This window comes from Castanea sativa, chromosome 5 (assembly GCF_040712315.1).
Source record: "Castanea sativa cultivar Marrone di Chiusa Pesio chromosome 5, ASM4071231v1".
Lineage (NCBI taxonomy): Eukaryota > Viridiplantae > Streptophyta > Magnoliopsida > Fagales > Fagaceae > Castanea > Castanea sativa.
The window spans coordinates 58,607,859-58,752,037 of NC_134017.1; the positions used below are offsets into that span (position 1 = coordinate 58,607,859).

Consider the following 144,179-nt stretch of genomic DNA (forward strand, 5'->3'; position numbering starts at 1 on the left):
GGTAAATTTATCATCGTTACTCATATGGAAATGAAATGTACTTTCAAATAATTATAATTTATAAAATGTTACTAATGTTTAATAATTTCATTGGTAGGAACATTCAAAGGAATAAGTATGCATTAGATCCTATAAGCTTGGATAACATTGACTTGATGGGAGATTGGGTGGGTCAAGAACCTGCACTTCTTAATCCAGATGACGTAAATTGGGATTGTCTTAATGAACCAGCAGCCATAGTGAATATGGAAGAGGATGCTGAACTTGAAACTATTGATGTTGATAACGATGATGATGATGACAACAATGAACATGACTTGACAAATCTTCCAATGGGTGTTGGTAGTTCTTATGGGAGTTCTTTTGATGATGAATTTGATCCTTCTCTCATGGATGATGATGAGGAGGACTAATATTATGTTATAAATTTTGTTGGCTTATTAGTTATTAATTATTATGGGCTTATGTAATGAGTAATGACTTGTTATAAATCTTCCTATTGTTTGATGTTGTATTGAGGTTTAAGACATAAGAGTTAAGACTAAATGTTTTGTATTATTTGATGTTTAGTTATTGTCTTGTAAATCTTCTTATTGTGTGATGTTAAATAGATGTTCTTATTGATATTTAAGACTTAAGAGTTAAGACTAAATGATTTGTATTATTTTAAATTTAGTTATTTATTTATTAAATCGACAATTTTACGTTTTTTACAAGAATATATATAATTTAATTTTTAAACTAGAAACTCGAAACACCTTAAAACGGTATGCCGAAATCGGCCGGTACCGAAATATTCCATTCCACTGGACAAACCGAAACGGGGTCCGAAACGGTATTAATAACAATGATCTATTCTAAGAAATCTTTTATGAAGAAAAATGAACAAATAATCCACTATTTTTTAACACTTTTTTCAATGCTTTATAAAAACTTTACCATAATGGAGGGAATGGAATAAAAACGGATTGTGTCAACTCTGCTGAGATGCCGGTCAAAATTGGGTTAGGAAAAAAGAAAAAACAAAAACACAAATGATCATAGATGAATAATTCTCTTTGGTAATAACTACCAAAAAATAAAAGTCCACAGTCTGAACAAACCAAAAAAACATCGATTCTCATTTCTCTCCATCGTTGCTGAGTTACCGACCAACGAGTCAGTCAACAACATTTCTCTCTCTCTCTCTCATCTCTCTCTGTAATTAAGGATAACGATTTGTTTGTTAGATTCGAATCCCATGAAGAATAGCCACCTAAACGGAGACGAAGTACATGAAAATGGTGGCTGCGACAACGACGACGTCGTTTTGGGTGTCGACGGCGGAACCACCTCCACCGTTTGCGTCTGCGTGCCATTGCTTCCCTTAATTTCTAACCAAAACCTCCCAAACCCTCTCCCGATTCTCGCACGTGCCGTCGCCGGTTCTTCCAACCACAACAGTGTCGGAGGTTGTCGAAATGAACATTTTTTTTTTCTTAATTGTTGTCTGTATATTTTTATATTCTCTGATTGTGATTGCAACAGAGAGTGCTTCGAAGGATACATTGGAAAAGGTTATGTCTGAGGCCCTTTCGAAATCGGGTTCGAATTGGTCGGCTGTTCGTGCTGTTTGTTTAGGCGTTTCTGGTGTTAACCATCCAACGGATCAGGAGAGGATACTACATTGGTTAAGGTATGAAGTTGTCCTGATCACAATTTTTTAGTCAATTTCAGACTTACTATACTATACTATTATTTATTTATTGTTGCAAATTTTTAGAATTTCTTCAAAGCTATTGCTTGTATTTGCTTTCTTCTAGCAAAGTCTAGGTTCCTATGATAAGAGCAAATAGAAAAAGTATCACATTTTAGCCAACTAAGCCCAAAATTTACCTATATCAGTCATGCAAAGTTGTGTAAAAAATATGCAATAAATGAGTAATGACACTTCATTTTGCGTTTAGTCTTTTATTTATTTATTTATTTTTTTTGTATCCTGAGGATGAAAGAAGAGAGGGGATGATGATTATTATGTGTGAAAAAAGAGAAATAATTAAAAAAAATAATGTAAAAAAATGACATAATGAAATGTAGTGTAAGATAGATAATTTAATGTTGGGTGTTTTGAAAATTGAATATGTAAAATAGAAAAAAAAAAAAAAAAGAAAGTAGGTTCTTAACTGCTTATGCTAAAATAGACAGGAAATTTTGCTTGAGCTGATGTGTTATAAAAGTACAATCCACTGTATATATATAGTGGGCAAATGCTTTAATAGTATAATGCTCTATGCTTTTCATCCTTCTACTTCCTCAGCTTCTTCATTCCTTTTTTGTCCATACTAAACCGAAAACAAGAAATCCCTTTTACACAGATGATAAACTGGATGAAGGGGAAGGGGAGGGAGTATAAATTAGAAGTTAAAAGGTTGATTTGTCCTTGGTATGTGTCAAAAAAAAAAAAAAATTGTATTGCAAAGTGGGGGAATACAGGTTTGGCATTACTTTGTTGCTTTCATATGGTTTCCTTGAGATGTTGTGACATTTTGAAAGGTGGAGCACCATTATCTTTCACAGGAAAATCTCAAATATTAATTGAATTGTCAGTCAACTCAACTTGTTTTCTGTAGACGCGTCCACACCTTCCTCTTAAGGTTGTGCAAGTGTTACTTCTCTTGGGTTCTTAGAAATTATTTTCCTTTGTAATCACACCTCCTCTTAAACTCATTTTGACAAAGCCTTCACTACTTAGGTTTTTACACGGATTATATTTTCCCTTTCCCTTTCACCTTCATTTCCATCTTCTTTTGAGAGAAAAGAGAGTGAAGGGGTAGGTGGAGGGCCATTCTAGAGCATTGTAATCTGAGAAAGAGGGAAAGGGGTTAAGGAACCACAAAAAGTTGGGTCACAAACACAAATACCAGCGCAGCGAACATTGAGAGATATCATAAATGAAGAAGGACTCAAATTTTTTAATAGGAAAGTTTGACTAATTTTTGGAAGTACATAAAGTTTAATCATTAGATATTAATTTTATTTGATAAGTAAAAAGGATATATATTCAAGAACACTACCTTATTCAGAAAAACTTAAGGCAGAGAGAAAATTACAGAGAGAAAAGATGAAGAAAGAAAAAAGGAAAGAAAAGATCCTAATTACAAGGGAGAGTGCTAAGGAACATAGGGATAGAGTCATTAGAGGTGAGTCCCCAAGCCTTAGACCAGTCAAACAGAGAGCCACTGAAAGAGGCCAATAGTTGATCATCCGTACTTTCCATATCCTCAAACGTCCTTCAATTTCGCTCCCTCCAAATGCACCACATTAAGCACAAAGGAACTAAATTCCAAATGTCAGACGAATGTTTTCCAAGCCAATTCCACCACCCAAAGAGAGTATCTGCAACCGTATTTGGCAAGACCCAAGAAATCCCAAAAAATCTAAACACCAAACTCCACAACCTATAAACCTTACCACAATAAAGTAATAGATGATCCACTGTCTTCCCATTACAATGGCACATAATGCACCAATCAACAAAAACCATCCTTCTACCCCTCAAATTATCACCTGTAAGGATCTTATCCCATGCAGCAGTCCACATAAAGAATGAGACATGTCGAGGAGCCTTAACCTTCCACACACCTTTCTAGGGAAAAATAATAGGCAAAGGTCTTCTTAACTTATTATAAAACGATCGGATATCAAAGTCTCCATTCTTTGTCAACTTCCATCGCATGTGATCTCCATTCTCAGTGGGAAGTAGATTTGAACCCAAGGTGCGGAGAAAATCATCCACACCACCCATTTCCCAATCATTTGGTCTCCGAATAAAATGAACATCCCAACTTCTCCATTCCTCTATCTCCAACCGTTTAAGAGAAGAGGCCACAGATGCCTCTTTATTGGAAGCAATCCCATACACATTCGGAAAAGTCGATTGAAGTGGAGAATCCCCACACCATTGATCTGTCCAAAGCTTAACTCTATTTCTCACGCCTACCTAAATTCCTCCCAACCCATTCGGATACTTCTCCACAAGCCACACCCATGTACCCCTCTTCCTAGCTTAGATGTCCATCGCTCCCATTCTTCCCCAAACTTTAGAGCAACAATCCTTCTCCAAAGGCTTGTCTTCTCAATCCCAAACCGCCATAACCACTTTACTAGTAAGGCTTTATTAAAAGTAGTTAATTTCCTTACTCCTAATCCACCATTTTCCAAGGGTGCACACACCTTGTCCCATCCCACCAAATGTGTCTTCGAATCTCCCCACAAGAAATTCCTTTGCAACCTCTCAATTTTATTGACCACATGCGTAGTGATGGTAAAGGTCATATCCAATGCACAAAGCTCCCTCTTTTGTAGACTCTATGACACGTGGTTGGTGGATAGCTTTAACCCCAAATTTGGAGAGACTGATTCCTGTACTTGAATGTTTGATGAGATAAACGTGTAGAGCTTTATTTTGATGGTGAAAATGTTAAATAGCTATTTGCATTCTGTTTTTCTCCCCTTTCTTTCAAACTGGACATATTGAGCATTGGTCTAGGATAAGATAGGACATTTTTTTCAAAACAGATAACAAAGATAAGTTTTTATTTAGGTTAAATGCTTGATGGCAAAAGTAAGTTCCTTGTTATCTAGCTTCCAGGGAGGTACCAGATATAGCAATTCTTTAATGCTTAACATTCCATACCCCCCCCCCCCTCCTGGTTTTTACTATCTTGTTGCTTTCAGACTCTGATGCATTTTTGTCTGCACCGTTCAATGCACAAAATATTTTTTTTTTGACAAATAATGCACAAAAATTTTAGTTCCATAATGTAGTTTAGTTCAAATTTTATCGGTAAATCTATAAATTTTATTATCCTTACTTATATTGGTACCTGATAACTTGGCAACTGGTTTTGAATATTCTCTAAACTGATTTGTTCAGGGAAATATTCCCTAGCCATGTTAAGCTATATGTCCACAATGATGCACTAGCAGCTCTGGCAAGTGGGACCATGGGAAAGCTTCATGGATGCGTTTTAATTGCTGGTACGGGATCCATTTCATATGGTTTTTCTAAAGATGGTAGAGAAGCTCGTGCTGCAGGTGCAGGACCTGTTTTAGGTGATTGGGGGAGGTATGTGCAAAATTCCTGGTGTGCTTCTTGTTCTGCATGATGAGGATGTGATGCTTTTACTAGACAGTTTAAACACTGGGGTCAAAGGAAAATGTGTTTGTAATTTTTTTTTAATTTATTTTTTTTATAAGTAACGAATAAATTTTTATATTCACTACTACTTCTTAGTTTTATTTAGTTGATAGAAAGATTATTATAAGAATTTTTTATTGATTTGAAATGAACCTGAACTTGAAAGGGATAAACTAATTTGTCTTTGTTTTGGTATTCTTTATTTGGCAGGAAGGTTTTCACCTTTATAAATAAGATCTATTGGTCATTTTTGATTGAATGTTAGAAGAAAAAGTGGATGCTGTCTGTGAATTTAATGTATAAAAGCATAAACCTTGAATTTTCTATGATTTTCAATTCTCTTGTGGAGGTTTTATTTGAAAAATTAAGAAGGTACTTTCTGAATTAGTGTTTTCATTGTCATTCCACGGGAAAAAAAATTCATATCGTTGTGGCTGTAAATACAGCTTGGATTGCACTCGAGAAAAAGCTTGTGTATATCTTATTATATTTAACAAATGAGCCAAGCTTAAATCTAAGTTTAGGCTTGCCTATTAAAGATGTTGAGATCAAACATAATAATGTGTTCGTGAACAAGTTCGTGAGTATGAACCATTTTAGTATATATAATATTAGGCAGTGTTTGTGCAACAAGTATTTGCCATAGTATTATATGTTTATATGAATACATGTATAAAAATATACTTATATAGACATGAAATTTGATAGGGTTAGTTTGTAAAATAAGTTCATAAGATATCAAATTATTATATGTAATTTATTGATAATACAAATAGTCCATGTCGTAGCATACATTATATAAATTTTTTAATAATACAAGGTTAGTGAATCTAATATTTTTAAGTTCATAATATCTAAATTGTAGTTGAGAGTATCTTATTTGAGTTATTTTTTTTATAAATATATTATTTGAGTTAATTAGATAGAATGGTTGTCATTTATGAACATTTATGAACATTTGAGTTAATTATTTTTACGTTACTTATCAAAAAAAAAAAATTGTTCATAAATGACAACCATTCTATTTAATTAACTCAAATAATATATTTATAAAAAAAAAAACTGAAATAAGATACTCTCAACTACAATTTAGTTACTATTTATTAGCATAGATGAGAAGAGTGAAGGAATAAAAAATGTAGTCTTATTTTTATTATATATGGGAAAAGAATATGATAATCGAGTAGCTCGTGGTCAGACTCAAGTTGTTGACAAGAAAATGAACCCATCTTAAATATGCAATCTAGTTTGGTGATGAGTTCGAGCTTGACTTGTGTGAAATAAAATTAATGAACAATCCTTAAATTTTAATACTTTGCTCAACTTGGATTGTTAACAGCCCTAAATCTCATGCCTAATGTGCACTGGAATGTCAAAAACGCTGGAAAACACAAATGTGTAACTTTGGAATTCAATTTTTTTAAAAACAAATCTTTTCTTCTTATTTTGCTTCTCATACACAAAGGTATATTGGTTTTGCAATGCAAAGTGAAATTAAAATCGGATTTGGGAAAATTTCTTTCTACTTGTCAACGGAGAGCTGCAATTATGTTGAACATCATTGAAATAAGCTCCTAGCTTTTATATTTTAGTATAAAGTGTTTTGATATTCTCTTTCTGCTCGTACATGATTTCTTTTTCCTTTGTTGTTTGTACATATTTTTTTGGCTACTTCACCTTTTAATGAATTAGTCTTTTCTTAACAAAATTCTTCTTACCTATAAAAAAAAAGGTGTTATGTGCTTCTCTATCGGACATTTCTGATATTTTAGTTTAATTTGATCTAAAGAGTCAGCATATTGCTTAAGTATTCATGTTTGCAAACAGTTTGAAATATCATCCTGTTTTTATTTAATCATGTGGAAAAAAGTTTCAGATTTCCCATTGATTATGTTTGTGAATTGTATTCCACTGAAGGGAAAGACTAGTGCGCGCATGGTCACACACACAGATATATATATATATATATATATATATATATATATATATATATATATATGAGGTTCTTGTAATTGATGGAATGCATTTTGGTATACTTATGAATTATTTTTTTATGAATTTGATGAATGATGATATGTGATAACTTGTAGTGGCTATGGGATTGCTGCACAGGCATTAACAGCAGTAGTGAGGGCCCATGATGGTCGTGGTCTACAGACAGCACTTACAGATCGTATTTTGAAAGCTCTCAGCCTTTCTTCTCCGGATAAACTGATAGGGTATCTCTCTTAAAACTTGTCATGATGGCTGTCATATGCACTCACGATTGCTAGTTAAATTTCTGAGATCTAGCAATCCGCTCTAGGTCTGGGTTTTGGGTTCATTCAATCCAATATGGTAATACAATACCTTTGCCAAATTTTTTGTCTGAAATCGGGTGGAATGCAATATAGAACTAAGTTGATCCAGCTTTAAGTTGGTGTTCTTGGATTGAAAATGTTGGTGGTAACACATTGTTTGCTGACTTATAAAATTTTTATGAAATCTTCAAAATACAGCCACCCATAATTGTGGATCATGTATGTGTCAAAGTAAAATAAAGGTCTGTTTGTTTTAGCTTATTTTGTTTATTTGTATAGGTACAACATTTAAATTATAAATTTTTTCTAGGTACAGTTTTATTTTTACACCACTTATTTTTTCAAACGAAATATACCAATCAAAATAACTTTATCCTAACATATCCTAAGTGAAATTGTAATAGTTTTTTAAACCAATCAGGCAATCCTGAAATGAATGGAGAGTGAAACCTCCAATATGAATTTCACTGTGGGTGTTGGTTGCCTTGGTTACTGTGTCATCACATGTTTAGGAAGGGCGAACTGATGTTACAGAGAGAGAGAGAGAGAGAGAGAGAGAGAGAGAGAGATGGTTCTTGGAATCAAGTCTCTTTTTTAGACAGGTTTGCATGTGAATTCAAAACCTTGGTGGTTTCAAGTTGCTTTTCTCTCTTTTCAACCGGAATGACCTGGGGCCGAATCCATCAGTCAGGTCTTCCTGTCTGGACCAATTTTCTTGTCCTTGACCTGTTAATTATGCTCTAAATAATTATGTATAATCATCCTTAGTGTACTATTCCATGAGTTTGGGTAATTAGTGTCTGATACAGTGACCTCCACAGAACTGTTGGGAAGTACTATGGATACTGTGTACTGTTGGCTGATATGATCATGATGTGTTTGGAAAGGGAAATCATAGAAAAGTCATAGACAGGGTGTGTTAACTAAATTTCAAAAGCATTATCCTTCTTACAGTTGAATTCTTGGAATCTGGATTTTTTTTGGTAGCTGAACTGGTAAAGGTGGTTTTTGGTAATTGAATGGGATAATAGAGTGAAAGTATCTTCTTTTTCTAAGAACAGTAATGTTGCCCTCGGATGGAAAAATCTGTCATGTTGAGTTTAGCTTTGTCTTTGGGAAACAATGGTTATTTGAAGTAACTTGTCCCTTTTTAGCTCATTGAATATCACATGTTGAGATCAATTAGGATATTATATTTTCTAATTGAATGTAGGTGGACTTATGCGGATCCATCTTGGGCACGCATTGCAGCACTTGTTCCAGATGTGGTGTCTTGTGCAGAATCTGGTGATCAAATTGCACATAAAATACTTGTTGATGCAGTCCAGGAATTGGCTCTAAGTGTGAAAGCTGTTGTTCAAAGACTTTCCTTGTGTGGTGCAGGTGCTCAACTTGTCCAACTATGATTTGTTTTAGAAATTAGTGAAAATTATTTTAAGTAAATAAACAATCTTTTATATTTTCTATTAAAATGTTTCTACATTGGTTCTTGGCATTTGACAGTTTGAATTTTAGAAATGAAGCTTGCATTTAATGAACACAGAATGCTTGAAATAGTATCAGCTTTTTCCGACTCTTTTAATTATTGTGATAATGTGATAAACAATTACATATGTTCAGTTTATGGATTTTTATACCTCCAAATAAAAGGATATGTTCTTATTTTTGACATTCATATACAGATTCCTATGTACCTATGAAACTCTGTATTTATATACAAACATTCAAGGACACAAAAGGGCCCAAAAAAGCTATATTTGCATCATAAATAAGTAGTGATCTGTTATGTATCTAATGATACCTATACGTATAATTTTGCTAAATTTTTCCTTGGTGTCTAACCATTTTAAGATGAAAATGAAATTTGATTGCAGATGGAAATGATTCTTTTCCTGTTGTGATGGTTGGTGGTGTCCTTGAAGCTAATAAGGGTTGGGATATAGGAAAAGAAGTTATTAATTGCATCCATAAACACTACCCTGGGGCTTATCCAATTAGACCAGAGGTTAGGATTCCTCCTCTCCACTTATATGAAATTATTGCTCAATAACAAATTGGAAAACATTTGTCCAGGTTTCTTAACATTGCCCCCCCCCGGTTCTTTTTTGTTTGGTAAAAAGGGGTGTACATTAAGACTAGGAAATTACAGAATTACAAAAAGAGTCGGAAACATTAAAAGAAACGGCAGAGCAGTTTAAGGGGGAAGCTGTACAACGCAAAAGCATGTTCTTGAGAGGTGCTGATGTTGGCCAAGGCATCAGCAATGGAATTTCCTTCGTGAAATATGTATGCAAGGGTGGTTTGCCTCATCTTCTTTAGTAAGGACCTGCAGTCATTGATTATGGGACTCAAATTGTTTGTCAAAGTTTGTCAGATATGCATTTGATTACCACTTGTGCACTAAGCTTTACCTCCAGTTGCTGAATACCCTTAGAAATGGCTAGCTGGAGGCCATATCTTGAAGCCCAAAGCTTGGCTGCAATAACTGTAGTAACTCCAATTGCCTAAAAGACCCACAGAGCCATTGGTCAAATACATCTCTAATCAGGCTCCCCACTTCCCTTCTCTCTTCCTCCCTCCCCCCCCCTGGTCCCTCCCTGGCTCATGGGAACCCCAGGATGATCTCTAGATGAATCGCGTATGTTGAGTTTATGCCTCCCAAGCTTAGGATTTTTTTCCCTTCCATTTGATCAGTTAGGTGCTCATTACATTTCTTCATCTGAAACCACCTCTTCCTCAATATAAGAGAAAAACCCTTGCTTATAAGCCCTCATTAAGGCTCCGTTGAGTTTATCTTTAGAGCTCACTTGCTCTCTTCGTGGACTTGTGAAAGACACAAAGGTGGCCACCCTTTCTGCAGAGGGTGCTTGTGATTCTTTGATCATTTTTTGTTAAGTGTTGCAGTGCGTTCTTCTGTGAGAATGTGGTACATGCATGGACATGTGATGGATATCTTTAATGAGTCAACATGCTTTTGTTCTCCCTGTGAGAATGCATTAGAATGTTTTTTAAGAGCTGTAAAACAGTATAAGCTACCATTTTTTTTTATTGACACTCCAAATCCCTATCATAAAGTTGGGGCTAAGATCTTTCTATACCTATCTGGATAAGTTTGTACAAACAAGAAGGTAAAATCTATATGATATACATGCTTACAGCTTTAATATTAGTGTCATTATCTTGTAGTTGTTGTGGAAGTTTACAGCCTAAACAATTACTACATACTGTTTCTTTTTCTTCTATTTTCTTTACCAAAAACAATTTGACCCTTCAGGTAGAGCCTGCTGTTGGGGCAGCTTTGCTGGCCTGGAATTTCTTGATGAAAGAATCAGAAAGGCACCACAATAGCTGACCAGGGATCTCCGACAAGTGTTCTACTCTGCATTTCAAAATATAAGAAGATATTTAAAGAACATTGTTATTCTCAGTGAATTTCTTGTATGTAGGCTTTGTAGAAAAATATTGAGAAGCTCTCTTATTGATTGTAATCATTAACTTATCAAAATTAATCATAAATCATGATTCAGGAATTTCTTATCCAATTTCCTATGATACAAAAGATGAAAAACAAAATTTCTAGTATAAAATAATGCAAGACATGGATTCAATGGTTTATTGTTTCTATTATGTGAAAAATATTGGGTTGCTTAATCCATTTCCCCGTGATGGTGCATCTCTACACTGATGACCATCTTAAAAAGTGATGGAGCAATATGATGTTCATGTGGCTTGTGTTATTCATTTTGAGCTGAAGTTAGCTGTTGATTCAAACAATTTCTATTTGTCATGTAATGTTCCTGTTAGATAGCCCATGGCAGGTGATCACCAGTGTATTATTAATAGGATACTACGAACTCTGTTGTGAATAACATGGTAAAAATCTGTGTTCCAATGTGAATTAAGCTATCTAATTTGTACCTCCATGTATGTTCTTCCATATTTTTCTTTGTGCAGGACAGTGAGTTTATAATTCACATAGCTTGCCTGCAACGACAGAGTGGTTATTTACAAAGAATGGGTGTAAAAATGGAGGTGGTATATCCTGCACCCGGCATATATGCCGGGTACAAGATATAAAAATTGGTAAAAATGATGTGGTTATGAAGTTACTTAATGGTCTTGATTACATGCCCTATTGGCCAAAGTTAATTTTTTATTAGATTTTACAGAGGAAATGACAGTCTTACTGCTGGTTGAAGCCTTAAAAGTACTTATGTGGAGAAGCTACAAAACACTGAGAGGAGTATAAATGATTGCCAAAAGTAGACTCTCAAGGCTCAAGCTGCATGGGCTAATTTACAAGATGTGAAACTAACTATAAATAATGAGGAGAGCATTTGGGGGGCTGGCAACTTGAAATTAATGATGGCAGCTATCTTCAATAAATGATTGCTAAAAGAAGATTACTGGGTGTTTCAGAACCTTATGCATGAGGTTATGTGGTGGCCAGTAGAGTTTTTGGGGCCTAGGCTTGCATTTGTGGCAACTCGGAATACCTTGTCTTAAAATTCAATGTTCTAACCTCGCATTATAAAAAGATCTACTTAATCAGTTGCCTGCTATGAATGTTAATAGTGTAATATGGACCATGAAGACTGCTTGTTCTGGGGTTCATGTCCGGTTTAGTTCAATCATTGGATTACCTTAATGCTACTTACTAATTGAATTGATTATGAACAGCTTACGATCTTATGAAAATGAATCTCAACAAGGCTTTAAACTGGTGTAAGAGGATTTATGGTTCTATACAGCCAACTTCAAGTGGTTGGGTTGAAAGTTTAATTGAGCTTCATTTGTACAGGGGAAAAAAAAACTGTTTACAACTTATCCTGATAAGCAGTATGATTACCAGTAGTCTCTGAAATTTTTGAATTGATATGATGTACATTATTTGGAAAATCCTTGCAGCGTCTAGTGTACCCTTGCCATGTTAGGGTTTTGGAGTCAGACAAGGTTTTTTTTGTTTTGGCATTGAACTCATGAGTTGAAGTCGCAATTTTCAAGTGGAAATCGTGACTTCAAGTCACGAGTTCAATTTCTTGTGTGTACATTGTATGCAACTAGTTGATATCCCGCTCAATGCGCAGTGCATTTTTTGGTCTTTAATACAATTATTGTTAGTCATGTTTAATTTATAGAGTTTTAATGGTAAAACTAAATTCAAATCAAACCCTAGTTCCTAACCATAATCAAATCCTATTAAAGCTCAATATTAAAATTAAAAATTCTATTGAGTGTAGTTAGTGCCAAATCTGCCAAATTTAGATTTGGCAACATTTTCTGTTATTTTTTATAAGTATCATAAACTAATATGAACATGACAATTTGCAATATGCAGTCATTATGTGTTTGAAAGTCAAACAACAATGGTTAAAAAGTAATTACAAGAACATTTATATTTAGTTGCCCCTTTAAAGCTCTCAAATATGAAATTCCTCATCATAAGTAGAAAACTTTGTAAATTTACAAAGCAAATAGCCAAATATAAGCATTTGCATGCCTAAGAACTATAAATTATTATTAAATAAAAAAAGTTTCTTATAGCTAGAAGCAAGAACGAAATTTACATTCTTTAATGTGTTATTGTGTCATTGTTTGAATGGTCCACTTCCTATAGAAGATTGCATAAAGTTCATCTCCTGCACATGTAAACTCAATCCTTTTAATTCACGTTCTTATGCAAAGTACATTAAGCAACACATAAACTAACATGAGGTCTACTACATTGATGCTTACTACATCCAAATAACACTCAAAATTGATAAAGAATGAAAATATTAATATCCAAATGTTTTTTTGGAATCAAAAGCATATCATTAATTAAAAACAAAGAATGAACATTGATAAAGAGCAAGTTAAATTCAAGAGAGAGAAGACTAAATTAATATGCACATGAAAGATGAAATTTGTGCTGTGTTGATATCTAGAAATAATATGTAGTGAAACCAAAAATTCCCCATAGGGCCTTTGAGCACTGTAGCACCAATAGGTGGCTAATGCCTAGCAGTAGTTGAAATGAGATTTTAATTGAGGATAGTCATTATTCAGCCCATATAGTTTCAGTTGCATGAATGGAAGTTGGAAAGTAAGAAAAGGACGTATACTAATAGTTGTGATTAGATGCTCTAGATTTTAACCTTTGCATATGATTATTGTCCCCAAAAAATAAAAATCAACCCAGTTGATTATTGAAATTAAAAATAACATCTCAAAGAAAATAATGGGAAAATAAAATTGGCCTCAAAGGGACATTCCAATTATGATGATATGTTTGTGGTATTTGCAAAGGTGTGGAGAAAGAGCAATTGGATACGATTGGACTCCTTGCCATTGCCCTTGTGATAGGATTTCATAAAACACTTATTTTTATTTGTCTGTAATAATTCCAACAAAACATCCAACACATCAAAATTGTAAACTCTAATATTGAATTGATAACAACACAATTAAAACCTAACCCTTTGTTGCAAACTCTAATATTAGATTGATAACAACAACAAAAATTAATTTAGTTTATATTAATTAAAGCACACTATTTGTGTTTCCTCTTTACTTAGCCAAGAATGTAATCACTTTTCTAGAATAAAATTTCAAAAGGAGAAAAAGAATAAAATTTCAAACCCTTACTCACCATGTTTGAACTTTACAAATTCTAGAATGCAAAACCGCGATTTTGCCATAGAATTTACTCATTTCAAGCACAACCGGTCCAACAATACATGAAGAATTTGAGTTATAAAATGTGATTGCTAAAAAATGTGTAGCTTCTAGAAAGAAGAAAAAAAGAAAAAAGAAAAAAAAAAGAGAAACATTAAAAGAAAATAAGAGAAGTGATTGTAAAAGGAAACTCATGGCTAGAAGGAAGTGTACTAATTAATATATAACTTAGATAATTGAAAGAGGTGGGCAACTAGAGCGTTAGATGTAGAAGAGCTATATAACTTAGATCATTGCAAGAGGCGGGCAACCAAAGGGTTGGACGTAGAAGAGCTGAATTAATGGTATTTTTTTTTTCTTTATTAAACAATTAATGGTATACTTAAAAGTTTAAAAGCTATTTTAGTCAATTGAGACTTGAGAGAGAGGAGTGATGAGGAGTAATAAGTAATAGATGATTAGGTGTAACTTGAACAAAAAAAAAAAAAAAAAAAACTGGATGGCTATCAAAGAAGGCATCACGTGGCAGAACGTTGTGCTTTCCCGCATGAAGTCTTCGCTTTTTATGTATATATATTGATTGATTGATTGATTGATAATATGTGTGCACACTAGTTATTACCATTTGAAGTCTGGGGAAGGGGTTGGAATTTGAAAGTCTTAATTATAGGCATTTAAGGATGCCAAAGGAGATTACGATTTATTAACTGCTAACGGAGAGTGCATCCATGAGCATATCATTTTCCTTACCTTCCTTCTACCCATCCCAATCGATTTATTATGTTATGTACATAAGATAAAACCTTGTCCCAATCAGAAAAAAGGAAAAAAAAAAAAGCGTCAAATTATGAGTTGTCTTTCAACTAGGAGATGTTTCTAAGCAATGTTGGCGGCTCCCACACAAAATAGCCAGTAGCCACACACTACTGTACCGAACCCTCTTTTTATTTTTCCTAATCTAGAAATTCTAAAAGCAAGGTTGTCAAAATTGGGATCCAACGCAGGATCATGGAAGGTAAGTGGGATCGTGGATCGTAAGATTAGATCGTACATCGTAAGATCCTACATTATTTGAGAAAAAAAAAAAACACATTAATATGTTAAATAATCACATAAATTATACATTTATTAATATAATTACTATATATTACTATATCCATTTGTAAGTATCATTTAAAGATGTCAAAAATCTCAAAACGTGACACTCTATTGAAATATTTTTTATATAGGTCCAACTAATTACCACTTTCTCTACATTTGAATGGAAAACTTGGTCTATTGAGATTTTATTTTTCATTTAGGTCAAACTGAGTCTTCTATCAAGTTAAAGAATATTACAAGAAACAAATGTTATTTAGGATTGTCAGAATCAAACGATCCTGAACGATTGCAAAAATCCTTTAGAGATCCGAATTATTTTGGACAAGTAAAATCGTAAAATTGTGGGATCCAGATTAGGATATTGACGACTATGTCCAAAAGTATTATACTGAACTCTCTTATGAAGATATTTTCTGAATTGCTAGAAATTAGGATACACTTTGGAGCCTCATATGTATGGAGAAGTATATTGGAGGCAAGATTAGATGGAGGATTGGAAGCGCAGTTAGTGTGAAAATTTAGGAAGACAGGTGGTTGCCAACTTCAACTTCATTCAGCCTTGTCAGTTATCACACGAGGGAGGTCAAATATAAATGGACAGGTATTTCTTAATTCCTAATCTGATATGTAACTGACCCACGTGCACTATATCTATTTTGCACACGGTTAATTCTATTAATCACATATGACTTTACGCTATACAGTACAATTACTAATAGGACACTTTCACTCATAACCGAAACAACCATTCCCTATAAAATCCTTATCTTGGCTCTCTCTATCTCTCTCTCTCAAAAACTCGCAAGATTTCTGCACTGATCATTCTGTCCTTTATTTCCCAAACAAACAAACACTTTCTCCCTCTCAAAAGCTTTTGTAGAGACATCAATGGCTTACCAAGATCAAGTCATGATTGATCTCGATTTTTCCAGAGATAATGAGTTGTTTCATTACATGGAAACATTGCATACACAGACTAGTGAAATGATCACGTGTCTTCAGTCACTGCAGAAGAATATACAAGACTCGAGAAAGAGGTTCATTGATTCTCTGACAAAGCCTTACTTTCAAGAAGAATTTGTCAGATTCAAGGAGATCTCGAATGAGATTCAACATGTATCGAAGCGTGTTAGTCATATTCGTCTTGGAGATGATGAAGATTTCAACCCTGCAGGACAAAGCGGTGATGCAGCAATGAGGGCCAAGAGGCTGTTCTTTGGATCAATAGTGATGAAGGCCTTTGAAGATTTGATGGGGTCGGACTCATCGGTTTAAAGATTGGAACAAGATTTACACAACAATAGCTGCAGCAAGAAGTGGTGTGACATTCAAGAAAAAAGAAGGTGGTGAGGCTTCAGAACAAAACTTGCAAATACTGAGGCCTAATTGTGAAGAAGGATTCAAGAAAGATCAAGAAAGTGGGAGGAAGAGTTTGAAGGAGTCCATAAAAGAGTGTAATGAATCTGATAAAGAATTTGGGGTTCTGAATGCATAAAGGTTCAACTAGTTGAAGTTGGGATTGAGCTGTCTCGTTTGATGGTTGATTTCGTGTTTATGATGTCCGGGAAAGAACAATGGACAGAAAAGATTCGAAGTTTCAAATCTGCACTCAAAGGTCTTAGTACTGAAGATGTGGTCATTAACAAGATTATCAATTTACAGGAACGGAAAAAAAAATGAACCAATGAAAGGAGAGTGGGCTGGTATAGAGCTCTCAGAACTAGATCAAAGCAATCAGAAAAAAATCTTGTACAGAAGAAGCCCCATTGATGACCTATTTGATAAATTCCTCGAGCAAGCTCTAGATCTACTCTGTGATCAATTCATTGTGCTAGATCTGCATTTGGAATCTGTAATGTGTCATCCACTTCTTCCGGAATCACAGGACTCGATGAATGTGGAGCTGTCCACATTCAAATGTGGTCTCAAGCAATCTGAAGAGATGCTGATCCGTATAGGGGAGGATATTAATAAACTGGAGGCAATGTTTTCATCCAATCTAGAGTGAAAGCACGATAAGATGACTAACATTTTGAATTTTGTGGAGTCTTTGATAGTTGAAGTGTGGAATCAATCAGAATCTTCTTTCAAGATGGAGTGAAAGGTTTGAGGCTCAATTTCCCTGCTCTTGTGGTGTCCAAAGCTCTCACGTTAAGGTTAAGAAGGTGCAAAGGTTAAAAAATTGATAGATTAGATATAAATTTCTGTTCCTTTACTGATTAATGTCGTGGGATTTCTTTAGTTTTGTTGGTAGTAGTGCACGCTGCTTGTCTGCTGTTTGGTGCAGAGATGTAAAAGACCAATTGTAGTTGGGAAAATGGATAGAATCTGTAACTTTTTCCTAACAAGAATTTTTTTTGATAATGGTAGATAGTTGATGAGGAATTTGAGTTCTGGTTTGCTCCCTCCCTTATTACCTTGTATTTTGCTCAATGTCCACAACTTGAAAGATTGAGTGAACTCTTGTAAAGGGTTCCTGGATTGAACTTAAATGGGAAGATTGTGTGCAAATTTGGGTCATTTCAAAGAATATCTACAAAAGTGTCAAACGTATCTCATTTTTTAAAATGTGAAAGAAGAGAGAATATGGTTAATATTCTACTAGTTCAATTCAAAAAATTAATGTAACAGCAATGAAAGAAATTATAAAATCACTTGTCACATCAAATGTAATAGGATAGCTGTTGGGTTGTGTCATATATTGTGACTAAGTCTAAACCAAAAATCTCGTTTGTAATTGCCAATTTTGTAGTAATTCTTGGTGCATTGATGTGTTAATTCGCAGAAGTGGAAATTGTTTTGAGTTTGAATATGCTTCTAGCTGGTATATATAGCTTGTAACATCATCATTCTTAGCGGCCCACTCCGTGTTAGCGAATCTTTTCCCTCCAGCTCCACCATCTTAGCATCTTCAGGAGTTTTCTACCAAGTGGGGCAATTCACATCTTTGGCGTTAAATTCAGTAAGATTTATTCTCAAAAAAAAAAAAAAAAAAAAAAAATCCTTTAATTACAATATGTATTTTTAACAATATGTCTGTTTGTTTTGTTTTTGTTTTTTTTTTTTTTTCCAGGTGGGATGGAAATTGCTTGTTATTAGCATTCTACCCCCTGCAATTCTACAACTCTTAACCGTATTCTACACAAAGATGGTATTAACTCAATAGATTTTTAACTTCCGATGCTACCTTCAATTTAGACATTTTATCCAATTTTTTCAACCAAAAAAAAAAAAAAAATTGTCTCTTAAGTACGAAATTTGCTAATTATAAAAGATTTTTTTTTTCAAAAACTCTTATATAAAAAATCTATAAAATATGTAAGTGCACAATTGCACCTGGACCCAAAGACAATCACGGGCTCAGGCCCAACGAGCCTTAAACAATAAAATTTGTAGAGTGTGGGCTTGAAACCTAGGTTAGAAGTGCTGAGAGCTTGATAACAGGTTTTTAGAAACAAACATAGGTAAATAACAAACGATGATTGTAAAAGGATCTCCTCGGACTTGAGCCGAAGACTACTTCTTTATTATTTCTCTTTCTTCCTTACAGATTACAATTTCTTAATCAATTTCTTAATTAATTTCTTAGTTTTCGATCCCCTTTCTCTTTGTCCTTTACCCCCCTTTTATACTTCTTTCCTTGATACTTTTTGAACAGTGACTAGAAGTTTCCACCTCACTGTTCAGGGGTCACCTCCCCATTAATGCGGCCAGGGAGGTAGGTGCAGAGCCTTTAATGCGGAGGTGGCAGCCTTTACTCTTGATATTTTCTTTAATACTGGTGCATCTAGAAGATTCAGGATGTTCCCTTTTAACCATTAGTCTTTCCAGAGTTGTGCCTTGACCTTTATAATGAAATCTTGAGTTCTCTTGGATCTGTCCGAGGTGAAACTCTCCCTCGGCTGTATCCTCGGACCCTCGGTGCATGGGCCAACTCATAGAGTTTAACCCTGGAGCAAGTCGGCCCTCCATGTTACAGCCCAAAGGCCCATATGCCCACTTGGGTCCTTTTACTCCCCACAATAGCCCCTCAAAACTCTATTTTTCATCATCCGAGGAGAAAAATAGGGTTTTGATCCAACGAACACCTCCTCCACACTTTCTGCAAATAACCACACGTGTGAAAACCGTTTCGCGTTCCGGAAGGTGACACTTGGCGGTTTTATTTTCAAAAACGCGCGCATTTATTACCGTAAGTTATAACTTGTCCCCCACGTTCAACGGTGAGATGAGCATCCAACGGTCCTTATCATTCCATGAAAATTTGGGCGGGACAAATATAATTTCGAGGCCGCTTCTCGCACGTCGTGACGCTTCGGGAACCTGCGCCTTCATTTATTTCTCCAGAGACTAATCCCATCAAAACATCTGCAATCACCTTTTGTCTACACAACTCCGTGGAAATTCGCACAACTTCAAGTCTGTAAGTTCTTATTCTTTTTTCCTCTTAACCCTTTTTCCTCGGACCTTGTCCTCGGCTCTCCTCATAATCATTCCCCCTTTTAGAATTTAACCTTTCGTTCACATTTGATGGGAAAGTTCAAGTGTCTAGTTGATACCGCCACTAGAATGGAAGGCTTCAGAGCCAAGTATCACATTCCCGGCGATGTAGGTTTAAAATATTGCCCGGCAGAAGCCGTGGCTGGCTCTAGAAAGGAGGGAGAGGTTATCATCCCAATGATAGCCTTTGTAGAGGGTGGGATGACCCTCCCAATGAAGCCTGTAACTAGGGAGTACCTTCGCAACCACCGATTGTGTCCCGATCAGTGCCTCCCAAACGTTTTTAGAGTTTTGGGTAGCGTTGATGCTCTAAACGAGCAAATGGGCCTAAACCTCACCTGGCACGATGTCGTCTTTCTGTACGAGTCCCATAAACTCTCCAACATAGGCTACTACATTAAATCCCGTTCCAGCGTCGTTAGGCTAATCTCCTGTCTGCCCAAATCTAACAAAGGCATGAAGGATGACTACCTGATCGTCTCAAGGAACTGGCACGACGGCCTCCACTGCCCAGGTGAGTGGGGAGATCCAGGTGCGACACCTTAGGATTAACCCCCCCACCGCACAACTTCCTCTAACACTCACAAAGATGCATATTCACATGTATTCATGTCAATTTAAGTTTATTATATGTTGTGTGAATCTGACCATGTTTGTTTGCTTTGATGTCTTTCTTTGCAGATAAGCAACACGTGCCCCCACGCTTGAGCCACTGCAACGTTGCAGATCTAAACCGAGTACTGCGCTCCGAGGTGTTTGTCAGCAAGGACCTACAACTCAGGGCTGCTCATCTGATTCTGGGGTACACTCCCATTTCTTCGGACTTCTAGGAGATAGAAAACGCCATAGTTGCGGGTGACCGAAGGCGAAGGAAGATAAACGTAGCCCGGCCCCACTTTTTGGACGACCACGATCTCCCTGACGCCCCTCACACCGTTTTGTACACACAGCCCATAGCGGCAATTCCCCTCGCCGTTCACTCTCAGGCAACTGTTGTTCCAGAAGAGCAGGTGTCTTCTTCAAACACGCTAGACGAGGAGATAGAACAGTTCCAACTTGAAGACACCGAAAGACCTCGAGGGAACCAGTTCGTTGTACTCTCTGACGAGGAAGAAGAAGCCACTGAGGCCTCTGGAATTGCAGGGTTAATCGTTACCCGACCAGAGGACGAATCCGAGGAGGATATGGACAGGATGAAGGGTCTCCTAACCACGAGAGCTACGAAGGATGCTGAGAGAAAGACGGGGGGTCTCAAGCTCTTTCATCTTTGCCACCTCCCCCTCCTCCAGCTGAGTCAAAACTTCCAGCCGAGGATCCCAAAAAGAAGAGAAAGAGGGAGGCCGAGGAGAAAAGCGGCAAGGAACCAAAGAAATCGCGACAACAACCGCCACCCGTTCAGCAGCAGAGGCTGGATAAAGGCAAAGGCAGGGCCCTCTCAGTTGAAAGCGGGGAGATCAGGGACGTGGCCGAAGTGCGCCGAGCACCCGCCACCTGGTCCCTTGACTTAAGGCTGGACGGCGCACCTATCTCCTGCCAGTCCAGTATCAGGGCGGCCCAGCAAGGTCATGCCCATCACTTGGCAGAAGTGTTGGAACGCCCTCTTCTGCTGCCGAAAGATATGGAGACCTTGGAGAGGATGAGCCAACCTCAATTATTCCTGTCTCTAAAAAGGGATCTAGCCCTGGTAAGTTTAACTTTTTAGGAAGATTACATTTTTTAATAGCATTGGATTATTCATCAGTGTCCTGTTATACCTAATTTCCTCATACTTTATTGCAGGCCGTTCAAGAAGTCTTCATGGCCGAGAAGTTTATAGAAGATACTAGGAAGAAGGCCAGAACAGAGCTTGAAATTCGGATGGAGACTGAGAAGTCCTTAGGCACGGCCATTGCTGAAAATGAGAAGCTTATCTCTGAGGTGGCTGAGCTGAAAAGAGAGAGGAATGGGGCCGAGGCAAACCTGAAGACCATGAAGACCCAGATAGAAGGGCAGCGCAAGCTCCTTCATGAAAAAGATGATGAGCTCTCCCGAGTCCAAAGGGAACGCTCGGATTTGAAAAAGGAACTTGCGCTGATGAAGGAAGAAGCCGGCGCATTTCAACGTTCTTTAGAAGCTGCCAAGCAGGCGAGTTACGAGGAAGGGGTAGCTGCCACCGAGGAGCAGCTGACAGAGGCTTTCGCGGCCTTGTGCCGGGAGTACTGTCAGAAAGTCTGGGGGGAGGCTCTAAACAGAGCAGGAGTTCCTCTAGCCTCGGAGCTGAGGAAGTCCGAGAATGTTTGGCTTCCCCTGGAGATACAGGAGATTAAAGAGGCTCCTGCTGCTACTCCTACCCCTGAAACAACTCTTCCTGCTCTTCCTCCCATGGTCCCAAAGTTAATTCTAGATCCTACAGAACCTTCAGGTTCCAATAAAGAAAAGGAAGGAGGCGGGGATGTCGAGAAGGGCCTGAGCCAAACCATAGAATCCAATGTCCCTCCAACGAAGGCAGCAAACAAAGGAAAGCAAGTTCTGTCTCCTTTTGAGTAGGAGCTGAAAGAGACCGAGGCAACCAGCACTTCTCAGCAAGATCCTCCTCCAAAAGCTTAGGACCTAGTTTAGGACTTCTCTTTCTCTGTATTCAGACTTAATATGTAATGTATATCTAAATGATTAATGAAGAACAATTTTGTTTGATTTTCACTCGTGTTGTATCTGTTTTTACTTTATTCTTTTTGTACTTGTCACAAAAGTTTCCCATTAGTACATAGCTAAAAACTTAACAGTAGATAATATGGTTGAGATATTTTAAACAATGCCTTGGTTAAAAAAAAGAGACCTTATATAACGATTAAACCCTTATAATGTGTGGTATTGTTTTTAGTAGGGCGTAAGATCCGAGGACCATTCCTTACATAAATTTGCTTAACGCTTAAAGATATAGAACTTAAGATCCGAGTTAATGGCCAGTAAGGCACTAATTTCCAGACGCAATAAGAAATGTTAATTTCCTATTTGATCAAGTTTGTGATCAAGTTTGTGATCCGAGGACAAGACTTAACCAATCTCCTATTTGATTCTTAAGATCAGTAACTTTAAATGTTAATTTTCCCAAAGTAGGAGGTTTGAGGACCCGGCATAACTAAGGTTCTGTTTAACAAATGACAAGATATCAATTTCCATAAGGTTTGTGGTCCGAGGACGACACTTAACCAAGTTTCTGTTCGATTCTCAAGATCAGCAACTTCAAATGTTAATTTTCCCAAAGTAGGAGGTCCGAGGACCCGGCATAACTAAGGTTCTGTTTAACAAATGACAAGATATCAATTTCCACAAGGTTTGTGGTCCGAGGACTGCACTTAACCAAGTTTCTGTTTGATTCTCAAGATCAGTAACTTCAAATATTAATTTTCCCAAAGTAGGAGGTCCGAGGACCCGGCATAACTAAGGTTCTGTTTAACAAATGACAAGACATCAATTTCGACAAGGTTTGTGGTCCGAGGACTGTACTTAACCAAGTTTCTGTTTGATTCTCAAGATCAGTAACTTCAAATGTTAATTTTCCCAAAGTAGGAGGTCCGAGGACCCGGCATAACTAAGGTTCTGTTTAACAAATGGCAAGATATCAATTTCCACACGGTTTGTGGTCCGAGGACTACACTTAACCAAGTTTCTGTTTGATTCTTAAGAATAGTAGCTGCAAGCGTCAGAGGTACTCATAACTTTGAAATATTAACTGACAAAAGCACATTTTATTAATAATAATACCTTCTAAGATTATTTACATTCCATGGGCGTGGTACAATTCTTTCGTCTAGGTCAGCTAGCCGATATGACCCTATGCCTGCTACTGAAACAATGCGATAGGGGCCTTCCCAGTTGGGTCCCAACTTACCCCAGGCTGGGTTCTTAGAAGTGCCTACAACTTTCCTTAGTACAAGATCACCAGGTGCAAGTGGTCTTAGCTTCACGTGAGCATCATATCCCCGTTTTAGCTTCTGTTGATAATAAGCCATTTGGACCATAGCTGCCTCGCGTTGTTCCTCGAGCAAATCAAGACCTTTCTCCAGGAGTCCATTGTTATTCTCCGGGCTAAAAGAACTTGTCTTTAGGGTGGGAAAACCAGATTCCAGAGGTATCACCGCCTCGGCTCCATATGTCATAGAGAATGGCGTTTCTCCCGTGGACCTATGCGGGGTGGTCCGAAACGTCCACAGAACATGAGGGAGTTCTTCTACCCATCTGCCTTTCGCATCGTCCAACCTTTTCTTAAGCCCATTGACTATGACCTTGTTAACGGCCTCGGCTTGCCCATTTCCCTGAGGATAAGCTGGGGTGGAGTACCTATTTATGATACCCATGTCACCACAATATTGCCTAAAGGCCTTGCTGTCAAATTGAACGCCATTGTCTGAGACAAGTGTATGTGGTATACCGAATCTAGTGACAATATTTTTCCAGATAAATTTCTTGGAATCAACATCTCTGATATTGGCTAAAGGCTCGGCCTCAACCCATTTAGTAAAATAATCTGTTCCCACAAGAAGCCATCTTTTGTTTCCGGCAGCTCTCGGAAATGGCCCTACTATATCCAGTCCCCATTGGGCAAAAGGCCAAGGACTGGAGAGAGGGTTAAGAATCCCACCAGGCTGATGAATATTAGGGGCAAACCTCTGGCATTGATCACATTTTCTGGCATAGTCCCGAGCCTCTCTCTGCATATTGGGCCACCAATAACCCTGAGTTAGAGCTCTATGGGCTAAGGACCTTCCCCCAGTAGGGCTCCCACAAATTCCCTCATGCAGTTCCTCCAGTAATGCTTCTGTTGATTCAGGATGCATACACAACAAGTACGGTCCTGAAAATGATCGTTTGTATAGCTTCTAGTCCTCGGACAACCAGAAACGTGGCGCCTTTCGACGTATCTTTTCTGCTTCAGATTTGTCCTCAGGAAGAATATCATTCTTAAGAAAAGCTGTAACCGGGTCAATCCAACTAGGCCTCAGATGAATGTGAACTGTGCTGACGACAGTAAGAGTTGGCTCCAACAAATCCTCCACGAGGATAACCCTAGGCAAGTCCTGAACCGAGGAAGTCACCAACGTAGCCAAAGAATCTGCATGAGTGTTTGCACTCCTAGAAACATGAGCTAAGACGAAGGAGTCAAATTCAGCTTGCTAACGCTTGACCTGGACCAAGTATTCCTGCATTCTGGGGTCTCTAGCCTCCATGGTCCCCATCACTTGGCCGACCACTAACTGAGAGTCCGAGAACACATGGATTTCCTTTCCACCCATCTTACGTACCATCTGCATGGCTACCAAGACTGCTTCATATTCAGCCTCATTGTTAGTAGCCGAGAACGCCAATCTCAAAGATTTTTCGAAGACAATTCCCTCAGGGGACGTTAGAACAAGTCCAACACTAGACCCTCTCTGATTAGCCGCCCCATCCACATACAGAGGCATTGCAGCTGTAATCACACCAACTGATTTTTCATCCATGTGTGCTTCTTTTGGAGTTTCTTCTAGCAATGGTTCGGTAAACTCTGCCACCAAGTCAGCGAGGACCTGGCCCTTCACCGAGGTGCGAGGCTTGTACTTGACATCAAAGGCTCCCAAAATGGTTCCCCATTTTGCCACCCTGCCAGAGTAATCAGAACTGCGTAACACCGCATTGAGAGGCAATTGGGTCAGAACAACCACGATATGAGACTGGAAATAATGAGGAAGTTTGCGCGTGGCGTGGACTACGGCCAGATGCGCTTTTTCCAAGGGCAGATAGCGCACCTCGGCCTCATTCAAAGACTTACTAACGTAGTAGACCGGTCTTTGCACCCCGCTTTCATTCCTTATAAGGACTAGGCTCACCGCGTGGACAGCCACTGCCAAATAAGCGAACAAAACCTCGTCCACCTCAGGGCGAGACAAAATGGGTGGCCGAGAAAGATATTGCTTAAGCTGTTGGAAAGCTAACTCGTAGTCCTCGGTCCATTGAAACCCTTTCCATTTGTTCAACAACTGAAAGAAGGGACGGCATCGGTCAGCTGACCGAGATATAAACCTGTTCAAGGCGGCAATCATTCCGGTTAATTTCTGGATTTCTTTTGGGTTCCGAGGAGGCTGCAAGTCCTGAATGGCCTTGACCTGCGCTGGGTTTACCTCTATGCCTCTATGAGTAATCATGTATCCCAAAAACTTTCCGGATCCCACGCCAAAAGAGCACTTTGAGGCATTAAGGCGCAGTTTGTACTTTCTTAACACCTGAAAGGTGTCAGCCAGGTCCCTCATGTGTGAGGGTATTGTTTTGCTCTTAATCACCATATCATCCACATATACTTCAACGGTCTTCCCCAGTTGCTGTTCGAACATTCTAGTCATCATCCTTTGGTAGGTAGCCCCAGCATTCTTCAAACCAAATGGCATGACCTTATAATGATAATTCCCCGTCGGAGTAATGAAGGCAGTCTTCTCTTGATCCTCCAACGCCAAGGGAATTTGGTGGTAACCCTGGAAGGCGTCCAAAAAACTCATCCGAGGATGTCCGACAGTGGCATCCACCAGTTGATCAATACGCGGCATTGGGAACGAATCTTTGGGACAGGCCTTATTCAGATCAGTAAAGTCCACACACACCCTCCACGTTCCATTCTTCTTTTTAACAACAACTGTATGGGCCAACCATTCGGGGTAGAAAAATTCTTTGATAGCCCCAGCCCTTTTGAGTTTAAGCACCTCTTCCTTCACAGCCTCAGAATGTTCCCTGGAAGAACGCCGAGGTGGCTGCCTTCTCGGAACAATAGCTGGGTTGACATTTAAATGATGACAAATGAAGCTCGGATCAACGCCTGGAGCTTCGTAAGGATCCCACGCAAAAACATCAATATTGTTCTTCAGAAATTCTAACAATTCGATCTTCTCTTGGTGTGGCAAAAGTATGCCGACCTGGAAGAACCTCTCTGAGCCATTGGCTACTGGAAATTTCTCTAACTCCTCACAATGTGTCTCCTCTCCTGTCACCATTCCAGATGAATCAGGAGATGTTAACTGCTATAAGTCTTTGGTGATTAAAACCGAAGGCTCGGCTTCTGTCTGATGCAGTACTGCAGCCGATATGCACTGCCTGGCCACCGATTGGCTGCCGAGGATTTCCTCAACACATTCTCCCGAGGGGAATTTAACTTTAACGTGCAAGGTTGAGGAGACAGCTCCCAGAGCATGCAGCCATGGCCTGGCGAGGATGGCTGTATATGGGGAGTACGCGTCGACCACAATGAAATCCACCTCAACCATTTCTGAGCCAGATTGGACGGGTAAACGAATCTGTCCCTTCGGCACAACGGCCCTTCCTTCGAAGCTTATGAGTGGCGAGTCATAAGGAGTAAGGTCATCCAACGTCAGCCTTAGCCCCTTGAATAAATCAGGGTACATGATATCTGCACCGCTGCCCTGATCTATCATCACCCTCCTCACATCATAATTCCCTATCCTAAGCATAACTACAAGGGCATCATCATGGGGCTGGATAGTCCCTACCTTATCCTCGTCGGAGAAGCCTAAGACGGGCAAAGTGCCCTTCAACCTCTTCGGCCTGCTGCCCGCATCCTCGGCCTGAGAATGGGAAACCGCCATCACCCTAGTGGGACCTGAGCTGGTCCTACTAGGTGCAGCGAAGATAACATTGATTGTTCCCAATGCCGGCTGAGACGAATTGTTCCTCTGATTGTTTGAGCCAGACTGGCTGCCCTGCCCAATAGGTTGACACAAGTGCTGCTTCAGTTTTCCTTCACTGATAAGCTGCTCCAAATGGTTCCAAAGGGTCTGACAGTTCTCGGTAGTGTGGCCCACATCCTGATGGTACTGACAAAAGAGGTTCTGATTCCTCTTCGCAGGGTCCCCTGACATCTTACCAGGCCATTTAAAGAAGGGCTCCTTACGAACTTTCTCCAGCAACTGATGTACTGGTTCTCGGAACACCGTGCTCACGGCCTAAGGTGCTGCCGAGCTGGACTGCCCAACGTAATCTCTCCTCGGCTTGTTATTGTGGTACCTGTCCGACCTGAAATCCCTTCTCTCCTGCGGGATAACCTTCTCCTTACCCTTTCCTTGCTGCTGGTCTTCCTCCACCCTCTTATACTCGTCAATACGATCCATGAGACGACGTACGCTGCGAACGGGCTTTTTGGTCAAAGACTTTCTCAAGTCATGATCAGTAGGAAGACCCACCTTAAAGGTATTGAGCGCAACCTCATCAAAGTCGCCATCTATTTCATTAAACATCTCCCAATAACGGTCGGAGTATGCTTTCAACGTCTCCCCTTCCCTCATGGTCATGGATAATAGCGAGTCCAATGGCCGAGGTACTCTGCTACACGTAATGAACCGCGAAGCGAACGCTCTAGTAAGCTCCTCAAACGAACCTATAGACCCCGATTTAAGGCCGTTGAACCACCTCATAGCAACAGGTCCCAGGCTAGAGGGGAAAACTTTACACATCAGGGTCTCGTTGTGAGAGTGCACCGCCATCCTCTGGTTAAAGTGACTCACATGCTCCACCGGATCAGTCCGGCCATTGTAGATGGTAAAAGTGGGCTGGGTAAACCTTCTGGGAAGCCTTCCTTTCTCAATCCTCCGTGTAAACGGAGATTTGGAGAGTTGGTGCAACGCCCTACTCATAGTATCGTTGCCTAAGCCCCTAGAACGAAGCTTCTTACGTCGGCGGGTTGGCTGGTCGTCCTCCTCACCGGAGGACGTTGCACTGGTGGGAGAGCACGACCTTGAGCTGTAGCCACCTCCCCTATCCTCCTCTGAGGAAGAATTAGATGAGGACGGTGAAAACCTACGCTTAGCACGGCGTAACTTTCTCTTCAAGCGATTGATTTCCTTCTGCATGGATTTAGAACCCTCATTGTGGGTGGTGCTACCCCCTTCATGAATATGGCTAGTGCCTGGGTATTCTGTATGGACACTTCCTTCACGATCCCTTCGATGTTCAAGACGTTCGAAATGATCTTCCGGTTGTGATCCTTGTGACTCTGCATGGTGAGAACCCAAGCCTGCCATAGTATTCCCACTCCTTCTAGACTAGATCCCCACAGACGGCGCCAATTGTAAGTGCACAATTGCACCTGGACCCAAAGACAATCACGGGCTCAGGCCCAACGAGCCTTAAACAATAAAATTTGTAGAGTGTGGGCTTGAAACCTAGGTTAGAAGTGCTGAGAGCTTGATAACAGGTTTTTAGAAACAAACATAGGTAAATAACAAACGATGATTGTAAAAGGATCTCCTCGGACTTGAGCCGAGGACTACTTCTTTATTATTTCTCTTTCTTCCTTACAGATTACAATTTCTTAATTAATTTCTTAGTTTTCGATCCCCTTTCTCTTTGGCCTTTACCCCCCTTTTATACTTCTTTCCCTGATACTTTTTGAACGGTGACTAGAAGTTTCCACCTCACTGTTCAGGGGTCACCTCCCCATTAATGCGGCCAGGGAGGTAGGTGCAGAGCCTTTAGTGCGGAGGTGGCAGCCTTTACTCTTGATATTTTCTTTAATACTGGTGCATCTAGAAGATTCAGGATGTTCCCTTTTAACCATTAGTCTTTCCAGAGTTGTGCCTTGACCTTTATAATGAAATCTTGAGTTCTCTTGGATCTGTCCGAGGTGAAACTCTCCCTCGGCTGTATCCTCGGACCCTCGTCGCATGGGCCAACTCATAGAGTTTAACCCTGGAGCAGGTTGGCCCTCCATGTTACAGCCCAAAGGCCCATATGCCCACTTGGGTCCTTTTACTCCCCACAAAATATTTTTATGAATTTTATAGATTTTTTTTCATGTAAAAAAACTTTTTTAAGAAGATAATTTTTTAATAAAATTGGACAAAAGAATTGAATTGAATAAATTTAAAACTTAGAAGACTCAATTGAATGAAAATAAAGTTAAAGGATTGAAATGAATTTTAGCCAATTTTAGAATGTGTGATTTGTATTTTAACCTATTTTTAATAAATTTGTTTAAAATCTTTCTAACTTTAAAAAAATTTAGTGATATTCCCCTATATTTTATATAATTTATGTCTATACTGATTTTTTATAGGATGCATTCCATGGGGTCCAGGAATCTAGCTTTCGGTTTCTGATTGAAAAGTCTTCGACAACAAGAATAGTATCGTCATTAATAGTGAATCTGGTCCTATATTTGGTTGATTTTTTTTTTTTTTGTTTGTTTGAGAAACTATATTTGGTTGAAGTTAAAACCAATATAAACCTAAGCCCAAAAAAAATTCCCTACATCTTAATCTATTCAAACATAACCACATTCGTCGGCTCTGTATTGAGTATGATAATGGTTAAAAAAATTTCATTAAAAAAAGGTCATTCTTTTTTTGGTGACTTTACTAGCTGTGAAACTATTAGCATTGTACCTAACTTTTTGATCGTGAGCAAATTGAGTTAAGGTTTTATTTTTTATTTTTTTATACAAGATAGAATTTCTACTATAGCTTAATCTAAGTCTATATGTGTGTGAAACTCCCTTTTGGAGACTTGAACCCTGACCCTTACCCCTTACACCCCACAAACACTTATACTTGTGGAGTGACCACTGCACTAAGGGTGCACGTGGGTTAAGGTTATACTTGTTCTTGTATTCGTATTCACTTTTGCTGCTTCAATGGGCAGCACTACTACTGTCTACGTTATACAAGCTTTTGCACCCTCAAATTGTGAATTTCAGTTTTGAACTGTGTCTTGCTATACTTGTCTGGAATTTATTGGATGTTCTCTTTAAGGAAGTATAACTTGCTTTTACAATAAAATAGTAGAAAATAACAAAAAATATTTAGCAGTTTAAGCAATAGCAGCCATGAAAAGTTTAGTATCACGGTCAACTTGCCAATGGATAAGTGAGGGGCATTCCCCTAACCACATTTGAATATCTACTATATTACAGACATACTAACCTAATTATGTGCTGCCTGGTATTATTAATTATTATTTTTAAATAATTCTTTCATATGTTTGAAGAAAATAGTTTATGTTTATGTACATGTTCTTCTGTAAAAAAAAATTATTTTCAAATCATAATTTCTTTATACACAATAATACTCTACAAATTTATTAAAGACCTTGATAAAATATGTCCCTCTATTAGAGAAAATGAGTCAATTAAAAAATATATTGGCCATCATTTTAAAAAATGATGCAAATATTATAACAGATGATGTTCAACTTATACTCTCAAGAATTTATACTATTACAAACTATGAAAGTATCAACTTCCAATTACATATTTGTTTACCTAAATGAATTTATCAAACTTTTCTTTTAACATAAACATGTATTTACACATAAAATTGTATGGCCAAAATGAATAAAAAACCCTAAGGTTTGATGGGGAATTCGGCTATTTAGCCCTCTTCCTCTAAACTTTAACCAAAAAGCTCCTCTTTCGAAAGATTTAGGGTAGTACCCTAAATCAAGTTGTATTTAAGTAGAACTCAATATTATTATAATTGAGTTATATGTACTTTTTAAGAAGAACTTGGTGATAATAAAATCGGGTTAAAAAATAGGACTAGTGCCCTAAATATTTCAAAAAGTGGGCTTTTTATCTAAAATTTTCAATAAAGAAGGCTAAATGGTTCCCCTAAATGGTTTGCGATACAATTGATTATCACTTGATTCCCTTTATTTTGATAGTTGGGTTCTCTTGGGGATCCTTTTTTTTAAACTAAGCCAGCTTGATTCTGAGTTAAACAGAAAATTTTTGCATTTTTCATCAATTTGGAGAATAAACCTAAAAATAAAATAAAAAACAAAGCGAAACTAAAAGAATCATATGTAACATCAAACTATAAAATATTAATTCTCATTTAATTATTTGTTAATATTAATGAATTTATTAAACTTTGTTTAACATAAACATTTCTTTAAACATAAACATTTATTTTAAACATATTTTCAAAATTTATTCCAAGATCAAAGTTTGAAATCAGGAACATTGTGACAAGGCCTATGCTTACTGTCCTACTGTGAAGCCATTTTTGCCTTATGGAAATCCTCTGACATCCGTTGCCTCATCCTCATAATCTCCTTACTAGCAAGTTCACAGTCACCATGATCAACCTTGTATGAGAGAGAGAGAGAGAGAGAGAGAGAGAGAGAGAGAGAGAGAGAGAGAGAGAGAGAGAGAGTAGTACTTGCATCGTACATATGTGATGGAATTCTATAATGAGCCAACACGATTTTCCTCCCTGTGAGAATGCATTAGAATGTTTTTTTTTTAATAATAAGAAGATAAACATGCACATGAATGCATATCTTCTAGGCATCCCCTCCGATACATAAAGTGGAGTGGCGGTCCTCGATATTCCCATCGCAAAACTTACAACTCCTTTCCCATGTTCTTTATATTTAGGAAAACCACCAATGAGTGAAACACAAAACAAAATATCAACCAAATACCACAACCCAGAACATTCAGAAAAATAATTTTCATAATGGACGGACTAAAACCACAACCTAGAACATTTAGAAAAATAATTTTCATGATTTCTTCAAAATCTGGTTTCTCTTCGCCATTGGCGCTTGAAAAAAGGTGCAAGAGAAACGAGCTAACAAGGCTAGAGAGACATGTAGATAAGGACTATTGCCCTAAATATTTCAAAAAGTGGGCTTTTTGTCTAAAATTTTCAATAAAGAAGGCTAAATGGTTGATTTCCTAAGGGTTGACCATAATAATTTTTTTTTCTCTCGCAACTCTCCATACATCTAGGGTATACCCAAGGGGGAGCCCTCTTGGAAGCTTCAACATAAACAAGTTGAAATTCCAATTAATGTATTGGTTGTCTTGGAGATTTCCATAAGAACTTATTCGTTTGCTTTTTTTTTTTTTGGGTGGGATGACACCTATTAGTTTTTAGCAACCTACGTCCTTTATTCTAGGACTTTTAATCATGTTCTACACAAAGATGGTATTAACTCAATAGATTTTTAACTTCCTATGCTACCTTCAATTTAGACATTTTATCCAATTTTGTTTAAAAAAAAAAATCTTAAAGAAAATTCATTTTTTTTTATTTCTAAAAAAGTTATTTTGGTTATTGTATTTTTTATCAAAAAATATTCATTCTTTATTTCTGGAAAAAAAAAAAAAAAAAGAAGAAGAAGAAGAAGAAGAGAGGGTAAAAGTTTGAAAAATGAATCTTGGAATTTTCAGTATAGCCGCATCCACATGTCTCTTGAGCCTCATAAGCGCGTTTCTGTTGCGCTTGTTTTCAAGCGGAGATCCAAGCGAAGAGAAGCCTGATTATGAAGAAATCAGAAGTCGTTGTTATTAAACGTTATTGGTTGTGGTATCTGTTCCATAATTACTGCTAGAATTGGGCGTAAGAGGGCTCTGCTTATGGTGGACCTGTTGTTCTGTGTCTCGCTAATCGAGGCTTTCCCAAATTTCAAAGAATACGGGCAATATGTCCTCAGCTTTGCGATAGGAGTGTCCGCAACCGCAATGCTAATTATAAAATATTCTTTTTCAAAAAAAAAAAAAAATCTTATATAGAAAATCTATAAAATATTTTTACTAATTTTATAGACCTTTTTCATGTAAAAATAATATATTTTTAAGATTAATGTTTTGATAAAATTGCATAGAAGAATTGAACTAAATAAATTTAGAACTTAGAGGACTCAATTGAATGAAAGTAAAGTTACTTATCAATTGTGTTTTTTATTGAGTGCACTTACTTACCAATTAGGTGGGAGATGGAAAATTCTTCTTTTAGAATAAATTAAATTGCTTCCCCTAAATGGTTCGCGACACAATCAATTATCACTTGATTCCCTTTGTTTTGATAATTGGGTTCTCTTGGGGATCCTTTATTTAACATAAGCCAGTTTGATTCCGAGTTAAACATAAAATTTCTACATTTTTCATCAATTTGGAGAAAAAACCCAAAATAAAATAAAAAACAAAGCGAAACTAAAAGACTAATCATATGTAACATCAAACTATAAAAATATTAATTTTCATTTAATTATTTGTTAATATTAATGAATTTATTAAACATTGTTTAACATAAACATGTCTATAAACATAAACGTTTAATTTAAACATATTTTAAAATTTATTCCAAGATCAAAGTTTGAAATCAAGAGCATTGTGACAGGGCCTATTCTTGCTGTCCTAATGTGAAGCCATTTTTGTCTTATGGAAATCCTCTTGACATCCGTTGCCTCATCCTCATAATCTCCTTACTAGCAAGTTCAGAGTCGCCATGATCTACCTTGTATGAGAGAGAGAGAGAGAGAGAGAGAGAGAGTGTAGTACTTGCATGGTACATATGTGATGGAATTCTATAATGAGCCAACACGATTTTTTCTCCTTGTGAGAATGCATTAGATTGTTTTTTTTTTTTTTTTTTTTTAAATTTTATAATAAGAAGATAAAATGCACATAAATGCATATCTTCTAGGCATCCCCTCCGATACATAAAGTGGAGTGGCGGTCCTCGATATTCCCATCGCAAAACTGACAATTGCTTTCCCATGTTCTTCGTATATAAGGAAACCACCAATGAGTGAAACACAAAACAAAATATCAACCAAATACAATGCTCTCTTTCGCCCAAGTCTAGTGATGATGGACGGACTAAGACCACAACTGAGAACATTCAGAATAAATGCATATCTTTTAGGCATGGCCTCCAATATATAAAGTGGAGTGGCGGTCCTCGATATTCCCATTGCAAAACTGACAATTGCTTTCCCATGTTCTTCGTACATAGAGAAACCACCAATAAGTGAAACACAAAACAAAATATCAACCAAATACAATGCTCTCTTTCGCCCAAGTCTTGGTGATGGACGGACTAAGACCACAACCGAGAACATTCAGAATAATAGTTTTCATGATTTCTTCAAAATTGAATTTCTCTTCGCCATTGGCGCTTGAAAAAATGCGCAAGAGAAACGAGCTAATAAGATCGGAGAGACATGTTGATAAGGACTACTGCCCTAAACATTTCAAAAAGTGGGCTTTTTGTCTAAAATTGCTTCCCTTAAATGGTTCGCGACACAATCAATTATCACTTGATTCCCTTTGTTTTGATAATTGGGTTCTCTTGGGGGTCCTTTTTTTAACATAAGCCAACCTGATTATGAGTTAAACAGAAAATATCTACATTTTTCATCAATTTGGAGAAAAAACCCAAAAATAAAATAAAAAACAAAGCGAAACTAAAAGACTAATCTTATGTAACATCAAACTATAAAAATATTAATTTTCATTTAATTATTTGTTAATATTAATGAATTTAATAACATTTTGTAACAAAAACATGTCTTTAAACATAAACGTTTATTTTAAACATATTTTTAAAATTTATTCCAAGATCAAAGTTTGAGATCAGGAGGTTTGAGACAGGGCCTATGCTTGCTGTCCTAGTGTGTAGCCATTTTGCCTTACGGCCTCTCATAATCTCCTTACTAGCCAGTTCAGAGTCGCCATGATCTGCCTTGTATGAGAGAGAGAGAGAGAGAGAGAGAGAGAGAGAGAGAGAGTAGTAATTGCATGGTACGTATGTGATGGAATTCTATAATGAGCGAACACAATTTTTTCTCCCTGTGAGAATGCATTAGAATGTTTTTTTAAGAGCTGTAGAACAGTATAGGCTACAATTATTTTTTGGAGACTCCAAATCCTCATTAATAAAGTTGGGGCTTAAACCTTTCTTCACCAATCTGGTTTAGTTTTTATTTTATTTTTATTAGTACTTATTGATAAATCTCAGTATACAAGAAGTATTCTAAGGACGAAAAAAGAAGAAGATAAAAACAGTCAAGACAGAATGAACCTATCTGGATTAGTCTTTTCACAAACGAGAAGGTAAAAACTATATATTACATCTGCATACAGCTTTAATATTAGTGTCATTATGTTGTGGTCATGGTGGAAGTTTACAGCCTATACAATTACTACATACCGTTTCTTTTCCTTCTATTTTGTTTACCAAAAACAATTTCAGCCTTCAGCTAGAGCCTTCTGTTGTGGCAGCTTTGTTGGCCTTGAATTTCTTGTTGAAAGAATCAGAAAGGCACCACAATAGCTGACCAGAAACCGCCTACTAGGGTTCTACTCTGCGTACATTTCAAAATATCACTACAAGAAATCTGGGTTTAGGCGACGTTTGTAAAACGTCACTAAAAACCCAAAAAACGTCACTATAGACACAAATGGTCTATATCGACGTTTGTTTTTGTGACGTTCAAAAACGTCGCAATAGAGCAGTCACTATAGGTTTATTGTGACGTTTCAAAAAACGTCGCCATATATTACTCTTTAGTGGCGTTCAAAAACTTTTAGTGACGTTTTCTAAAACGTCACTAAATAATATACCATTTTAGTATGTAATGTAGGAAAATACATTTAGCGACGTTTCAAAAACGTCGCAAAAGCTGCTCATTATTTAAAAAAAAAAAAATTAAAAATGCTATATTAACCTGCTTAAAATTCAACAATAACTAACACAAGCTTGTAATATATCAAATGTGCCTACTAATCATCAATATTCCACAATAACACATTAACCATAGATATATATATATATATATATATATATATATATATATATATATATATATATATATATATTTGTATAATACCAATACATGTATCACTTTAACTAAGTGGGTTGGTTGCCTAAGATTAATTGTAGCTATTAAATTAAGTTTCTTAGTTATATATATATATATATATATATAGATATATATATATATATATATATATATATATATTTGTATAATACCAATACATGTATCACTTTAACTAAGTGGGTTGGTTGCCTAAGATTAATTGTAGCTATTAAATTAAGTTTCTTAGTTAGTTAAAAACCCATTAATATATATGTTTGGAACATAGTCTATTTTGCAATCCTATTGTTCATTCCTTGCCATTGCTAGAAAGTATAATATTGAAAAACAAATACTAACACTCTAAAGAAATACTTACAATGATTTAGCCCTTGATCCTCAAATCCTTTTGCCCAAGAAGCCAAATCTGAATAAGAGAATTTTCTACCAATTTCCAACCAAAATAGAAAAAAACAAAAATTAGTACAAAACTCCATGACCCATTAAAGAAAAACCAAATCAAAGCAAACTCATAAGCCAAAAAAAAATACTTACACTCTAAAGAAACTTGAACAACAAAAACTTTAAACCAAAACTGAAAAATAGCAAAAATTAGCACAAAAGCTCCATGACCCATTAAAGAAATACCATATCAAAGCAAACCCATAAGCCAAGAACAAATACTTACACTCTAAAAAAACTTGAACAATAAAAAGAGGGAAAAAAGTATGGTGGTGGCAGTAGGTCCTAGTGGAGGTTGATGACGGCCATGGGCAATGGGTGGAAGGGAAAAGATGTGTGGTGGTTCTAGAGAAAATGTGTCACAAAGAAAAAACTAGGAACAAAGAACAAAGAAAAGAAAAGAAAAGAAGGGGACAATCAATAGTGAGCCTAAGAAAGAAAAGAGTGGGACACGGAGTAAGTTAATGGAAAGAAAGAAAAAAAAAGTGTAGGCCAAAAAAAAATAAAGAGGGAAAAAAAGTGTGGGAACTTGAAATCCAAAAGTTTAGAACATATAGCGACGTTTTCGAAACGTCGCTATAGAGTATTTGAAAGTGTTTGCTTTAATTAATATAGCGCGTTTTTTTTTCCCACCAACAGGTGGAGACCATTTGCTGTAATCACTATAGCGACGTTCTCGAAACGTCGCTATAGAGTATTTGAAAGTGTTTCCTTTAATTAGTATAGCGCGTTTTTTTTTTCCACCAATAGGTGGAGACCATTTGCTGTAATCACTATAGCGACGTTTTCGAAACGTCGCTATAGAGTGTTTGAAAGTGTTTGCTTTAATCAATATAGCGCCTTTTTTTTTCACCAACAGGTGGAGACCATTTGCTGTCATCACTATATCGACGTTTCGAAAACGTCGCTATAGAGTATTTCTTTTTTTGACACATGCTCAGTACATTTTCTTTAATCACTATAGCGACGTTTTAATAAAACGTCGCTATACATGAGATATGCGTTGCTAAAACTATACTTCTTGCGACGTTTTAAGAAACGTTGGTATTGTTTTGAGCTACAGCGACGTTTTTTAAAAAACGTCGCTAAAAGCTCAATCTTTAGCGGCGTTTTTACAAAACGTCGCAGTATGCCACTTATAGTGGCGGATTTAAAAACGTCACTAAAAAAAACGCCGCCTAAACCCAGATTTCTTGTAGTGTATAAGAAAAGATATAGTCAAAGAATATTATTATTGTCAGTGAATCTCTTGTACGTAGGCTTTGTAGAAAGATATTGAGAAACTCGTTTGCTAATCATAATCATTAACTTAACTAAATCTATATTTATATTTATACATATCTACGAAAACCTTAATAGAGAGAAAAAATCGCTAAATGTGGAGAGCAAAGGTTGATGTGTAAACATTTGTAAATTATGGTGCTGTCATGGCGATGAGAACAAAGGTGAAGACAGTCGAGTTTTGTAAATTATGAGTTTTTTTTTTTTTTTTTTTTTTTGAGGTTTTAGATCTAAATAATTGATGGTCATTTGCAGAGGTACGAACAAGTTTGATTTTCTTTCAAATCGAACTACGTTGCAGCTTGCAGCAGCACCAAACGCTAAGTTTCATCCCACGTTGCTATATCCCACGTTGATCTCCACGGACCACAGTAACAGAAGAACAATAATGGACAATCCATTTATCAAATACCATGATGAGAATCTTTGAAAAATTATAAGGACTCAATGTTTTAAATTTGGATCCTTATAAAGTATTTGTTATTAGATCTATGAAACTAATATTAACAGAATAATTCTTCATTGTTTGATAAGACCCCTCGCCTGGTTTTTCTATTATTTGTAAATCTAGGCTTTCAAACTTTAAATATGAGTTTTCTAAGTTTTAAAAAAATTAATAAAGTCTGATGCGTCAATTTCTATTATTTTAATATTTTTAGTAGTGGAATAATGACATGATATAATCTAAATCATCTGTTACAAAATGAAAAGTTAAAATTTTAAGAACTATATATGATAGAGTACCTTAGGCAACTTGTTAGGATCTTAATCTAAGAACATCAGCTATATTTGAATTAGGCAACTTGTTGAGGTAGTATTGTCTATAATGATGGTCAAATCAAAGACGTTCTAAAGACTTTTATTGATCCGCTTGAGATTTTGAAAATGAGTTGGTTGAACTTGAAAATTAACTTTTTGAAATTAAATAAATAAATAACTGGATTGGATTGTACCAACAAAATCTAGTGCAGTGCTAAACCCCATTTATTATTGAATTAACCGATCAACTTGCTTTTCTAGTTTATCTACTATTGTTTTGTTAACGTTAGAATTTGGTATTTGCTATTGTTGTTATTATCTTTTATTTATTGTAACATTGAAGGGAGTTGTATATAGTTGTTAGAGTCCTAATATATTAGGTAGTTGAGTCATTGTTGCTCATGTTGTGGGTAGTTCCTTGTTTTTAGCTAGATTTTATATGACATTATAGTTGTTTACAACTGTTTATTTATTTTGTTATTAATATTGATGAATATTTTTATGAATTTATTTTTTTAATATTGTCTTTCAATGTTGCCCCCCTAGACTCAAACCCTAGCTCCGAAAGAGTACTTCGGGTATAAATATTCTTGCAATAGAAGTCACTTTTGAAATTTAATGTATTGTACAATATCAACACCATGGCAGTCTTAGCTAGCTGAAATAACAAGTACTCATACATGGCCTGCTTCTAGTTTCTTCAAATAATTAATCAACACTTGCCAGATATAAACTTCATATTATAGCAAAGAGAAAATGTATGATATTCTTCATATATATTGGCTAATAATGAAGAATATTTTAATTTTCTCTCATGATATTTGGTTGGAATGATGGAAAACTGGAGCAGTAGAAAGCTCACTTGTTTGGTTGAGAATAAAAATGAAAAGATTTTCTATAGTTTGTATAAATTTACTTCTATGTCCCTATTACATAATATTATAAATAATTTTTTTAATCATTAAATAATAAAAAAATTAATTTTCCAATATATTATATTACGGAGAAATCCTTAGCCCTTCCCCCTCTTACTAAGATTACAAAATATTCTTATAAATTATGGTCAATACCAAGTATTGTATAGGGTGTACTCAATGTGTCAGAGCTTGTCCCACAGATGTATTAGAAATGATACCTTGGGACGGATGTAAAGCTAAGCAAATTGCTTCTGCTCCAAGAACAGAGGACTGTGTTGGTTGTAAGAGATGCGAATCCGCCTGTCCAACGGATTTCTTGAGTGTTCGAGTTTATTTATGGCATGAAACAACTCGAAGCATGGGCCTCGCTTATTGATACGGTCCAAAAGCCCCACCTGAATACATTTCGTTTCTTTATTGAAAGGGGCCACTCTCTTCGAATTTTAGCAAGTGATATATATATTTGGAAACAATCTCTTTATTCGAAGTAGATTCTTTTTTATTCCATTTTTGTATTATTTATAAATTCAAGTGCATACATATACATACATACATATATATATATATATATATATATATATATATATATATATTAATTGGACATGAAATCCACCCTTTAATTTAAATAAAAAAAAAAGTATACCGTTGATTAAAAAAAAAAAAAGTTGACAGAAAACAAACCAAAAATAAAAGAACCACCAGTTTGATTAAAAAAAAAAACCACAATAATAGCAAGCAGCAACAACAAACAAACTGAACAGATGAGTACGTAAGAAAGAGACAAAAAATCAAAGGTGAATACCAAAGGCAAAAGAAGAAACAACAAAGTCATTATGAATTGAGCACAGGGAACTCACAAGGGTGTTTTGATCAGGAAGTTTTGTTATAGTTTTCTCTTTAGTTTTCTCTCTAATTTGGAGAGAAAACATCTTGTTGGACTTTGGGAGAAACACCCGAGCCTATCAGTTTTCCTTCTACAAATCCACCCAACCAAATACCCCAATAAATTACTTTCTCTTTCTCCATTTTCTTCTTCTTCTTCTTCTTTTCTTTTTTTTTTTTTTTTTTTTTCGTCTTTCCTAGAATCCACCCAACCAAACTAACCTTTAGGCTTCGTTTAGTTGGGATTATTTTAGGGGAGAAAAAAAATAGAGAGAATGATATATTTTGGTGTTTGGTTGGGGGAGACAATGTGAGGGAAAACTAGTGGACCTAGATGTTTTCTAACGTATTGTTCCTTCTATAGTTCCTTCTATAGTATTTTGATGGGTTTGGCATTGTCCCTAAAGTTCTTGTGCTAGTGGAAAGGATTTCTTTTGATTTTTCATTTTTGTGACCTTATGTCAACAATTTTATTTGGCTTGTGTGTGTGTGTGTGTGTGTGGGGGGGGGGGGGGGGAACATAGATATTAGATATATAATCTCCTATGTATATAGTTATCAACAAACATACACATACTATTGGATTACATATTTTAAATTTTGCTTGATTAACTGTTAGTTAATATATTTCTGCATTGTTAATCATTAAGGGTCTTTTAATTTTTTTTTCACCTAACAAAATGGTTTGAAGAGCAAAATCTAAAAGAAGTAAAAGCATTAACAATACCCGAAATAGTAGAAGCAATCGACCAAACAAGATAACTAAACTTCACCCATAAGTACACTTAAGCTTTATGGTTCCGACACACAATTGCTAAAAATATTTCATCCCTATTTGCTACATCAAAATACCTTAACCATATCAAGAGGCAAAACATATTAAAACAAATGACAAAACTTAAGTATGGTACCTTAAGTACTATTTCTTAGGTTATTCTCTTAAGATTCAACCATGTGACTACTTAACAAAAAAAATACACTTTCATTCTATGAAAAAAATCCACATGACAAAATCTTAATGGGTGAACCTAAGGAACAGTACTTAAGTATTATATCTAAGTCTTGCCCCAAAACAAATGCCTTAGTTTCCTCACCTGAGCTGATTCCCAAGCCTACTTATTCTTGTTGTGTGATCTATAGTTTTTTTTTTTTTGGGTTAAAATCCTAGGATCGACTAGATCATACCATCAGATTATCTTGTTTCTAGCCATCCAATTCGACTCACAACATATAATATCATAGATTGACTTACATTCCACAAAAAAATTAACCCACTCTCTTGTGTTTTGGACATTAACACTTCTTTTGGTTGGAGTGAAAATAAAGAGGATGAAAAATGGGAAATAGAAAATATGATAGATTTTGAGTGGGAGGAGTGTTTGGTTTTAGTGATTTTAAGGGAGAGAAAATGGTAGGGCTCGGTTGTTTTTTTTCTGTGGCCTACCATTTTTCAACCTCCCAAATTAGAGAGTGTTAGAAATATTGAATAAATGTATTGTATTTTTCAAATAATAAAATATACATGAGTGCCTTCATATAGGAGACAGAGTGTGAGTACAAGTATGTGTGTTATACAAGTAAATAAAGTGAGCCTAAAGCTCACACCTAAAACTCAAGGTGGGTGTGAGACCAACTTGAGGTTGTCAAACAAAGCACGAAGGCGTCCCTTAGGATGCGATTTGGTGAAGATATTTACAAGTTGATCTTTAGAGGAGATCGGGAATAGCTTAAGAGCACTATGGACAAGATAATAACTAATAAAATGACAATCAATCTTGATGTGTTTAGCTCGTTTATGGAAGACATCATTGTCAGTAATATGAATGGCACTCTGGTTGTCACAATAAAGAGGAGTAGCAAAGGATGTGGACACAACTAAGTCCTTAAGAAGCCATCGTAGCCAAATAAGCTCAAATGTGGTATTAGCAAGGGCATAATATTCTGCTTCAGTACTGGAGCGGGCCACAATGGTTTGTTTCTTGCTTCGTCAAGAAATTAGAAAAGAATCAAGAAGAAAGCAATAGCCAATGGTTGACTTGCGATTAGTGGGATCTCCTGCCCAATCAGCATTAGAGAATGCACGGAGAACAAGAGAAGACTGAGCATAGTAAAAAAGACCGTGGAAGAGAGTGCCCTTTAGGTATCAAAGAATGTGCAGAACAGTAGCATAGTGAATCGATCGTGGAGTAGACAAATACTAGCTTACCTGATGAACAACATAGGAAATGTTTGGACGAGTGATAACCAAGCATCTGTAAAGAGGGGGATTAGGCAATGGTTTACGCCCTATGGGAGTTAGATGTGCATTAAGTTCAATTGGAGTTTTAACAGTTTTGCTATTAGTGAGTCCAGCTCGAGACAAAAGTTCAAAAGCATACTTGGCTTGAGTAATGTAAAGTCCATCTATAGAATGAGTGATTTCAAGACCCAAGAAGTAGTTGAGATTTTCAATATCTTTCATCTCAAACTATTGACTGAGAAAATCCTTGAGTTCTTGAATGCCACTAAGGTCATCACCAGTTACGATCATATCATCCACATATAGGAGAAGCAAAATAGTGTTTTTGTCAATGCGACAAAAAAATAAGGCAAAATCATAATGACTGGCAATGTAACCCAAGCGAGAGATGGTAGAACTGAACTTGGCAAACCAAGCTCGTGGAGCTTGTTTAAGGCCATAAAGTGCACATCGAAGGTAATGAACCTTGTTCAGTTCAATAGAGAGAATAGGAGGAGGTTACATATAAACTTCTTCACTTAAATTTCCATTAAGAAAGGAATTTTTGATATCCATTTGAAAATGGTCTCATTTACTAGCAACGACAATAGCTAAAAGGGCACGAACAGATGAAATTCGAGCAACCAGAGCAAAGGTCTTTTCATAATCAATTCTATACTCTTGTGTAAAACCTTTTGCAACAATACGAACTTTATATTGCTCAATGGACCCATCAGAGCGAGTCTTGATCTTGTAGATCCACTTACAACCAACCATAGATTTTCTAGGGGGAAGAGTCACCAAATCCCAAGTATGGTTTTTAGATAATGTATCAAGTTTCTATTTCATTGCAATCTGCCATAAAGGGTCAATGAAGGCCTCACAATAGGTGTAAGGCTTGTGCAGTGTAGCAAGAGTAATGTAACAATGGTAGTCAAGTAAAAGTGCAGGAATAGATCTTACCTGAGTTAAGTGACGAGGTGGAATGTCTTGTGCAAGATCTTCAGGCGGAGTAGGAGCAGAGGACCCAAGCTCAAGGTTGGGTGGCTCATCTTCGACCTGTTCATCTTCCACCTGTTCATTAGAGGGTAATCCCAAAAAGGCATAAAAAATATTTGATGGTTGGACAGAGAAGTCTATAAGAGGATTAGGAGCAACGATAGAAGGAATATGTGGCTCATATGGAAAAAGATCTAAGATAGATGAGGTAAATAGGGAGGCACGGAAGTGAGAAAGCTTGAAAAGAAGCGATTTTCCCAAAAGACAACATTGTGGGAGATACGCAGACGATGAGAGACAGGATCATAACACCAATACCCCTTTTGAGTTTCGCCATAGCTAAGAAAATAACAAAGTCTAGCCAAGGCTTAAGTTTGTTATGCTCATGTGGCTGAAGAAGAAAGAAACAGGTAGAACTGAAGGAGCGAAGGTGGTGATAGTCTGGAGGTGACCTATAAAGGCGCTCATATGAAGTTTGATTTCGGATGACAGGACTAGGAATACGATTAATAGCATAAACAACATGAAGAGTAACTTTACTGCAAAAAAGAGCAGGAACTTTGGCAGAGAGGAGAGTATAAATAGTGTCAAGAATATGATGAAATTTTCATTCGGCTCTATCATTTCGCTGAGAGGCACCTGGACAAGTCAGTTGATGAATAGTGTTATAGGAATGCAAAATAGCTTGGAAAACACATTGAGTTTATTCAAGAGCATTATCAGATTGAAAAATTTTGATTCGTTTGGAAAATTAAGTTTCAACCATTTTTGCAAAATTAGAATATACTTGCAGTAATTCAGAATGATGTTTCATATGAAAAATCTAGCTATAACAAGAATAATCATCAACAAAGACAACAAAATATCGAGATCCACCAATACTAGAGATAGAGGAAGACCCTCAGATATCAAAATGAATTAGGACAAAGATATCAATGGACATTGATTCACTAGTATTGAAAGGCAAAACTGGTTGTTTTCCTAATTGACATGAAACACAATCAAAATTTTCTGTGGACACTGAACCTAACAAACCTCTAGAAGCCAAGTGTTGTACCCAAGAGGAAGATGCTTAACCAAGTCGGGCATACCAAAGTGCAAGGTAAAAAATAAAAGAAACTGTAATAGCTGCAGCAGCAATAGAAACAGGAGCAACTGGTGGAACACGAAGGTTGTCCATGTGAAACATGAAGGTTGTCCATGTGAAACATATGCCCAACTCTAGGACAGGTCCCAAACTTCTATCCTGTCCTCAAATCCTGCGCAATACACTCAGAATAATTAAAGGTAATGTGATAACCCAACTTAACTAACTGTTCCACAGAAAATAAATTGTAAAAAAGTTTAGGAATATTAAAGACCCCAAGAACTGAGAGGTTGGAGGTCAAGATAAAACCTATATTATGACCAAATATTGTGGAACCATTAGCTATGCGAATATTAAGAGGGTGTGGTGCAGGTTCAACTTGAGAAAATAAGGATGAGCGAGGTGTCATGTGGTTGCAACAAGTAGAATCTATAAGCCAAGAGGATGGAGACATACCAAATGAAACTGAGAAAGAAGAGGAATAAGATGCATTACTAACCATACGAATGGTATTAGCGATGATGTTTTGAAGGTCAACTATGGAAATGGTGATAGTGAATCCAAAAGACTTGGACTTTGCAGAGACGGGCGCCATTAGTTGGATACTCTCAGTGTTAGCAACAGTAACAGTAGAAAAGGAAACAACTGATTTGTTGCATTGATAGCTAAGTTTCAATATTATGGCCAAGACATTTGCAAAAATTGCAAAAAGGTTTGTTGGATTGTCAGTGATGATTGTTGCAATAAAAGGAAGGCTTATCCTATTCTTTACTTAGAAGCAAAATTTGCAAAAATGGATTGCAAAAATGAAATCTAAAACTAGGTAAGGAGCACTTGGATTGCAAAAAGTCAACTCTAAAAAAATCAACGATAAACCTTCAGAAAAGTCAACACCAACCTAGCAAAAGTGAACGCTCGGTCAGGTCAACAACGACTAGAGAAGGTCAATGCTAATGCAAGCAAATGACATCAGCAAGACTGGTGATGATGTGGGTAGATGACGTCAGGATGACATCAATAGGAACATGGAAGATGCGTCAGCTAGGACTGACGTGGCACTGATGTTGTCATGGTGTAGGCATGTGGGCATGTGGGCATGTGGGCATCTGACATCAGCAGAGATCAGGTGTAGGTATGTGGGCATGTGATCACGGTGCATAATTATTTGGCCAGCGCGTGATGGCGCATGAGAGCTCCAATGGCAACGAGGTTTCCACGGTTTGGTAGAAGGGCGAAACTCGATCTCAGTGGTACCTACAAAAGTGCAATTGGAGCAAGATTCATGGTGGTGACGATTTTGGTAGTGGTTCTCGTGGTGTCAATCTCCTCAACAACGGTGGTTGTAGGTTCGGAACTAGAGACAAATACTGAGATGCATCGGAGGTTCAAAGGCAAATGGTTGCAATAGCAGTTGTGACGACGGAAGCAATTGTGAGTCTGGAGTGACACCAATGAGAGACAAGACTACACAACAACAAAATGTAACTACAGTGAAGAATTTTAGTGAGGAAAATTTTTCGTCGCAAAAAAGTATCGTATAGCAACGAAATTTATATTTCGTCCCAATTTAAAAAAAAAAGTTAGTAACATTTAGTGACGAAACCTTGGTTTCGTCGCTATAGGGGATGCTGAATTAGAGGCGTGAAACGGGAGTGCAGGCGCGAAACCAAATGGATCTACAGAGACGACTTTTTTCGTTGCTAAAAGTTCTAGTTTTTTGCGACGAAACAATTTCGTCGCTAAAGGTGCTGGAAGTTATGCTTTTAGTGACGAATCATGTTTGGTTGCTGAAGGAGACAATTAGCGACGAAAATACTTCGTTGCTGAAAAAAAAAAAAAAACAAGATTTGTGTGGAGCATATGCGACAAACTTAGATTCGTCACTAAAGGCAATGAATAGCGACGAAACTAAATTCATCATTATAGAGGGTGTTGAATTAAAGGCGCCAATCAAAAGTGGAGGTGCGAAATCAAATGGAGCTATAGCGACGAAATATTTTCGTCGCTAAAAGTTCTAGTTTTTGCGACGAAACAATTTCATTGCTAAAGGTGCTGCTATCATGCTTTCAGTGATGAAACCGGTTTCGTCGCTGAAAATAAAAACACATGATTTTGGGGAGCATTTGTGACGAACTGGGATTCGTTCCTAAAGGTAATATATAGTGACGAAACTGAATTCGTCGCTATAGATGTGTCACGACCCAAATCCATGAAACATGAATTTAAATGCATGACTAGCTTGCTAACCTTACCTAGCTCAATAAAAATAATTTGTTTACGCATAGTTCAATAAACTCCAATAAACAATGCTACTGATAAATCTCTTACAATAACTAAAATCCACAATTTATAATAATCTCCAAAATACTGTGAAGTCTAAAGCGGAAATGCAAAAATAACTAATAATCTTTTCAAAACTCCACAAATTGAAAACAATCTCCACTATATAAAACGTGAATTACCAAAACAAAGGTAACTAAACCAATTAACACGGGAAATTTAAGTCCTTGAAGCATTATTCCGTCAACCAACTAACGGGGAAACTGACGTGAGCATTAAAATATTATTAAAAAAATTATTTACATTTTTTAAATGCCAAAATTAAAAAAAAATAATTACTCAATTTTTTACAAGTTCTTCCCAAATCTGAAAAATAAACCCAGCACCCAAACCAATACTCTCTCTCCTAATCAAAGAACAAAAACCCAGCACCCAATACCCAACACCCAGCACTCAAACCCCAACACCCATCACTTAAACCCCACCGAAACAAAGAACAGAAACCCAGCAAAAGAATAGAAACTCATACTCTCTCTCCTAATTATCTCTCTCTACTCTCACTCACTGCTCGCCCTTTGTCTTCATTCTCTCTCAAGACGATCTCAAAGACGCCACTTCATCCGACGACGACGACTCGCCCCTTGATTCCACCACTCCCTATGACTCGTCCGAGTGGGACGAGTTCAGCTCCGAGTCCCACTCACCTCACAAGTCCAAGGACGAGCTCGACCCTAGCTCCTAGCGCCCGATCTTCGAACCTGACTCTGCCTCCTCTGCCTCGGCCCTACCCGATCTAGTCCTCGCCTCGAAGTTTGATTCACTTTACTTCTCGAGAGTCTAGAATATGGTATCAGCGGCGAGTTCGGGCGACGTGTGGATGGAGTGGCCGAGGAGGCAAAAACAGTGGGGTTTGACGGCATCATTTTGGTGGAGTTAGGGTTAGTGGTGTGAAACGATTTCGTTGGATTTGAGGAGGTAGAAATGATGCTGTTGGATCTGCTCCAAACCCAAAAACTTAGATCTGCTCCAAACCCAAAAACCATAGAATTTTTGTTTGACTTTTTTGTTACTTGTTGCTGTGTTTGGTTGCTAAGAGATGAGTTTGTTTGGTTGGGTTTGACTTGCTCTTAATCGATGGTGGTGGTGGGTTTGATTATGAGAACATGAAGTTTGCTGGGTATTGTTGCTCTTGTTCTGGGTTTGATTGTGAGAAGGTGAAGTTTGATTTTGGGTTTGCTCTTGTTCTCTTCGACATGCACTGTTGGTTTCTTTGATTTGTTTCTTGTTTTTCAGGATTTGATAGAGATTAGATTTGGTTGCTGGATTTTTTTTTTTGAAAACGATTTGGTTGCTGGATTTAGATTCGGGGTTTGTCATATATTGGTTTGGGTACTGGGTTTATTTCTCAGATTTGGGAAGAACTTGTAAAAAATTGAGTAATTAATTTTTTTTTTAATTTTAATTTTGGTATTTAAAAAATGTAAATAATTTTTTTAATAATATTTTAATGCTCACGTCAGTTTCCCTGTTAATTGGCTGACGGAATAGTGCTTCAAGGACTTAAATGTCCCGCGTTAATTGGTTTAGGGACTAAAAATGGTAAACCAATACGGACTACCCATTTCAATTGTTGTGCTTTCTTAAATTACATACCTATACAAGGGTTCAAGTTTTGATCGATATTTGCGGAGTGGATTATCCCTCTCGAAAACGAAGATTTGAAGTGGTCTATAATTTACTGAGTACTCGGCAGTTGATGCTTACTTGATTGCAATTGATTATTACTTGATTGCTGGTATAGGCCTCCCCCTACTAATAGGAATGTGACTGTCCTCTATCCCTAGTTGTAACTGATATATATATATATATATATACACACACATAATTAGGGTGTCCATTGCCCCCATTGTCAAAGTCTCCCTCCGTCCTAGGGTATAACTAATTAGCTATTCCAACTTTGAACAATCCTAGATTGAAATCAATTTAATTTATTCCATGTTTATCGCTTATGTACGAAGATGTTACACATAGGTCCTATGCCGTAATTATATATAAAGAAGCCCCGAGCTTGTCCACTGTATAGAACATAAGGTATATCTAAATTAAGTAACTTACTGAGGTAGTCTTTTGAAAAATTATAATGAGTTTTCCCCAAAGTTTCATGTCCACAGCATCTGTGCCTTACAAATCCTATTCTCACCAGTACTCATGCAATTCCTTATGGTACTTCAATCCCTGTCCTCACTACCACAAAAAGCTATCATTGCTACCATCACTACAATAGTACCAGAACTTCTACAACTGGAAGAACTTTTAGCGTGGCTTGTTGCCAAAACAAAGAAAATGCCGGAGGTGATAGTATTGGCATTGTTAGTTATCTTCAAGGCAAGAACTATCTTATCACAGGCGCAACTGGATTTCTAGCCAAAGGTATTGCTTTCTTGTGCATTAAGCATGCATTTGCCCAACACTGAAATTATATTTCAGTTACATTTTGCATTTTTTTGGGTCCCACGGCATTGTTCATGGGATCACCAAACTCAGCAAAACATAGATTTATAGGTAAATTTGAGTTTCACAGTACTTTTAAAAATTATTTTGTTACAGTATTTTTAGCAATAAGTTTTCAATTTTCAACAAATAAGCGGTCTCCAAACAGATCCTAAGTTTTCCATACCTTAAAAACATAAGGCTGATTTGGTTGGTTTTTTTTCCTTTAATTTTTAATTTTAAGAACAAAAACAAATTTAAAAAGTTGATGTTTCTAAGTAGTTATGTTTTTCTTAAATTGAAAAAAAAAAAAAATTAGTGATAAAAAAAAAATTGAAGTGAGTGATGAGCTCAAATTTGAACCAATAACAACCTATCACTAAGAATTTTTGTGGAAATTATTATGAAAATATTGTGAGCATAGCATTCCTCAAAAAAATATAAGCGATTTTTGTATATACCTCCAAAATACATTGAACTGTAAACAGTTTCACCAAAAAAAAAACGTTGCAAGTGTGTTGAATAATCATTAACTATCAATTCTTCTAATAACTTAAGGCTTTGATTTAATAATGATATTTGTGCTACAATAATTTTATTCTTAAGCTCCTCAAGGAGATTTTTTTTATTGGCTCTTGCAATAAGTTAGGATACCTAGATTGTTGAACTTATAAGTTGTGCCCACATTTATTTTACTCTACTACATATCTAGATTATTCTGAATATCATGTGAGACAACATCTTGTTAGTGGAAAAAACTTAGGTAGTCGCTTTGAAATCTCACAAAGGGTGTGGAACCCATGGTGGGACCCATGGGACTCATCTTTTTGTGAGAGGTCACAATTACAGTACTCTAAAACTACTTAAGAATTGCCCCTTGTTAGTATATCTAAAGTATTCAATTGTGCAGCTTTTATTGAAAAGATGTTACGTACAGTGCCTGATGTGGGGAAAATCTTTCTCTTGATCAAGGCAAAGAATAAAGAAGCTGCTATCCACAGACTTAAAACTGAAGTATAATGCATATAGTGATTTACTTTTTGTTTTTTTATGTGTGTTCATATTGGACAGACTGAAAAATGAAGTATGCTGTGTAAAGATGCATGTTACATTTTTTATTTTATTTTTGTTTTTTTGGTGTTTGAGCATAGTTAGTTAAACCCTATTCAATCTGGTCTGTTGGATCAATAATTCAGTGAACTTGTATCTAATTTGGTCCAGTAGTTTAACTAGTACAATCTATAAATCCAACAATTTTTAGTAACCCATGCAACTCAAACAACTTGTTTTCACCTAGCTGATTTTGTAATTTTAAACAAATTTACCTTAATAAGTTCATTACAATATTGTTTCCTAGTTTAGAGTGTGACGAAAATGAAAGATTTATAAGTTAAGATAGTGTTGGACTTTTCAATAAAGATAGTGTTTCAAATTTTAGCTTAGATCACAATTCATAGGATGAGCAATAAGTGAGTAAAAGCTCGGATTTGTGTAAAACACAAGAGCTTATTTGGACTCCCAAATAAAAATTACGGCTAGATTGTTTTTACTCTAACTTATCTAAGTGCGGAACAAGAGTAAATGAAGCGCAATCACCGGATCTACTCTAGTGCATACACATGAATAATAAACAATAAAAATAAAGCATAAGAGTTAGGGAAGAGAGATGCAAACACAAGATAACACCAAGATGTGTTATCGAAGAGAAAACCGAAAACCTTACGAAAAATCTCTCCGCAACCCTCCAAGTCAAAATCAATCCACTAGTGAATAAGTTGGAGTACATGGATAACAAAAGACCCTCCAATGTACTTGAGCCTTCCAAGTTCCTGCTACCAACAAACTTTTCGGAGTCTTGTTTTCACTAGTTTTCTGGACCTTTAATACGCCAGATTGCATCTGCCAAACCTCATTGGCTTCTTTTGGCAAATCCCCAAAACTTTCCAAACTCCAAAACACTCTCTACACTCTGAAAATGTGCGGGTTGTATTTGGGTACAAAAATCTTCTCCCAAGGTATGACAATGGGAGAAAGAAGAAGAAAATGTTACAATGATTTCTCACTAAAGATGAGTAGCTCTCTCTCTAAAAGATGGGTGTGTTGTGTTATAGAAAACCTATTTAGACTTTTTCTCTCTAAATAACCTCTCATACATTTTTGGGTAACGAGGGTATATATAGTATGGGTGAAAGGTAAGAAAGTCACACTTAAAAATCCTCTCAGTAGAGAGTTTCGCTGGTATTTCGCAAGTAGACCGTTCTCGCGAGACACTAGCAAAACTGACAGTCTGGCCTGACTCTTCAGCTTCTAGCATGTACTTTTCGCGTGCCCTTTTTGAGGGTAAGTTTCTCGCAAGACACTCGCGAAATTGCACTGATTCTTCATTTCATGCTTGATTTTTTCGCCAACTTAATACTAAACCCAATATAATAAAATTCCACGAAATACAAGAAAATAAATTAATGCAATTACAACAATTTTTGTCATGAAATAAAGCTTACACAAAACATAGTTGTAAATCACAAATTTACAGTGAGATATGCTATTAGCTTAGAATATGACTTTTGAGTTTAAGATAGGTTGTTATTACTTGAATTTTAAGACATGGTGTAATAAAATTTTATTCAACAAAGACTTGACTACAATTCTATGACATTTTTTATTTTAAAATTTTTTCGGTATTTACATTTGAAACCTTGAGTTTGAATTATTTAGTGGCTACTTTTTTACACCTACTTTTGATTAAAAATTTAGGCATGCCTATTGTAAATTTATTTTAATTTTACATATTTGTTTTATGATTTTGCAAACTTATCTAAATTATTTAATTTTTTATTTAATCATATGGTTCGATCGGTAGCCCACTAGTTCAACCAATGACAAAATAACCCAATAATTGAACAAGTGACCCAATGACCCGGCTCTTAAACTGAGTTAGTGCCCAGTCTGGCGTTTATATAATAACTATGTGTTTGAGTATATTTTTCTATAAAATAAAAGAACTTCTAAATCTTCATTTATAATCTTAGAGATTTAATTATGGTGATTAGATTTTAGAGTTGGAACTTTTCAAGTCCTTGGAACAAATGCATGGGAAATCTTTTAAGGCTTTCATGATGAGGAAGCTGGTTCCAGTAGTTCGGAATGTTTGTGAATCCAATCTGGGCCGGGGATGGATCCCTATACAGCTAATGAAATCGCAAAGGAAGTTGATGTGATCATAAATTCAGCTGCCAACACAACATTTGATGAAAGGTTTCCTCCATCTAGCTTGAAAGTGCATTTTTTTTTAAAAAAAATTGTTTTAACAATTTTTTGTTTTCTTGGTGTTCTCATAAAATTGAATCTTAAATTGTTGTTATATATATAGGTATGATGTTGCTCTCAACACCAACACAAGCGGACCTTCTCGACTCCTAGGTTTTGCAAAGAAGTGCAAAAAACTTAGCCTTTTCTTGCATGTGTCAACTGGTATGCAACTAAGCATAAGCTGTTCTAAATATATATAAATATATACATTAATATCATAGCAATGATTTTTAAGTCTTGCTTTGTTACACAGCATATGTCAATGGGGAGAGACAAGGATTAATTATGGAGAAACCTTTCCACATGGGACAGACAATAGCAGAGGAAAGTGCCACCTCAGAATCCCCTCCAGAATCTATCCCAGTATTGGATATCATTGCTGAAATAGAGTTGGCTTCAGATTTGAAATTATCTATGCATGAAAATGTTGTTGCTCAAAAGATGATAGAATTGGGTTTGCAAAGGTAACGAACTGTGCTTTAATGTTCAATTAGAAATGCAACATTAATCAATCAAAACCAAGATCCAAGAAAATCATCCTTTAAGGTTCCATACTTTTTCGAGGCGGAAATTAAATATAAGGAAAAAAAAAATTCCTACCTTTTTTTTTTTTTGTTTGATAGGAAAAGAAAAATCTACCTAATGTAGGCAAAAGGCCACAATTTGCAAAACATGCACGTCTATTTCAACAAATAACCATTAAATCCACGGGAATTTACTTAAATCTATGAGAACTTTGGAATCTAAACCGAAAAAAAAAAGAGGGGGAAAAACATTTTAGAACATGTTAATAAAAGTTTAAATGCCTAGTGGGTTATTACCACTAATTTATTAAAAAAGAAGTTACATAACGGTTAGGAGCAATGTGGTCGATACTATACCTTGCCAACCAGTACTGCCAATATGTATCATACCGGTACATGCACAAGTACCGAAATGTCAATATTTCATACTAGTTTAAATACCGGTCCTATCAGCTGATTTTGGGCGTTTTGGCCAATATCAGGCGTTCCGACCAGTACTGAAATAATTTTTTATTTTTTATTATTTTTATTTTTCAGTTTTGTAATTTTTGAATTTTTGTAAAGGCAAAATGGTAACTTATTTGCATTAGCTTATTAGTATTATTTGTTCTCTAAGTATGCTAGAGTCTAAAATCACGAATAATTTGTTCTGAATTGAGGTAATGTTTTATGATAAACTTTTATTTTTATTATAATATATATATATATATGTGTGTGTGTGTGTGTGTGGGAATATAAAAAATAGCGGTAAACCTAAAACAGTACACCGGTATTGACAGATATCGAAATATATCATTCCGTTGGTCAAACCAGTACAATCCCTAATACGAGATTGACTTTCTTGATTAAGAGACCCATTGAAAACCCTAGAAAACCTTAGTTCATGTTAAGCATGAAATTAAGCTAAAAAAATATGAAATCTGTCTAAGAATGGTAAAGTTGTGAACTTCACATAATAAGAATATAAGATACTATTGACCATGGAAAATGTTCCAATACCTTATTCTTACTTTAAAAAAATAAATAAATTACAATATGAAAAATTATCATAAATAAAAAGTTTAACTAATCGAATGTTTAAACGAACGGAATTTGCCCGAAAAGCAAAGTAGGTCATGATAAAAAGCAATGAGTTTCAATCTTCATGAGTCATGACAATTTCGTCCAGGTCATATAATTCCATTGCTAAGCCGGTAGTTTTCTATTAATTTTAACATCCATAAGCTTAATTGCAAGTTTGTCAGTGCTCATGCTCACCTAATCAATATACTTTTTGTCACTGAAATAGAGCAAATATCTTTGGATGGCAAAACACTTACGTGTTCACCAAGGCCATGGGAGAGATGCTATTAAATAGCATGAGAGGAGATATTCCAGTAGTCATCATCCGTCCAAGTGTAATTGAGAGCTCCATCAAAGAGCCTTTCCCAGGATGGATACAAGGAATCAAGTACTTTTTTAACCTTCACAAAAATATATTCTCTTTGAATCTTGCTAGCCAGAATAACGTTTTACGTATTAAATTCACCATTTCTTAATAATTATAATTTTTAGGATAACTAGTAAGTTATCAAAATTCCATCAATATCATATATAATTAACTATACCTTTCTTGTTTTCTTAATTATATATACATAAATAAATCAGAATGTTGGATCCATTGATCTTATCCTATGGTAAAGGCCGGCTCCCAGGATTTCTTGGAGACCCAAAAGCAGTTATAGACGTGGTAATTTGCCACTTATTTTATTTTATTTTTTTCCTTTCTCGCATTATTAATTGGTTTGATATACCATACAATTCTTTTTCTTTTTCACTTTTCACTAAGAATTGAATCATGAATGCCTTAGGTTCCTTTGGACATGGTTGTCAACTCGTCCATAGCAGCCATAGCAAAGCATGGGATAACTGCGAAACCTGAATTAAATGTCTACCACGTTGGGTCATCCGCTGTAAAACAGCTTTTGTTACATGATTTATTCAAGTTTTCTTGCAATCACTTCACTTGTTCTCCGTTAATGAACTTGAAAAGGACAAATATACGCATCAATGAAATGAAGTTTTTCAATTCAATGGACAATTTCGCCTCTTACATTTAGGATGAAATAGCTCAAAGAAGTGGACAAATGGATACAACCATTACAGACTCTAAGTTGCGAGGCAAGCTGGAAATAAAACGCAAGAAGATGGCGTTGTTCACTTGGCTAAAATTTATGAACCATATATGTTCGATAGGGGAAGGTAATGTCTTTATCTTTGGAATCCTCGCGTGCTCGCGCGCGCGCACACACATATTATTGTGACTCTAATTCATTCATTTCAGCATTTGACAATAAGATGTTGAGAACTAGGTCAAAAGAAAACATAACAATAAATAAGTGAATAATGGGGAGGCTTCAAGGCCAACCACAAATAAATTCCTCAAGTCACCTAAGCAAGAATCATACAAGTGCTTAGGACTTCTCAAAATTTTTAAATCGTCACAAGAATTGACACATTATTAGTAGTAAATTTTCACAAATGAATGAATTAGCCAGGGTAAATGGTATAAAGCTTCTTTTGAAGCTTGGCTCGTATGTCTCCAATTTATTTCTCAATTGCATACTATATAGAGCATTTGTCCCGTACATCACATTAAAATACTATACATTATCTACAGACGTAGGAATAACCTCCTCTCCAAGCTTACATCTACGGGCAATATCAACCAAAATTGATTATCAATAATAGGTATTACAACTATAGATAAACTCTCACCAAAAAAAATCTCAAACATAAACTACCCTAATTAAACACCCAAAGATATTGATATCTTCACATTAAAACAATAGAGTCTAGACAAAGCTTAGTCTTTACAAGAAAATTTTTTGCAATATGAGATTTGCACAAGGCAAAACTTTGCTCCTAAGCCTCACAAACGCAAAATTTAGCTACACCACTTCCTCATTTGTCGGGATTGACACACCTCCTTACTTTTCTTTTTCAATAATGGGATTACCATCTTTGAACAAATTAGTGCACATCTTTATTATTCTTATAATCAATGTGAAATTTCAAAATCAGTAAGTAATTTTCTAAACTTCACCTATCATGGGCTTGACTTAACAAAAGCAAGGTTTCTATAAACTGTACTCTAAAACCACCATCCAAATCAAAGGCACAATTGATTGTTATTGATTTTTAAATTAGAATAAAACTAATTATAGACATAACTAGTCTTTAGAAAGTCCAAGGTGGTTGCAATCCATACATCACTTTGTCCTTGTGTGTTTGCTCAAAATTCTTTCTGCTTATTTCACTAATGCTATAATTAAGCCCATAACATTGTTGCTTTTCTCTAGTTATTACTCACGAATGTTTTGTTGAGCTACGGTTACAAATGATTTGCTACCAGGTTTGACAATCATAATACCCAGAAACTAATGGAAGGCATGTCATTGGAAGAGATGAGGGACTTTGGATTCAATGTAGGCTGCATAAACTGGGAGGATTACATCTTGAATGTTCATATTCCAGGTTTTAGAAGGCATGTATCGAAAGGAAGACTTGTATTCTAATACTTATAGAAATTGCCATGATCCCCATACCTTGACAGGGTGTTGGGGATTCTTGCATTTGTGTTTATTGTACCACTTGAATATTGTCCAGAGAAGACTATAAAGTCTGTGATACGTGCATTATCATTCTCAAAGCAATATTGGGATTCGCTTAAAAATAATAATAATAATAATAATAATAATAATAATAACTAGTCGCTAATCCGTGCGATACACGGGAAATTTTTTAATAACTATAAAATTTTAGCAAATCAAATGCCTTAAAATTTGAAAATCTTAAAGATGTTACATTAGCACTCATCAATTTGTTTACAAAGCCAATGCTAAATAGATCTAAAAATTGCATTCTCATATCCTTTGTCATTTGCAAGGTGAAAGGACTCTTTTGATTACGGTTTGCATCCTTCTATCCTTCAAAAGTTTTAAGAAGTGTCATGTGGTCACTGCATAAGAATGTGTATAAGGTTATACAGAATTTTGTCATTATAATCAATATCCTAAAGCTAATATCCAATCCAAAAATGTATAACCAATGTTACATATTACAACAAAAACCCAAAGAGACAACAAAAACAGTTATAGGTATATAAGAGAGAGAATCAGATCAAACATGTATTTCTATTTTTGCTTACTTTGAGATTGAATTTCAAGACTGAAACTTAAAATCTAGAATTCCAACAGTAAAAGCACAGAAAAACCTCTCTATCTAATAGATCAAAAAACTCTACAGAAAAGTACCAAATTTAATATGATATTACCAACTTTGCTTTGAAAGCAGATCACAAAGACATCACAATAAAGAATGAGATGGAATATACTCCTTCAGTCTACCATGCTTCCAATCAGCTAGTTTTCTTTTCCACCCTCCCAACCACAAAATCCAATGCTAACTTTGCATTGAGAGGAAACAATAGAAATGAAACTATTCATCCTTTTCATCTAATATGTAACTTGATAGATGGTCTTAGGCACTTTTTGCACATAGATTCTTTAAATTGTTTATCAAATTAGAAGAAAGAAATTACATGTAAAAGCCAATTCAATAGAGAGATCTATCACACACAGTGATCAATAGTTTAAAAACAAAAGCCTTGTAATGTATCTGCCGTATTGTGTAATCATAGAAATATGTGTTTACTAAGAATATTTCCATAACATACTTACCCTTATCTGAATTTCAAGAGGAGTGTGATCTTTTTGCCACTCAGTTATTCAATTACATAAAAAAATGATAATCATAATAGCAAAACTGGTCATCGTATTAAAATCCTATTTTCAGCTTCAAACCACCTTGCATCCCTAGTCCATCTCTCGTTTCTGACCAATTTTTTCAGCATAGTTCAATTCAAAATGTTTTTCTTCTTCCATTCTTTTTATTTTATAAGAACTCCAATTTTCATTACAATCCAATTAAACTGTAATTAACTCAGAGATCATACGTTGACTACAAAATTGGTTCTACAAATACAAAATTTGTATTTAAAGCAACGCAAAAGACAATTCAAGTCAAATGAAACAGTCAAGACTAACACAGTAAGAGTCCAAAGCTATTAAAGCTGCAATTTAAAAGCTATAAACACAGTACCTGATCTGATTCAGATAATAAGGAAGTTAAAGCATGAAGTTGGTGGTTTATAATCTACATAAAATTATAATAAACCAAGTGGGCCTTGGCAAATCTCTCACGTATTAGAATAACATACCTTAGATCTTGAGAACTCAAGCATTACACAATACATTACACACACACACACACACACACACACACACACATATATAAACAGTAAAGGGATTCATACTTTGATCTCAATCAATTATTATTTAATTCTGCATCAATTCGAGAAGATCCTAAAGTAGGAAGCAATTTGATCTAAAAAATTATGAGTTGAATTAATGGGAGCCCACAACTTTGATCTAAAAGTTATTTCAGAACAATAGGAACTAAAAGACAGAAGAAAAACAGAAGCTTTCTTCTCCATTTTCTGACAAAATTAGGCCCATGTAAAGGTTCCTTTGCCTTCTTCAGCTTGGAACAATTTGGTAATCTACCATAAGGCCAAAGAGCTTACAATTTAGAGACATTGTAACCAAAACCCACCTATGTATCTTCACAAAGAGGCTTGAAAGCTTGAGAAAAACCCTAGCTCCAGCAGCCTTAACACCTAAATCTTCTCCCTCAGTCCCTCTTCACCAGTAAAAGATAAACATAATAAAAAATTTCTGTTTTCAATTATGTCTTTCTGGGCCCCATACCAACTCCCACTCCAAAATTTTCAAATTCACAAATAATAATAAAAATTTCCAACCAAATTAAAAAGTATAAAATCTACAGGGCATTCAATAATCAAATAGAAAATAAAAAACTAAATCTAAGTTTCCAGCCAGTTATACAACTTCTCTTAAAGCCAAAATACTTTGTATTTCAAACAATTGGATGATTTCTCATGTAGTTTAAAAGATGGTTTTTGTCTTCAAGGATTGTGTGCATAATTACTTATGTAGACAAATAGAAAAGAGAAATGAACTTGCCTTTAAAAGTCTTGACAGTCGAACATGTAGCTATTATGATAAAAGGGCATGGATTTTCTGTAAAGAAGTTCTCCTCAATTTGATTTACAACTAATCCCCAAAGTGTAAGCTTTATTTCATTTCATCTGTTCAAATTTTCCAATGTATCATTTTGATTGGGTTGACACTTTACTCCCTCTCTCATTTCTGCATGACAAAATTGACATAATCTAATTGGCCTTGATGGTTTTACAGAAAAAAAAGAAAAAAAGAAAAAAAGAAACAAGTTATTATCGCATTTACCGTCAATGATCTTCATATTAGATGCAGAATTAGAACATGTCATAATCCCTAGTATTGTTTTATACAACAATATCTAAAAATTCAAACAAAATCCTGCTATATCATTGCCACAAAGTACCCATAATCACAAGCCTAGAATGAAACCCAAAAAAAATTAATGGTACTGAGATTTGAGCAATACAGAGATTGAAGCATAATATATAGAGATTCACAGAGAATGGGTACTATATTGATGTAGAGAGACTATGGTGGCTAGGTTTTTGGTAAATTTGATTTAAAAATATATATGTATGTATATATATATATATATATATATATATATATATTAATAAGCAACGTAAGAATATTATTAAAAATAGAAGAAGTGCCAAACCGAGTACATTGGGGATGTACTATGGGGGCACAAATCAGTGAACAAAAGTACAACAATCAAGAAAAATAGAAAAAGAAGAGCAAGAAAAATGAGAAAAGACCACACTCCATTCAAAGACAGTGTGCAAGAAAAAAGACTTTTTAGCACATCTGATTTAGCTTAGCTTAATCATTTGTTTGATTGAATAATTAAAGAAGGCTAGTTTGAGAGGTTCTGCCTTGCGTGTTTTGGTTTGAGAATTATATCGGGGAAGAGGATTTGGATTGTGAAAGGAGAGTATCTATGTATTTAGTAAAAACTCTAAAAAGAAATAAACCAGATTTAAAAATTAAAACAAAATGCTGATGTGAAAAATTGTGAAGAGGGCAGAGCTTCAGTTATATATATATATATATATATTGATAATAATAGAAGTAATATTGGGATGATTCATCTTGTGTGATGTGTCATGTCTATAGAGTACTACAATTTTTGTTTTTTTTTTTTAAGAAACACACACCCGAACCCTATTATAGCAGAATGGGTTTCTAGTCGCAATGAGGTTTCATTTTTTGCAAGTGACACACTCGAACACAGACGGTAGGTTAGCAAGCATGTAAACAGTCTTGAGTGAGTCAACTGAGGTCACTAGCATGCAATCGAACCTGTTTCTGTGTGGTCCTTGACGATGGTTTGTGGCTAGGAGAAAGTATATCCTGTTACGGGTGGGACTTACAGCTGGTGAGTCCCACCAGCTGTGAGAGGAGAGAAACATACACCCATAATAAGGTGTATTTTTTCCTATGGTGAGGGATCTCTTACCAATGTTCTACTTTGCATTTCAAAACATTAGAAGATATATTCAAAGAATATTATTATTGTCAGTGAATCTCTTGAGATATTGAGAAGCTCTGTTATTAATCACTAGCCTCTGAGCATGCGCTCACGCGCGTGCTTAAAGGGTCTTCTATTTTTTTTGGTAAATTTTAATAATTTATATCCATTATAATTTGAAATTACTACATTTTCGAATTACAAAAAAAAACCTAAGGGTGTGATGAAAAGTTACATACCTTTTAATGAAATTAGAAGTTGTGTCACTGATTCTAGTTCCCAATAAACAATCACCAAAGCTTTACTATTGTCATAACACTGATACAATCACAACAACAACAACAATAACAACAATAACCTATATCATGCAAAATTCCATCTGTCTTATAATTTGCTAAACCTCAATACTACAATTCTTTCTACTCAGAAATGTAAGTTAATTTAGAAACGTTTTTGTAATTACGTTGGATGTAAGGATTAGTGAATCTATATAAATCAGTGGAGAATAGAAATAAGTTTTTTTTTTTTTTTTGAGAATCATCCAATAAGTATTTAATAACGAAAGGAATACCTAAATCTTGTAGAGAAGCGTGAAAGTTCAATTAGAGAACAGAGCTAATTACAAAACTAAGCAAAGAAAAATAAATTAATTGATTAATTAATTAAACAAAAGAAAAATCTTACAATTTGAAAAATCTTCTTCTTTGCCTCCCGTTTGTTTGTTCATTCTCATTAAAGGACTGAATTTTGAAAAGTTCCTCGGCACTAAATAAAAAGTCACATGATCAATTAAACCACACGCAGGCTACTTTTATACAAAGATGTAGCCACCTAACAGAAACTGTATTTCAATTTGGAATAGGAATGGTAATTTTTGATAAACGATTGAGAAGAGTTTTTGTTGATGTGCAACTGAAAATTTTCAATTATAATAGGAATAGACGTGGGGAAGAAGAGTTTTTTTATATTTCAATTTTCAACTGAGAAGTTCTTTTTTGACGATAAGTTCTATTCAGAAAATGTGAGGAAGGTAAATACGTAGAGACTATACGTGGGGAGTTTTTTTAATTTATTGAGTAGAAGTAGGAATTTTTATTAACGTAAAAGGGGGAATGGGGATTTTTTTTAGCTATTGAGTAGAAGTAGAAATTTATATCAACGTAGAAGTAGAAATTTATTATTTTTGTCAATTTACTATTTTAACTCCATTTTTAAGTTTTAGGTTAATTAATATAGGGGTATTTTTGAAAGTAAAAATGCAATTTACTATTTTAACCCCATTTTTAAGTTTTAGATTAATTAGTTTAGGGGTACTTTTGAAAATTAAAAAAGCAATAACTAACTTTTTGAATTTTCTTAATATATACAGATAAACATTGACTTCCTTCAAACATTAACTTATCTAAATCTATATCTATATTTATACATATTTAAAAGTTGAAGCATAGTATTTGTGTTGCTACTTCTGTTGAGTCATATCAATGATCATATCTTTATTTTCTTTCCATTAATAAACAAAATTATTTTATTTTCACTCTTTTTTATATTAGTCTTTTAATGCTTCCATAGTTTCCACCTTAGCTTCCATAACACCCCTGAGTGACTTCCTCTCTCCATTATTTTCAACATCTTATGTAAGCTCTTTAATGCCTCTCTCTCTCTCTCTCATTAAACCCAACCCATTCATACCTGTTCAGTTGTCACCACCCCTAAAAATCAAAGAGATGATATATAAACCATTAGACATCCTCTAGATCTTTGTTAACCAGAAGGTGAATGCTTTTGGATTTAGCTCCAACTAGAAAAGAGCTCTTTTTAGAGCAGCAAGCCTATATTATTGAGTGGGGATATCGCTATGTTCCTTAAAATCATATTTTATGTCAAGCGTGATTTATATATTAGAGTATTAAGTGTGTGTGTGTGTGTTTTTTTTAATAATTTTTTTATGTCTCTTTTACAAGGAATTGCTGTCAAACTAAGTGGATTGCTCTTCATTTCAATACTGAAGGTAATCCTAATATTTGTAGTTCTATGTTTTTGCGTATTTGATAAAATGATCATAAGAAGGATTTTTTAAAAAAGATGGTCATGTTCATGTAGAAGAACAAATAGGAAGAACAAATGTTGAAGAATACTTGTTAATAAACTTCATTCACAAATGGGTTTTCAACACTAAGAAAAATTCCTAAGGTGTGTTTCATTGGATTTATTGTAACAATGAAGGTAATAAAAAGAATATTAGGCAACAATAATTTTGATTCATCTTCCTCTTCTCCATTAACATATGTTAGTACCTCACTTTTGCAACTAGTGACGTCCTAAGCATCTGGGTCCCTGAAATTACACTATCTCCAAAACTAGAGGCCAAATTCTTTGTCAATCAGCTTCAATGAAAAGAAAGCAAGGAACCAATATTTGATAAAGAGTTCAAATGTTCTAGCAGTTGTGGCTTTTTTTTTTCTTTACCACCAAGATTTCAGAAGTTGAAATAAAGAACAAAAATTTGCATAATTTATACTTCATATTGGGATGCATTGCACCAAAAAAAAAAGACAAGACATATAATATACATACTTATATTACAAATAATCTTTATTTTCATTATCCACACCTTCTTTGCCAAAATATAATAAACTATGTAAAAATTGATGACTTCTATATTTGGTGAACTGTTTTAGAAAGGACTTTGACTTGTTTTTACTAAACTTTATTTTGTAATTGTGGTATAATATATAAATTATTCTTTAAATTTTGTGGAAGATTTTTTTGTTCTTCCTAATACACAATTTCTAAAATTATTTTTCATCTATCCATCTCTACAAATATATCCTTTTAATGTTTTTGGTGTGGTTGATTGATATTATTCCTTTTAGAGGTAGTCCATATTTTTCAAAATTATGTTATGGAACATTTTTTTTTTCATTTTTTTTACAACTGAACTTTTTAATTTTCAAATACATTATTCAAATTTCTCATTATTTTAAAGGAGATTATTATGATAATCAAAACTTATCATAAAATTACACTTGATATTACTCAAATAGTTAACAGGCATAATCAAATACATAGCAAGATTGTAGTTTGATATAAACTCAAATTCTCACTTTCAAAATAATTAAGTATTATGTAAAATAAAAATCAAACAAAAGCTATAAAAGAGAGAGAGAGAGAGAGAGAGAGAGAGAGAGAGAGAGAGAGAGAGAGAAGGCTTATGATGGAAAACTAAAAAAAAAAACACACCTCCAAATCGCATTGACCCAATTGTGTCATAAAAAAAATACAATGATTCATCAACCTAAAGTAAAGTTGCAAGAAAGAATAAATAAGAGAGAGAGAGAGAGAGAGAGAGAGAGAGAGAGAGAGAGAGAGAGAGAGAGAGAGAGAGAGAGAGAGAGAGAGAGAGAGAGGGAGGGTGAATTAAAAATTTTATTATTTAACAATCAAAATATTTTCTCTCTCTCTTCTTTTTAACTCTTTTTTATATTATTAATTCCCCAACTTATTGTTACACTTTCTCCAACTTTAATTTATCCCTACATTTTACATTTTCATCTCCCCACTAATTTCTACCTTAATATTTCTATTCCTCTATCCATTTATCTTCCTTCATTTTGGTTCTTCTCATTCTCATCCCCTAACTATAAACTTGTCATTCTCTATTCCATTCTATGTATAGTTTTCCCACACAAAGAAAGTTATCTTTCTCTCTCTCTACATTTACCACTTTTGAATTTACATGTTAGTTTGCTTTCTTGACATTAGAGCATCAGCCAACACTTTTTGCTCTTGTGACTTTTACACATTGGCTATTAGATATCTTTCTTGTTATTTACACAATTAGCTTGGCATTTACACGCCTAAATATAAGTGGTTCCCATTAAGTTTAAGTGAATAAAATTATTTAGTGTTGAATAGAAATAAATAATAAAAATTAAATAAACCATTAAAATTTTAAATTTAAATGGATATACATTCATTTAAAGCTTTGCTTATTGGAAAGTTAGAGAATGACACATGGCATATCATAATAGCAGAAATATTTCATATCAGAACCATCTTAAATTAAGATGCTAAACATAGACTTAATGAGAAAAACTTCCAACATATGCAAGCACTTTGGTCCGTTGTATTCCACCTTGAGAAATGTAAACCTCAAAAAAGGCACCCTTGTATTCCAATTTAGTACATTTACTATACTGCCATAGTGTTTTCCAGCAAAAAACATGGTGTATGTGCCTCCATTTACACTTTCAATGCCCATACAATTCTAATCTAAACATAATAAACTAATGAAGTTCCACTAATACTATCAAATTTGAGCAAAATATACAAAATAATAGAAATTAATGGCCCATTCATGTAAGTGAGAAAATAGAAAGAAAAAAACTAAAAGATGATGAGCAAAACCCAAAATGCGAGTAATAGTTACACCAAATTATCCAAGTCATGCTATGTAATAAAATAACATTATATTCTTATATACAATTTTTACAATGCAATTGTGGATAACATTTAACAATATATATTAACCTTTTCATCTTTTATTAAGCTTTGCTTAAACTTGTCAAGATATTCTTTTTGCAGTTCAGGGTTACTAATTTTACTGATTATGGTTAACAACAAATTTTCTTGTTCTTCACTTTTAGTTAACATATTAACATATTTTATCAAATTACAACATGAATCTCTACAACCAAGTTTAATATTAGGAGAATTAGAAGTATTACTACAAGAGTGATAATCAAAGTCAGATGAGGAGGAGAAATCCTCTTCAAATGAATCAGTCATATATATATATATATATATATATATATATATATATATATATATATAAAGATAACAACTTAAAAACACAAAACTAAATTGCATTAACCCAAAGTAGAATTCTAAAGAACACAAAAATTCATCATCATAAAGTAGAGATACAAAAAATAAAAAATTCACAAAACAAAACATGAGAGAGAGAGAGAGAGAGAGAGGGTAATAACCCCTTTTGTATGAGAAAATATGTATAGAATGAGGGAGAATAGGAAATTTATAGTAGGAGGAAGGGGATAAAAAGAGTTAAAATAAAAGGAAGATGAAGGGATAAAGGAATAGTTACATTAAGGTTAAGAGTAGTGGAGAAACGAAAAGATAAAATGGAGGGAAAAAGGTTGGTGAAAATGTAATAGTAAGGTACAAAATTAATAAGAAGAAGAAGAGTCAAGAAATAAGATAAAATGATTGAAAATAAGTAGGTGATGTGGTAGCTAATGTGGCTTAACTAGAGCGTAGCAACAATAAACGTTACGCTTCAGCTTTTAGAGATATATATATCTCTTTGTTTGCTTATGTTTATTTGTTATTTGATGTATAAAAATTGTAAAATTACATTTTAAAAATTGTGTATGTGTCTCTATATTTTTTGTTTAGTCAAATTTATTAATTTTTTAGAAATTTAATATATTATATATGTTTTAATTAATTACGAAATCATCTTTTAAAACATGAATTTTGAAGATGATCTAATATACAAAATTATTATCAATATGTTTATTTTTATTCAATGAAAGTAAAACCTTATGATTCATCATCTGATCCAACCATTTGAGGATCCTATAATATTTACAAAATTAGATACCAATTTTAACAACCTTGTAGACAAACATATATCATATATATATAGTGACGGACCTACACTAGGGCAAAGGGGGGCCATGCCCCCCCGCGCCCGCCCTTGCCCCCTCCCTCGCCCCTACCCCCACCCCCAACAAAAAAAAAAAAACTAATATATGCATGTAAGCTAAAAAAAAATAGTACACAAAAAATTAAGATTTGCCCTTATTGACCTAAAAAAAAGAAATAAATAAATAAATAAAATCCATGTCCCTTTAACTACAAAAACAAAATTAAAAAAAATAAAGATGGACTATACAAAAATCGCGCACAAGAAACATTTTTTTTGTATATTATACTTTGTTGATGTGTTTTATAATATAAAATGTTTAAGAAATACTTATTTTGTATGTAGTATTTTGTTTAATATGAAATGGATGTTAGTTTTTATTTTCATAAATTTGTTTTAGTTTTAAGCTTTGCACCCCCCCCCCTCCGGGTACAAAGGGTTCCGTCCCTGTATATATAAATGAAACATTTAACTTTTTGTTGACTGCTACTTATTGCACCACGTGACTACATAAATTAATGTCATATATACATTTGTTGAAACTCCATTTTGCAATCTGTATTTAATCTCACATGGAGGGTAAAAGAGTAATTTCACCTTGGAAATATGCATCTTGATTCTGGTCATTAGATTCTTAACGTCATTTCACCAAAATGATCTTGATGTTGTAATAATCAAATCAAGTGGTCATTAGAAAGTGACTTAACATCTTACTCCGCCCCAAAAAAAAAAAAAACTCATCAATTTCTTCACCTTAACAAGGCAAGTTGTCAGTAGATATTATCCATTGTGAATATTATCATTGATTTACTTGAATTTTTATTGCTTTTAGCCTTCCATCTTACCGCCCTGCTTAAAACCAAATCTCAAGCTTACTCAATCAGCAAGTTGGTTTGGCAAAACAAGCAAAATGAAGGCCGAAGCCTCAAAATTCTTAGATGTAATTGACCAAACAGGTTTTACAGATGAAGCTTGTCAAATCATATACCAACATGTGAGTAAACTTTTCATTGTAATTTTACAAAAAAAAAAAAGAAAAAAAAAAAAAGAAGGTCAAAGCAAACACTGTAAACCAGAATTGTTCGAATCCTGATCTTGAATTAATAGTAACTTTAAAATACAGCTACATCACTGATTTCATGGTAATCTGTTCAAAATCATCATAGAGGAGAGGTGAGGCGAGGGATGAGAACCTTTACACTGAGCAAATTTGGGCAGAGCTGGTATGGAGTCATCTTACTTCCCAACAGCATGTTGATAAACACAGAGGATTACATTGCTGGAAGCAAGAGAAATAAAGTAATTAAACATAACTACCATCAAGCTTTCAATAGTTATTACTGTTAAAAACAAGTAATTATGGCATCATCATTCATCAATCCCAACATTATATAAATGCATGCCAGAACAACAGAAAAATGACCAAGTTGTTCATAACATGATTAAAGAATATATAGGAGGGAGATGAACCATGTAACCAGAAGTAACTTACATTAAGCCAGCGATGAAGGTAAGCGAAAGATTAAATCCTAATATATAAGAAGAAACCAATGCTGTGAAAAGCATTGCCACTGAAGTAGAATACACCTGAACAGCAGAGGAAGCTAATAAAAATGGGAACTCCAATCGCAAAGTCAGAAAATGATTGCAGCAGGATGGTAACGTATGCTTCTCTTAAGTAACACAATTATAAAGACCAATTTAGCTACATAAAGTTCGGGAAATATATAAATATAAATATATATATATATATAAGTAAAAATTAATTAAATAATAAAAAAGAGTGCCACATAATGCACACAAAGGAGTAATTTTCCTCAAAAACGAGTAATTCTTAGGTACTCCCGGAGTATGAAAAATGGTACTCCTTCCTATCACATTCATGGTAGGTCCGCTTATTAAATTCATGGTGAGGTCTATCATAAATGTGAGAGGAGGGAGTACCATTTCACTATACTCCGTGACTACCTAAGAATTGTCTTAAAAAATGAGTAATTCTTAGGTACTCCCGGAGCACGAAAAATGGTACTCCCTCCTCTCACATTCATGGTGGAACCCGCTCATTAAATTCATGGTGGGATCCATCATGAATATGAGAGGAGTGAGTACCATTTCACTATTTTCCGAGACTACCTAAGAATTTTTCTCAAAAAGAAGTAATTTCTAGGTACTCCTAGAGCACGAAGAATGGTACTCCCTCCTCTCACATTCATGGTGGAGTCCGCTCATTAAATTCATGGTGGAGTCCGCTCATTAAATTCATGGTGGGGTCCATCATAAATGTGAGATGAGAGAGTACCATTTCACTATACTCTGTGACTACCTAAGAATTTTCCTAAAAAATGAGTAATTCTTAGGTATTCCCGAAGCACGAAGAATAGTACTCTCTCTTCTCACATTTATGGTGAGGGTCCGCTCATTAAATTCATGATGGGGTCCATCATGAATGTAAGAGGAGAGAGTACCATTTCACTATATTCTGGGACTACTTAAGAATTTTCATTCAAAAAGAGTGCTGGCCATTCATTAAGGCTGAACGTGGGCAAAGAATACAAAGACCAACAAGTACTTTAGCAAGAACTATCAATGTTAAATTTGCAACAATAAAGTTAATCCTAAGATCAATAAAGCCAACTGCTCTGACCTAAGCCTTCACCAAGAACAAAAACAACCCAAAATAACCCAGAAAGGCCAGAAATGGGTTCCAATAGAGCCTAAAGACAAAATTTGAATTTTTAGTACCAGAAAGGGCCTTGGTTAAATTTTTACATTCCAGTATATTCACAAATTCTACCATCAATGAAGGATGGCAGATGTCTTTTCACTTTTATGGGCCAAACAATAACTGACGATTGCAAAAGAATTCTCGCTTTGAAATGCCAAGGAATAGTTCCAGGACATTATATAAAATCACGTAAATAAGTTTCTGTTAATGTCTTACAAGATTCAAGTTCATATTTCCCTGACTGACATACCTTCACAATATTGTCAGCATACTTCATTACCATACAGCAAGGCCACCGCACATGAGACAATTTAAGCAGATTGTATTAAAGGACAGGGAGTGAGAAATCTAGGACTAAGCAAAAGCTAAAGCATGCAAATAAGCTACATTTTACGAAGCCAAATGAGATATTTAAGATACCTTAGTGCCTGGTTGAGAATCATGAGAACTGTAATAGATGAGTATCCATAGAAGAATCCCCTGAACAAAAGAAACAATAACTTCTAAACTAAAACTTCTTCACTGCTAATCGGAAAAGAAGAATATTCCAGTTCTAAGGCAGTAAAGAATCTTTTAAATAATGACTTCACAGGGGGAAAATGGAGAGGATAGACCGATTGTAAGAGGTAAATCAGAAACAGAGACTAGAATTACTTGTTCATCACTGCATCCAAAAAAAAAAAAAAACGAGAGAGAGACTAGAATTACTTGTTCGTCGCTGCATCAAAATCTTGGGTCGCTGCATCAAATATAACCAGAAGTTTTGCACATTTATGTTTCTCGAAGGACGCTTTTTCATTATAGCCTGTGAAAAATGAAAATCATAAGCAATGTATCACTCTAATGAGAGTTTTCACTTTTTTTAACTCAATGGATCACTAAAAAACTTCAATCAGTCTTACAAAATCTATCAGTTAACAAAATTCAACCCAATCATTGATCAAGTTTTGTCGGGTTAGGATTCAAACAGTGACTACGACAGACATGAATTGTAGTTCAGAAGAACTAGAGTGCAAACTGTGTACTTAAAAAACTCACCTCAGTGTACACTCCTGCAAAACCACTTAAGAGTGCCATGACCTGCAAAGAAATCACCCCCAATTATGATAACAAGAAACTTAAGCTATAAAATGTTTTCCTCTGGTTTTTCTTTTTTCTTCATTGTTGTATTAAGAGTGTAAAATTTTGGTTAACTCACAATGGCCATCACCCAACCTTGAACAGGAGTTTGAAAAACATCATCAGAATTGCAAAAACAATGTAATCTGCTAGGGCACAGACAATTAGTTGAAAGTAGGAAAAAAAAATTGAATTTCAAGAAAAGATTATACAAATAATATAGTTAGAAATGATGTTCAGTATTTCCTACTTCTCAAGTTCATGGCTATATGCACCAAGATATCATCACTTCAAAAAAGTGATATTAGATTTAGTAAATGCTATTTTCATTCATTACTAGACTACATCTTGTCCTGTAACATAGACATGAATCACACATCTATCAGTATGGATTGTACATGTGACAATTTCAATAGTATCCTTAAGGTCAACATTCCAAAACTCAAAAGACAAGTAACTAGTCTGAAACAGTCCATAAATAAGATGTGTGAGGTATCTTACTTTGTTTTTAGCTGAGTAATGACGCACCCAATACATAGTTGAATTAAAGCCACCTATTGCATATTGCTTAACCTGAAAGAATATATAATTGGAACGCAAAACTCAATAAAAATTTTGCAGTCCTAATTGGTTTGGCTTAAATTCTTAATTTGTTTAAATTAGGTTTTTTCCTTAATCTTTCACTCTCCGTCCTCTGATACATAGCCTAAGAGCAGCTGAATTAGTACATATATTCATGCTCATGGATGCATTTCACATTCCCAATATGTTTTTGAATTTATAAACTAGACAAAGAAAAAGAAAAAAAGGAACCAATTTTGTTTGATCTCTTTCTCCTATTTGGGCCAACATTCTTAACATCAAATATTTCTAAGAGTATCAACAAGATGACATGTAAACCAAATGAATTATTATGACTCTTCCATCTTCATTGTATTTGTTAAGGGGCTTTAGCAAACGTTTTCCATGATGAAATGAAAAAATCCAATGTAAATGATGGTAAGGACTTGCTTCTTCTTAAAGTATAATTCTATACAAAATGCCAGTACTGATAATATTCAGATTTTTAAGTATTTGATAACCCGGGGCATCCAAATGCTGAAGGATGTGGTACTGCAACATAAAAGAGAAGAATACACATTAATCAAACTTCAGCAAGCAAGAATACCAATGGAACTGTGACTACCAAAAGTAAAAAAATGATTTCCACGACTAACCTGGAGCAGATTTTTGACAAGGTAAAGTAATGCAGGAATGGGGTATACAATAACTTCATCAAATGTTGTACTCAACCTAGTTCAAAGGCAGAACAAGAAACTAAAAATAAATAGAGATATGATTGGAATGAGAATGTGAACTCAAACTAAAAATATAGTTGAATAACTGGGATGAAACAAAATGTGCATTTCATCTTAGATATGGTGAAATTATTTGGTGCACGCTGTGTAATATCAATATACCCTCCTCTCATGTCAGAGTGAGCTCTACACGTGAGTCCTACAAAATCGGACCCACCATTATGTGAAGTACATCGAGTGTACTAAATAATTTATCCTGAATATGATATTTCCAACTTAATGAGAACATTAAATCACAAGTATTATAAAAACTTAACATAAAAACAAACAAGGAAAACCTGTTATCTTCAGTAACACCTTCACATCTCCATATTCTTGCCAAGGCTAAAAGTGATAACCCACATTTCAAAGTCTCTACCTAATTCAAGAAAAGAGTAAATAAATCAATACCCATTTCTTTGAATACCTAAAAGAATGACATATATCTATTCATTTGATAGGTAAGATTTGAACCTGAGAGTCTGAGACCTACCAAACTGAATGTTGAACATAAATTACACTTGAAACATTGATTGATGTCTTTTTTCCTGAAAATTATTCTTGTGCTTACCATAAAATTTGTAGTGGTAATACTACTCGTACTTGCCATTTCTTTTAGACCACACAATAAGTATACTTTGCGAGCTCATAAGAAGTGTCAATGCAACTACCACAATGATCCTATAACAAAAACAAACAAAATTGTATAATTTACTTGCTAGTCTCTCTAAATTAAAACTTGGGTTTTGATTAGAATTAAAAAAAAAAAAAAAAAAAAAGCATACTTGAGCTTCCATTTGGACCAGTCAATGGTGGTATCTCCCAAGGTGGGCACATTAGTCACTGAAAGAGCTTTCTGGCTTTCTATGACGTCTACACCACCATTACCATCTTCATCCTTTTCCCACAAAAATATAAATATATAAAATTAAGGAAAAAATTTGGTTTAAAACTTATTTACTATCTTTTTATTAGATGTGAATTTTCAGCATTAGATTAAATTTTCTTCTTATATTCTTCGTGTTTACAAAATTTTCAGAAAATAAAAAATTAATAATTATGTTATTAATTAAATATTGAAATTTTAAGTTTTGGTAGCCTTAAATTATGCACAAAAAATAAGTTTATTAATAGAATAGTAAATAATATCTAATTAGCACGAAATTTGACTTGATTATTTAAATTTTCAGAATATGTAATTTTTTTATTTTTTTAGAGTTGTAACTATTGGCTACAAGCGTGCAACCAAGGTTGTAGCGAAACTTCATCCATAAATTAAATAGATGGGTATATACATGGGTTCCACATGAGTGAAGAGAAAAAGAAAGGTACCTGATCTTTGAGTTCTCTATATTCCATTTCCGTATCTTCGTGACCTCTTCAGCAATCTCTCTCTCAGATTCTGTTTTGGATTCACATGGCTAGATCGCAAAGGCGCGTTTTCTGAAAACGCGAAACAAACTAACAAAGTGCAACTCAGCTCAATAATACAACTATATTTTTCTGCATGCAGTATTATTCTTTGGTTTTCAAAAGAAATCAAGTTTAAAAGATATATATATATATATATATATATATATATATATATATATATATATATATATATATTTATATACATATCTTCAAATAATTCAAATGGTCTTCGTCCGTATTTTCAACAAAGACATTAAGACATTAAGGGCTAAAAATGATGTCAGTTTGGTATTAACTTATCAAATTTTTTTTTTTTGTGCAATGGTCTTCGTCCATATTTTCAACAAAGACATTAAGGGCTAAAGATGATGTCAGTTTAGTAATAACTTATCATTTTTTTTTTTTTTTGCTGAAAACCTTTGTAAGTAAAAGTATGATAAATAAAAAATAAAAGTTAAATAAAGTAAATAACTCACATAAAACCTGCAAATAGTAAAAAACAAATAAGTTAGAAACTAGCTTATAAGGAATCACAAACAAGTGCCAAGTACTACTCAAATATCTACTAGTAGACACGGGTACTTAAATTAAGGATGATTAGGAGGTTTTACATAAGATTTGCAATTCGTGTTCAACTATATAAGTCAACCCAATCACAAACTTTTTTATTAATGATTTATGACCCATCAAGCCTAACAATCAACTGAGCAACACAATTTGGGTAACCTTTTGACAAATAGGCCACGTTGCAACGTTGATAACTCATTTTCAACCTTGTTAACAATTAATAATTAAACAAAAACTTATAATAGTTAAATCAATTACTTAACAATATTAAAATAGAATGCTACAAATTGAAGTTTTTTGGTGGGCAAGTTCTAATTTTCTCTTTCCTTTCTAATTATCAAGATTGGAAAAACTTAATCCCCACTATATTCTATCACTAGGGAAATTTAGGCCAAGTTGTAACTAATCTCCCAATCTGATATGTAATTGACCCACGTGTACAAATTCTATTTTGCATATGAGTAGTTCTATTTTGAACATGGTTAATGTTAGAATTAGTGTCCTTAAATCCTATTGTATGATGCTATGTATGATATTATGTATGAAATTATGTATGACTTAGTATTATGATTGATAAAATTGTTTTATTATTGTCTAAAATAACTGTAACATGCATATGAGACATCATCATATAGTACATGAGATGCATAGTATGTGATTTATATGATTTATTTACAGAAGATATAAGTCACAAGTTCTTTGTAAACTCAGAATTTTAGTTTGTAGTCGGTAATGAAATTAGGCATTTCATTTGCGAAGACTATAACATATAAACTAAGATGATTTGTCTTGATCGTGGAAGTATAGACTTCTAGTTGATATATTTTAAGAGTTAAGACATATTGAACTGAACTGCTGTGAGATTTATTATTCTCCTAACGACTGTCAAATGAATAATAAATTTCACGACTTCTATTTACATGAACTCTTAATCCTAAGAGGATAATGGATCTGATCATGAAGTGTAGGTTGTTTTGATATATCAAGAGTGAGATCTAAAGTAACGGTCAAAATCTCAGTATGTTGGGCAGTCACATTTAGTGTTGATGGAAAATATATTCTTAAGATGGAATTCATAGTCTCTTAACGAAGATATAAAATATTCTCTTGAGATAAGTTTAATGGTTCAGTTATTCAAAGAGTTAGGTCTAACCACTTTGGTAAAAAGTTACTAAACTATATATTTATGAAATTGGATTTCATAAATATATAATGAATAACTTTAAATGATTAAACCGGGTACTCAAGAATAAGATGTAGTAATTTACAAAGTGGTAGTCTACATTCATGACTTTGTATTACTGCAAATATTTTATGAAGGGGTTACATGTATAATAATAAAATCTTAGGATATAATTTATAAATAAGGCCTAGAGTGCAACTATATTTATATAGTTGTATTAAATATAGTTAATGGTAACTTTGGATTTGTCAAAAGTTGACAGAAAAATCCAAGCCCCATTGGAGCTAGTGTCTTATTGGTCCTTTTTTGGTCCCACTCCAAGACACATACTAAAGCCTAATTAGAAAGGCTCAAAAAGCTAGCCCAATTAGATAATTATTTATAAGGAGATAAATAAACAAATTTTTAAGGTATGAAAAAGATAGACATCATTGTGAAATGGTGTGTATGTGAGAAAGAGATACTCTATCATTCTTCTTTGAAAATTGATTAAGAGACACACATCTTGGACGTTAGTAGAATTGGAGTGAAGATTGAAAATGTTCCCAGGTGCTTCCGATCTTCGGTTTTAAAATTCACCGCTCCAAGGTACACTCTTTTGTTTTATATTCTAAAACTTACATAGTACATGTTAACAATTACAAATAAAGTAGATCCGTTAATTTTCCGCTGCGTTCACGCATATTTCCATCAGTTAATTCTATTAATCACATGCAACTTTACAGGGCTGTTACTAACAGCAGACTTGCACTATTGATGTTCTGTTTCACCAGTGGCTAGTGGATATAATTTTATTATTAAAAAAAAAAAAACTAAACAAACAGAAAAGAAATTAAGTAAGTTTATAAGGCAAATAATTACTTTAAAAAAGGTCATATTTTTATTATAAAAAAAGAAAAAAGTGAAAATAAAATAAAATCTATACGGTTATCAAAAAAATAAACAGCAAAGAAATTAAGTTATCAAGGCAAAAAGAAAAATTAACTTTATATAAAATTAAAAATTAAAAGAAAAAGAAAAAGAAAATCTATATGGTTTAGAATTTATCCTCTACCACAGTCACCAAAAATATTTAGCTACAGCCAACAGCTGCCTTCATAAGTTCATTTACATTCTGATTTGAAATACACACAAGACTGAGCTAGCTCCAAAGTGCACCAAATAATATATCACCGGCAGGTGATGCTATCTCTCACTCATAACTGAAAATAACTGAAACAACCATTCCCTATAAAAAAAAAAACCCTTTGTATATCTTGGGGCTCTCTCTCAAAAACTCTTCAAGATTTCTGCACTGATTATTCACTCTGTCCTTTATTTCCCAAACACACAAACACCCTTCTCCCTCTCGAAAGCTCTTGTAGAGATAGATATATCAATGGCTGTACGTAAACAAGATCAAGACAAGTTTGATCTTGACTTCTCCAGAGTTAACGAGCTGTTTCATTACATGCAAGCATTGCATGAACCGACTAGCCTGATTATCATTCGTATTCTGGCACTGCAGATGAACATACAAGACTCGAGAAACAGGTTCATCAACTCTCGAACAAGGCCTGGCTTTCAAGAAAAAGCTCCTGTGAGAGTCAAGGAGAATCAGGGGAGCTACAATGAGTTTCGAATTCTATGGAAGCGTCTCAATGATACACTTCTTGGAGGTGGCGGAGGTAGCAACCCTGCAGGAGCTAGCAGTGATGCAGTGTCGAGACACATCTTTGGATTATTTTTGATAAAGGAAATTGAAGAGAAGATGGGGTCAGACTCATCAGTTAAAAGGTTGGAACAAGATTTACGTGCAAGTATGACAATGGCTGATGCAAGTAAGGATGTAAGAGTCAAGAATGAAGAAGGTGTTGAGGTTTCAGAACTAAATTTGCAAGTGCTGAGGCGTAAATGTGAAGAAGGATTCAAGAAAGCACGAGAGAGTGGAAAGAAGAGTTTGATGGATTGCGTAAAAGAGTGTAAAAAATCTGATAAATTATTCAAGGTTCTGAATGCTATGAAGGCTCAAGTAGCTGAACTTAGGATTGAGCTGTCTCGTTTGATGGATGATTACATGTTAATGATGTCGGGGAAAGAACAATGGGCAGAAAAGATTGGACGATTCATGTCTAACCTCAATGGTCTTAGTATTAAAAAGATTATCAAGTTACCGAAAAAGGAAAATTTTGAGAAAAGAAATCTGAAGAAACTCTTGAAAATAAGAAGCCCAATTGATGATCTAATGGATAAAATCCTCGACCAAGTTCTAGATCTACTCTGTGATCAATTCATTGTGATAGCTCTGCATTTGGAATCTATTATGAGTCATCGACTTCATCCAGAATCACAGGACTTTATGAAGGTGGAACTGGCTGCCTACAAATGTGGTCTCAAGCAATCTGAGGAGATGCTGAAGGGTATAGGGGAGAATATTAATATATTGAAAGCAATAGTTTCATCCAAACTAGATTGTAAGGATGAGAAGAAGATTGACGATTTGCATTTTATGGAGTCTATGATAGTTCGATATTGGAATAAATGATTTTCATACAAGATGGAGTGAAAGGTTTGAGGCTCAATTTCTTTGCTCTTGTAGTGTGTGTCCAAAGCTCCCACGCAAAGGTTAAGAAGGTGCAAAGGTTAGACAATGATAGATTAGATATAAATTTCTGTTCTTTTTTTATTGATTTGATGTTGTGGGATTTCTTTAGTTTTGTTGGTAGTAGAACACATTGCTTGTCAGTTGTTTGGCGCACAGATTTAAAGATCAATTGTAGTTGGGAAAATGGATTGAAATTGTGAACTTTTGCCAAATAAACAATTTTTTGATAACGGTAGGTAGTTAATGAGGAATTTGAGTTCTGGTTTGCTCCCTCCCTTGTTTCCTTGTATTTTGCTCAATGTCCACAACTTAGTTGAGAGATTGAGTGAACTTTTGTCAAGGGCTATTGGATTCTTTTTAAATGCTGAACATAAATGGGAAGATTGTGTGTAAATTTGGGTCATTTAAAATAATATCAACGAAAGTGTCAAACTTATATGGTTAATATTCTATTAGTTCAATTCAAAATATTATTGTAAAATGTCTAGGAGTTTAACAGAATATATATGCATGATCAGTCTTGGAAGGACTGGAAGTTGAATTTGCTCTTCTTCTGCTAAGTGGATTTCACTATATATCATGTTATTAATTCCCCAAAAAGAACTTTTATGAAGCCTAACTCTGATATAATGGAACCTGTGTGCATGACCTCCAAATATCAATGCTGTGTCAGACTATCAATGTTGATAACCAGAAGGAAAAGTTTGTGCCCATAGCGAAACTTAGCATTTAAAAGCAGCATTTCACATTGATAATAGGGTACATCTTCTTTGTGATGAATTCAAAGGAGGTGTGTTGTAAAAAAACCTTGCTATGAATTTAGTCTTTCTCAAAATACACTCCTCAAATGTGTACCAACCACAAAGCTGCAGGTTGTTGCCCTTATAACCCATTACTTCATCACGCATAATAGTTGTGAATTCCAGTTTTGAACTATATCTTGCTATACTTGTCTCTTAAGAAAAACTGTCAAGACAGAACAAACCTATCTGGATTAGATTTCACAAACGAAGAAGGTAAAATACTAGTGTCATTGTCTTGTGGTCATTGTGGAAGTTTACAGCCAAACAATTACAACATACCGTTTCTTTTTCTTCTATTTTCTTCACCGAAAACAATTTGAACCTTCAGCTAGAGCTTGCTGTTGGGGCAGCATTGCTGTCCCAGAATTTCTTGTTGAAAGGATCAGAAAGGCACCACAATACCTGACCAGGGATCTCCTACAAGTGTTCTACTCTGTCTTTCAAAATATAAGAAGATATTCAAAAAAATATTATTATTGTCAGTGAATCTCTTGTATGTAGGCTGTGTAGAAAGATATTGTGATATTCTTTAATTAATCATAATCATTAACTTATCAAAATTAATTCTAAATCACTATTCAGGCATTTCTTTTCAAATTTCGTATGATACAGAAGATGAAAACAGAGTTGCTAGTATAAAATATGAAGACATACCGACATGGTTGCAATGGTTTTATTATATTCTATTATGTGAAAATATTGGGTTGCTTAATCCATATCCTTGTGAAGGTGCCTCTCTGCACTGATGACCATCCTAAAAAGTGATGGAGAAATATGGTGTTCAAGTGGCTTGTGTTATTCATTTTGAGATGATGTTAGCTGTTAATTCAAACAATTTCTCCTGTATTGGGAATAATATCCTCTTAGATATATATAAGCCAATGGCAGGTCATCAACAGTCTATTATCAATAGAATATTTCTAATTCTTTTGTGAATAACATAGTGACAAGCTGTGTTCCAAAATGAACTAAGCAATCTAATTTGTACCAACCTGTATGCTCTGATATGTTTTTCTTTGTTCAGGAAAAGGTGTTTCATATTTATATAATATCTAAAAACTGAAGCGTATCATTTATAGTTGATGTGTTCCTGTTGAGCTATATTAGCATAACATTTCAATCTATTTTGGTCCACTTAATTCACATTAGTTGTAAAATCTATTAATAAATAATTAAATGCATTAATTAATATTAATCAAATAATAAGATCTTTTAAATAATGCATCTTATGAATGTTTTCATTTAATTTTTTTTAATAGTAAAAAGAACATTTAAATGATATCATTTACTAACCAAAAAAACTACAAAGTGACATAATTGGTTAGTTATACATCAACAACATATTAAGCAAATTCCTCATTATTTTTTAGTGATACTATAGTTAGTACAAATTACATATAAGTCTTACAAAACTATATAATTTCTAAAAGATTAAGCATAATATTATTGGTTGCTACGCTCCTTCTAAGTCAATTCAGCGTAGCATTTCAGTCCATTCCATCCACTTTGGTCATTTAGTCCACTTCAGTCTATTCGGTCCACTTCAGCCCATTTGGTCCATTTCAATCTTATTCGGTATATTTTGGTCTTATCCGTTCTACTTTGGTTTTAATCAGTCTAATTCGGTCTTATTCGTTCCACTTCGGTTCATTTGGTCCATTTCGGTCTATTCAGTCCAATTAAGTCTTAGTCGCTCCAGATTAGTCCAAAAGAGAAGGGGGAGTGATCGTTAGCATTTAAAAATTTTTCCAAAAAAATTACAATTTAATAATTGCCAACTAGAGTGCTTCCTAAGATAATACCATTTTCCTTGCCTTCCTCTTGCTTGTCTTAATCGATTTATTATTTTATGTAACGGTTGTAAATAACATCCCTATCTATGTAAGAGGGAATAGTATGTTGTCACTATACAAGATATCGCCTCTTCCCCCAATGGAGAGAGAGAAAAAAAGTCAAATTACTATTTTGGTTTTTCAACAAGATAATGTTGGCAGCTCATACAAAACACCCACACACTATCTAGTTGAAAACAAAATTAATGTTTTGTTACGTACTGTATCCAAAATCACCAGATTGAATCGACTTTAGCCGACCGGATCGAAACGGGCAAAATGCACTTGGATGGACCAAAATTGAGTCCAAGATGTAACTAATCTCCTAATCTGATATGTAATTGACCCACGTCTACTAATTATATTTTGCACTTGGTTAATTCTATGAATCACATGGGACTTTACAGGGCTATTACTATTTACTAACAGGAGACTTGCACTTTAGATGTTCTGTTTCACAAATGACTTGAAGTAACTGAAACAACCATGCCCTATACATAAAAATCCTTATTTTGGAGCTCAGGCTCTCTCAAAAACTCACAAGAAACACACACTCTCTCTCTCTCTCTCTCTCTCAAAACCTTTTTGTAGAGACATCAATGGCAAACCAAGATCAAGATATGGTTGATCTTCACTCTGCCAGAGTTGCCAAGTTATACCATTGGATGTATATATTGCATGCACAGACTCGCAAAAATATCATGCATCTTGAGTCACTGCAGAGTATTACACATCCCTTGACAAAGTGGTTCACTGACTTGATAACAAAGCCTTTTTTCCCAGCAGAAGATACCGCCAGATTCAGGGAGACCGTGAATGAGGTTCCAAATTTGTTGAAGAGTATCAGTGATACAGCGAGGAGGCAGTACTTAGGTAAGGTGATAAAGGCCTTCGGAGAGATGATGGGGTCTGACTTATCATATGATCGAGGTGATAAACTCGAACAAGAGGCTAAAAGATTGGAACAAGATCCCAGCATAATGATAGCTGCAGCAAGTGGTGGTGCAACATTCAAGAAAGAAGAAGGTCGCGAGGCTTCAGAGCAAAGAGAGCAAATAATGAGTAAAAGTGAAGAAGGATTCAAGAAAGAACGAGTTGGTGGAACTGGAAAGAAGAGTTCGATGGAGTGCATAAAAGAGTCTAAAGAATCTGATAAAGAATTTGGGGTTCTGAATGTGATAAAGGTTCAAGCAAATGAAGTTGGGATTATGCTGTCTCGTTTGATCGTTGATTTCATGTTTCTGATGTCAGGGAAAGAACAATGGGCAGAAAAGATTGAAAGTTTCAAGTCTGAACTCAAAGGTGTCAATATTAAAAATGAGAACTCCATGGTGATTAACAAGATTATCACTCTACTGGAAAAGACCAAAATTGATGAACTAATGAAAGGAAAGTGGGATGGTATGGAGCAAACAGAGCTAGATGAAAGCACTCAGAAGGAAAGCTTGAACAGAAGAAGCCCAATTGATGAGCTATTTGATAAATACCTTGAGAAAGCTCTAGATCTACTCCAACCTCAAATTATTGAGATATCTCTGCGTTTGGAATCTATTATGAGTAATCCATTTCTTCCCGAATCACAGAACTTAATGAATGTGGCGCTGTCCGAATTCATATGTGATCTCAAGAAATATGAGGAGAAGCTGAATGGTATTAGGGAGGATATTAATAAACTGAAGGCAATGGTTTCATCCAAACAAGAACATAAGGACGAGAAGATGACTGAGACTTGGATCTTTGTAGAGTCTATGATGGCTGAACTGTGGAATCAATCAGAATATTCATACAAGGAGTGAAAGGTTTGAAGCTCAATTTAAAGGATCTTGTAGAGTCCGAAGCTGCCACGCAAAGGTTAAGAAGGTGCAAAGGTTGAATAATGATAGATTAGATATAAATTTCTGTTCTGTTTACAGATTTGGTGTTGTGGGATTTCTTTAGTTTTGTTGGTAGTAGTACACAGATTTAAACACCAATTGTAGTTGGGAAAATGGATTGAATGTGTAAGCCTTTTCCAAATAAACATGTTTTTGATAATGGTAGATAGTTAATGAGGAATTTGAGTTCTGATTTGCTCCCTCACTTATTACCCTGTATTTTGCTCAATGTCCCCAACTTGGTCAAAAGATTGAGTGAACTTTTGTAAGGTTCTTGGATTCTTTTTTAAGTTCTGAACTTCAATGGGAAGATTGCATGTAAATTTGGGTCATTTTAAAGAATTTCAACAAAAGTATCAAACCTATCTCATTTTCAAAAATGTGAAAGAAGAAAAATTAGGTTAATATTCCATTAGTTTAGTTCAGAAAATTATCTTAAAATGTCTTGGAGTTTGACAGAACAATGATAGATTAGATATAAAATATTCGAGACACGCCCAACATGGTTTCAATGGTTTATTTCTTTTTATTAAGTTAAAAAACTATTGGGTTTCTTAATCTATTTACTTGTGATGGTGCCTCCATACACTGACAACCATCTTAAAAAGTGATGGAGGAATATGATGTTCATAGAGGTGAGTTTCAGTTTGAAATAAGTCATACTTTACTTGTCTCTAGATTCCTGGAGGTTCCCTTTACGGAAGGGTAACTTGCTTTTACTATAAAATAATAAAAAATTACAACAAATAGTTAGCAGCTTAGAACTTGTAAGACATTGACTTATTCCCAACTCAGAAGTCATCAACTCACTACTCCACTGGGTGTGTTTAAATATTTAGCTACAGCCAACAGGTGCCTTCATAAGTTCATTTACATTCTGATTTGAAATACATACAAGACTGTGCTCCACTCAGTAGTCTATTATCTCAGCAAAACCAAAGTGCACCAAATAATATATCACCCGCAGTTGATGCTATCTCTCACTCATAACTGAAAATAACTGAAACAACCACTCCCTATAAAACCCTTTATCTCGATGCTCTCTCTCAAAAACTCTTCAAGATTTCTGCACTAATTATTCACTCTGTCCTTTATTTCCCAAACATACAAACACCCTTCTCCCTCTCAAAAGCTCTTGTAGAGATAGATATATCAATGGCTAAACGTAAACAAGATCAAGACAAGTTTGATCTTGACTTTTCTAGAGTTAACGACTTGTTTCATTTCATGCAAGCATTGCATGAACCGACTCGCCGAAAGAGCACGCATATGCTGGCACTGCAGATGAACATACAAGACTCGAGAAACAGGTTCATCGACTCTAGAACAAGGCCTGGCTTTCAAGAAAAAGCTCCTGTGAGAGTCAAGGAGAATCAGGGGAGCTACAATGAGTTTCGAATTCTATGGAAGCGTCTCAATGATACTCTTCTTGGGGACCGCGGAGGTAGCAACCCTGCCGGAGATAGCAGAGATGCAGTGTCGAGACACATCTTTGGATTATTTTTGATAAAGGAAATTGAAGAGAAGATGGGGTCAGACTCATCAGTTAAAAGATTGGAACAAGACTTACGCACAAGTATAACAATGGCTGATGCAAGTAGTGGTGCAAGAGTCAAGAATGAAGAAGGTGTTGAGGTTTCAGAGCTAAATTTGCAAATACTGAGGCGTAAATGTGAGGAAGGATTCAAGAAAGCACGAGAGAGTGGAAAGAAGAGTTTGATGGATTGCGTAAAAGAGTGTAAGGAATCTGATAAATTATTCAAGGTTTTGAATGCTATGAAGGTTCAAGTAGCTGAACTTAGGATTGAGATGTCTCGTTTGATGATTGATTACATGTTAATGATGTCGGGGAAAGAACAATGGGCAGAAAAGATTGGACGATTCATGTCTAAACTCAATGGTCTTAGTATTAAAAAGATTATCAAGTTACCGAAAATGGAAAAAATTGAGGAAAGAAATCTGAAGAAACTCTTGAAAATAAGAAGCCCAATTGATGACATATTTGATAAATTCCTCGAGCAAGTTCTAGATCTACTCTGTGATCAATTCATTGTGATAGCTCTGCATTTGGAATCTATTATGAGTCATCGACTTCATCCAGAATCACAGGACTTTATGAAGGTGGAACTGGCTGCCTACAAATGTGGTCTCAAGCAATCTAAGGAGATGCTGAAGGATGTAGGGGAGAATATTGATATATTGAAGGAAATACTTTCATCCAAACTAGATTGTAAGGACGAGAAGACGATTGACGATTTGCATTTTATGGAGTCTATGATAGTTCGATATTGGAATAAATGAGGATTTTCAAACAAGATGGAGTGAAAGGTTTGAGGCTCAATTTCTTTGCTCTTTTAGTGTGTCCAAAGCTCCCAGCAAGGGTTAAGATGGTTCAAAGGTTAAATAATGATAGATTAGATATAAATTTCTGTTCTTTTTTACTGATTTGATGTTGTGGGATTTCTTTAGTTTTTTTGGTAGAGTAGTACACACTGCTAGTCAGTTGTTTGGTGCAGAGATCTAAAGATCAATTGTAGTTGGGAAAATGGATTGAATTTGTAAACTTTTTCCAAATAAACAATTTTTTGATAATGGTAGATAGTTGAGGAATTTCAGTTCTGGTTTGCTCCCTCCCTTGTTACCTTGTATTTTTCTCAATGTCCACAACTTAGTTGAAAGATTGAGCGAACTTTTGTAAAGGGTTCTTGGATTCTTTATAAGCGTTGAACTTAAATGGAAGATTGTGTGTAAATTTGGGTTATTTCAAAGAATATCAACAAAATATCACCTCGTCCCCCAACAGAGAGGAAAAAATAAAGTCAAATTACTATTTTGGCCTTTCAACAAGGTAATGTTGGCAGCTCATACAAAACACCCACACACTATCTAGTAGAAAACAAAATTAATGTTTTGTTACATACTGTAGCCAAAAATCACCACATTGAATCGAATTTAGCCAACCGGATAGAAACGGGCAAAATGCATTTGGATGGACCAAAATTGAGTCCAAGATGTAACTAATCTCCTAATTTGATATGTAACAGACCCATGTGTACTAATTATATTTTTCATATGACTAATTCTATTTTGCACATGGTTAATTCTATTAATCACATGGGACTTTACAGGGTTATTACTATTTGCTAACAGGAGACTTGCACTCTTGATGTTCTGTTTCACAAGTGCTTTACATGGTCCATGATGAATGATATACATACAAGACCCTCCACTCACTAGTCTCTTATCTCAGCAAAACCCAAAGTGCACAAAATAATATATCACCCGCAGGTGATGCCATTTTCACTCATAACTGAAAATAACTGAAACAACCATTCCCTATATATATATATATATATATATATATATATATATATATATATATATAATCCTTATTTTGGAGCTCAGGCTCTCTCAAAAACTCACAAGAAACTCTCTCTCTCTCTCAAAAGCTTTTTGTAGAGATATCAAGAGATGATGGGGTCTGACTTAATGGATGATCAAGGTGATAAACTCGAACAGGAGGCTAAAAGATTGGAACAAGATTCCGGCATAATGATAGCTGCAGCAAGTAGTGGTGTGACATTCAAGAAAGAAGACGGTGGCGAGGCTTCAGATCAAAGAGAGCAAATACTGAGGAGTAAAAGTGAAGAAGGATTCAAGAAAGAACAAGTTGGTGGAACCGGAAAGAAGGGTTCAGTAGAGTGCATAAAAGAGTCTAAAGAATCTGATAAAGAATTTGGGGTTCTGAATGTGATAAAAGTTCAAGCAAATGATGTTGGGATTATGCTGTCTCGTTTGATCGTTGATTTCATGTTTCTGATGTCAGGGAAAGAAAATGGGCAGAAAAGATTGAAAGTTTCTAGTCTGAACTCAAAGTTGTCAGTATTAAAAATGAGAACTCCATGATGATTAACAAGATTATCACTCTACTTGAAAAGACCAAAGTTGATGAACCAATGAGAGGAAAGTGGGCTGGTATGGAGCAAACAGAACTAGATGAAAGCACTCAGAAGGAAAGCTTGAACAGAAGAAGCCCAATTGATGAGCTATTTGATAAATACGTTGAGAAAGCTATAGATCTACTCCAACCTCAATTCTTTGTGATATCTCTGCGTTTGGAATCTATTATGAGTCATCCACTTCCTCCCAAATCACAGAACTTAATGAAAATGGCACTGTCCGACTTCATATGTGATCTCAAGAAATATGAGGAGAAGCTGAAGCGTATAGGGGAGGATATTAATAAACTGAAGGCAATGGTTTCATCCAAACAAGAGCATAAGGACGAGAAGATGACTGAGACTTGGATCGTTGTAGAGTCTATGATAGCTGAACTGTGGAATCAATCAGAATCTTCATACAAGGAGTAAAAGGTTTGAAGCTCAATTTAAAGGATCTTGTAGTGTCCAAAGCTCCCACACAAAGGTTAAGAAGGTGCAAAGGTTGAATAATGATAGATTAGATATAAATTTCTGTTCTGTTTACAGATTTGATCAATGTTGTGGGATTTCTTTAGTTTTGTTGGTAGTAGTACACACTGCTTGTTAGCTGTTTGGTGCAGAGAATTAAATACCAATTGTAGTTAGGGAAAATGGATTGAATGTGTAAGTTTTTGTCAAATAAACAATTTTTTGAAGAATATTGTTATTGTCTGTGAATCTTTTGTATGTATACTTTGCAGAAAGTTATTAAGAAACTCTTTTATTAATCATAATTATTATCTTATCGAAGTTAATATGAATAATTTTTCTGACATTTCTTTTCCAATTTAATAAGATACAGAAGATGGAACTAGTATAAAATATTCAAGACACTTCCAACATGGCTTCAATGGTTTATTTCTTTTTATTCAGTGAAAAATTATTGGGTTGCTTAATCTGTTTACTTGTGATGGTGCCTCCATATACTGACGACCATCTTAAAAAGTGGCGGAGGAATATGATGTTCACATGGCATGTGTTTTTCTTGGATTCCTTTTAAGCGCTGAGCTTAAATGGGAAGATTGTTTGTAAATTTGGGTCATTTTAAAGCATATCAACAAAATTATCAAACCTATCTCATTTTTAAAAATGTGAAATAAAAAGACAGAATTTGGTTAATATTCTATTAGTTCAATTCAAAAAATTGTTGTAAAATGTCTTTTGAGTTTGACAGTATATTTGGTATGCGTGGTCAGAATATTTGACATAAATTGGCTTCTCTTCTGCTAAGTGGAACTTTTATGAAGCCTAACTCTGATATAATGGAACCTGTGTGCATGACCCAATATATCAAAATTGTGTCAGACTCTTGTAAGCTTGACCAATGGTGTTGATAACCAGTAGGAAAAGTACATGCCCGCTGTCAAACTACACTTTGAAAGCAGCATTTCACGTGGACAATACAGTAAAACCTCTGCATCTTCTTTTTAATGAATTCTAAGGAGCAGTATTGTGCCAATCCATGTTCTGCATTTAGCCTTTCTCATAACAAATTTCTCAAATAAACACCGTCCACACAGCTGCAGGTTGTTGCCTTTATAAGCCATTACTTCATCATGCATAATGGTAGTGAGTTTCAGTTTGAACGATGTCTTCCTTTACTTGTCTCTAGATTCCTCGAGGTTCTCTTTATGGAAGGATAACTTGCTCTTACTATAAAATAATAGAAAATAACAACAAAGAGTTGGCAGCTTAGAACTTGTGAGTTGTGAGACATTGTTTTATTCCCAATGCAGTTATTATTGTCCCAGTTTGTCAAAGTCATCAACTCAGTATTCCACGGTGTGTATTTAAATGTGGGTATAGCTAACCTTCTCACAGAGAAATGAGAGAGATGTTAGGTAATTTGATTTAATCCAAAATGAAGTATTGCAATTGAAGAGTGCCTACCATGTTGAAATCCAGCATCAATCTAGTACATTGTTCTAATATTGATATTGAGAGTTGAGGGTGAGACTACAATGCTAGGTAGTTTACAAAGCCAAAAATTTGGAGTTTAGACATGGTTATCTACCACACATGTATAAAGGATAAGCAAGGTCCATACTCCATACCCTTTTTCCCCTCTATTTTAGAGCACCAAAATTCTGAACTCCTACACCATATGATATTTATAGGTCAAGACTTCATCATAATGATCGAGGGGCAGCAACAGAGTTTCAGGTCATTGATATGGGACGTGCTTAAAAACCGCTAAAGATATGGAGCTGGAACTCTTCATGTTGGTTGCAATAGAATTCAATTGAGGCATGAAAAAAGCAACAGCCAGGTAAACTGATGCAGTAGGCCATAAACTACTACCTTAAATACACTGAGGTCAGCCAATTGAAGTTGTACTCGAAAATAAAAAAGGGATATCTGGCAGAGGATGCAAAAAGATCAAAGCACAATGCAGAAGGTGGAAAATCCTGCATGCAAGCACAGCAAACAACAAATGGGCAAGGAAATTAATATTGTATGCAAAGCAAACAACAAAGGGGCAAGGAAATTAATATTGAATGCAAAGCAGACAAATCAGGATTGTATATGGAGAAAGGAAGGACCAGAAGTCCTAAACCAGATCCTTGCCTCTGATGTATTCCACACTCAATAAATAAATATATATATCTACCTTTTAATTAAAAAAAGAATCCTTGAAAATTTTTTTAAATCTCAATGTGTTATCCCTTGGTCCCTGTATGGTAACTATACAAATGACAATTTCTAATGTGACAACTTTATTTTGTAAACAAGTCCTTCAAAAATATTGTGATCCTTTAAATTTGAGTTTTGGAAAATCAACATGTGAGCATTATAAAGACATAAAAAATGTCTACCACATCAGTATTTGCTATTTGCTAGTGATGATAAGGTAATAAGTCAAGGGACACAACATTTTTCATAAATACTGAAATGGCTTACTGTGATTGGTACAACAGGTACTGCAATTTATAGAGCAGAGTAGAGAGATACAATTACATACAAATTCTATACGAACAAAAATAACTCACCTAACTAAACCATAATAAAAACCTTTAACGTAACTAATGTCCTAATCTGATATGTAACTTGATCAATTTTGCACATTTTTCACATCTTGCACGTGGTTAATTCTATTAGTCACATGTGACTCTACAGGAGACTGAGTTGCTGCATGAAATTAAGCTATCAATGCAACAAAAAAAAAAGTTATTAACTTTATATAAATAAAAAAGAAAAAAGAAAATAAAATCTATATAGTTTAGAATTTATCCTCTACTAGAGTCACCAAAAATATTTAGCTACACCAAAAATATCATAAGTTCATTTACATTCTAATTGAAATACATACAAGTCTCTCTCCAGCAAACCCTAAGTGCACCAAATAAAATATCACCTGCAGGTGATGCAATCTCTCACTCATAACTGAAAATAACTGAAATAATCATTCCCTATAAAATCCTTTTATCTTGGCTCTCTCTCTCTCAAAAGCTGTCAAGATTTCCCAAACAAACACTTTCTCCCTCTCAAGTCAAAAGCTTTTGTAGAGATAGATATCAATGGCTAACCAAGATCAAGACACGGTAGATCTTGACTTTGCCAGAGTTAAAAAGTTGTTTCATTACTTGGAAACATTGAATACACAGACTAGCAAAAAGATCATGCACCTTCAGTCACTGCAGAAGAATATAGAAGACTTTGAAGAGGTTGTTGACAGGCTAACAAAGTCTAACTTTCGATTTGAAGATCTTGTCAGCTTCATGGAAACCGAGAATGAGCTTCACAATCTAACAGAGCTTATCAGGGATATTCATCTTGGAGATGATGAAGGTTTCAACCCTGCAGGACTAAGCAGTGATGCAGCGAGGAAGCGGTTCTTTGATAAGGTGATGAAGGCCTTGGGAGAGATGATGGAGTCCTATTCATCACAAGATCAAGGTGATAAACTCAAACAAGAGGATAAAAGATTGGAACAAGCTTTTTGCATAACGATAGCTGCTGCAAGTACTAGTGGTGTAACATTCAAGAAAGAAGAAGGTGGTGAGGCTTCAGATTTAGAAGAGCAAAAACTGAGGAGTAAATTTGGAGGAGGACTCAAGAAAGAACGAGACAGTGGAAAGAGGAGTTTGATGGAGTACATAGAAGAGTGTAATGAATCTGATAAAGAACTTGGCGTTATGAATGCGCTAAATGTTCAAGCAGTTAAAGTTGGGATGGAGCTGTCTCGTTTGATCGTTGATTTCGTGTTTATGATGTTGGGGCAAGAACAATGGGCAGAAAAGATTGGAATTTTCAAATCTTCACTCAAAGGCTGCTGTATTGGAGATGAGAATTCCATGGTGATTAAGAAGATTCTCAATCTGCTGGATATGGCAAAAATTGATGAACCAATAAAAGGAAAGTGGGCTGGTATGGAGCAAACAGAACTAGATGAAAGCAATCAGAAGGAAAGCTTGAACAGAAAAAGCCATATTGATGACCTATTTGACGAATTCCTCGACCAAGCTCTAGGCCTACTCGGTCGTCAATTCATTGAGCTAGCTCTGAATTTGGAATCTTTTATGAGTCATCCACTTCTTCCCAAATCAGAGGACTTAATGAATGTGGTGCTGACAGAATTCAAATGTCATCTCAAGCAATCTGAGGAGAAGCTGAAGGGTATATGGGAGGATATTAACAAATTGAAGGCAATGTTTTCATCCAAAGTAGACCGTAAGGACGAGAAGATGACTGAAGCTCAAATCTTTGTAGAGTCTATGATAGCTGAACTGTGGAATCAATCAGAATCTTCATAGGAGAAAGATTGAAAGGCTTGAGGCTCAATTTTCCTACTCTTGTAGTGTCCAAAGCTCCCACGCAAAGGTTAAGAAGGTTCAAAGGTTGAATAATGATAGATTAGATATAAATTTCTGTTCTGTTTACTGATGTGATGTTGTGGGATTTTTTTAGTTTTGTTGGTAGTAGCACACACTGCTTGTTAGTTGTTTGGGGCAGAGATTTAAACGCCAATTGTAGTTGGGAAAATGGATTGATTCTGAATTTGTAAATTTTTGCTAAATAAACATGTTTTTGATAATGGTAGATAGTTGATGAGGAATTTGAGTTCTGGTTTCCATATTTTGCTCAAGGTCAACAACTTACTTAAAAGATTTGAGTGAAAATTTTGTAAAAGTTTCTTGGATTCTTTTTAAGTGCTGAACTTAAGTGGGAAGACTGTAAATTTGGGTCATTTTAAAGCATATCAACAATTGTATCGAACCTATCTCATTAAAATGAGAAAGAAGAAGACAAAATTTGTTAATATTCTAGTAGTTCAATACAGAAAATTATCTTAAAATGTCTTGGAGTTTGACAGAATATTTGTCTTGGTATGCATGGTCAGTCTTGGAAGGACTGGAATTTGAATGTGATTCTCTTCTGCTAAGTGATACTCACAATGGCATGTTTCTAATCCCCCAAAAAAGAACTTCTATGAAGTCTAACTCTGATATAATAGAACCTGTGTGCTTGAACTTAAAATATTAAAGTTGTGTCAAGACTCTGAATTCTTGTAAGCTTGACCAATGGTGTTGATAACCAGAAGGAAAAGTTGATGCCCACAATAAAACTACACTTTGAACATGGACGATACAGTCAAACCGTTGTATGTTCTTTGTAATGAATTCTAAGTAGCAGCATTGTACCAAACCATGTTCTGCATTTAGCCCTTCTCAAAACACATTCATCAAGTGTGCACCACCCACACAGCTACAGTTTGCTGCCTTTATAAGGAAAACTTGCTTTTACCATAGAATAATAGAAAATAAAAAATAAATAAATGAATGAATAAACAAATGTTTAGCAGTTTAGAACTTGTGAGACATTGTTTTATTGCTTCTGCATTTATCGTTGTCCCAGTTTCCAAAAGCCATCAACTGGGTATATTCCCTGGTGTGTGTTTAATTGTGGGTTTAGTTACCTCTCTCACAGGAGAAATTGGATAATTTGATTTAATCCTAAAAGAAGTAATGCAATTGCAGAGTACCCCATGTTGAAAAAAGTCCAGCATCAATCTAATCCATCATTCTAATATTGAGTCATTGGGAATTGAGAGTGAGACTATAATGCTAGGTAGTTTACAAAGCCCAAATTCTGAAGGTATGGTTATCTTATCTACCACATATAAAGGACAAGCAGTTCCATACTTCATAACTTTTTTTTCCTTCTATTTTAGAGCACCAAAATTCTGAACTCCTGCACCAGATTATATTTATTGGTCAAGACTCATCATAAAGAGCCAAAATCCTATAATCCCTTGAGTTGTTTTCGCTTGGAGCATCAATGTGGAAGATGGAAAATCCAGCATACAAGCAAAGCAAACAACAAAGTGACAAGGAAATTAGTATTTTATGCAAACCAGACAAATGAGGATTGTATATGGACAGAGGACCTACCAGAATTCCTAAACCAGATCCTTGATTATTCCATACTTCATGAACAAATTTTTTTTCTTTTTTTTTAATCATGTATATCTACCTTATATCCCCAAAAATAAGTCCTTGAAATTTTAAACATGCCAACAGTTTACCCTTTGGCCCCATTACTACTTTACAAATGACGATTTCTAACGTCACAACCATGTTCAGTATACGTCCAAAATAAGCGTGGTCCTTCAACTTTTAATTTTAAAAAATCAACATGTGAGCATTCTAAAGACATAAAAAATGTCTACCACATCAGTAATTGCTATTCACCTAGTGATGGTAAGGTTAAAAGTTAAGGATACAACATTTTTCATAACTATTGACATGGCCTCTTGTGATTGCTGCACAGTAAAAATAATGTCAATGATGGATCCAATGAAAGAATGTTGCTCTATCATGTCAAAAAAAAAAAAAATAGTCTCTATTATTACTCGATGGAAAGGTAAATAAGAATCACACTAAGGACTAAATTAAAATAATCAATATTGCATGCATGAAATATAACACATAATTCAGGAAACAAGATTGTGTTTTGGCTCTACATATTTCACTTTTTGTTACCACCAAGCTTCTCCCCAACAAAACCCACACGAATAACTTTCACTTCTTCCTCAGAAGTATGTGAGAAAAAAAACAACAAAATGCTTACCTCGCATAGTGAGAGGAATTTAAATATACCTGGTTAAACTAAAAACTACTTTTATTAATCTTTTTATGAAACGCATATACATTAGGAGCTATGAACCTATATAAAGCAGTGGGAAAGTGAAATAAGAAAAGAAAAAAAAAATCCTCTCTGATTTACTGGAGACTAGGGAACTACCTATTGCTCAAGGGACAAAAAGAAAATTTTGACAATTCTGTGCCACAAAACCCTCCAAGTTGCCATGCCCATACAATTGTAACTATTTGGCTACTCTCATATATATAAGCTATGTATCTTCTTCAAAAATCCTTCTTTAGTGACCCTAAAAACCTTGCTAACATCTCAAATAGAGGAATATCTTTTAAAGCTCAAATATGCCAGTATGTTCTTTTATTGTTTGGTTATTTTAATAAAGGCAATGGATGCTCGGCAATGACTCCCAGAAGATGCTGCAATAACCAAACATGCAGCAATAGGAACAAAAATGAATTATGTAGCCTTGCACCTGTTAAGCAAAAACAATCAGAGAATAAATTAAGTAATATTATCAAGTAAAGTAAAAAAGTAATAATTTATTTCAAAAAATAAAGCAAAAATAAAATAAAATCTTTCCAGACATACACTAAAGCCAAAGTAATATGTCAGTCATGTTGCATTAATATGACAATGTAGGAAATAAAACCACAAATTGGTCAACTGTACCTAATGAAAGAACAAATCAAACTGGTCTAGTAGATTCTCCACTCAATTCTCTTTTTACCAGCTTCAAGATTTCAATAATCTGCAACAAGGGAAAAGCTGGATAGTTAGACTGATGTTTCTATAACATAAAAAGATTAGTATATGCAAATTAATGATACAAATAGAATTGTTGATTAATAACCACAATAATCATCATTAACTTGTTTCTTTAAGAAAGCATATTTTTAAAATTTGGCCTTCTTGATATGAGTGTGTTCAATCCAAAACAATTTTATTGCCCTTTTTATCAATGTCAACCTTTTTTTTCCATTTTTAAAAGTGATCACAGACAACAAATTTCAGCAATTCAAAGTTGCACAACATGTGGAAAGGTGCGATCTTTATAATTCCGAAGTACGGCAAGCAATGTCTACAACACACATGGATTGTTTCAGGCATGAAAAGATTAATTGGTGTCAGAAAGCAAAAAAGCTAGAAAAGTTTTAAGCAATACTAAAAAAAGACACAAGGAAGGCTGCCAAAAATGATCGCTAAGAAACAATAATTGATGTTAGAAAATTAGTTGATTCCACACAATAAATTATTGTTAAGAAACAATAATTGATGTTAAAAAATTTATTGAATCCACACAATAAATCTTCTAGGCCAAGGACTAACCAAAACATAAAAGGAATGCAACCATTGGAAGGAGAAAAGAATCTTACTCCTGGATAATGCTGCAATATTGGTGAATAATGATCAAGTGCAATGTATATTTTTTCAAGAAGGCTTAGAAGAGCATCAACTTCATCACCCAATAGATCAACCTGAAATTCAAAAATAAAATCCAATAAAATTGCTACAGAAATAAAATAAAAATCCAAATCCTGAATTATATATAAAGACTACAGATGCAATTAATAATTGTTAACAACATCCTCTGTTTATTTTTCCTAACAGCAAAAATGTATCTCCAATAAGATTTGAGATAATAATTAATTTCCCAATTTACCAGAAGTCTAAATTTTATTGTCAGGATGTGCACCATTTTTTTTCTTTTCTTGTCTAATTTTTTTTTTCCAGCTAATCAGAAATAAAGATACTTTCTGGTATTGGAGAAATGGTAAACAAACATATCACCAACCACAAGAGGTAGCTCAGATATTTTTTTTCCAAATAATGTACAACAAATCTTGAAGGTAGATCCTAAATAAGTCATGCATATAATTTTCTCTCTAATTTTTCAAAGATGATTAATAGATGCCAATGATGAGCAGATCCAACTTTTTAGTCCTTTTTTGTTTGCATCTCTATTAATCCAAGCATTGGTGAAATTAGCAACTCTCAACAGTCTGGTTTTTTTACTGAGTCACATATTCCTACCCCAACATGACACAACCATTAAGAATTAGAGACTACGAAAAATACCCTAATGGCTCAGTGATGGTAAAATATTCACAAAGAGACTTAAAATCATAAAATGTAGCATTGTTAAACCATCTCATAGCATGGTCCTCTATGCAGTGAAAGACAACGGGTACTCATACACACACACACACACACACACATACTAATACTGTTAAGTTCTGTTACCAATATATCTCCAGATAAGCTTTTTATTTTTGGTAGTTGAAGATGTGTCATTCAATTCCATTTACAAGTAAATACATAATACCCTAGCATGGACTACATTATAAGACCATAAGATCAAGCTGAAATGCAACAATATGCATCACCTACAACTACTGCAAACTTTCTTATCTACATACCTCAGCTTCAGCCTTTTCAAGGTCAGAACATTTCCTTTCAAGCGTCTGCTTGTACGACAACCCTGTTCTTCGAAGCACATTAGCATTTGGGATAAGCAAATGCGATTCAGAATTCAAATTTTCCAACCTGAAAAGAAATGCACATTGTCTAAAGTGACTTTCAAGTCAATAACCTAAATCTAAAATTCACTTAAAACTTGCAGATAATGACGATGAGGGAAAAAAAAAAACATACAAAGCATATACAATGCTATCCAAATAAAGGACATATTCTAGAATCTAGATGAGTTCTGATCTTCCAGCAAACAGAATTCTTCAAGTCTCAGTTTATGTAAATCTTACTCATATATCAACATGAAGCAAATTGGTTGTGTACATAATATTTGTCTCTCCAGTGCTACCTCTTTCAGCCACTTAAAGAACTAAGATCACCATTTAATAGATCATACACATGCATATGTGGGTTTTAATGTTATAAGACACAGATATCTTATAAATTTAACCAGCTATCCTCAATGTCAATAATCATGCCAGAGCACAAAATAACACACAATAGTCACTATTAGCTCAGAGTTTCTATTATATTTTTTTAACAAAATAAAGTTTAAAAAGTTAACAATTATTACCTCAAACTGATATTTGATATATTTTCTGTTACTCTACAATCAAAACCAGCAACCGCATTTGACAATCCCTGTGCAAGAGCAATTAATAACTTCATTTGCTTCTGATGCTCCCTTTCTTTATTGTTGACCAATGACAAAGCGTTCTGCTTCTCTAGGGCAAGAGCATGAATCACTCTTCTCTCCTCATGAACTTCCGTCAACTGTTTCGTTATTAGTTCAAGCTTCTGATTTAACTCACATTTCTCCGCCTTATATTTTTCAATTTGCACTAATGCCTTACTCATTTGATCCTGTACATTATCAAGCTTTTGACAAGCTAACTCAGATCGCTCTTTCTCATTTGCCAATGCAACTGTTGTTTCCTTCGCAAACTTCTCCTTTTCTTCAATCGATTCTTCCAGTGATCGTATCTCTTGCTTTAGTCTTTCCTTATCCATAAACTCCAAACTTAAGGCTGCTTCTTTTACTTGTGCCTCCAATTCCAGAGAAACTCGAATTTTCTTTTCATCAGTATATTTCATGTTCAAGTTACTGACTTTCTCTTCAGCATCTTTCAGGGCTTCTTCGAATATAATCCCACATAGCCCTTGCATGATAATGGACTCTATATCAGAATCTTCAATATTGAAGTTGTTTCTAGGATTAACAAGATAAGCAGCTTCTTTTAATATAATTTCATAAATTTCTCTCATTATATTACACTTCAAATCTGACTCATCAGTGACGCATCTAATTTGGCCAATTAACTCCCTGAGAACACATTTATAAACATCTTCACAAATTAAAGCTTTAATTTGGGCATCTTCTACAGCACACAACAACTTTGCCTTAAATAGTTGGTGTTGAGACATTTTATCTGCAGCATCAGAAACTTGTTCTAAAAGGCATGTGACTTCCTTTTTCTTATCTGCAAGCGACTCTCTAAGCTGGCAATTTACTGAAAGAAGGGATTCCAGTCTGTCCTTCAAACTGCCAAGATTTTCAGCATTTTCACTAAATGCACATAGCATCTTATTTTCCACAAGAATTCCATCCAACTTTGAAATGAAATGGGGAATTTTTCTCTTTAATATGTCAAGCTCATTATCCTTCTTCAACGATGAAGCAGATCCCCTTTCCTTCATACACAGTATTTCCCGCATCAGTCTAAAATTGTTTTCTGTTATCTCTTGCACTTTAGACTCATGATTTCTCCTCATGTTGGTCATCTCAGTGATCAATTCATCTTTTGACATTTGCTTTAGTTTGGCAGGATCTGAATTTTCTGGAATATTACTATTTGAATCTTCATGTTTGCCATTTCCTACCCAAATCAAAGTGGACGATGAAACACTATTGCTTAAGCTTTTGCTGCGGAAACGATCAGCCTTTTTATCATTACTCCACTCCCCACTAATCTCTAAGGACCCCAGAGAAGTTAGTGGCCGACTTTCATGAATAGACAGTAATTTTGAAATGGCATCCAATTCCTGCCGTAAATTTGAGATATCATTAATCTTTTCAAGCCAATTCACATTTTCATTACCTCCAAATTGCACATTTTGATCCCAAAGTCTTTCTTCAAACCCTTCTTGAAGACTCCGAATGCAATTCTTAATTACCATACCTTCAATTTCTGCTTTAAACTGTTGCTCTTGTTGCCATGAACAGAGTGATTCCCTAGACAACTCAAACATATCTTCCACTCGTTGATGAACTGTGTCAAAAGTAGCATTTAGACTTTCAAGAATTTCATCCACATCAACCCATCTTTCGGATGCCTTCTCCCGAAGAATACCACCCAATCCCACCAGCTCAGAACCAGAATTAATCTTCCTAATAGAACTACTACCTCTTACACCATCAATTGCCATCTTGAGCTTCTTGAACTGCTCTTTAGCCACATTTCTAAGGCTCCCCAAAGATTCTTTCATTCTATCATGCTCTACAAAAGCATCTGGACAGCTATAATACATCCTGTGGTGACTTGTGCTTTTGGACTCATGGTGTGTCAAAGCAGATCCCAAAGATTCATTTTCATCTGCACCCACATGGTTAAGATGTAGCATATGCTTCAATTTTTCCACCTCCATCTCTTTCTGGGCAATTTTCTCATCTGCTTCTTGTTTAACTGCATTAACCACGCCACTTACAACAGAGTCACTCACCATCCTAGAAATAGTCAACCGATCATCGATATCTTGAAAATATGAGTCCAAATCTTCAAGGATCTCATCACCCGATATCTCACTTACTTGAATGTTATCAGCATGCTGCCCCAACCCATCACGGCACAGAGCCACACTAGCATCCATAACCCTTACGTCCTCCATAATATACCAAAAAGCCTATTTACAGCTTAATTACTTATGAGATTCCATACCAGACTTGCAAAACTGCAAATATAAAGAAAACAATAAAGAACAAAAACTATAGTGAAAATATTCAGGAAGAACTGTAAATCACATTTTCTTTTTTCTTTTTCTTTTTTTTATGGGAATAAATCACATTTTCTTTTTTCTTTTTCTTTTTTTTATGGGAATAAATCACATTTTCCTATTCTGCAATATAATGGGTACCTATAATTCTTGTTAAATATGAGCCAAATCAAAAAAGGGCCTCTTTAGTGACTGAGAAATTTGGGGAAAACAAAAACCAAAACAGAGTCTTGAATCTTGTGCATTCAATTCTCTCCATACCCACAAACTCAAGATTGAAAATTTAACAACTTAACTAACCCAAGTAGTTGTATTTGGGGCCCAAATACCCAATTGAGTTCAAAAGTCTATACCTTTAACAACCACTATTATTTTCCTTCAATTTCTCAACAACCAAACACACACCCAAAAGCTGAAACCACCAAAATGAACTGACAACTCAGCTTAAACTCATTATCACTGCTTAACATAAGCTTTTTTAATAAAAAATAAAATAAAAAAGAAATGAACTTTAGCAACATAGAATACTTACTGGTGAAGAAGATAAAACCCAAGTAGACAGTAGTAGTAGTAGGAGAAACCTTATTCTTAAGGTTCAGAAAGTGTTTGAAAATCCCAAAATAGGCATTGAAATTTTAAAAAAAAAGTTTTTTTTTTTTTTCTTTTTTTGGGGGGGTGAAGAAAGGCTGCCTGATTTTTGTGTCTGTTGGGTTTGTTATTCAGTTTTGGCTTTTAGGGTTTTGAAGAAGGTTTTATTAAAAGCTGGGGCAGACAGACCAATTTGGTGAGCGGGAGAGAAGTCCTTCCTTGTAAATTGGCCCCATAAATACCAGTAATTTACCCAAGTTGCCCCCTTTTCACTTGAAGAATCAAGTTTATTATGCTGAAGTCTTTTTGAGTTTTTTTTTTTTTTTTTTTTTTTGGAAGAGAATTTAGTTATTGGTCTTAATCAGAGAGTTTGTTTGTTGGTATTAGCAAACTAGTGCTGGGTGAATAAAATTCTTTATTGTTTTATATATATTTTCAATGATGTTATGGTTTTTCTCTTTCGTTTTTTTCTTTACCCAAGATTTATGTGGTGAAAACTTAACTTGTATTCTAACAAAGAAGAAATGAGCTGTTGACTTTGATTATAAGTCATGAAATCTATAAAGTCATCCTCTATATATGGTTTGATTATTGACTATAAATTTTGCCTTTTTTTTCTCTCTTTTATAATCTAGATTAGAGATAATAACATGGCTTTCTTTATTTATTCATATATATTGTGAGAGAATGGCTTTTCTTTATCTTTAATACTAATAAGAAGATTAAAATAATCCATTTTCATAAATCTTTGACCCAAAAAAAAAAAAAAGTTAACATAATAAGTATATTTGAATCAAACTTCTATCTTAATTTCACCTCCCCAGATTCTCAACAAAAAAAAAAAAAATTCACCTCCCCAAGTAAAAGACTTGAGAGCATTTTTTGTGATCATTTGTTGAGTGAAGAAAGCGTTGACTAATTATATTGATTAATGTGCTCATAAATTTCTCAAAAAAAAAAAAAAGTGCTCATGAAATTCGGAATTTTCAAATATTTAGTGGCATCAGTCTGGCATAGATGGGATGCAATAAAGATCAAATGCAAGTCAATGAAAGATAATATAATTGCCATTAAATCATAGCAAATTATTATGGGCCTTTCTCTTTTCTTTTTCTTTTTTTACTAATTGTGAAAAGTCTAGGAATAAAACTTCGATGAGAATAAAGCAATGAGAAGAATCAAGGATTTAAGATCTTGGGCCAAGCAAGGTACCATTTCTATATTTGTACTGTTTTTTTTTTTTTTTTTTTTTGAGTCTTACATTTGTACTGTTATTTACTGCTGTTACATTTAAATAATTGCAGCATTGCTTTATTACTTAGACCAAGATTTAGGTTTAAGAATCTTTAATAGTAATATGTCCAACTGCAGGAGCAAAAATAATTGTTTATTTAACAATCATGTTCATCATGATCACTAATAATGCTGTTTCTTTCATCTGTTTCTACTCCTTTACACCTTATATTTGTCATTTAATAGAACTATTCCAAGTGAAGACGTTTCAAACATCTGGCCCACCAACAAAAAGAAAAGAAAAGAACTTTCTTACTGGAAAGACTGGACTGTCCTCATTTTCAATGAAATTTTTTGTTTGGTTTCAGTTTGAAACTTTCAGTTGGTTTATGCTGTACCAGAAATATGAGCAGCTGAGGATTGAGACAGCAAAAAGGCTGGAGAGTACCAACATTCAAAGAGAGTGGTAATAGTTACACGCATTTATGTACAGAAACACAAAAATGATTCTACCATTTTACAATTATAACTGAAATTGTGTTTTAATCTGGAATGTATATGACTGAGTATAACTTAACGTGTACTATTCATAATGAATAGTGATAATTTTTTAAGCCATAACAATTAACCGAGCCCAAAGCCTGACATGGTTGATGATTTGTATGATGTATACAGGAGAAATATTGGACCACAGTTACAACCTTGTATAACTTTTCTCCAAAGCACCGTCTCATGTTTTTTTTTTTTTTTTACTGGATTATCAACTAAAAAAAATGTTTTTTTTTACTGTTTTAATGTATTGGGATCCTAAGCATTTATAATAAAGATTGAGCTTAACAGATGGCCCATGCACTCAAAAATCAAAATCTCTCTCTCTCTTTTTTAAAGATTTCTAAAGACCTGCTAAAGCATTGCCAACCCACCGCCCCACTTTTTTCCAATCTATGTGAACCTCATTCTCATTGACATTTACAAGATGATAAATTCCCAATGGTGGAGGGTTGCTAAAAGCTCTTGGAAATTTGGCTAAGTGTCTTCTTTTTCTTTTTCTTTTTCTTTTTCTTTTTTAGGATAAATTATAACTTACTCACATATAATTTGAACGAAATTTAAGTTGTTTATATGTAATTTGAAATTTGACACTTTATTTACCTGATGTTAGGTTAGTTAGGATTCCATAACATACATCTATCTAAAATAAGACTAAATATGTAATTTTGCTTTACTTTTATCTCTCTCATCCAAAAAGACAAAAAACATAAAAATATGAAATCAAAAAGATATTAGGGAAGTTTTTTTAAAATTAAAAGCCACTTTTGCCTAAGCTAAAGTCCATTCCATTGGTTGATCACCCAACTCAATTGATTGTGGACTCTCATTCTTCAATTCAATCCATAAACAAACTTCCTACAAGCAAATCAACGTACTAAGGTACCAGTGATTAATGATTTACATTTTTTTTGTATGGATTGGATACTCTAAAATAAATGAAGGCCGAAAGAAAGGCTGTAAGCAGTGGGCCAATGACTTTACATAGACTAATTGAGTGGAAGATTTCAAGGTAGAACATGCTTCTCAATTGAAAGGATGTATCATGTATGGTATGAACACACGATCAATGGATTTCTTAGCAAAATAAAATTAATAGTTGTAAACATTATCAGCAAATTAAAAGACAAAACTACGCTATGCTTTTCAATCACAAGCAATTATATTTGGTGCTGTGTTCAATATTGTTCTCTAGACATTGGAGGGGTATCCTTCAAAGCAGCTGTGCCCACTTCTTTAAAGATTCCCAGTTGTTCCTTCATACAAGTATTCAAGTTTATGATCATAAATCCTGTAGATGTACTACTTTAATCTAGTAGTTGAACTATAGAGTCACTCTAAAACTTAACCAGCAAATAAACAAATCAATGAGAAATTCCAATGTATTTGAACATATACAAAGGAGTATATCAGTGCATACAATCTAGTAAATCAACGACGAAGCGAGACTTCATGTAGCTGTATATAATTTTTTTTTTAACTTTACAAACATCTTTTTTATCTTATTTTGATCTTATATTTTTATGTTTTTTGTATTTTTGGATGAGAGTGACATAAAAGTAGAATCAAATTACATATTTAGCTCTATTTTTAACAGAAGTGGGTTACAAATCTCTAATTAAGCTAACCACAGGTGGGTAGTCACAAGAGGGTAAATAGTAATTTTCCCTCTTTTTTAAATAAGAACACTAAATCAAATTTATAAAAATAGGATAGCATTTGTGAAGAGAGAAAAAAGTGAAGATGGAGAATATAGGTTAGAGACGAGCCAAATGATGATGGTCTTTCATTAGAACATTAATTATTACACATCGGTGTGTACGAAGTGTGAGCGCCACGTCAATTGAAATTGTGTTTTGGACGTTTTCAATTAAATTATGAAATCGTGTTTTCAAAACATAATTTTATGATTTCAAAATTATAATTAAAATTGTGTTTTCAAAACACAATTTCCAATGTTGTGTGTACGGATGTGTACAACTAGTTATGTATGACAAACATTAATGTTTTGGTTATTTGGTATAGTAGAGATCAAAAGAGAAAGAGAAGAGAATGGATGCCAAATTTCACATAAGTCCACCATAACTTCACAATTAAAAACCAAATAGAAATATAGTGTATGAATATTTAAAAAATAATAATTTATCACTTTATCTTAAGAAAGATATGACTCAAATAATGAAGAAAAATAGATCCATTTTTTCGTCTATGACGGTCACAAAATGCATGTGGTATATATGTTACAAGCTATAGTGGACCTCTCTTTCATCTCTAAAAAAATAACGTATGTCTTTAGTATGTAATCTGAGCCCAATTGCTTTAAGAGCCAAAACATAGTCCTCTATCAACTTACTATCCCTAAGCCTCTAAGAGATCTCACATCTAACTCCTCCAAGTTTTTACAAGCTCCTTTAGTGCCAAAAAACACCATGTGTTCATCTTCACTTGCCATCCAAGTTCCATGGGCTATTGCTCGTGTGATTTACACCATGGCTCCTAGCCACATTGTGTTGTATGGGCTATTAAGTTGTCCACTAACACTCAAATCATGCTGCAATGATATTTCCAACATCGTGTGTATGAGAAAGGGCAACTATTATATCAATGGTGAACTGCAAACACTTAGAACTCAAACATGTGTTTTAGGACCATGTCCATGTGTAATCACCTCGTCTATATTTTCCAAATAAATGATGTGTGCTTTCTCTACGGTATTAGGCTTCTTAGTGCATACCAACAACCACCATACAATCTCATAACAAGTCGATAGGGGTATTTTTTACTAAGAAAAATTCTTAACTCCTTGACCCGTCGTGATAAACATCTCACTCAAGACCCAGCGGGACAAACATCCCGTTCAATCTCTTTGAGACCCAATGGGACAAGCACCTCTTTCTCCTTGGGACCCTTCATTACAATATCTCCATCGGTCTCCTGAAGACTCGTCGGGGCAGCATCTCCTTTGAGCCCGGCTACCAAGGGGCATTACTTGTACCTCCGTCGTTGGTCCTACAATATTTTACATGTTCTCCACTCATGTCTCCCTATATGGAAAGAACTTGTATGTCATGCAAAAAGACCCTACTACATATTTGTATCCTCCCAGTATGAGAAGGAAAGCCCTAAGATCTCGGGGCCTAAACTCAAAATCTCTTTCTACTACTTTACACCTTATATTTGTCATTAAATAGAACTATTTTAAGTGAAGAAGTTTGATACATCTGGCCTACCAAAAAAAAAAAAAAAAAAGAAAAGAAAAGAACTTTCTTAGTGGAAAGACTGGACTGTCCTCATTTTCAATGAAATTCAGTTTGAAACTTTCAGTTGGTTTATGCTGTACCAGAAAGAAGAGCTGCTAAGGATTGAGACAGCAAAATGGCTGGAGAGTACCAATATTCATAAGGAGTGGTCTGTGTCTGTTAGTACAAGAACACAAACACGATTCTACTATTTTATAATTATAACTGAAATTATGTTTTAATCTGAAGTGTGCACGGCTGTGCATAACTTAACGTGTGCTATTCGTAGTGCATAGTGATCTTTATTTTTTAAGTCATAACAATTAACCAAGCGCAAAGCTTGAAATGGTTGATAATTTGTATGATATATACAGGGGAAACATTGGACCAAAGTTACAACCTTGTATAACTTTTCTCCATAGCACCGCCAATCATGCTTTTTGACTGTTGATGCACTGGGATCCTATGCTTTTATAATAAAGATGGAGCGTAAAACGGCCCATGCACTCAAAATCTCTCTTTCTTTTTTAAAGATTTCTAAAGACCCACAAAAGCATTGCCAACCCACCGCCCCACTTTTTTCCAATGTATGTGAGTCACATTGACATTTACAAGATGATAAATTCTCAACGGTGGAGGATTGCTAATAGCCCTTGGAAATTTGGCTAAGTTTTTTCTTTTTCTTTTTCTTTTTTAGGGTAAATTACAACTTACTCACATGTAGTTTGACCGAAATTTAAGTTGTTTACATGTAATTTGAAATTTGACACTTTATCCACTCAAGGTTAGCTCAATTAGGGTTCCGTAACCCACCTTAGTTTAAAATATGACTAAATATGTAATTTTGTTTTACTTTAACGTCTCTCCTCCAACAAGACAAAAAACATTAAAAAAAATATATATAAAATCTTAAAGATATTGGTAAAGATTTTTTTAAAATTAAAAGCCTCTTTTGCCTAAGCTAAAGTCCACTCCATTGGTTGTTCATCCAACTCAATTGATTGTGGACTCCCATTCTTCAATTCAGTCCACAAACAAACCTCCTACAAGCAAATCAATGTACTAAGGTACCAGTGATTAATGATTTACATTTTTTGTATGGATTGGATACTCTGAAATAACTGAAGGCCGAAAGAAAGGCTATAAGCTGTGGGCCAATGACTTTACACAGACTAATTGAGTGAGAGATTTTAAGATAAAACATGCTTCTCAATTAAAAGGATGTATGGTATGAAGACTCAATCAATGGATTACGTATCAAAAGTGAATTAGTAGTTGTAACCATTATCAGCAAATTAAAAGACAAAACTACACGATGCTTTTCAATCATAAGCAATTATATTTGGTGCTGTGTTCAATATTGTTCTCTAGACATTGGAGGGGTATCCTTCAAAGCAGCTGTGACCCAGTCCTTTAAAGATTCCCAGTTGTTCCTTCAAACAAGAATTCAAGTTTATGTTATGATCATAAATCCTGTAGATATACTACTTTAATATAGTATTGGAACAATAGAGTCACTCTAAAACTTGACCAGCAAAGAAACAAATCAATGAGAAATTCCATTGTGTTTGAACATATACAAAGGAGTAAATCAGTGCATACAATCCAGTTGTTAAGAATGCTATAAGCATATGGATAATAATTGTTGTATTAAGATTTAGTTAGTTAGTTACAATTCTAAGTATTTTAATCACATTTAGCACATATTGGAATCATTAATGCACATGGGGAATAATAAAACCAATAGGATGAGGTCATGTGAGCCAATAAGATTAGAGCTAGTCTCCTATAAATATATGATTGTAATCCAATATGAGATATGAATTGAAGAATAAACCAACTTCTTAGTGTATTAGTGCATCTCTCTCTCTTAATCTCTCTCTTTCTCTATAGAGGGTGACTACCTCAAATTAAGTCAATTTTCCTACAATTTCCATCAATCCCCCTATAATTCATATCCATCCCCATTAGGAACCACCAAATTCCTAACACCAGTAAATCAACAACAAAGTGAGACTTCATGTAGCTGTATATAATTTTTTTTTAAACTTTACCAACATCTTTTTGATCTTATGTTTTTATGTTCTTTGTGTTTTTGATGGAGAGAGACATAAAAGTAGAATAAAATTACATATTTAGCCTATTTTTATCAGAAATGAGTTACGGAACCCTAACTGAGCTAATCTCAAGTGGTTAACCATCAAAGAGTAAGTTGTAATTTTCCCTATTTTTTAAATAAGAACATGAGTGAATCAAATTTATAAAGATAAGATAGTGTTTGTGAAGAAAGAAAAAAGTGAAGATGGAGAATGGAGGTTAGAGACGAGCCAAATGATGATGGTCTTTCATTAGAATGTTAATTATTACTTATCGGTGTGTACAGAGTGTGAGCACCACGTCTATTGAAATTGAGTTTTGGACGTTTTCAATTAAATTATGAAATCGTGTTTTCAAAACACAATTTTACGATTTCAAAACTATAATTAAAATTATGTTTTCAAAACAAAATTTCCAATGTTATGTGTACGGATGTGTACAACTAGTTATGTATAATAAACATTAACGTTTTCGTTATTTGGTAGAGCAGAGATCAAGAGAGAAAAAGAAGAGAATGGATGCCAATTTCACATTAAGTCCACCATAACTTGACAATTAAAAACCAGATAGAAATATAGTGTATGATCTTAATAAAGATAGGACTCAAATAATGAAGAAAAATGGATCCATTTTTTCGTCTATGATGGTCACAAAATGCAAGTGGTATATATGTTACAACTTACAAGCTATAGTGGACCTCTCTTTCATCTTTAAAAAAATAACGAATGTCTTTAGTGTGTAATCTTAGTCCAATTGCTTTAAGAGCCTAAACGAAGTCCTCTATCAACTTACTATCCCTAAGCCTCTAAGAGATCTCACATCTAACTCCTCCAAGATACATGATCATTGGAAGAAATCGTGAACGATCTCATTTCCAAAATGCAGACATTATCTCAATCCAACTTAGACGACAAAAAAAGATTTGTGTCATTCCTCTTCACACTCTAAAATTCCTAGAGGCTTTTGTAAGTTTCTTGAGTGCCAAAGAACACCACATTTCGTCTTTGCTTGCTGTCCAAGTTCCATAGGCTATCGCTCATGTGATTTTTACACCATGGCACCTAGCCTCATTGTGTTGTATGAGGTCTTAAACTTTCATCAAGACAAAAAAAGAAAACGTTACAATTAGGGTAATAATCACGCTCATTTATGTACAACAGCTACCTAAGTCACCTATAAAAGGGATAATTTGTCTCACTTGCTAAGGTACATCAAAAAAGACTACAAAACACCATTTATATATAAAATATATGGGCTGATACTAACTCAGGCATTGAAGTAGGAAAGGCAATTTTGCCACACCCCGCTTGACCCGCCCTTCCCTGCTTTGCTACGCGCAGGTTTTTCCCACCCCGCAAAGGTGGTGGGGTGGGTATGGGACGAGATTTTAGCCTCGCACCACTGGGTGGGACAGGAATGGGTTTAAACTTTTTTGACCTATCGTGCCCCACCCTGTGTTGATAAGGGTTAAATTATAAATTTTTCATACCTTAAAATTCTATTATTTAAACAAACATATTATCAATTTATTTTATCCTACCTAACATGGTTTTCTGCCTCTTTTTTCTCTCTAGCAATGTTGGAAATAAGGTACCAATTTTAACGTTTTCTTTTGCCTTTATTAGAAACAAATTTATATACTATTGAATAATTGATTTTGTACTAAGAGATTTTTGTTTTTATTGTGATATTGTCTTGTAAAACACTTGGATAATATTATTTAGTTTTTGCTAAAAATTAGTTTGATTTGTTGAGATAAATTTATTTGTAATTTCAAGTATATTTTTATTAATGAAACATGTTTTATTAAAAAAAAAATTGTAATAGCTGTGGACAAATCAATAAAAAGTAAAGTTTTATGGGGCGGGACTTCATAGCAAGGAAGTCAATACCGTACCGGAGGCTGTATCGGTTTGGCCACCGATACGATATATTTCGGATACCGGTCAATACCGGTGTACCGTTTTAGGTTTACCGCTATTTTATATATATATATATATATACACACACACACACACACACACCAAAATCTCTAGAACCATGTTTATAAACATATAATATTTCACTTATATTATAGTAAATATAAAAGTTTATCATAAAACATTACCTCAATTCAGAACAAATTATTCATAGTTTTAAACTTTAGTATCAATTAAAAAGAAAACACAATATAAAAAATAGAAAGCTTAGTTGTTCATTGCATACTAAGAAAACAAATAATACTAATAAGTTAATGTAAATAAGTTATCATTATGCCCTTACAAAAATTCAAAAATTACAAAACTAAAAAAAAATAAAAAAGTTTTTTTCTGTACCGGCCGGTATTGCCTGAAATTGGCCGGTACAGCCGGAACGCGGCCGATACGGCCGGTATTTTTTTCGGTACAATATAGAAGTGTACCAGTACCGGTGCACTGGCCAGTACAGTATGTACCGGCTAGTACGGCCGGTACCGATACGGTATCGACCACCTTACTTCATAGGGCCCCAAGGGGCAGAGATGGAGCAAAAAAAATGTCTCTATCATGCAGGGCAAGGCAGGGATAGGACAAGACAAAATCATGCTAGGCGGGGGTAGAGACCCCATCCTTCAGCCCCGCCCCTCCTCGCTCCATTGCCATCTTTGCATCGAAGGCTCTCCCACCAGGCACAACCCAGTGGTCTCTTTGATCAACTCTTTTTATCTTGCAGATCCTACAAGATCGTTTAATGCTCTTGAATTGGATGAGTGACCCAACTAATGATTTTTGGCATCATCATTACTCTTGCACATTAGATAATCCAACTGTAGGCATGATCTATCTTTCTACCATTAATCATAGGGCAAGACTAGATACTCTGCCTTAATGAAAATGTCAATGGATTCTAGAATTATGGAACTGAAACTGTATGGATCTCTCACAAACTACATTATCTACCAATTGTCAACATTAATGGTTCAAAACGATTGGGACCATTTTCAAGAATTAAAGAATAGTGGACAAAGATATCACTCCCACTTTTTAAGTCCAATCGAAAAGGATTAAATTAAACAAGGTGAAACAATCTTAATATATATATATATAGATCTAAAAGTTGAAGCTTAGGGGCTGTTTGGATTTGTTGTTTCCACCACTCATAACTCTATTTTCATCACTCATAATTCAAAAATTGCGGGACCCAATGATGGTAAGTCTATTTGGTTTTTGTTTCCATCACTTAATTCTCTAATTTTTAAGTGATGAGTTATGGAAACTGAAAACACATTTTAGGCGTTTTCAGTTTCCAAAACTCTGTTTTCAATGGCATTTTCGTAATTAAACACACATTCATGGACCCATGGCCAAAGACAAGTCAAGTCGGGCGCACCTTTTTTTCTTCTTCTTTCTTTCTTTTTCTTTCTTTATTCTTCACAAACTCACTCCAACGGCCTTTTTTTTCTTTTCTTCTTCACGAAAACACCAAATATACTTTATCAAAAAAAAAAAACACATGGATACCGATTTCTCAAACCCAAAAAATCAAACCCATAACACACATGAGTTAGATCATACACACTAACACAAAAACACAAACCCACAAACATGTTCACCATGGGTCGGACTCCATAGTCGTCGCTGCTTCATGATTTCACAAACCCACAAACATGTTCATCATGGGTCTGACTCCATAGCCGCCGCTACTTCATGATTTCACAAACCCACAAACATCCTTTGTGGCTACCACCCTCTCCCTCACCACTGCTGCTTCACGATTTCACAAACCCACAAGCAACAGAGACAAAGAAAGGGGCATGAATAACAACAGAAAAAACAGAGCACAAACAGAACAATACCCACAAAAAATCTTTACAAATTTCACCAATAAAACTTAAAGGATCTCTGAAAAATCAAGCCTTGGGATTTTCAAAAATCAACACCGACAAAATGTGGAGATCGGTGCTAGGTTGAGAAGGTGGGAGATCAACGCCGATCAACGCCGCTACACGTCGAAGGTGGGAGATCGGTGCCACTACTACACCGATCAACACCGATCGTCTTCTATCTTACCTGGGTTCGGGTTTGTGTTGGGAGAGTAACAGGGCAATGGTGACTGAAGGAGAAGAAAATGAAATGAAAAGAGTTGAGGGAGGCAGGTAGGCTAACTATACTCACTGACATGGTGCTCAGGCAGTGGGTCCCATAAACAATAGAAATATTTGAGTGATGTGAAGTGAAAACAAAAACCAAACGGATGGGTATTAGAAAATTAGGATATGTAAGTGATGAGTGATGAGTGAGGAGTGATGAGTGATGAAAAAAAAATCCAAACAGGGCCTTAGCGTTTAATGTTGCTGCGCTTCTGTTGAGCCACATCAACATCACATCATCAACCTATTTTCAACATTTTCTCTCTCCTTTTTATTTTTCTCCTTATTAATTTCCCACTTTACAATTACACATTCTCCAACATTTACTTACTTCCATTCAATCCATATTTTTCTCACACAAAATGGTGAATACTCTCTCTCTCTCTCTCTTTATATATATATATATATATATATATATATATATATATATATATATATATATATGTATATATTCTTCTTATGGATTTTTAATTCTTTATTACACCTCTAATTTAGATTGATGAATTTTTATGTTTAACTCTACTTTAGGTTGATATGATTTGGTTATATTTTATATTTTATTTATCTTTTTTATTTTATTTTATTTTTGATTGTTACATGTTATCCTAATACATTTGATTCAATGTTATTCTAATACATATCATGACTTGGATAATTTGGTATTTAAAACTATACATTTTCTTATGAATATTCTTCTACTCATCTTCTTTTATATAATTTTGTTATTTGTCTCACATTCTCTTCCAAAAAATGTGATTATTCTCACTCACTCTCTCTCTCTCTCTCTCTCTCTCTCTCTCTCTCTCATAATTAATCTTTCTTGCAACTCTACTTTAGATTGATGATTTCTTTTTCTTTTTTTGTCTCTACTTTTGGATTGATACACTTTGGTGGTGTGTTTTTTGATTTATTTATCACATGTATTCTCTATCCCTCTTATAGTTTTGATTTGAATTAATTTTTAGATATTTTAGAAATGAGAATTTGAGTTTATATCAAAATACAATCTACATGATTATGTATTTGAATGTATCTATAAATTATTTGAACAATATCAATTGTAAATTTGTGATGAGGTTTGGTTATCATGATAATCTTCTTAAGAGAATGAGAATTCAAATAATTAATTTTGGAACTTAAAAATTTTAGTTGTAGAAAAACGAAAACCATAACAAACTATACAAAAGTTTGAATAATATAGTTCACTTGAAAAAAGAATAGTATTTCTATCTTTTATCACAAAAAAATGGAATAATATCAATCAAATTAATGCACCAAAGTTTTTCAAAAAAAAAAAACACAAAATAATAAAATGATATATTTGTAGAGATGGAGAGATGAAAAATAATTTTAGAAATAATATGTCCAATACGTTTTGGAGAGAAATCATACATTATACCATGTTACAAAATAGTTGTATATTCTCACGCATCGCATGAGTCTGCGACTAGTCTAGATAATAGTCTTAGGCAACAAGGAGTGAAGAGTAAGCAATCATTATGCCCTAATCCTTCATCTCATAAAAATCTTCTATCATCTAATTCTCCAAAATATCAACTATTTAGTAAACTTGAGATATCATTAATCTACTCAAGCCAATTCACATTTTCATTACCACCAAATTGCACATTTTGATCCCAAAGTCTTTCTTCAAACCCTTCTTGAAGACTCCGAATGCAATTCTTAATTACCATACCTTCAATTTCTTCTTTAAACTCTTGCTCTTGTTGCCATGAACAGAGTGATTCCCTAGATAACTCAAACATATCTTCCACTCGTTCATGAACAGTGTCAAAAGTAGCATTTAGACTTTCAAGAATTTCATCCACATCAATCCATCTTTTAGATGCCTTCTCCCAAAAAATACCACCCAATCCCAATAGCTTAGAACCAGAATTAATCTTTCTAATAGAACTACACTCTCTTACGTCATCAATTGCCTTCTTGAGCTTCTTGAACTGCTCTTTAGCCACATTTCTAAGCCTCCCCAAAGATTCTTTCATTCTATGATGCTCTACAAAAGCATCTGGACAATTATAATACATCCTGTGGTGACTTGTGCTTTTGGACTCATGGTGTGTCAAAGCAGATCCTAAAGATTCATTTTCATCTGCACCGACATAGTTAAGATGTAGCATATGCTTCAATTTTTCTACCTCCAACTCTTTCTGGGCAATTTTCTCATCTGCTTCTTGTTCAACTGCATTGACCATGCCACTTACGACAGAGTCACTCACCATCCAAGAAATAGTCAACCGATCATCGATATCTTGAAAATATGAGTCCAAATCTTCAAGGATCTCATCACCCGATATCTCACTTACATGGTTAAGATGTAGCATATGCTTCAATTTTTCCACCTCCAACTCTTTCAGGGCAATTTTCTCATCTGCTTCTTGTTTAACTGCATTAACCATGCCCCTTATGACAAAGTCACTCACCATCCTAGAAATAATCAACTGATCATTGATATCTTGAAAATATGAGTCCAAATTCTCAAGGATCTCATCACCCAATGTCTCACTTACATGGTTAAGATGTAGCATAGGCTTCAATTTTTCCACCTCCAACTCTTTCTAGGCAATTTTCTCATCTGCTTCTTGTTTAACTACATTAACCATGACCCTTATGGCAGATTCACTCACCATCCTAGAAATAGTCAACCGATCATCGAAATCTTGAAAATATGAGTCCAAATTCTCAAGGATCTCATCACCCAATGTCTCACTTACATGGTTAAGATGTAGCATATGCTTCAATTTTTCCAAGTCCAACTCTTTCTGGGCAATTTTCTCATCTGCTTCTTGTTTAACTGCATTAACCATGCCCCTTATGACAGAGTCACTCACCATCCTAGAAATAGTAAACGGATCATCAAAATCTTGAAAATATGAGTCCAAATTCTCAAGGATCTCATCACCCAATATCTCACTTACATGGTTAAGATGTAGCATATGCTTCAATTTTTCCACCTCCAACCCTTTCTGGGCAATTTTCTCATCTGCTTCTTGTTTAACTGCATTAACCATGCCACTTATAGCAGAGTCACTCACCATCCTAGAAATAGTCAACCGATCATCGAAATCTTGAAAATATGAGTTTAAATTCTCAAGGATCTCATAACCCAATGTGTCACTTACATGGTTAAGATGTAGCATATGCTTCAATTTTTCCACCTCCAACTCTTTCTGGGCAATTTTCTCATCTGCTTCTTGTTTAAATGCATTAACCATGCCCCTTATGATAGAGTCACTTACCATCCTAGAAATAGTCAACCGGTCATCCATATCTTGAAAATATGAGTCCAAATTCTCAAGGATGTCATCACCCAATATCTCACTTACATGAAAGTTATCAACATGCTGCCCCAACCCATCATGGCACAGAGCCACACTAGCATCCGTAACCCTTACGTCCTCCATAAGATACCAAAAAGCCTATTTACAGCTTAATCACTTATGAGATTCCATACCTTGCAAAACTGCAAATATAAAGAAAACAATAAAGAACAAAAACCATAATTAAAATATTCAGAAAGAACTGTAAATCACATTTTCGTTTTTCTTTTTCTTTTTTTATGGGAATAAATCACATTTTCCTATTCTGCAATATAATGGGTACCTATAATTTTTGTAAAATATGAGCCAAATCACAAAAGTGTCTCTTTAGTGACTGAGAAATTTGGGGAAAACAAAAACCAAAACAGAGTCTTGAATCTTGTGCATTCAATTCTCTCCGTACCCACAAACTCAAGATTGAAAATTTAACAACTTAACTAAAAGCATTAACTAAAAGCATTCCTATCAATTGTGGCAAATGTCAAATATTTGTTATTTAACACACCAAACTTTAAAAAATCACTTTCATTAAGTGTTTTAAATGTTATAATATTTAGCATTGATAAACAGTGCAATCTCAAATTTGAGACCGCACTGTTCACAAATTATAAAACTTATATTATTATTTTATTCAAGTGGAGCCGCATTCTTTTAAAGAAAGAATAAAAATTGAATAAAGTTGTAAAAAAAATGAATAAAAGTATTAAAAAAAGAATAATTAAATGAAATTGTAAAAAAAATAGAATGTCTGATATTTAGTATATTACAAAATGAGATGTTAAAATTGTAAAAATAGTGTTTTAAAATTGTAAATGCTAAAATTTTTACAATTATTGATGAGAATGTTCTAACCCAAGTAGTTGTATTTGGCCCCAAAGACCCAATTGAGTTCAAAAGTCTATACCTTTAACAACCACTATTATTTTCTATCATTTTCTCAACAACCAAACACACACCCAAAAGCTGAAACCACCAAAAATGAACTGACAACTTAGCTTAAACTCATTAACACTGCTTATTATTAGTTCAAAAAAATATCAAAAAAAAAAAAAGAACTTTAGCAACATAGAATACTTACTGGTGAAGAAGACAAAACCTCAGCAGACAGTAGTAGTAGTAGTAGGAGAAACCTTATTTCCCTCGAAAACTTAAGGTTTAGAAAGTGCTTGAAAATCCCAAAATGGGCATTGAAATCTAAAAAAAGAGTTTTTTTTTTTTTTCTTTTTTCCTGGGGGTGGGGTGAAGAAAGGCTGCCTGATTTTTGTGTCTGTTTAGTTTGTTATTCAGTTTTGGCTTTTAGGGTTTTGAAGAAGATTATATAAAAGCTGGGGCAGACAGACCAATTTGGTGAGCGGTAGAGAAGTTCTTCCTTGTAAATGGGCCCCATAAATACCAGTAATTTACCCAAGTTGCCCCTTTTTCACTTCAACAATCAAGACTACTATGCTGAAGTCTTTTTGAGTGTTCTTTTTTTTTTTTGGGGAGTGAATTTAGTTATTGGTCTTAATCAGAGAGTTTGTTTGTTGGTATTAGCAAACTAGAGTTAGGTGAATAAAATTCTTTATTGTCTTGTTTATATTTTCAATGATGTTATGGTTTTTCTCTTTTGTTTTTTCTTTACCCAAGATTTATGTGGTTAAAACTTAACTTGTATTCTAACAAAGAAGAAATGAGCTGTTGACTTTGATTAAAAGTCATGAAATCTATAAAGTCATCCTCAATATATGGTTTGATTATTGACTATAAATTTTGGCTTTTTTTCTCTCTCTTTTATAATCTAGATTAGAGATAGTAACATGGCTTTCTTTATTTATTTATATATATATTGTGAGAGAATGGCTTTTCTTTATCTTTAATATTAAGAAGATCAAAATAATCCATTTGTTAGGATTTGTGCCCTTAAATCCTATTGTATGATACTATGTATGATATTATGTATGACATTATGTATGACATGATGTATGACTTAATATTGTATTTGATAAAGTTATTTTATTATTATCTAAAATAGTGGTTACGTGAATATGACATTATCATATAGTCATGAGATGCATTGTATGTGATTTATGTGAAAAGTCACGTAAGATGTAAATCACAAGTTCTTCGTAAACTCGAATTAATAGTTCGTAGTCGGTGATGAAATTGGGCATTTCATCTCATACTATAACGTGTCAACTAAGATGATTTGTCTTGATCATGGAAGTGGAAGCTTCTAGTTGATATGTTGATATGTTTTAAGAGTTAAAACATATTGAACGAGATCCATTGTGAGATTTATTATTCTTCTAACGATTGTCAAATGAATAATAAATCTCACGACTTCTATTTGCATGAACTCTTAATCCCGAGAGAATAATGGACCCGATCATGAAGTGTAGGTTGCTTTGATATATCGGGAGTGTGAGATCAAGTGATGGTCAAAACCTCGCATGTATGTTGGCATATTTAGTGTTGATGGAACATATATTCTCAAGATGGAATTCATAGTCTCTTGATGGAGATATAAAATATTCTCGAGATAAGTTTAATGGTTCTTATTCAGAGTTAGGCCTAACCACTTTTAGTAAGAAATTGCTAAAGTATATATTTATGAAATTGGATTTCATAAATATATAATGAATAACTTTAAAGAATTAAACCGAAATACTGAAGATAAGATGTAGTAATTTACAAAGTGTTGTACTACGTTTATGACTTTGTGTTACTACGAATATTTTATGAAGGGGTTACGTGTATAATAAAGTCTTGGGATATAATTTATTAATAAGGCCAGAGCCGCAATTATATTTATATAGTGGTATTAAATATAATTAATGGTAACTTTGGACTTGTCAAGAGTTGACGGAAAAGCCCAAGGCCCATTGGAGCTAAGTGTCTTATTGGTCCCTTTTGGTCCCACTTCAAGCCACACACTAAAGCCCAATTGAAAGGCCCAATAGGCCAACCCAATTAGATAATCATTAGTTATAAAGGGAGAAACATCAGAATTTTTATTAGAAGAGAAAGAAAAGAAAAATAAGAAACGGTGTGTGAGAGAGTGTGAGACACACTTTCATTCTCCCTGAAAAGCTGATTGAGAGACCACACATCTTGGGCGTAAAGTGGAATTGGAGTGAAGATTAAAAGTGTTCCCAAGTGTTTCTAATCTTTGTTTTGAATTTCTTCACACCAAGGTACGCTATCTTGTTCTTAAATTCTGAAATTTATGTAGTGCACGTTATCAATCATGAATGAAATAGATCCTAGTTCGTCGCTTTTGCTGTGGGTTTTGCATGAGATGCAAAACCAGAATTTTTCCTTCAATTGGTATCAGAGCCAGGTTTTCATATCATGATTGTATAATGTGTGATTAAATTTTAGAATTTAAGAAAACCGTTATTTTTATCTTTTAATTTTCTGCATCAAATTATGGTGTTGTGTCATCGGTTTTAATTTTCATTGAATCCGTGTATATATATATTGCAAGTGGGGATTGAACAGTGCCATGTCTTGAGTTTGTTGCTAATATGAAATCATGTAACTGTCATCTCATGAAAACCACTTGAGACTTTCTTCAAAACCGCACGGATTCACACGGATTCATTCATTATATTTTTTCAAAACCGCTGGAAACTTTCTTCAAAAGTGACAGTTATGTCACGGAATGGATGAAGAAGGTGAATCCGTACATAGGTAGTTATTCTTATTGCACCGTTGACTTTGAATTCAATTGCTTGCTTTGAATTTATATCACGGATTGGCTTTAATGTGTTATAGAAAAAGTGAATCCGTGAGGATTCAATTCTTCTCTGACAATTATATATATATATATATATATATATATATAATATAATAATCATATTATATATATATATATTATAATATATATATATATAAAATAACAATTATATATTATATATATTAATTTGTATATTATATTATATATAATATAATATAAATTTTTATATATAATAAAGGTTTTTATTACGTTATATATATTTATATATATTAATGCTAATTTAATGAAATTTATTCCTAATGAGATTAGGATTATATTTTTTTCACGTGTCTAGCATTATTTTCATTCTTGATCTTAAAAACCTTTATTTTAAAATATCTAGTGGGAGAGAGATTCAAGGGTTGGATTTCACGGCCTCCATTGTTGATTCATAGTAGTGTGAAATATATACTTTGTCTTTCCTCGGCAGCTTTCGCATTCCACGCGGAGAGTATTTATTTCATGGTCCTACAAGATTGAATTTCTTGGTTTATAGTGGTTTGATAAACACCTTGTCTTAGCTTCGAGCTTTGCATTCCATGCGGAGGGTGTTTTATCATGGTACTACAAAATAAGCTTGTTAAAGGGATGAAATGTGGTTACACATAATTCTAGACAATGGTATACACTAGACTAAGTATTATAGTATCCTCTACGCTGAGTTCTTACTATTATTACTTAGAGGCTAAATATCAAACGACATATTATTAGTATTTGATAAGAGTTATCATGATAGCACTAATAATGAGAATAGTTCTCAATCAATCATAGTATTTTATGTTCACTCTATGCTGAGGGATATTGAATATAAGATTGGGTTGTCGTTGCATATATTATTTTATGGTTTTATTAAGGTTCCATATTATATGCTTTTATGCTAAATTGATAATGTCCAATTTACTTATTATATTCATGTTTATTATTTTCAGATTTTGTCATGGCATCATTTAGCCCACTTGTTTCTATTCTTAACCAAAACAAACCGATTTCGGATCCAACTATGTTGATTGGAAAAGAAATTTGGACATTGTTCTTATCGCCGAAGAGCACAAATATGTGCTTACTCAACCATGTCCTAACTTTCCTTCATTAGATGCTCTTCTTGAGGAAAAACAACGATATGATCGTTGCGTAAATCTAATGAGATGGCCAAGTGCTACATCCTAGCATCTATCTCAAATGTTCTACAAGATCAAATGCAGGATGTAGAACTTGCTTTGGACATAATGCATAGTCCGAAGGAGATGTTTGGTGAGCAAGGCCGTTCGCAAGGCAAGAAACCATGAGGCAAATTTATAATACTAAAATGGCTGCGATGAAGTTCAAGGAGAGAGCATTGTCTTAGGATGATTGCTAATCGAACACATTAGAAGTTTTAGGTGCCGACATTGATGGAGAATCCCAAGTGGATATGATACTCCGCTCACTAAAGGAATCATTCAAGGAATTCAGACTCAATTATAATATGAACAAAAAGATTTATTCTTTGTCTGAATTGATGAATGAGTTAGTGGCGGTGGAAGGCATCCTTGGTACTTCTAGTGTTGAAGCCAATGTGGGTGAAGCTTCTACTTCTCAACCTAAGTCGAAAGGCAAGGGTAAGAAGAAGAAGAAGAAGGACTTCACTAAGAAAGATGGTAAACAAATTGCCTTAGGGGTTGCCAACAAAGGAAAGAAAACCAAAGGAAAGTGTTTCCATTGTGGTGAGAAAGGACATTGGAAGAGGAATTGTCCAACATTCAAGGCTGCCAAGAATAAGTGTATGAAAAGTTCATTTCTTCTTAAAATATGTTTGGTACAGAATCCAACAGATTCCTGGTGTGTGGATTCAGGTTGTACTAATCATATCTGCAATTCTTTGCAGGGGTTCCAGGAGACCAGAAAGTTGAATGAAGGAGAACTATTTCTTACTTTGGCCGATGGGAGCAAGATTCCGGTTGAAGTCATTGGAGTGTTTAATTTGTGTTTTAAGTCTAGAGTTTTAATATTGGAAGACTGTTTGTATGTACCTAATGTTCGTAGGAATTTAATTTCTGCAACTTACTTAGGTAAATATGGGTATTGTGTTATCCTGAAAGACAATGTTGTAATAAAGAAGGATAAAGTGTTTATCTCGTTTCGGCAATATTGTGGATGGTCTTTATATTTTAACTCCCCGATAAGCATGAATTATACAATTCTGAATTAGATAGTAACTCTCATGTGAAATCATTAAAGAGAAAGTTTCCTTCTACTAGTGATGCATATCTATGGCACTTGCGTTTAGGTCATATCAATTCAAGTAGGATTCAAAGACTAATCAAAGATGGACTTTTACAGCCCATGGACTTTGATGGTTTTCCAGTTTGCGAATCTTGTTTGGAAGGTAAGATGACCAAACGACCTTTTAATGCAAAGGGTAGAAGAGCCCAAGATTTGCTAGAACTAATACATTCAGATGTATGTGATCCTATGTCAATCCAAGCAAGAGGTGGCTATGAGTATTTCATTACTTTCACTGATGATTACTCTAGATTTGGTTATGTGTACCTGATGAAGCGGAAGTCCGAAGCCTTTGAAAAGTTCAAAGAGTTTAGGGCTAAAGTTGAAAATCAATTGGGTAAACACATAAAGGTCATTCGATCTGATCGAGGTGGCGAATACCTTCTTGGTGATTTTAAGGATTACTTGACTGAAAATGGGATTATATCCCGCTGATCGCACTGAACTCCACAACAAAATGGTGTAGCGTAAAGAAGGAATAGGACTCTTTTAGATATGGTTAGGTCCATGTTGAGTTATTCAACTCTACCAATTTCTTTTGGGGATATGCCTTGAATATCGCAATGTATCTTCGAATTTAGTACCTTCGAAGTCTATTCCTAAAACACCCGTAGAGTTGTGGAATGGGCGTAAGCCTAGTATGAGACATCTCCACATTTGGGGTTGTCCAAAGACATGTGTTGAAAGGAAAGTCTCGACAAGTTACGGTCCTAAAACGAAGTGGTATTTTTTGTAGGGTATCCAAAAGGAATGTTGGAGGTTTATTCTATAGTCATAAGGATAATAAAGTGTTTGTTAGCACAAATGCCAAATTCTTGGAAAATGACTATATGAATAATTTTACTCCTAGAAGTAGAGTTGTCTTGGTCGAAATGAATGAACTCCGTAGTTGAACAACCAATGGATGAAACTAGGGATGATGTAGCCGTATTAGATACACCACAAGATACTACTTATGAGATGTCTAGTACACGGAGTGCCTCGTCGTAGTGGGAGAATTGTTCGGCCTCCTATAAGATTCATAGGTTTGGGAGAAACTTATGAGGCTATCTCAGAAGAGGCTGAATCGGATCCTTACACTTATGATGAAGCAATGAATGATATAGATGCACATCATTGGGTCCAAGCTATGAAATCTGAATTGGATTCTATGAATTCAAATCATGTATGGAATCTTGTAAAGGCGCCTAACGGCATTAAACCTGTTGGTTGCAAATGGGTTTACAAGAGAAAGAGAGGGATAGATGGAAAGGTTGAAACCTTTAAAGCAAGACTAGTGGCGAAAGGGTACACACAAAAAGAAGGTATTGATTATGATGAAACTTTTTCGCCAGTAGCCATGCTTAAATCTATCAGAATTCTCTTATCCATTGCTGCTCATTATGATTATGAGATTTGGCAAATAGATGTCAAGACTGCATTTCTTAATGGCAATCTTGAAGAAGAAATATACATGTTGCAACTTAAGGTTTCATAGCGAAGAACCAAGAGCATATGGTATGCAAGTTGAATAGGTCCATTTATGGACTTAAACAAGCATCTAGGTCATGGAACATCAGATTTGATCAAGCAATCAAGTCATTTGGTTTTGAACAAAATCTTGATGAATCATGTGTGTACAAAAGGCATCGAGACAAAGTAGTAATGTTCCTAGTGCTTTATGTTGATGATATTCTACTCATTGGAAACGATGTAGGGGTAATGTCATCAGTTAAAGTTTGGTTGTCAAGCCAATTTGATATGAAGGACTTGGGTGAGGCTAACTTTATTCTAGGGATCAAGCTTTGGCGAGATCGCAAGAATAAGATGTTAGGCTTATCACAAGCTGGATATATAGACAAGGTTCTAGAACGGTTTAGCATGCAAAACTCCAAGAAAGGATTGCTTCCTTTTAGACATGGAGTTCCTCTGTCTGATGACCAAAGGCCTAAGACTCAAGAGGAAGAAAATATGATGAGACAAGTTCCTTATGCTTCTGCAGTGGGAAGTCTCATGTATGCCATGCTTTGTACTAGACCAGATATTTGTTATTCGCTTGGCATAGTCGCTCGATATCAATCAAATCCGTGACCAAAACATTGGCAAGCCGTAAAGCATATTCTCAAGTATCTTAGGAGAACGAGAGATTATATGCTTGTTTACCATAGTGAGGATTTGATTCCCATTGGCTATACGGATTCGTACTTTCGGTCATCTAGATTTCAGAAAATCCACTTCGGGATGTGTTTTCACCTTGGGAGGTGGAGCCATAAGTTGGAGGAGTGTCAAGCAATCTTGTATTGCGGACTCCACCATGGAAGCCGAGTACGTTGCCGCTTGTGAAGCAAAGAAAGGAGGCCGTTTTGGCTCAAGAAATTCCTTTCTGATCTTGGTGTAGTGAGAATGGAGCAAGTTCCCATCACATTGTTTTGCGACAATAGTGGAGCGGTTGCACAATCCAAAGATCCAAGAAATCACAAGAAAGGAAAGCACATTGAGAGGAAGTATCACATCATTCGAGACATTGTTGCTTGTGGAGATGTTGTGGTAGCAAAGATTGAAAGTGCAAATAATCTAGCAGATCCCTTTACCAAAGCCTTGCCTCAAAGGACTTTCGAGTCACATTTGGAGGGAATGAGAGTTAGATTAATGTACAATAGTCTTTAGGGCAAGTGGGAGATTGTTAGGATTTGTGCCCTTAAATCCTATTGTATGATACTATGTATGATATTATGTATGACATTATGTATGACATGATGTATGACTTAATATTGTATTTGATAAAGTTATTTTATTATTATCTAAAATAGTGGTTACGTGAATATGAGACATTATCATATAGTCCATGAGATGCATTGTATGTGATTTATGTGAAAAGTCACAGAAGATGTAAATCACAAGTTCTTTGTAAACTCAGAATTAATAGTTCGTAGTCAGTGATGAAATTGGGCATTTCATCTGCGAAGACTATAACGTGTCAACTAAGATGATTTGTCTTGATCATGGAAGTGGAAGCTTCTAGTTGATATGTTGATATGTTTTAAGAGTTAAAACATATTGAACAAAGACCGCCGTGAGATTTATTATTATTCTAAATACTGTAAAATGAATAATAAATCTATCGTCTTCTTTTTGCTTGAAATCTTAATCCTGAGAGATTAATGGACCTGATCATGAATTGTAGGTTGCTTTGATATATCGTGAGTGAGATCTCGAAGTGATGGTCAAAACCTCGTATGTTGGGCAGCCATATTTAGTGTTGATAGAACATATATTCTCAAGATGGAATTCATAGTCTCTTGATGGAGATATAAATATTCCTTTGAGATAAGTTTAATGGTTCGCTTATTCGGTAGAGTTAGGCCTAACCACTTTAGTAAGAAATTGCTAAAGTATATATTATGAAATTGGATTTCATAAATATATAATGAATAACTTTAAAGAATTAAACCGGGTACTCAAGGATAAGATGTAGTAATTTACAAAGTGGCAGTCTACGTTTATGACTTTGTGTTACTACGAATATTTTATGAAGGGGTTACGTGTATAATAAAGTCTTGGGATATAATTTATTAATAAGGCCTAGAGTGCAATTATATTTATATAGTGGTATTAAATATAATTAATGGTAACTTTGGACTTGTCAAGAGTTGACGGAAAAGCCCAAGGCCCATTGGAGCTAGTGTCTTATTGGTCCCTTTTGGTCCCACTTCAAGCCACACACTAAAGCCCAATTGGAAAGGCCCAATAGGCCAACCCAATTAGATAATCAGTTAGTTATAAAGGGAGAAACATACAGAATTTTTATTAGAAGAGAAAGAAAAGAAAAATAAGAAACGGTGTGTGAGAGAGTGTGAGACACACTTTCATTCTCCCTTTGAAAAACTGATTGAGAGACCACACATCTTGGGCGTAAAGTGGAATTGGAGTGAAGATTAAAAGTGTTCCCAAGTGTTTCTAATCTTTGTTTTGAATTTCTTCACACCAAGGTACGCTATCTTGTTCTTAAATTCTGAAATTTATGTAGTGCACGTTATCAATCATGAATGAAATAGATCCTAGTTCGTCGCTTCTGCTGTGGGTTTTGCATGAGATGCAAAACCAGAATTTTTCCTTCACCATTTTCATAAATCTTTGACCAAAAAAAAGTTAACATAATAAGTATATTTGAATCTAGGGGTGTCAATGTTCGACCCAACCCGCAAACACGATACGAACTCGACATGGGTTTTTTCGGGTTAGAGTTGAGCCTTAATGGGTCTGAGTCATAAATGAGTCGACCCAAAAGTAACATGATAAGAAACGTGTTATGAGCGGGTCAACCCGCATTACTCGCAATAGACATGTTTGACATGCCAATTTATTTGTGTCAACCCGAAATGACCCACTTAACACAACCCATTTAACTCATATAACAAATAAATATTTATTTTATTTTAGATTTGTCAAATACCTTTTATATACAACATATATATTAAATTTAAAAAGAAAAGTGAGTAATTATAAAAATTTACAAGGGATATAATTGAAAATTGAAACTTTACAGACCCTAGACCTACTAATATTTTTTTTAGGTATAGAACTTGCACAAATGAAATTGGATGAGCTTGTGGAAGATGTTATGAATTTGGACATCAACAAAGAATCTATGGATGATAATCGTGGTCATAGTCAGGATTAGTCTATTATTTGCTCAAATTCTTTCAATATTGATACTTAGCATTTAGCGAGTTCCAAGGATATTATATTTTTGTTAAACTATATTATTTTATTTTTGTTAAACTTTGTTATTTTGAATTTGGGTTGAAGTGTATACACTTCTTTTGGAGTGTAAAAAACTTATTTCTAAATGAATGTCATATTTTTGTTGAACTATATTATTTTGAATGTGGGTTGAAGACTTGAAGTGTATGCCTTGCTTTTTGGGATGAAAAAAAAATTATTTATATATGGATGTTATATTTAATATTATGCAGGTTGAAATAGGTTGTGTTACATTCGTGTAAACCCAACACAACTCGTTTATTAAGCGTGTCAAATGGGTTGGGTCAAGTCAACCCGCCTTATTAACAGATCGGGTTAGGGTTAAAGGATCATGACACTATTATTAAATGGGTCAGGTTAGGGTTGAGCCATTTAGTCAAATACCTCTACCTCGACACGACACGAACCCGACACGCTAATCCGAATTGACACCCCTATTTGAATCAAACATCTATCTTAATTTCACCTCTCCCCAAGTAAAAGACTTGAGAGCATTTTTTGTGATCATTTGTTGAGTGAAGAAAGTGTTGACTAATTATATTGATTAAAGTGCTCATAAAAGTCAGAATTTTCAATTTATTTAGTGGCATCAGTCTGGCATGAGATGGGATGCAATAAAGATCAAATGTAAGTCAATAAAAGATAATAGAATTGCCATTAAATCATGGCAAATTATCATGGGCCTTTCTCTTTCTTTCTTATATTCCTTTTTTTTTATTTTTTACTAATTGTGAAAAGTCTAGGAATAAAACTTTGATGAGAATAAAGCAATGAGAAGAATCAAGGATTTAAGATCTTGGGCCAAGCAAGGTACCGTTTCTACATTTGTACTGTTACTTACTGCTGTTACATTTAAATAATTGCAGCATTGCTTTATTAGTTAGACCAAGATTTAGGTTTAAGAATCTTTAATAGTAATATGTCCAACTGCAGGAGCAAAAATAATTGTTTATTTAACAATCATGTTCATCATGATCACTAATAATGCTGTTTCTTTAATCTGTTTCTACTACTTTACACCTTATATTTGTCATTTAATAGAACTATTCCAAGTGAAGAAGTTTCAAACATCTGGCCCACCAACAAAAAGAAAAGAAAAGAACTTTCTTAGTGGAAAGACTGGACTGTCCTCATTTTCAATGAATTTTTTTGTTTGGTTTCAGTTTGAAACTCTCAGTTGGTTTATGCTGTACCAGAAATAAGAGCGGCTGAGGATTGAGAGCGGTAATAGTTACATACTGCATTTGTGTACGGAGACACAAACACGATTCTATCATTTTACAATTATAACTGAAATTGTGTTTTAATCTGGAATGTATACGACTATATATAACTTTACATGTGCTATTCATAATGAATAGTGATAATTTTTTAAGCCATAACAATTAACCGAGCGCAAAGCTTGACATGGTTGATGATTTGTATGATGTATACAGGGGAAACATTGGACCACAGTTACAACCTTGCAGAACTTTTCTCCAAACTCCAAAGCACCGTCAGTCATGTTTTTTTTTACTGTTTTAATGTATTGGGATCCTAAGAGCATCTCCAATAGGCTCTCTAAAGCCAAATTTGGAGAGCAAACACACCAAAAAACACCTCCAACAGCCTCTCCAACTCCAAATTTTTTTTTAGATTTGCTACAGTAGCTCTCTAGACATAGAGAGTACTGTAGCAATCACTGTAGCATATCCAAAGAATATTTCCCCTTAAAATAATACCGGTTGAATTAAAAAAAACCTTTTTTTCTCTTTCCTCCCTTTCTCTTTCTTCTTCACTCCCTCTCTCTCTCTTGCAACGGTGAAGCACAAATCAACGGAGCTCTCAATCAAAATACAAACTCAAATCACAATTTTAAAACTTATCAAATTAGAACAAAAAAAAAAAGGAAAAAAAAAAAAAAGCAAAGCTGACCCATCTGAGCCTCAGGGGGGAGGAGGACCTGCAGTGGTGGGAGAGGAAAAAAGGTTGTCCTCTAGCCTTTGTCATCCGCCGACGATGTGAGAAGTGGACGAAAAGAGCTACAGATGAAGTGGAAGAGAAGAAAAGAAAAAAGAAAATTGAAGAGAGCTCCAGTGGAGTAGACAAAGAGAAGAAAAGAAAAAAGAAAAGTGGAGAGCTCCAGTAGTCCAGTGGAGTTGACGAATAGAAGAAAAAAGAAAAGAAAAGTGGAGAGCTCCAGTGGAAAGTGAAGAGAGTTCCAGAGAGTGCTAGAGAACAAAAGAAAAAAGAAAAGTGAAGATAAAATAATGAAAAGGTGTGGTGGAGAAAAAAAGAGGAAAAAAAAAAAAGAATTGTGTGGATGAAAAAAATATATATAAGGGAAAAATAAAATAAAGAATAAGAAATTAAAATTGAGAAATGACACTACGACATTTTCACAATTCTTTCACAATAAATTTTTAGTGGTGAATTGCTACTAACTAATACTGATGAAAAATATATATTTAAGTGATGTGTTCAAATTAAAATCAGTAATAATTTACTGCATATAATTTATTGTGTAAATATTGTAAAATGTTAAGAACATAGCACTTCTTATTAAAATTAGATGAATGAAAGAAGATTGAAAAAGAAATATTAAAAAAAGAATGAATAAATAATATTTAAATGGGATAGAAAAAATGATAGAGAGTCTGTTGAAAAGTGTATTTGAAAAAGTAGGTAGGCAAAAGGTAAAATGAACTGTTCACCCTCCAAACAGTACAAAAATTTGAAGAGGCTGCTGAAGATGCTCTAAGCATTTATAATAAAGATGGAGCATAACGGATGGCCCATGCACTCAAAATCTCTCTCTTTCTCTTTTTTAAAGATTTCTAAAGACCCGCTAAAGCATTGCCAACCCACCGCCCCACTTTTTTCCAATCTATGTAAGCCTCATTGACATTAACAAGATGATAAATTCCCAATGGTAGAGGATTGCTAAAAGCTCTTGGAAATTTGGCTAAGTGTCTTCTTCTTTTTTTTCTTTTTCTTTTCCCTTTTTAAAATAAATTATAACTTACCCACATATAATTTGATCAAAATTTAAGTTATTTACTTGTAATTTGAAATTTGACACTTTATCTATCTAAAATTAGCTTAGTTAGGATTCTGTAATTCACCTTTGTTTAAAATATGACGAAATATGTAATTTTGCTTTACGTTTATGTCTCTCCTCTAAAAAGACAAAAAACATAAAAATATAAAATCAAAAAGATATTAGTAAAGTTTTTTTAAAATTAAAAGCCTCTTTTGCCTAAGCTAAAGTCCATTCCATTGGTTGATCACCCAACTCAATTGATTGTGGACTCTCATTCTTCAATTCAATCCACAAACAAACTTCCTACAAGCAAATCAACGTACTAAGGTACCAGTGATTAATGATTTACATTTTTTTGTATGGATTGGATACTCTAAAATAAATGAAGGCCGAAAGAAAGGCTGTAAGCAGTGGGCCAATGACTTTACATAGACTAATTGAGTGAAAGATTTCAAGATAGAACATGATTCTCAATTGAAAGGATGTATGTTATGAACACACGATCAATGGATTACTTAGCAAAATAAAATTAATAGCTGTAAACATTATCAGCAAATTAAAAGACAAAACTACGCGATGCTTTTCAATCACAAGCAATTATATTTGGTGTTGTGTTTAATATTGTTCTCTAGACATTGGAGGGGTATCCTTCAAAGCAGCTGTGCCCACTCCTTTAAAGATTCCCAGTTGTTCCTTCATACAAGTATTCAAGTTTATGGTCATAAATCCTGTAGATAAACTACTTTAATCTAGTATTGGAACTATAGAGTCACTCTAAAACTTAACCAGCAAATAAGCAAATATTATATCAATGGTCAACTGCAAACACTTAGAACTTGAACGTGTGTCTTAGAACTTGAACATGTGTTTTAGGACCATGTCCATGTCTAAGAGCATCACCATTGGTGGCCACCTCAAACTCCAATTAGTGCCCAACATTGGTGGAGCCAAAGGCATTTTTTGCCTTATTGCTACAGTAAACTGCTAGTGCCTTTGGCCTTATTGCTACAGTAAACTGCTAAGACTAGCAGTTTACTATAGCAAGAAGGCATAAAAATATTTGATGTGCATTGATAATAGCTTAATTTTGCATATTTATATCATTGTTAGAAAGCATTATCATACTTATTTTGAGGTAATTCATGCATTTTATATTTGGTTTTGGAATAATGGTGAATAATCAATTTTGTGCTTAATTGAATCTTATTGCTTGAATTTATCTTTTGTAGGAGAATGGAATTAAATAAGTGGATTTGTACAATGAAGAAAGCTAATGGACTTTACTTTTATAAGGGCCATGATGAAGTTAAAGAAGACCAACCCAATTAAATTTAAGTCCAATTAGAGTAGGGAATCAAAGGAAATTTGCATCAAATCCAAGTTCAATTCGGATTAGGATTCCGGCCTGCACATCAGTTAGTATTTTTGGCATAACTTTCGGTTCAGATGTTCAATTGAGATGATTCAAGTTGGACTGGAAATTTAACTTAAAGGGCTACAACTTTGTAGTTTACCAAAAGTCCTAATTCTAACGTTAAATGGGCCAAAATTGTCGGTTAAGTCAAGCCTAAAAATCTGGAATTTTCCCCAAACGGGAATTCAACCTGTAATAGGATTCCTTGACCTATTTAAAGGCTCTTTAGGGAAAAATTCAAGGGAGGCTAGTGCTAGGGCTGAGGGCTAAGCATAGAGAGTGCGGCTACTTCTTTGTTTTTCTTCCATGACAGTTAATTTTATTTTATTTGTCTAGTTTAATGTTTAGTATTTTATTCTTGTGTTTTATTTTAATTATTATGAGTAGCTAAATTTATAATTAGGGTTGAGGATGAAACCTTGTTAAGGATTATTAGTAATATTTATGTGATTTGATTTTTCCCACAATAGTTGTTCTTTAATGATTTAAATTGTTCTTGCTTCATATCAATTGACTAAGATGAGATTCTAGATATGAGTTCAATCATGTTTTTTCTCATGATTTAGGATTTGTCTTAATTAATTGAATGCTTGGTTTATTAATTCTTGATTATAAAATTGGATATCGCTTGTGATTTATTAGTCAATGGATACAATTTATGATTTGATTTTTAGAATTGGATATATCTTGTGATTTGTTTGGCTATAGATACAATTGATGATTTGATTTTATACTTAAGAAGCGAAGAAGAACATGCTTTTGATTTTTAAAATAAAGATTTTTATGAGAATATTTTCCATGATAGCAAGATTGATTTCTAGATTATCATGTAGTAGTTGGGAAAAATTAATGATCATAAATATATGCTGATATGACTTACAAGACGGATTCCAAAACCTTAATTCTTTTCCCTTGATTGTTTACATCTTTTTATTGCTTTATATATTTGCTTAGTTTAACTATTTTCTTAATTTGATTATTTGCTTAGTTTATTTAATTTTAAAACAACCAATTTTTATTAAACTAGATTAGGATTAATTTGGTTAAGATTTAATTAATTTTCCTACGTTCATTCAAGTCCCTGTGGGTTCAACCTCGTTCTTGTCAAACTATACTTCGGTACGGTTCGTACACTTGCGAGTATTTTAAAATTTCATAAAAATATTATTTTATTACTTTAGTTAGGTTTCATGGCAAAGAGAAAGTGAGAAAGAAATTTAAAATAAAAAAAAAATGAATGGTGTTTGGCTTACGGTAAAAATAAGACTATTGATATAAGATGTGTTGTGAAATTGTGTGTTAGCATTCACATTGGTGGAGGCGGCGTGGAGCTATATTATTTAGCTTTTAGCAATTCAAAAAACTATTTTATCTATTTTAATATATCACTTTACAATTTACCCAACATCAATGGTTCTATTTTAGCAACCACTTCATTTAAATATTCTTTTTTGTTTTATTTTTTAATCAAAACAAACTGTCATATTTTCAAATAATCATATAGTGTAACAAGAAAACTTTTTTAATCTCGACTTATACGTGTGTGTATATATATATATCTCGAGAACAAGTAAACCTTATTTAATGAATCAGTTGATGAAGTGATAAAAAGAAGAATAAGAGAGGATCGATTGATGAAGTGAAGAGAAAGCAGAGGAAAAATTTTAATAAATAAATAAATAAAATAAAAATAAAAGAAAGAAGAAGAAGAAGAAGAGAAAAGAGAAAGATACAACAGTAAAGTAAACGTTATTCAACGGAGGAGCGAATAAAATACTAATATTTTGTAGCTCAATTGCCAAAAAATTTAGCAATAGCTCCACTGATACAGCATCATTTTTGTTATATGGGTTGTAAAAAATAGTAACTTAGCAATTTAGCACCACCAATGCTAATACTAAAAATAGATAATGTAACTTTTTGAGATGTTAAATGCTTTTTAGCTCCACAAACGTAGATGCTCTAATCTACTCTGCTATATTTTCCAAATAAAGAATGTGTGCTTTCTCTATGGTATTAGGATTCTTAGTGCATACCAACAACCACCATTCAATCTCATACCAAGTCACAGCCCTTATGACTTTGAGGCACTTCAAGACTCCATTTTCCTTGTTTACCAGAGTAGGATTGTACACCAAAAGATTATATCACCATTGATGACTAAGCAGTTTTTTTTCTGGCTCAACCAACTATTGGCCAAACCCTAGGTTTTAGATAAATCTAAATTGCTATTTCAATATGTCATATCATTTTTCTTTTTCTTTTTTTTTTCTTTTTTTTTTTTTTGAGAAAGGTCATATCATATTTCTAAGCAAATAGTTTCTCAAAAAAAAAAATATATATATATATATATATATATATTTCTAAGCAAATATATTTGGTCCTACTCAGCAAAGCATGTGGTGAGCACACTCAAGATGGCATTATTAATTTTCTAATTTAACTCTCATGAGTAAATCGAAAAATTTGAACATACTCTTGCACACAAATAATCTAACTTTGCGCATGACCTATCTTTCTACCATTAATCATAAGGCAAAACTAGATGCTCTGCCTCAATGAAAATGTCAATGGATTATAGAGTTGTGGAACTGAAACTGTATGGATCTCACACAAACTACATTAGCTACCAACTGTCAACATTAATGCTTCAAAACGATTTGTACCATTTTCGAGAATTAAAGAATAGTGGACAAAGATATCACTCCCACTTTGTAAGTCCACTTGAAAAGGACTAAATTAAACAAGGTGAAACAATCTTAGCCTAGATAATATCTTATGCAACAAGGGGTGAAGAGTGAGCAACCATTATGCCCTAATCCTTCATCTCATAAAAATCTTATATCATCTTTTTTTAGAGAGTTTTAACTTTTGACACCCGCTCCTAATGATAGCTCTTTATCATCAAACCAAAACACCAATCAATTTTTGATATAGACGAGAATTGAACCACAGATCTCTTATTCAACTATCAGAGACTTTATCAGTTGAGCTAACTGAAACCCACATCTTCTATCATCTAATTCTCCAAAGAATCAACTATTTAGTATCCTTCCAAAAAATGAGATACCATGATTGATGATGCCGAAAATATCACCAGTGAGTTGCAAGCACCCCTCCGCCTAAAGCTATACCTGCAAAAAGAAAATAATGGACCTAAAGAGAGCACCGGTGTGGTGCCGGCCAAAAACCCTCCGAAGGTCAAGTTAAAATCTTGTGTCTTATACCCTAGAGTGCCAGAGTAAAGAATATTATGCGTACCTTCATATCTAGGGTTTCTGAGGCATTTATATTGAGTGGAATCACCTTTCTTTTAGGATACAACTTCCTTCTCAAGTTCCTTTCCATATAGGAATCTTCCCAAACGTGTGTCGCAAGAAGTCCAAGTATGCACGTTTGCGTGGGGATAAAGCAAAAACCCATTTGAAGCATATCAAATGACATGCAACCCGGAATCTGCAATTAATTCATACATGACGGATACTCAGCAAAATATAACCGTCATAGTCGTGTCACCTACGGTGTCTATCCGTCTTCATTATCTCCGTCCCTTCAAGTTTTATGGGAATACCTGTCTCTTATTTTCATCCCCTTCAGTTGCCCCCTTCAGTCCTTGGATCCGTCTTTTAAACCTGACGGATTCATGGAATGACTTAAAGCAATGTATTGAGAGGAGACAGTCTTAGTATACCATAACGGATGACACGTGGCCTGCATTTCTGACGAAGAACACGTGGTCCTTGTGGATTGGCTATTTCCCCAAATCGAGGCGTCGCTTCGTATCCCGCGCCCTTTGTTCTATAAAAAGCCAGACATTTCTCCCTTCATTTTCTCTTCTTATCAAAAATTTGTGAGCAAAGCGCAACCGTCACAGCTATCGCGCCTTCCTGTCGTTCAGCAGATCCATCCGTCGTTCCTCGTCAGAAACCATCTTGATCCGGTAAGTATTCCAAACCTTTCTCCGTCTTTCTTCTAATTTCATTGTTTCAAGTATATGCACTTTCTTTAGATCCGTCGGTGTCTTAGGTTATACCGTCATAAATGTAGGTAATGTCTAGTGCGTCAAGTAACCAGTCGTTTGTCCGCGAGGGGGCGGGCTACGATGAAAAGTTTCCGTCAGGTCCAAGAGATCCTGATACTTCAAGCGAAGAGAGGAATTCGTCCAGTACCTCTTCTTCCCTTGATGATGGTCCGGAGACGGAGAGTTCTGAGTCGTCCAGTAGCTTGGACGGTGTAGATCCCCCGTCCAGTCAGTAATCGGCCCAGATGGCCTAAGAGAGTTCGTCATGCTGCCTCTTTGGACGGTAAATGATTTCAGGTCATCCATGACCGAATCTCAACTCAACACACTTAGGACCAAATACCAAATACCAGACAACATCCGTCTACGTCTTCCCGAAAAATCTGAAAAATGCTACTACAAGGGGGTAGACGGTGTTGGAATCTACGAGCAAGCTTTAAAGGCGGGGCTCAGATCTCCATTAAGTTCTCTTCACCGTCAACTTCTCCAATACCTTGGCCTGTCCGTCACCCAAATCTCCCCAAACGCCTGGAGGGTGTTCATTGGGGTTGAAGTTTTGTACGGGGCAATGTCTGACGGTTCCCGAAGGTTGACGGTGGAGGAATTTTTCCATTGCTATCGTCCAACAGAGATAGTCAAGTCTAAGGGGATGTATAGTTTTGCGGCTAGAAGCCCAATATTGAGGCTCGTCAAGGATATTCGCACTCGAACGCAGATCGGAAGAGTCGTTATTTCTTTTTGGAAGGGGATGAATGGATGTGTCGTCCAGGAGATATAACTAATATGCCCGTCGACACAACATGGGGCATAATGCCTCCGTCGGGTATGTATCCCATTTGTTTCCGTCCAGTCATTCTTCAAAGTTGATTTATTTTTAAGGTCTAACCGTCTTTTGCTGCAGCTCGGGACCGTCCGCAAGTTGACTTGGAGCAGTGGAATTTTCTGGAGAAAATTTTTAACAAAACAAAACTGCAAGAGAGGACTTGGGCTCAACTCGTCACACTCGATACTCTACACTGGTATTGTGACGGACCCGAACCTTCATCCGCTGCCCGTCAATACGATAACAGAATTCGAAAACGTAAGTTCGTCGAAACCGTACCCGTCTTTCATCTTTTTTTTTTTTTTTTTTACATTACCTTTCCTTCCTCATCCGTCTTTGATTTGCAGAGATGGACGCCGCCAAAAGGAGAGCTTTCATTGAACAACAGGCAGCGAAGAAGAAGTAGGAAGGGGGTCAAACAAAGGGGATGGTCCCACCTGTACCGTCAAAACGAACTCAACATGAAAAAATGGACCATCCTCAAAAGAAGCAAAAGACCACCACTGAACCCGTCGTGGCCTTGGAGGCAGAGAAGACGCCCGTCAAGCATGGAAAGGGCAAAGGCTTGATGAAGGGTCCAGTACCCTCCGGGGAGAAACCACCCGTTCTCTTCCGGGAGGATTCAAGCTATGCCCTCGAGAAGATGTCGTCTATGCTAACAGCTGACGACTACACAGACCTTGGCAATCATTCGACGGAGGCGATGGGTGAGACGGGCCTTTTCACCCTTGCACAGGTAATTTTGAATCCGTCTAGTATTGTTGCTAAGTTCCTTCACACCCGTCACCATCATGACATTGTATTTTGCTTCCAGGCCATGGTGATGATGAAGGGGCTTTTTGGCCGTTGTCTCAATCACGAGACATCCATGGACCGTCTGAGAAAGAAAAACAAGACGATGGAGGAGGAACTTTACGAGTTGAAAACTTACAAGATTAATATGGACAGAAAGCTCAAATGCTCGGAGCAGGTCAGAGAGGAGGTGGAAAAGGAGAATGGGCATCTGCGCGAGATTTTGAAGGACAAGGAGAAGCAGCTGACGGAGACAACGTCCAAACTTGACAACGCAAAGCAGATAGCCATTCAAGAATATCGCGATTCTGAACTCCTTCTGACGGAGCTTGGGAGCTCCTTTGCTGACTGGTTTGATGACGCCATCCGTCAGGTGAAGTCATCGTACCTTGATCTGGACATATCCCATATATCCATTGACGCCCAAGGGCAAACACTTGCACAGTCCGTCCATTCAGAAAGTACAGACGAAGTGTTTGCCGTCACTGCTCCAGCTGACGAAGGCGAAACTCTTCCTCCTAGTCAGCCAAACGACGGTCCATTGGTCGGGAACTCTTCTCCGAAGAATAAATAGGATACTTTTCTTTTTGTAAAAAATGCTTACCGTTGTAAGAGAACTTTGTTGAACCGTCGTTTGTAATTACTAAATTTAGCTTATCAAATCTTTTATTGCCTGTTGCTTGCTTACTATCCGTCATATATTGTATGCTTGTTTATCTTATTCAGATAACCTGTCTTCAAAGAAAATTCTAGGCGTCCGTCCTTTACTCGGACTGGACTTTCAAATGTATTTTTAAGACCCGTCCACTTAGTGAACTAGATTTTTCATCCCTTTGGGGCGATCCGTCCATTTTGTGGACCTAACAGGTTTCTATCCTTTTGGGACAATCCGTCCACCTTGTAGACTAGTAAATTTTCAACCTTTGGGTGATCCGTCCACTTTGTGGACTTGTATATTTTTCACCCTTTTGGGTGATCCGTCCACTTTGTGGTCTTAGGTTTTTCACCCTTTGGGTGATCCGTCCATTTTGTGGACTTGTAGGTTTTTCACCCTTTGGGTGATCCGTCCATTTTGTGGACTTGTAGGTTTTTCACCCTTTGGGTGATCCGTCTACTTTTGGACTTGTAGGTTTTTCACCCTTTGGGTGATCCGTCCACTTTGTGGACTTGTAGATTTTTCACCCTTTGGGTGATCCGTCCATTTTGTGGACTTGTAGGTTTTTCACCCTTTGGGTGATCCGTCCACTTTTGGACTTGTAGGTTTTTCACCCTTTGGGTGATCCGTCCATTTTGTGGACTTGTAGGTTTTTCACCCTTTGGGTGATCCGTCCACTTTTGGACTTGTAGGTTTTTCACCCTTTGGGTGATCCGTCCACTTTGTGGACTTGTAGGTTTTTCACCCTTTGGGTGATCCGTCCATTTTATGGACTTGTAGGTTTTTCACCCTTTGGGTGATCCGTCCACTTTTGGACTTGTAGGTTTTTCACCCTTTGGGTGATCCGTCCACTTTGTGGACTTGTAGGTTTTTCACCCTTTGGGTGATCCGTCCACTTTTGGACTTGTAGGTTTTTCACCCTTTGGGTGATCCGTCCACTTTGTGGACTTGTAGATTTTTCACCCTTTGGGTGATCCGTCCATTTTGTGGACTTGTAGGTTTTTCACCCTTTGGGTGATCCGTCCACTTTTGGACTTGTAGGTTTTTCACCCTTTGGGTGATCCGTCCATTTTGTGGACTTGTAGGTTTTTCACCCTTTGGGTGACGTGTAGGTTTTTCACCCTTTGGGTGATCCGTCCACTTTTGGACTTGTAGGTTTTTCACCCTTTGGGTGATCCGTCCACTTTGTGGACTTGTAGATTTTTCATCAGCATGCATTTTGTATTTTCTAAATAAAAATTCCTCTCATAAGTTCAACAAACCAAATTGTCAATGGAAAAGAAAACTTGAGCTCTAAAAAGTAAAAGCTATGACTGTCTAAAATTAAACTAAAAAATAAGGCTGTAGGTATCGTCTTGTGACTGCTGCATTACTGGTAGTACTTCTTTAGGTGCTCCGTGTTCCAGGGATGGCCCAACTTCTTTCCGTCTAGCGTCTCCAAGTAGTACGTTCCTTTCCTGCGCCATGAGATGATTCTGTACGGGCCTTCCCAGTTAGGACCCAGCTTTCCCAGGGATGCGTCCTTCGTAGCGCCAAGCACTTTTCGTAACACTAGATCTCCAACCTTGAAGTCCCGGTGCCGAACCTTAGAGTTATAATGTTTTGCCATCATGTCCTGGTACCGCGCCAGTCTCTGGGTTGCTGTCGCCCTGACCTCGTCTACAAGGTCAAGCTCTAGACGTAATGCTTCAATATTCTTGCTCTCGTCATAGCTTTCCACGCGGTAGCTTGTCAATCCTATTTCTGCCGGTATGAGGGCCTCAGCACCGAACGCCAATCGAAACGGAGTCTCCCCTGTTGGTGTTCTTGCCGTTGTTCTGTACGCCCATAGTACACTTGGTAATTCGTCTGGCCATATCCCTTTTGCCCCCTCGAGCCGGGTCTTGATGATCTTTAACAAGGACCGGTTCGTAACTTCAACTTGTCCATTGGCCTGTGGATGAGCGGGCGACGAGTAGTGATTCTTGATTCCCAGCTGAGAACAAAAGTCTCGGAACGTATCGTTGTCGAATTGCTTCCCATTGTCTGAAACGAGCACTCTCGGGATCCCGTATCAGCATATGATACTTCTCCATACAAAGTTGCGAATGTTTTTCTCCGTGATAGTAGCAAGAGCTTCTGCTTCCACCCACTTGGTGAAGTAGTCGATACCAACCACCAAGAATTTCAGTTGTCTTGCTGCTATTGGAAATGGACCCATGATGTCTAACCCCCATTGTGCGAACGGCCACGGAGCCGTCATGGGTGTAAGTTCCTCCGTTGGTTGTCTTATAAGATTGTCAAACCGCTAACACTTATCGCAGGCCCTAACGTACATGTGGGCATCCTTCTGCATTGTCGGCCAATAGTACCCTGCTCGGAGTAGCTTGTGTACCAGAGACCTTGATCCGAAGTGGTTTCCACAAATTCCTTCATGAACCTCCCTCATCACGTAGTCTGCTTCATCATGGCCAAGGCATCTGAGATATGGTCGGGAGAATCCTCTTTTATAGAGGATGCCTTTAATCAGTATGAACCGGGCAGCCCTAACCTTCAATGTCCTTGCGTCTACCTTGCTGTCTGGCACCTTGCCGTCCTTGAGGTACGCCGCAATTGGAACCATCCAGTCGTCCTTAGTGCTTAATTCCTGCATCCGAACGTTATTTAGTAGCGATGAATATTGGACGAAGGACAATACCTGCTCTGGGACGATCATATGTTCGGCCGAAGCAGCCTTTGCGAGTCGATCAGCCTCTTGATTCTCTTCTCTCGGGATTTGAGTTATAGTGAATTGGAGGTCATTTATTTGACCCTTCACTTCTCCGAGGTACCTTCTCATTCGCTCACTCCTACAATCATAGCTCCCATTAACTTGGCTGGCTACGATTTGGGAGTCAGAGTAGACCACTGCCTTCCTGGCCCCAGCCACTATTGCAAGCTCTAATCCCGCCATCAGGGCCTCATATTCCGCTTCATTATTCGTAGTAGAAAACTCCAAACAGATCATGCATTCAATCTTATCTCCTTCCGGGGTATGGAGTACAACTCCGACTCCTCTCGCGTGTTTATTGGAGGATCCGTCTATGTGAATTCTCCATGTGGGCGTCTCTTCTGCCCCCTGCTCCTCAGGTGTAGTGAATTCCGCGATGAAGTCTGCCAATATTTGTCCCTTCACAACTGTTCGTGGCTGGTATTGGATATCGTACTCACTCAGCTCGACAGCCCATAAAGCCATCCGTCCAGCAGTTTCAGGATTGTTCATTGCCCTCCGCAAGGGCTGATCCGTCAGGATTATTATGGTATGTGCTTGAAAATAGGGTTTCAGTTTTCGAGCTGCAGTTACAAGAGCGAAGGCAAGTTTCTCCATCCGTGGGTATCTCTCCTCTGCGCCTCTTAGCGCCCGGCTAACAAAGTACACGGGCTTTTGTATCTTCCCTTCCTCTCTGATGAGAGCTGCACTTACCGCTACTGATGAGACAGCAAGGTACATGAATAATTCTTCCCCGGGCACGGACGGACTAAGCAAAGGCGGGGCAGAGAGATATGCTTTTAACTCCTCAAATGCCCTTTGGCACTCGTCCGTCCACTCGAAAGATCTTCTTAGTGTTCTGAAGAAAGGTAGGCACTTGTCCGTTGCTCTCGATACGAACCTGTTTAGGGCTGCTATCTTCCCTGTCAAGCTTTGTACTTCCTTCACCGTCCGCGGAGGGGATAGCTCCATGATTGCTTTCACTTTCTCGGGGTTGACCTCAATGCCCCGCTGGGACACCATGAATCCTAGGAATTTGCCAGCAGTTACTCCGAATGCACATTTGCTTGGATTCAACTTCATTTTGTACATTCGAAGAGTGTCGAAGGTCTCCTGGAGGTCCCTCAGATGATCCGACACCTTTACGCTCTTTACCAACATGTCATCTACGTAGACCTGGACGTTTCGGCCAATCTGGTGCGTGAACATTTTGTTCATTAATCGTTGGTATGTGGCTCTTGCATTCTTTAGCCCGAATGGCATCACCTTGTAACAAAAAAGCCCTTGACTCGTCACAAATGATGTTTTCTCTTGATCTGTCTTCTCCAACTTAATCTGGTTATACCCCGAGAAAGCGTCCATGAAGCTCAATAATTCATGTCTTGCGGTGGAGTCCACTAAGGCATCAATGCGTGGAAGCGGGTAACTGTCTTTAGGGCACGCTTTATTTAGATCCGTGAAGTCAACGCACATTCTCCACTTCCCATTTGACTTTTTGACCATTACCACATTTGCCAGCCAATCTGGGTAGTACACCTCTCGTATGAAGTTCGCTTCTCGTAGCTTCTATACTTCCTCTGCTGCGGCTCGATCCCGTTCTGGGGCAAACACGCGCTTCTTTTGTCGAACTGGAGGGAAGGAAGGTGATACGTTCAATTTATGAACAATGACTGCTGGATCTATCCCCGACATGTCGTCATGGCTCCATGCAAACACGTCTTGGTTCTCTTTGAGGAATAGTAGGAGCGCATGTCGAATTGTTTGGTCGACCGAGGTCCCTATTCTGGTGGTCCGGTCGGGCTTCGAATCATCCAATTGTACCTCTTCCAATTTCTCCACGGGTTCTGCTACTGCTCTCTGTTCTTCGATGTTCATCGCTTGTACATGATTATCCATCTCCATCATGGCAACATAACATTCCCGCGCAGCTACCTGATTTCCGCGCAGCTCTCCAACTCCACTTTCGGTGGGGAACTTAATCATCAGATGGTAGGTAGAGGTGACGGCCTTCCATGCATTGAGGGTGGGTCGCCCGAGTATGGCGTTGTACGCCGAGGAGCAATCGACCACGAGAAAGGAAACATTTTTTACTATTTGCTGCGGGTAGTCTCCCACTGTCACCGCCAACGTGACGGATCCTAAAGGATAGACCCGAGTTCCACCAAAGCCAATGAGGGGCGTGCATGTCGGAGTTAGGCGCTCTTTGGCAATCCCCATCTGCTGGAACGCGGGGTAGTAAAGGAGATCCGCCGAGCTCCCGTTATCCACTAAGACTCGGTGGATGTTGAAATCTCCTACCTGTATACTAACAACAAGCGCGTCGTCATGGGGGTGGTGAAGGCGTCGGGCCTCTTCCTTAGAAAACTCGATACGGGAGCTGTTCCGTCCTGTTCTTTCTAGTGAAGGGCCCGTCGACTGCACACTTTGCACCGTCCGTAAATAGGTCTTTCTGGCCTTTTTGGACGATCCCGTTGAAGTGCTGCCCCCTATTATCATCTGTATGTCTGCTACCGGTGGTCTGGGACGTTCGTTTTCTCGTCTAGGATTCTGTTCTTGGGGTTGATCCGTTCTCTCCTTCCTCACGAACCTCTGCAACCTTCCCTGCCTTATCAGGGCTTCGATCTGCTGTTTCAGGTCGTAACAGTCTGTCGTATCATGGCCGTGGTCACGATGGAAACGGCAATATTTATCTCTTGGCCTCTTGTTCGGATCCCCCTTCAACTTGCCCGGGAATGTCAAGCTTCCTTCATCTTTGATTTGCATTAACACTTGGTCAATCGGGGCTGTGAGGGGGGTGAAACTTGTAAATCTCCCGGAAGGTGGTTTGGATCTCCGGTCTTCCCGTCTATCTCTGGTTCTTGCCATTTTTCGTCCATTATCCGGTTTCATATCTTCCTGTCTTTCCCTTTTCCTCGGTTTATAGTCGTCTCTGGCCAGCAAGGCATCTTCTGCGTTCATGTACTTCGTCGCCCTGTAATATACATTGGACATAGTCTTTGGGTCATTCTTACATAGGGAAAATAAGAACTTACCCTCTTGTAACCCGTTTGTGAATGCTGCTACAAGTGTCTTGTCATCTGCCTCGTCTATCGAGAGGGATTCCTTGTTAAAGCGGGCTATATAAGACCTTAATGTCTCGCCTTCTCGTTGTTTAATTCCCAGTATACATGCAATAGACCTCTTGTGTCGATGACTTCCAATGAAGTGTGATACGAACTGTGTGCCTAGTTCTTTAAAAGTGCCGATGGAATTAGGCGTCATCCTGCTGTACCAATCCCTCGCAGGTCCCTTCAAGGTGGTGAGAAAAGCCCTGCACATAATTTCATCTGGTACACCCTGAAGATGCATTAGGGTTTTGAAAGACTCCAGGTGATCCAACGGGTCTTTGGATCCGTCGTAGTTTTCCATATGGGGCATGCGAAATCTTGGAGGAAGGGGATATGAATTCACCAACGTTGTGAATGGTGAATTCGTCCTATGGACGAGGTCGTCCAAATTGCTGGATACCCGTCCTTTAAGGGCGCTCATCATCATATCCATGCGTTCCCTCATCTCCTGCAGTTCGGCGGCTATGGGAGTCGGTGCAGCGTCTAATGCCAATGGTTGATTGGTTTCTTGTCGCTCGAGTCTAGTTGGAGCGTTACTGCCCTCAGGTCTTTCCGCGTTCCTGCCTTCCGGACTAGCGCCCTCCTGGTCTTCCTATGGTGCACTCGTGTGAGCGGTCCTTTGCTGCAACTGTTCTTCCAAATCATGGTTCTGCTTAGTGAGGCGCTCAACCGCCGCCGCAAGCATTTGGACCTGCCTCTCTAGAGCGGCAGCGCGCGGTTCATCGCCTTGATTGTTGTTCGTTGCCATCGATCGGGTGAGTGCCATACAACTCTTTGTCTCAGGAATAGAGCGAGGCTGAAATAATCAGAGGATTTTCTTCTTGTGTTTTCTTTCCCACAGACGGCGCCAACTGATGATGCCGAAAATATCACCAGTGAGTTGCAAGCACCCCTCCGCCTAAAGCTATACCTGCAAAAAGAAAATAATGGACCTAAAGAGAGCACCGGTGTGGTGCCGGCCAAAAACCCTCCGAAGGTCAAGTTAAAATCTTGTGTCTTATACCCTAGAGTGCCAGATAAAGAATATTATGCGTACCTTCATATCTAGGGTTTCTGAGGCATTTATATTGAGTGGAATCACCTTTCTTTTAGGATACAACTTCCTTCTCAAGTTCCTTTCCATATAGGAATCTTCCCAAACGTGTGTCGCAAGAAGTCCAAGTATGCACGTTTGCGTGGGGATAAAGCAAAAACCCATTTGAAGCATATCAAATGACATGCAACCCGGAATCTGCAATTAATTCATACATGACGGATACTCAGCAAAATATAACCGTCATAGTCGTGTCACCTACGGTGTCTATCCGTCTTCATTATCTCCGTCCCTTCAAGTTTTATGGGAATACCTGTCTCCTATTTTCATCCCCTTCAATGATAATATGCAATCCTCAAATTGTCACGAGACAAACTCCAATATAAAAATACAAGTCCAACTCCAACCTCATGGCACTTATCCTGCTATTAAAACCAAGATCAACATCTCCAAGTTGAATCTGTAATACCCGAAAAGTAAAAAAAAAAAATTAAAAGGAGGGGTATTTAAATATATTTGTTTATGGGGTCAATTGTTATAATTAAAATTACTAAAGGGTTTTCAGAAAATAAGGTTGAAACCCTAGTTTATATAATCTAATTTAAGTAAGCGTATACTGACAGATGTTTTGAGGGAGGAGACTAGCCAAAATACTCAAGTAGAGAAGGTTTGACTGCACAATTGAGGTAAGAGCCTAAGAATCTCTCTGGTCAAATCTAAGTGTTACTTGGAATTAGAATATATTTTATGTTGGTATTTTGGACACTAGTGAAATTATCAAAAAAATTTATGCGTAAGTGTGAACAGAGAAGGGTTGGAATTTGGGCAATGAATCCTTTTTTTTTCACTACACGTCTTCTTTGTAATATGCTTTATTCGAGTGCTTTGTTGGTCATGAAATTTCTCTGGGCGCATACTATGTTTTGTAGACATTTATTATAAGAAACCAGTGGACTATAGGTTAGACCACCAATAGTCCAATAGATTATTAGACTTCAGAGTTTATGGAGATAAGAAATAGAGACTTTTGTTAAAGGTTGAACAGCTTTACAGGGCATTCATTCAATCCTTATATATATATATATATATATATATATATATATATATATATATATATATATATATATATATGCTTTGACTTTTCAACCCAAATGGTTATGTGAGGAGAGTCTTATATTTATTTCACAGTGCTTTGGATTTTTCTGCGTGAAACAAATTTTAAACAAGTCAATACAAATGATAGAAGGTGGAATATAGCTAGAGAAACCGTGGAAGAGTTAATACTGAGAAATTATTGGGTACTTTAGAAGTTTCTCCTTTGGTCAAATATATTGCAAGTTATTCCTATTATTTGATTATTGAGTAAATGGTGCTTTAAAATTGTTAGATGATATCTAAGGATTTTAGAGAAAGTGTTAGGGAGAAGTTCTTTGTGGTGAGCTAACTGAGGTAAGTAACCTTATCCTAATTGAGTTTTATTTTGCTTATATTAATGTATTTTTAACTACTGAAATTTTTTTTATAATTGTTACAATTTTATTTCTATTGTATCACTAATTTCAAGTAAAGAATTTTCACAAATATATATGAGCATTGAATATAATTTTTATTTTATTTAATTGTTTTTTTTTGGGCTATTTTGATTTAAGGTAAAGAATATAAAAATATCACAAATATATTTAAATACTGAATATAAGATTATATATATATATATATATATATATATATATATGTATTTGAATGAGATTTATTTTTGGTTTGAACTATGATTTCATATATATATGATTATGAACAATCTGACTATGTATTGATTCTAATACCCAAACCAATGGGGGTTATTCATTGGTGCTCTGATACTCAAACCAATGGGGGTTATTCATTGGTGCTCTGATACCCAGCCAATGGGGGTTATTTATTGGT

General features: G+C 35.3%; 3 protein-coding genes and 2 pseudogenes across 4 annotated transcripts in view; 3 read left to right on the plus strand and 2 right to left on the minus strand.

The window, feature by feature from the left end:
- Positions 1-631, plus strand: part of LOC142635513 (uncharacterized) — a 2,775-nt gene extending 2,144 nt beyond the window's left edge. The window contains exons 3-4 of the mRNA XM_075809656.1: positions 98-342; positions 612-631. Of these exons, the coding sequence (XP_075665771.1) occupies positions 98-342; positions 612-631 (265 nt within the window). The remainder of the gene's footprint in view (positions 1-97; positions 343-611) is intronic.
- A 358-nt stretch (positions 632-989) lies between these two features.
- Positions 990-11,094, plus strand: LOC142636823 (uncharacterized). Of its 2 annotated transcripts, XM_075811120.1 has the most exons (7): positions 1,041-1,451; positions 1,528-1,675; positions 4,916-5,107; positions 7,270-7,398; positions 8,693-8,862; positions 9,354-9,484; positions 10,754-11,094. In XM_075811120.1, exons 1-7 carry the CDS (start codon positions 1,241-1,243, stop codon positions 10,829-10,831), a joined length of 1,059 nt encoding a protein of 352 aa, XP_075667235.1. In that variant the 5' UTR covers positions 1,041-1,240; the 3' UTR covers positions 10,832-11,094. The 2 variants fall into 2 exon arrangements, with proteins under 2 accessions (XP_075667236.1, XP_075667235.1); XM_075811121.1 differs by lacking the exon at positions 9,354-9,484 and having other exon boundaries at positions 990-1,451.
- Positions 11,095-46,145: 35,051 nt separating this feature from the next.
- On the plus strand, positions 46,146-57,107 carry LOC142635514 (fatty acyl-CoA reductase 2, chloroplastic-like; annotated as a pseudogene).
- Positions 57,108-68,008: 10,901 nt separating this feature from the next.
- LOC142633799 (CMP-sialic acid transporter 2-like) lies at positions 68,009-73,312 on the minus strand (annotated as a pseudogene).
- A 19,765-nt stretch (positions 73,313-93,077) lies between these two features.
- Positions 93,078-99,515, minus strand: LOC142636698 (WPP domain-associated protein). The gene is made up of 6 exons (XM_075810985.1): positions 99,283-99,515; positions 96,334-98,708; positions 95,708-95,834; positions 94,664-94,765; positions 93,960-94,038; positions 93,078-93,762 (listed from the first exon to the last, which is right to left on the minus strand). The coding sequence occupies exons 2-5, from the start codon at positions 98,643-98,645 to the stop codon at positions 93,976-93,978; spliced, it is 2,604 nt and encodes an 867-aa protein (XP_075667100.1). The 5' UTR covers positions 98,646-98,708; positions 99,283-99,515; the 3' UTR covers positions 93,078-93,762; positions 93,960-93,975.
- Positions 99,516-144,179: the final 44,664 nt, after the last annotated feature.

What these genes read in the sequence shown, in the direction of transcription:
- LOC142636698 (XM_075810985.1), bottom strand. Translation starts at nt 98,645, where the DNA reads ATGGAGGACGTAAGGGTTATGGATGCTAGTGTGGCTCTGTGCCGTGAT. An exon ending in ATATCAAATATCAGTTTGAG is followed by an intron (nt 95,835 to 96,333) that starts GTAATAATTGTT and finishes ATTTCTTTTCAG; the next exon opens with GTTGGAAAATTTGAATTCTG. An exon ending in TATTGCAGCATTATCCAGGA is followed by an intron (nt 94,039 to 94,663) that starts GTAAGATTCTTT and finishes CCCTTGTTGCAG; the next exon opens with ATTATTGAAATCTTGAAGCT.
- LOC142636823 (XM_075811120.1), top strand. Translation starts at nt 1,241, where the DNA reads ATGAAGAATAGCCACCTAAACGGAGACGAAGTACATGAAAATGGTGGC. An exon ending in AGGATACTACATTGGTTAAG is followed by an intron (nt 1,676 to 4,915) that starts GTATGAAGTTGT and finishes TGATTTGTTCAG; the next exon opens with GGAAATATTCCCTAGCCATG. An exon ending in CTTATCCAATTAGACCAGAG is followed by an intron (nt 9,485 to 10,753) that starts GTTAGGATTCCT and finishes TTGACCCTTCAG; the next exon opens with GTAGAGCCTGCTGTTGGGGC.